Below are 104,352 nucleotides of genomic sequence, written 5' to 3'. Positions count from 1 at the left end.
AAATGGCTCATAAAAAAATAGGCAAAATTTTGAACAGATATCATTTAGAAAGGGGCTTCCCATATGGCTCAGTGGTTAAAAAAAAAAAAAAGTCCACCTGCCAATGCAGGAGATGCAGGTTTGATCCCTGTGTCTGAAAGATCCCCTGGAGAAGTAAATGGCAACCCACTCCAGTACTCTTTCCTGAGAAATCCTATGGATAGAGGAGCCTGGCAGGCTACAGTCCACGGGGTTGCAAAGAGTTGGACATGATTGAAGTGAATAAACAATAAGAACAAAAAAATGAGTAAATAATGAGATACTATGAAAGGCAATTTACAGTTTCTGATACAGTAAAAACTGTTAGTTGATATTAGAATTATTATTAATAAAAACATATTGTGGCATATGTCATAAAGAAAAGTGTTTTCATAGAACTAATTAAAAATAAGTAAATTAAAAGATGAGACAGCATGGTAACTTAGGAAAAGAAAGAAACTGAAAATTTAAGGAAAACAAAACTTAAGAATTTAAAAGTTAAATATAAGGAAATTGGGGTGGGGGCAAAATAATGCTATATCAGGACCTTGAACTTTAATATTAAAAGCTTAAAACATTAGCAGTCTATGGAGAAATTAAAACAATCACAAGAGATAAACCACTTGCTCAGAACTTACAGTGAACTAATTGTGTCAAAGTTAAACTACCAACGGGTGAATAATAAAAATTAAAAGAAGATAAATAATTAAAAGGAAACTTATAAAGAAGATTAACAAAACAAAAATATGAATGCTAGAAGCTCACTCAATATCCAAAAAATATTTATTTGAACTTTTCTCTGTGCCATGAAAAGTGCTCATTGCTGGGAATGAAAACTTAGACATCAAAGGACATAAAAATGATGCTGCGTTTAAATTATTAAAGGGTAAATAATAAAATATGTAAAATATTTAATGGACAAATAGACACACATTTAAAGGACTGTAAAAATGAGAGATAAAAGGGATTATGAAATCCTGAAAGCTTAATAGGTTAAAGTGAGATGAGACAAATTAAGGCACTTTAAAAGAAATGTATTAGTTCACCATTAAGAAACCAAAAAGCTTAATGGTACGAGCACACATTGGGAGTGATCACTTACTGGTGGTATGGCTGTGAGCACACCGCTAAGCTGCCTCATACTTGTCAGATTTGTAAAAAGTGGATAATCATGTTTCCTATTTGTGGGAGGGGAGTTGTGAAGATCAAGTGAGGTCACAGATATAATGCAATGAACACAGTGCCTGGCTGAGGTCAGCTCTTGACAACAGTTCAGTTCAGTTCAATTCAGCCACTCAGTTGTGTCCGACTCTTTGCGACCCCATGGAAAGCAGCACAACAGGCCTCCCTGTCCATCACCAACTCCCAGAGTTTACCCAAACTCACGTCCATTGAGTCAGTGATGCCATCCAGCCATCTCATCCTCTGTTGTCCCCTTCTCCTCCCACCTTCAATCTTTCCCAGCATCAGGGTCTTTTCCAATGAGTCAGTTTTTCCCATCAGGTGGCCACAGTATTGGAGTTTCAGCTTCAATATCAGTCTTTCCAATGGATATTCAGGACTGATTTCCTTTAGGATTGACTGGTTGGATCTCCTTGCTGTCCAAGGGACTCTTAAGAGTCTTCTCCAATACCACAGTTCAAAAGCATCAATTCTTCAGTGCTCAGCTTTCTTTATGGTCCAACTCTCACATCCACACATGACTACTGGAAAAACCAAAGTTTTGACTAGTCGGACCTTTGTCAGCAAAGTAATGTCTCTGCTTTTTAATATGCTATCTAGGTTAGTCATAGCTTTTCTTCCAAGAAGCAAATGTCTTTTAATTTCATGGCTTCAGTCACCATCTGCAGTGATTTTGGAGCCCCAGAAAATAAAATCTGTCACTGTTACCATTGTTTCCCCATCTATTTGCCATGAAGTAATGAAACCGGATGCCATGATCTTCATTTTTGAATGTTGATTTTTAAGCCAACTTTTTCCACTCTCCTCTTTCCCTTTCATCAAAAGGCTCTTTAGTTCCTCCTCAGTTTCTGCCATAAGGGTGGTGTCATCTGCATATCTGAGGTTATTGATATTTCTCCTGGCAATCTTGTTTCTGGCTTGTGCTTCATCCAGCCCAGCATTTCTCATGATGTACTCTCCATATAAGTTAAATAAGTAGGGTGACAATATACAGCCTTGACACACTGCTTTCCCAATTTGGAACCAGTCTGTTGTTCCATGTTCAGTTCTAACTGTTGCTTTTGACCTGCATACAGGTTTCTCACGAGGCAGGTCAGGTGGTCTGGTATTCCCATCTCTTCAAGAATTTTCCCAGTTTGTTGTGATCTACATAATCAAAGGCTTTGGCATAGTCAATAATAAAGCAGAAATAGATGTTTTTCTGGAATTCTCTTGCTTTTTCAGTGATCCAGTGGATGTTGGCAATTTGCTCTCTGGTTCCTCTGCCTTTTTAAATCCAGCTTGAACATATGGAAGTTCTCGGTTCATGTACATTTGAAGCCTAGCTTGGAGAATTTTGAGCTTTACTTTGCTAGTGTGTGAGATAAGTGCAATTGTGCAGTAGTTTGAACATTCTTTGGCATTGCCTTTCTTTGGGATTGGAATGAAAACTGACCTTTTCCAGTAATCATTCCCTAAAATAAATCCCAAATGAATAATTTTGGAAACTATAGGATGGGCTTCCCAGGTGGCTCAGTGGTAAAGAATCTGCCTGCCAATGCAGGAGATGCAGGAGACGTAGGTTGGATCCTTGGATTGGGAAGATCCCTAGAGGAGGGCATGGAAACCCACTCCAGTATTCTTTCCTAGAGAATCCAATGGACAAAGGAGCCCAGAGGGTTATGGTCCATAGGGTCACAAAGAGTCGGACACGACTGAAGCAACTTAGCACACACCCATGCAACCAATGAGGACCTGCTGTAAAGCACAAGGAACTCTGCTCAGTGTTATGTGGGAGCCTGGATGGGAGAGTTTAGGGGAGAATGGATATGTATATGTATTGTTGATTCCCTTTTCTGTCCACCTGAAACTATTACCACATTGTTCATCAGCTATACTCCAATGTAAAATAAAAAGTCAAAAAAGAAAACCGGCAAACAACAAAAAAACGTACGTCCTTCCTTTGCATGTCCTGCTGCATGTCAGCCTGCAAGGAGTTTCACCATGTGGTCAGGGCAGACTGAAAAAATCACCCCCTGTAATACTAAGCGAGCAGAGACAAATGAAAACAGTCTATTTGGGCTTGGTGTTTTCATGCTCTTGTCCCTAAACTTTACTTTCAGCTTTAATCTCACAGGAAAAGAAAAGGAGCTTTACTTTAGGATATGAATACTTCTGGATGATTTGCACACAGACATTTGTATTTGGCATGGAAATATATTAAAAGTGGGGAAAAAAAGAGAGAGAGAGCAAATTGGCAAAGGTCTGTCTCAAATCACAGAGGAGAACAACTTTTAGGGATTGCTAAGAGGGAAAGTAATATCTTAAGTGATCTTACAGTCAGGAATATTGGCAATGTCAAGAGTGTTCCATTTTATTCTCCAGAAGAAGCAGAATTTGCAAGCAAATTTGGCATAGAGAAAGATCCTAAAATGCCTTCTTAACTCTGCACATTTTCTCTCATGCAAAGTGCTAATAAAAAAAGGAAAGAGTTGAAGGAGGTACAAAGAGGGGAATGAATTTTAGTTTGCTGTCCACACGGCAGTGGAGAAAATAAAGCAGGCAGTTGTACATGTTGGCATTGCACAAGAGAATGTCTTTTCTTTCTTTTCACTTAAAAGTTTTATTGGTTTCTATCAATGTCAGAATTCTTCAGAAAGCATCTGTAAGTCATGTCTAAAATAGCAGAAATTATCCCAGAACAGATATCCTGTCCACTTTGTCGACTTAGAGCTGGAATGTAAATGAAATCTCTTGAATCTGGTGAAAACACGGAGACATGGCAATCTGAGGCCACATATTCATAAATGTATGCTTCTCACACATTCACCTTAAAATGACCATGGATGGGGAAGGGTTTGTACCATCACTCGAATTCCAGAAACTTCAAAAACATTTTACAAACCATGATGAAGTTAAGGTGACAACTCAATGCAAAGCTGAATTTCCCTTAAGGGGAAACTTAATGCACAGTCCAATTTCAAGAGAAGGAATTTAGTCCACCTGGGTAAAGCCTGTGCCTTCCAAGTTTCATTGAAATAACCAGAGAAGTATGGAAACAGGCAGAGAAAACCAGTCTGAGGACTTAGAAAGGGAAAATGACCTCAGTATGCCAGAAACTTTGGGGAACTTCTACATGATAGACACACACAGGACCAGATCAAGGGAGCACCGACCACTCTGCAACCTCTGAAAGCCTCAAGTTCACAGCTTAGATTGGGAATGATGGCAACCACGGGCCGCTGAAGAGACAAGGTGGGTATCTCCAGGATCTCAGCAAAATGCTTGGTGCTGATGGAAAGAAGAGGGTCATCTCTTGGCTGCCTTTTTGCAGAAGGTTTGATGCTTTCGAACTGTGGTGCTGGAGAAGACTCTTGAGAGTCCCTTGGACAGCAAGGAGATCAAAACAAATGATCAAAAGAAATCAACCCTAAATATTTATTGGAAGGACTGTTGCTGAAGCTGAAACTCCAATACTTTGGCCACCTGATGCGAACAGCCGACTCATTGGAAAAGATCCTGATGCTGGAAAAGATTGAGGGCAGGAGGAGAAGGGGACGACAGAGGATGAGATGGTTGGATGGCATCACTGACTCAATGGACATGAAACTGAGCAAACTCTGGGAGATAGTGGAGGACAGAGAAGCCTTGCAGGATGCAGTCAATTGGGTGTCAAAGAGTAGGACATGACTTAGTGCCTGAACAACAACAGAATAGCAGGCTGTGAGTAGCCATCTGCGATCTTAAAAAGTGTTCATCTCTACTTCTTGCCCTGGATTGAGTTTGAGTAACCCAGCTCTGAATATGTCGTTTGCACATCATCCCTAGCCTCACTAAACTTGGTGACCAGGGTCATGGACTTCAGTAGACATGTAAGTGTCCTGGGATGATGTCAAGCGTTTTAAGTGGTTAAGATGCAAAGGGCATCCTTCTTGCTTAATTGCATGTGTGCTCAGTCACTTCAGTCATGTCCTCTGCAACCCCATGGACTGTACCTACCAGGTTCCTCTGTCCATGGGATTCTCCAAGCAAGAATACTGGAGTGGCTTGCAATGCTCTCTTCCAGGGGGATCTTCCTGACCCAGGGATGGAACCTGAGTCTCCTGTGTCTCCTGCATGCAGGCAGATACTTTATGCTGAGCCACCAGGGAAACCCTCTTGCTCGATTACTAGTGGGCTAAGTGTTGCCTGTGGTCAGAGGAACAGTGGTTAAAAAGGCAACAGACATGGCCTCTGGGCTCACGTGGTGGTCAGGGTCCGTACTTAAAGCCACGTCAGACAATCTGTAAAAGTGACCTAGTTGCTACACTTAGTGTGCCCTGCGCCAGCCTCTGCTGGCTCCTCTGTTCATCACTTCCCTCCTGGCATTTCACCATCTTTCAGGCCCCAAGTGTATGTGTGAGTGTGTGTGTGTGTATGTGTGTGTGTAGGATGGGTTCAAAGGAGAAAGAGTTGCCCTCCTGGCTACTTTTTTCCTAAAGTCTTTGTCTAATCTTTAACTCCTTCTGTTTTCTCTCCAGACGTGTGTTTTTATATCAAATCAAATAGCAGCTACTTTTATCCCTGCCGTCACACTCTCCTTCAGAAATAATAAGCAGAGAACAAACCAGTTCCTACACAGAATTGATGTTTTTGAACTGTGGTATTGGAGAAGACTCTTGAGAGTCCCTTGCACTGCAAGGAGATCCAGCCAGTCCATCCTAAAGGAAATGAGTCCTGAATATTCACTGGAAGGACTGATGCTGAAGCTGAAACTCCAATACTTTGGCCACTTGAAAGGAAGAACTGACTCATTTGAAAAGACCCTGATGCTGGGAATGATTAAAGGCAGGAGAAGGGGACGACAGAGAATGAGATGGTTGGATAGCATCACCAACTCAATGGACATGAGTTTGAGTAAACTCTGGGAGTTGGTGATGGACAGGGAGGCCTGGCATGCTGCAGTCCATGGGTCACAAAGAGTTGGACATGACTGAGCGACTGAACTGAACTGAACTTAATAGAGAAACAGACATAGCGAATAGACTTATGGACATGGGGAGAGGGGATGAGAGGGTGAGATGTATAGAAAGTGTAACATGGAAACTTACATTATCATATGCAAAACAGATAGCCAAGTGAAATTTGCTGTATGGCTCAGGAAACTCAAACAGGGCCTCTGTATCAACCTAGAGAGGTGGGGTGGGGAGGGAGATGGGAGGGAGGTTCAAAAGGGAGGGGATATATGTATACCTATGGCTGATTCATGTTGAGGTTTGACAGAAAACAACAAAATTCTGTAAAGCAATTATCCATCAATTAAAAAATAAATAAATTTTTAAAAAAGAGGCTCTTTGGTTCCTCTTTGCTTTCTGCCATAAGGATGGTGTCATCTGCATGTCTGAGGTTATTATAAATAATTTAGAGATGATTTAAAGTATACAGGAAGGTGTGTGTAGGTTTTATGCAAATACTACACCATTTTATGAAAGGGATTTGAGCATCCATGAATTTTCCAGACTTCACGTTGCTTCATCATTGTCATCTTTTATTGTTAACCATTTGGACATATGCTCCATGAGAGCAAGACCTTTGAGTGGTCATCACTCACTTAAAAGAATGCCCAGCACTACGGAACAAATATCCAGTGAATTAATGACTCCCCCAACTATTTCCTAGTAAGGCAAGCTGGAGCCTTTTGCATTGTTCTATAGCCTCTTATTGGGCTTCCCTGGTGGCTCAGAGAGTAAGGAATTTGCCTACAATGTGGGAAATCTGGGTTCCATTCCTGGGTTGGGAAAATCCCTTGGAGAAGGGAATGGCTACTCACTCCAGTATTCTTGCCTAGAGAATTCCATGAACAGAAGAACCTGCTGGGCTAGCTGGACACAACTGAACAACTAACAGAAAGCCTCTTATTAGAGGAAAGGTCAAGACATATTTTACAGTCTAAAATGTTATAATGGTATATATACTCTTAAAGAAGTTTGAATTTTCATACAACTATTTCCATATTTAAAAAAACTTATGTGAACAAATATACCCATTGCTTTTTTTTTTTAATATTTATTTATTTGGCTGTGAGGTGTTAGTTATTCGCGACATGTGGGATCTAGTTCTCTGACCAGGGATCAGTCTTGAGTCCCCTGCATTGGGAGTGCAGAGTCTTAGCCACTGAACCACCAGGGAAGTTCTGCCCGTTGTTTTTTGTTTACTACTCTGAATTTCTCATCTGAGTCAGAAAGATCTCTCCTGGTTTTCATCATCTTGTTACTTATTTTAAATCATTTTTTTTTCTGTATGAATTTTATTACTCCAAACTAAGTCATGACCTGGATAACTATGATGGTGTGATCACTCACCTAGAGCTAGATATCCTAGAGTGTGAAGTCAAATTGGCCTGAGGAAGCATTACTAAGAACAAAGCTAGTGGAGGTGATGGAATTTCAGCTGAATTGTTTCAAATCCTAAAAGATGATGCTGTTAAAGTGCTGCACTCAATATGCCAGCAAATTTGGAAAACTCATAGTGGCCACAGGACTGGAAAAGGCCAGTTTTCATTTCAATCCCAAAAGGGCAATGTCAAAAAATGTTTACCACACAATTACACCCATTGCACATGCTAGCAAGGGAATGCTCAAAATCCTTCTAGTGAAGCTTCCTGAAAGAAATCAACCCTGAATATTCATTGAAAGGACTGATGCTGAAGCTGAAAATCCAATACTTTGGCTACCTGATACGAAGGCTGATTCATTGGAAAAGACACTGATACTGGGAAAGATTGAGGGCAGAAGGAGAAGGGGGGTGGCAGAGGATGAAACAGTGGGATGGCATCACTGACTCAATGGACAGGAGTTTGAACAAACTCGGATAGGTAGTGGAGTACAGGGAAGCCGGCTTGCTGCAGTCCATGGGGATTTACATCCTTTCAGCCAGGCCTCCCCTCATTGCTCATTTCTAACTTCCTTGCTAACAGGGGACACTTGAATTGTTTCCACTCATTTGCTTTAACAAATAGTGCTCCAGGACATAACTTTGTGTACACATCAGTCTACAACATATCTGCCAGAAGTAGGTAAATGTATTTGCATCTTGATAGTGAAGTGAAGTGAGTGAAGTCGCTCAGTCGTGCCCGACTCTTTGTGACCCCATGGACTGTAGCCTACCAGGCCCCTTTGTCCATGGGATTTTTCAGGCAATAGTACTGGAGTAGATTGCCATTTCCTTCTCCGGGGGATCTCCCCAACCCAGGGCTCAAACCCAGGTCTCCCGTATTCTAGACAGATGCTTTACCATCTGACCACCAGGGAAGTCCAAAACCAAGCTTTGTCACGATAGTGTTAATCGCTCAGTCGTGTCCGACTCTTTGTGACCCCATGGACTATGGCCTGCCAGGCTCCTCTGTCCATGGGATTCTCCGGGCAAGAATACTGGAGTGGATTGCCATTCCCTTCTCCAGGGGATCTTCCTGACCCAGGGATCGAACCCAGGTCTCCTGCATTGCAGGCAGATTCTTTACCATCTGAGCTACAGGGAAGATCCTTGTCATCTTGATAAACATTGCTCAATAGTCCTCCATAGGTCATATTCCATTTTTCATTCTCATCAGAAAAACTCTGGAGTTGAGACTTAGAATAAGGGGGGTTTTATAGAGATGACCAAGATTTTATAAGCCTGTAACACCTCTCTTTCTCAGCTTCCTCTCATGTATTGAATACCAGCCTTTTCAACCCTTCTTCTTATCTATCACCTCCCCTTTGGGGACCAGTAAATATCTTTTTATTCAGAGAAAGTCAGGCCTTTCGGTAAAAAGTTATTAAATTGTCTTGGCTTCCTCCTTACTCTCAGTCTTGTACTCTGTTCATATCACTGGGGAAGCAGCCATCCTTCACTTGTCTAGGACCAGTCCTCTGGGTGCTCTAGGTCAAATCCCTACATAATTCCTCAGGGACCTCGATTTGTCAATTTAATATTGTTGGTGTTGTGGGTCAGGCTCAGTCTGTCAATAACCAGTGCTGTGGCTGGACCAGCCCTTGTGGGTCTTAAGATTACAAGATGCCCTTCAATAACTATCAAGAAATGTTGGCAGGGGGGTGGGGGAAGTTTAACACTTACAGGACCTGGAAATTACATGGCAAACCTGAGGCCACACCACACAGTCATGGGTAGAGAGAACAAGGGTCTGGAGTTCTACTTTTATTGGGGTTGAGCACTGGAGGGTGGAGCCTAGGATTTTGAGGGCTCACTCATTATTGGTGAATTTAACAGGAATTTAAGGCACAGGAAGAGAAAAAGCAAGTGGCCCAAGTGGTTAATCATTGAAGTCAACCATAATCTCTAAAACAAAGGGGCCTCAGTGTGGAGGTGGGGGGTGGGGATGGGAGGAGCCCGGCTTTTTATCTAGTTGTGTGGCTGGCAGTGTGTTTATTGAAGACAGCCATCTTCAAAATGCAGGCCTTGGCAAGCAAAGCTTAAGTCAAACATTTGGATTATACACACACACAACACACACACACACAAAACAAAACCTAGCTGTCAAGGCTACACTACACTCCCTTTTCCTCCTCCTCCTTCTGTTGCCTCCTGGCTGCCTGACTGCCTACTCTCCTTTTTGTTTGTCTCATCATGACAAAACTGCTCATAAATATATCAGTGAATCCCTCAGTGCTAGGCATAACTGACTGTCAACACTTCAGCTTGCCTAACACTTCTCAGCATTTGACCTTGTCTGCATTCTTGAAATTCTCCCTTGACCCAGGGGACCACTTACCTATTGGCAGGACTGGTTTTCTGTTTCCTCCCTGGGCTTCCCTTCTTCCTCCTGTACCTTAAGTATTGCAATTTTTTAGAGTTGTGTCCTGGGTCATTTTATCTCACTCTGGATATTTCCCTGCCTGATGCCAGGTGGCTTCAATCATTCCTGCTGTTGGCTTACGACTTCCAGATCTATCCTGTCCGGGCCTTGTTGTTGTTCTGAATCTATAGTCAGCTGTGCACTAGACTTCACTGTTTGGCTGTCACACAAGCTCCTCAAACTCAACGTGTTCGAAATAGAATTCATCATTGTTCTCTGACAATTTCATTCTGCTCCTGTTTTTGCTATATCCCTGAATAGTCCCACCAATCACCCACTCTAAAAATACTGACTCTCAGCCTATTTCTTAACCCAGTATTTAGTTCCTTACCAAGTACAACCATTTGGTCTTCCTAAAATATTTCTCAAGTCTGTTTTCTCTTCTGCTCCCAATGCCCCTGCCTCAGTTCAGACTGCCTGAATTACTGACAGCCTCTTGCCTGATGCCTGATCTTTCCATCTTTGGTCTTGAACAAAAATACCCCACTGTTACTGAACCAGGTAACTGAATCATGTTCGTTTGTACAGCAAGTCAGGGCTGAGACCTTGAGGTCTGCAGCAGAGAAAGGGGTTACACGGGTACAGGCAGCCAAGCAAGGAGACAGGAGAACAAATCTCAAATTGGCCTCCTTGAAGGAGACGCTTAGGATATTTATGGGGTAAAGAAGCAGTGTGGGAGACTTCCTGGTTGTCCAGTGGCTAAGAATCCATGCTCCCAATGCAGAGGACCCGGGTGCAATTCCTGGTTGGAGATCTAGATCTCAAGTGCCACACCTAAGACCCAGTGCAGCCAAATAAATAAAATTCAAAAAGAGAAGCAGGGTGGTTTGAAGCTTCAGGAAAGGTTATTGAAGGTTAGAAAAAGGTGAAGTAATTGGAACTGTGCACAGAAGTATCTGAGTTACATGGTTCTTCACAGGATGCACGTTACGAAAATGATGGGCTGCATTATCATGATCTCAAGATGGAGATTTTTGCCCTTGACAATGAAAGAGCACCTATTGGACACTTGTGCAGGCCCAGTTGAATGGTCAATGGTCTCAACTGGTTTGAGCTGGGCAAAACTAACCCCGTATTCTGAACAACAATTTAATCAACTATTACTACACTGACCCCTGGTCAGAAGTGTTGTCTACAGGGGGCAGTTAGAGGAGTTGTGTGATATATTTTCTAGGCTGTGAAGCCAGGAGGGTATGCAGTTTGCAGGAACAATTAAAACACACTTGGTCAGTGAAAGCAAGTTATAGGTTATTACTCATTTATGTACAGATTATAGTTCAAGGAATCTAATTAATGACTGCTCCTGTTTCACTATCACTGGTTTGGGCTTCAAAATGAAAATTTGCTCACGGCATTCTGCTGCTTGAAATTCTTCCTTGTTCACTGTTGCTCTGAGATAAACTCCAGAATGCCTAAGCGAGGCCTGGCCTTGCTCCAGCTCCCACTGTCACACAGATTGTGCTCTTCCCAACAAAAGTGATGTGCTTCCTTGTATTTCACCTGCTGCCTGCTCTAACATCAGTTCCTTTGATCCTCTCTTTCTCTCCTCCCCTGTACCAGCTTGTTACAACTGCTCAAGCTTTCAGACCAGCTCTAGCATGGACTTCCTGAAGCAATTCCTGGGCCACCACGCAGGCGTGGCACCAGCCTGTCCCTGCCTTTCCTTCCCCAGTTTTCTCACAGCATCCTTTGGTGGGGTCCTTCTCATAGTGTTGCTGGGTGTTAATACATCTGTCTCTACCACCAGATTGCATTTTCTTTTTTTTTGAATGTCCACTTAGGAACAGGCCCTGAGCGGGGTACTTATTACACATTATACCATTCAATCACACAGCAGTCTTTTTTGTGTTTTGTTTTGTTCTGGGGTGCATAGTGGGGTAGGTAGGATCTTAGTTCCCCAACCAGGGATCAAACTCCACCTCCATTGGATCTTCCAGCTCCTTGCATTGGAGGCACAGTCTTCATTACTGCGCTGTCAGGGATGTCTGGACTGTATGTTTTCTGAAGGGAAAGACTGTCTTCTTGCATCATCAGGATCTAACTGGGACCTGTCATGCAGTGAGAGGAATCCAGCTGATATGAAATGAAATGACCAAGAGTAGTTGGGTGTTGCTCTCAGCACAGAAGAATAGGCTGTAGTCATTTAGTGGCGCAAGACAGAGACTGCATTTGCAGTTTTTCCAAGGCTTCTTTTCATGAATTTATCTCTAGTGTTACATAATCCGTTAACTGTTCTGATAGGAGATGTCTTCACAAATGGCAAATCTGCTTCTTTTTTTCATGGGTATTTACACAGGGAATTTGCAGTCTTGGTCAGTTCCCAGACTGGCTGAAGTCTTTGATGTCAGCACTGATGTGATCCGAAGGGTTTTAGAAAGCAAATTTGTACCTGTTAGGGTCCACAAGGGGCACAGAGCATATTATTTAAAAATGGTCCATTGCGCTGACCTGGCGAACAAGGGATGAAGTCACAGTGGCCACATTGCCCTGGTAGCGTCCTGTTTTTCCTTAAGACAGTGTCCCATTTTTCCCTGCTGGTGCCAGTTTCTCAAGACTACGTGACCATCCGCCTGTGAGACCCCTCTGACTATGTGATCACAAGACCCCCAGCTGCAGGCTAAAGATAAACTAAGGCCCCCTCCCTTCGGGGCACAATTTCCCATCGATAGGGTATAAGAAGGGTTGGCTGTGAAGGGAGATCACTGGTTTCTCTCTAAAGCCAGTTACTTTCTCTCTTCCTATAATAAAGCTTTCTCCGCCAGAAAGCCCAGCTCACTCTCTTTTTCTCCGTGTTCACCTTCCAGTAACCACATTGGAACAGAAACTGAAGCAGGATCAAAAAGTCCTTAAGAAACTGGACTTGCCCACTTATTCCAGGAGCTCCCAGGCCCTGGATTCCTCAGAACTACTTTCTGCAAGCCAGTCTGCATCAGGCTGTTTGCTGATGCCTGGGGATGAAGCCTCATCCAAAGGCCATGGTCACAGCACAGCTTTGAAAGCCATTGAATTGAACACTCACAGTAGATACACCAAGGATACAGAAGGAAAGGAATAAAGGAGTCCAGGGCCTGGAGGAGGGGAAGTGTTTAGTGCCTGTTGCTGCTGCTCTAGGTCACCCACCAGCAATTGTGGGGGAGCGAGAGGAACTGACAGCGATCAGAGGTTGGAAGAGCTGAAGGCAGGGGACCCAAGTGACCAGATCTTCAGCGACAGAGTTGTGCAGAGGGGATGAGAGTTTTCCAACAGCAATGGGAACTTCCTGTACAGAATCTGAGCCAGAAACGTGCCACGTGACATACAGCCGGCCAAGAATATTTGGTTCTGCCTGGGTTTCTGTGTATGAATTACCCACCTTGGAAGCGGGGGAAATGATGAGCATGGAATGTCGGATGAAAGGTTTGAATCTGACAAAGGGCAGAGGACTTCACAGGGCAGAAGTGCCTGGGAGTGGGGCAGTGACCAGTCACATACAGTCCAGCCTCCTGGAGCACAGCCCCTGCTCTGATCCACATACATCTTCAGGACTCACCCGTCTTGCCTGTGCTCTGTGACTTGCTCTCTGTTACTTTTGTTACTGTAGTCACACATAATGGCCTGCCTCAGAGAATCCTGCCCCTCTGCCTGACTGTTAAACTAAAGTGCCTTTGTTCAGAACTCTGTCCACCTGTGGATGGCAGGAAGGAAGAAATTAACACATTCCCTTCCTGAGACTTGCCATTCTACAAGATATTTGCAAGATTAACAGCCTTTTCAGTTTGTTTCCTCACCTCTTCTATCTCTAATTCATAAAAGAACCTGGCATCCAGCCCCCGAGAAGATGGTTATTTGGAAACATTAATTGGCCATCCTCTTGGTCAGCCGGCCCTCAGAATGCAGCTGTATTCTTTGCCTCAACACCTCGTGTCATGTGGTGAGCATAGCGAGCTTGGACCCTTGACCTTGCTCCTGACCTCTGTCCTCAGCTGATTTTAATCTGCATCCTAAGCAGCTCTGTGCCAGCTGCAAAGACAGGGAGCCAGTTCACACATCCCTCCCAGGGCAGGAGGCCCATCTGGGCAGGACTCAGCACACAGGAACCGTGCACAGAGCCCTTGTTGCAGAGCACCCCCAGCCCTCTTCCTGGGAAGAGCTGGCTCTGAGCATCTCAGAGCAGGATTTGGACTAACAGCTGCTCCTGGACAAGTTGGTGACGCTGGGCTTCATTCTGTGTGGCCTCCCTCCACCAGGTCTTCCAGAGGCTTCCACTGCACCAGGACCCTGGGCCCCTGTCTCCACCCACTACCCCTTTTCTTCCTGACTCCTGGGTCCCTCTCCTTAGGAGAAAGCCTCCTTGAAATTCTGTCCCACTCGTGGGCCAGAAAAAATGATTAGAAATCAGGCCAGAGCTTCAGGCCCAGGTCCATCCTGACCCTCAAGACTACACTTTTCTGTTCCTTGCACCTGGACAGCACAACAAGGCCCATTTTTGCAACTGTGAGCCCCTGAGGGGTGAAGATTGGCTGACCTAGACGAGCCACCCAGCCCTTCCCAGCAATGCCTGGGTTGAGGTCTTTACAAACAGCCCCCTCCAAGAGATGGGGCTTCCCTGGTGGTTCAGTTGGTAAATGAATCTACCTGCAATGCAGGCGATGCAGGTTCCATCCCTGGATCAGGAAGATCCCCTGGAGAAGGGAATGGCTACCCACTCCAGTATTCTTGCCTGAAAAATCCCCTGGACAGAGGAGCCTGGCGGGCTACAGTTTATGGGGTCTCAAGAGACCAACCTTACACTTAGACCTTTATCTTGAAAATCTGTTGCTAAGCCATGTCTGATTCTTTTGTGACCCAATGGACTATAGGCCACCAGGGTCCTCTGTCCATGGGATTTCCCAGGCAAGAATACCGGAGTGGGTTGCCATTCCGTTCTCCATGGAATCTTCCCCACCTAGGGATCCAAACCCAAGTCTGTGGCATTGACAGATGGGTTCTTTACCACTGAGCCATACTAAAATGGGATCTTTATCTTATTTGGAGCTTATTCTTGTGTATGGTATTCGGGAATATTCTCATTTCATTCTCATTTTCACTGTTCAAGAAACCAGTGAGGTAGGAGATAGATGGGCTCCAGGTTGGAAATTCACAATCAGCCAGCCTCTGCTCTGCATTTCCTGAGGCAACATAGGTGGGGTCCAGTTGAGGAATTTAAAACCAGCCCCCTGTTTGCTCTCAGAAATTGAAGTAACAATAGAAACAGAGTAAGTAGCCAGTCTTTGTCTCTAGTAAACATCTCAAGGGAATAATCTTGGCAAGGACAAAGAGAAGCAAAGCCCTGATTGAGTAAAGGATTAGGGAGAACACTACACTCGCGATGCGCAGAAAGGCTCCTTGGAGTCAAAAGTCAGAGGATAATTCCAGGCCATAAAGAGTCATGCTCCTCCCAGAAGCCTCCCACTTCAAGATACATCTTGGCTAAGGTTTGTATGTGCACCCCAGGGGAGGGTTCTGAGACAAATTAACCGGTGGCGGGGGAGGAGGGGTTACAAAGATCACAAAGCAAGATGATTGGCCTGAGGGAAGACAAAGACCCAGATAACTGGCCTCTTATAAAGGATATAAACTTCCAAAGGCACGACTCTCTCTCTGAGCTCACCTGTGGATCTTTCCACATGTACTTTTTTTTCTCAATAAACTTTTTACTTTACTCTTTACTTTTTGCCTCCTCACCTGAATTCATCCTTGACCAGGCAGGCAAGACAAGGGACCTTAGCCCTGACTGCTGGCTCCTGTGGTTCAGTGGTTAGGACTCCCGGTCTGGGAAGCTAAGACCCTGCTTCCAGCTACTGCTCACTGCCGCTTAGAGCTGGGCACATCGGAAATGACCAGCACACTGTCCTCCAGAGTGGCTGTCACCAATTTGTATTTCCAGCAGCAGAGGAGGACGGTTCCCCTTCCTCCACAGAGTCTGCAGCATTAAACGTTTGTGGAGTGCTTAACAATGGCCGCTCTGACTGGTGTGAGGTGATTCCTTCTTGTAGTTTTGATTTGCATTTCTCTAACATTTAGCGATGGTGACATCGTGTGACTTTTCTTAAAGGATGTGAGTTAAAGGTACCTGCTGAAGGCGGCTCCCTGAACATCTGCCCAGTTTTGAATTCTTTTTTGGTGACCACTCCTGGGGGACTTCCAGAGAGCAGTTGTTTACTTCCAGCCCCAGGTCCTTGGGAATATAAAGTGCCCATCCGTGCAGCTTGTATAGTTGCTGTCACAAAAAACAGCACAAGGGGGCAGCATTTCTTCATGTTCCACTTTCCTTTTTCCTTTTTCTGGGCATTCATTGTTATTTTACTTTGGAGTAGAATTGATTTCTGATATTGCATTTTGTTTCAGGTGTATGGGCACTTGATTTACTTAGACACAGACGTTTATCAGTTCTTTTGGGGGTTCTCTTTCTCATATAAATGATTAAAATCTGTTCCATAGACTGCCCTGTACTATTCAATGGATTAGTTGATTGTATCAAACAACTATATTAATGATATATAGTTTGATATATATTAATTAGCATAGGTTATTAGCAAAGTCTTAATTTATCCCTCAATTCTAAGATTTTTTTTTTGGTAATCATAAATTTGTTTTCTAAGTTTGTGAGTCTGTTTGTATCACGCAATATCTGACATTTGCATTCATTTCAAGAATTCAACTGTCAGTGATGCCCTGTGATATTTGTCTCTCTCTCTGACTTCCTTTACTGAGTAAGGTGATCACTCTGTCCATCCACGCTGCTGTCAATGGCGTTATTCTGTTCTGATTCACGGCTGAGTAGTGTTCCAGTGTAGAGGTACAACACTCGGTCCTCATTTTTCTGTCAATGGATTTCTTGGTTGAATTTCTTGCAGTGAAAAGGAAAAAAGGAGGAATGAGTTTTTTTATTTCTTAAGAACAAAGAAGATGAAGAAACAGTGAGCAGGCCTGAAAGTTCCTAGTTTTTTTACTTTAATGCTCTAACTCTGCATGCCTGTAACTAAGTTTGCTTTTCTGCCCCCTAACTCTGCAGGAGCCACACTTTGCACCTATTTTCCTTTGACTCTGTGCTAAATACATCCCCTATCTGGTGTTTACTCTTGCAACACCCTTCCCCTTCTAGTTGCACATCAGAAAGAAGGCCACCGAATTGCCAGACTCAACTACTGGGTTATTGATGCCAGTTTATGACTATCTTTGAAACAGTCTCACAAACTTAGAAAACAAATTTATGATTACCAGAAAAAGTCTTAGAATTGAGGGATAAATTAAGACTTTGCTAATAACCTATGCTAATTGATACATATCAAACTATATATCATTAATATAGTTTGGAAGAGGAAGAAATCAAGATCCTGTCGCCTTTGTTCCTCATCACTGACTGCGAGCCCTCCTCTTATATGAGCCCCTAAACTCCTCATGGGGAGCACAGTTCTTGAGGCACGAGCCTACTGCGTTCCCCATTTCACCAGCTGAGAATTAAAGCCACTTTCTATTTCCTCCAAACTCTGTGTCCATATTTTTTATTTGGCTTCACCTGGCAGAGAAACTCAAGATTTTGGCCAGCAGCAATTCTAGTTCTTGGCCATTGTCAACTGTGCTGCCCTGAAAAGAAGGGTGCATGGGTCATTGTGAATTCTGATCTTCTCTGGGTCTAAGCCCAGACGTGGGATTATCGGACCTTACGGTTTCTGGATGTTTAGTTTATAAGGAACCTCTTTGCTGGTTTTTATTGTTCCTGCACCGGTTTACATCCACACCAAGAGTGTAGGAGTGTTCCCTTTTGCCTCCATGCTCTGCCAGTCGGATTTTCTGTAGATGTTTTAGATGGTGGCCATTCTGACCTGTGTGAGGGGACTTCTCATGGTAGTTTTGATTTGCCTGGGCTTAGGAGAAGGCAATGGCACCCCACTCCAGTACTCTTGCCTGGAAAATCCCATGGACAGAGGAGCCTGGTGGGCTGCAGTCCATGGGGTTGCTAAGAGTCAGACACGAGTGAGCGACTTCACTTTCACTTTTCACTTTCATGCATTGGAGAAGGCAATGGCAACTCACTCCAGTATTCTTGCCTGGAGAATCCCAGGGACGGGGAAGCCTGGTGGGCTGCCGTCTATGGGGTCGCATAGAGTCAGACACAACTGAAGCAACGCAGCAGCAGCAGCAGCAGCAGCGTTGAGTACAGTTTGTCTCTTGAAATCGTCTTCTTGAAAGATGGCCCTGTTTGAATTCCTTTCCCCTGTCTTCCTTCTGATATAGGGCAGGTGACTGAAGGGCAGGTGTCATTTACAGATCCCCAGGCTTGTGAATGTTCAGAGCCTGACAGCACCTGTTTTAAAGTTGTCTGGAACGCAGTCCTGAGGAAACAGCATTACTTCCTGCACAACTCTCGTCCTCAGCCAATGAGTCTTATGGAAAACTCTGCTCCTGGATCGTCAACTAAGGAGAATGTGCCAGAAGAAACACCGAAGGCTTGGGTCTCCTTTCTCCTCCCCTTTACCCTTTATCCCCAGGATACATTCCAATTTTTGGAACACCACTCTGCAGAGGGTGCTATCATCTGTTAGTGGGGCAGCCCTAAGGACAGAGGCTGGAGTTGGGAAATCCAGCATATGGGACATATGGTGCCCAGGGGACCATGCAAAGCTTTTCCAGCCCAGAGGCTCCACCATTTTTGGGGTGAAGTAGTTGAAGTAGGTGTGGTTTCTCTGCAGGTGGGCCTGGATCTGGAGATTGGGTGCTCATGCAGATAGCAAGAGGCCCTCCAGGTCCATCGTAGGAAGCACGTTTCCTGCCACATGCTCCTAGCTCTGTCCGCCCCGAGACCCTCCAGTCTTGAGACCGAAGCCTGCTCAGGCTCCAGGAATGTGACACCAGGCCAGGTTACTGTAGCCTGAGGGCAAGAGTCAGCACTCTTTATTTCTCTTCTTTTTTGTGTTTTTATTATTCTCTAATTTGAATTAGAGTATATAGTTGAATGACAAGGTTGTGGGGTTTTTTTTCTTTCCTTTTGGATCTACAGCAACTAGATTCACTTACACATAGATGTACATATGTTCTTTTCCGTGTTCTTCTGCAGTGCAGGATATTACAGAGTGCTGAATAGGATTTCTGTGTTACACAGTGATTCCTGGTGGCTTTTTATAATAGCCTCCCTATGTTAGACTGAAACAGCTCTTTTCCCTCAGGCACAGCTTTCTTTTCTGGGGAACGTAGTTTGTGAGACTGTTTCTCTTTGGTAAAGTTCATTTGTATCCATTTTTGGATTTCAGCTAGAAGTAATATCATATGGTAATATCTCTCCCTGTGTCCCCCACTTAACTTGGTATGGTCATTTCTACTTTCTTCTCTAAGGCTGGACATAGCATTACGCTCTGCTTCTTTATGGCTGAGTGATGTTGCTTCGCATCTATGTACCCCCATCTTCCTTATCCATTCATCTGTCCTTCTATACTTAGGTTGCTCCAAGTCTTTGCTATGGTACCTCGTGCAGCCACGATCACAGGGACCACTGCCTTTCAAAATTTTGACTTTCTCGGGATTGATGCCCAGGCGTGGGGTTGCTGTGTCCTCGGGTAATGTTATGTTTATATTTTTTAAGAACCTCCATGGTGTTCTCCCTAGTTCATGTACCATTTCACTCTCCCAACAAGAGTGTAGGAAGGGTCCCTTCCCTTCACAGCCTCTCTAAACTTATTTTTTGATGTTTAGAGATGGCCAATCTCACCGGTGTAAGGTGATACTCACTGGGCTTCTGATTGGCCTGTCTCTAATAATTAGTAATGCTGAGCATCTTTTCATGTGCCTAATGGCAATCTGCATGCCTTCATGCAAGAAATATCCATTTTGATCTTTGGCTCATTGATTTCTTGGGTTTTTCATCTTTTTGATATTAAGCTGCAAGGATTGTTTCTATATTTTGGACACAGATTCCTTGTGAGTATCTTCATTTGCAAATGTATTTTCCCATTCTGAGGGTTGTCCTTCTCTTTTGTTTAAGGTTTCCTTTGCTGTGCAAATGCTTTTAAGATTAATTTGGCCCCGTTTTCTAACTTTTGTTTGAAAGTGAAAGTCACTCAATCGTGTCCAACTCTTTGTGGCCTACCAGGCTCCTCTGTCCATGGGGATTCTCCAGGCCAGAATACTGGAGTGGGTAGCCTTTCCCTTATCTTCCCGACCCAGGGATCGAACCTAGATCTCCCACATTGTAGGCAGATTCTTTACCAGCTAAGACACAAGGAAAGCCCAAGAATACTTGATTGGGTAGCTATCCCTTCTCCAGGGTATCTTCCTGACCCAGGAAATAAACCAGGGTCTCTTGCATTGCAAGTGGATTCTTTACCAACTGAGCTATCAGGGAAGCCCAACTTTTGGATTATTTTTCATTATTCTGAGAGATGGATCCTAAAAGCACTGGTGGAATTGATGTCACAGCATGTCCCACCTATAGTTTCCTCAAGAATTTCACAGTATCCATCCTTACATTTAGATCCTTATCTTATTTTAAGCTTATTTTTGTGTATGGTTTGAGGAATGTTCTAATTTCATTCTCATTTTCAGTGCTCAGAACCACCCTGCTGGCCTCCATACTGACTTTCACCTATTTTCCTTTCCGGCAGTGGAGGAGGGTTCCCTCTTCTCCACAGCTTCTGGCGGATTTACCCTTAGCAGTTGTTGTTCAGTCTCAGTCATGTCCGCCTCTTTATGTTCCGTGAACTGCAGCACGCCAGGCTTCCCTGTCTTTCACTACCTGCCTGAGTTTGCTCAAACTCACATCCACTGAGTCAGTGTTGCCATCCGACTATCTCATCCTCTATCACCCTCTTCTCCTCTTGCCCTCAATCTTTCCCAGCATCAAGGTCTTTTCCAGTGAATCAGTTCTTTACATCAGGTGCCAAAGTATTGGATTTTCAGCTGCACTCAATATGCCAGCAAATTTGGAAAACTCAGCAGTGGCCACAGGACTGGAAAAGGTCAGTTTTCATTCCAATCCCAAAGAAAGGCAATGCCAAAGAATGCTCAAACTACCAAACAATTGCACTCATCTCACACGCTAGTAAAGTAATGCTCAAAATTCTCCAAGCCAGGCTTCAGCAATATGTGAACCGTGAAATTCCTGATGTTCAAGCTGGTTTTAGAAAGGCAGAGGAACCAGAGATCAAATTGCCAACATCCGCTGGATCATGGAAAAAGCAAGAGAGTTCCAGAAAAACATCTATTTCTGCTTTATTGACTATGCCAAAGCCTTTGACTGTGTGGATCACAAGAAACTGTGGAAAATTCTGAAAGAGATGAGAATACCAGACCACCTGACCTGCCTCTTGAAATTTGTATGCAGGTCAGGAAGCAACAGTTAGAACTGGACATGGAACAACAGACTGGTTCCAAATAGGAAAAGGAGTACGTCAAGGCTGTATATTGTCACCCTGCTTATTTAACTTATATGCAGAGTACATCATGAGAAACGCTGGACTGGAAGAAACACAAGCTGGAATCAAGATTGCCAGGAGAAATATCAATAACCTCAGATATGCAGATGACACCACCCTTATGGCAGAAAGTGAAGAGGAACTAAAAAGCCTCTTGGTGAAAGTGAAAGTGGAGAGTGAAAAAGTTGGCTTAAAGCTCAACATTCAGAAAACGAAGATCATGGCATCCGGTCCCATCACTTCATGGGAAATAGATGGGGAAACAGTGGAAACAGTGTCAGACTTTATTGTTTTGGGCTCCAAAATCACTGCAGATGGTGACTGCAGTCATGAAATTAAAAGACGCTTACTCCTTGGAAGGAAAGTTATGACCAACCTAGATAGCATATTGAAAAGCAGAGACATTACTTTGCCAACAAAGGTTCATCTAGTCAAGGCTATGGTTTTTCCTGTGGTCATGTATGGATGTGAAAATTGGACTCTGAAGAAGGCTGAGCGCCGAAGAATTGATGCTTTTGAACTGTGGTGTTGGAGAAGATTCTTGAGAGTCCCTTGGACTGCAAGGAGATCCAACCAGTCCATTCTAAAGGAGATCAGCCCTGGGTGTTCTTTGGAAGGAATGATGCTAAAGCTGAAACTCCAGTACTTTGGCCACCTCATGCGAAGACTTGACTCATTGGAAAAGACTCTGATGCTGGGAGGGATTGGGGGCAGGAGGAGAAGAGGACGACAGAGGATGAGATGGCTGGATGGCATCATTGACTCGATGGACATGAGTCTGGGTGAACTCCGGGAGTTGGTGATGGACAGGGAGGCCTGGTGTGCTGCGATTCATGGGGTCGAAAAGAGTCGGACACGACTGAGCAACTGAACTGACTGACTGAACTGACCAGTTCTTCCGGTGAGTATTCAGGACTGATTTCCTTCAGGATTGACTGGTTTGATCTCCTTGCAGTCCAAGGGGCTCTCAAGAGTCTTTACCAGCACCACAATTTGAAAACATCAGTTCTTTAGCATTCAGCCTTCCTTATGGTCCAGCCTCACATCTGTTCATGACTACTGGAAAAACCATAGCTTTGACCATAATGGACCTTTGTCAGCAAAGTCATGTCTGCTTTTTATACACTGTCTAGTTTGGTCATAGCTTTTCATCCAAGGAGCAAGCATCTTTTAATTTCGTGGCTGCAGGCACAGTCTGCATTGATTTTGGAGCCTGAGAAAATGAAATCTGACACTGTTTCCACTTTTTCCCCATCTATTTGCCATAAACTGATGGGACCAGATGTGAGGATATTCTTTTTTTGAATGTTGAGTTTTAAGCCAACTTCTTCACTTTTCTCTTTCACCTTCATCAAGAGGCTCTTTAGTTCCTCTTTACTTTCTGCCATTAAAGTAGTCTCATCTGCATATCTGAGGTTATTGACATTTCTCCTGGCAGTCTTGAATCCAGCTTGTGAGTCATCCAGCATTTCATTGTGAAATCCAGCATTTCACATGATGTACTCTGCATATAAGTTAAATAAGCAGGGTGACAATATACAGTCTTGACGTACTCCTTTCCCAATTTGGAACCAGTCTGTTTTTCCATGTCCAGTTGTAACTGTTGCTTCTTGTCCTGAATGGAGGTTTCTCAGGAGGCATGTAATGTGGTCTGCTATTCCCATATCTTCAAGAATATTCCACAGTTTGTTGTGATCTAAAGAGTGAAAGTCTTTAGCATAGTCAAGGAAGCAGAAGTAGAGTTTTGTTTTTTTTTTAATTCTCTTGCTTTTTCAATGATCCAACAGATGTTGGCAATTTTATCTCTGGTTCCTCTGCCTTTTCTAAATCCATGTTGTACATCTAGAAGTTCTTGGTTCATGTACTGCTGAAGACTAGCTTGAAGGATTTTGAGCATAATCTTACTAGCATTTGAAATGAGTGCAATTGCATGGTAGTTTGAACATTCTTTGGCATTGCCTTTCTTTGGGATTGGAATGAAAACTGACCTTTTCCAGTCCCATGGCCATTGCTGAGTTTTTCAAATTTGCTGGCATATTGAGTGCAGCACTTTCACAGCATCATCTTTTATGATTTGAAGTAGCTCAGCTGGAATTCCATCACCTCCACTAGCTTTGCTTGTAGTAATGCTTCCTAAAGCCCACTTGAATTCACACTCCAGGATATCTGACTCTAGGTGAGTGACAACACCATTGCAGTTGTCTGGGTCATTAAGAACTTTTTTGTACAGTTCTTCTGTGTATTTTTGCCACCTCTTCTTAATCTCTTCTGCTTCTGTTAAGTCCTTGCCATTTTTGTCCCTTTTTGCGCCTATCTTTGTAAGAACTATTCCCCTGGTGTCTCCAGTTTTCTTAAAAGATCTTTAGTCTTTCCCATTCTATTGTTTTCCTCTATTTCTTTGCAGTGTTCACATAACAAGGCTTTCTTATCTCTCCTTGCTGTTCTCTGGAACTCTGCATTCACTTGGGTATCTTTTCCCTTCTTCTTTGCCATTCACTTCTCTTCTTTCCTCAGCTATTTGTAAGGCTAGTCACACAACCACTTTGCCTTCTTGCATTTCTTTTTCAGTATGCCTTCCTGGAAGAAATATCGATTTTGATCTGTTGATTTCTGGGGTTATTCAACTTTTTGATATTAAGCTGCAAGGATTGTTTCTATGTTTTGGACACAGATTCCTTGTGAGTATCTTCAATTACAAATATATTTTTCCTATTCTGAAGGTTGTCTTTCTCTTTTGTTTAGGGTGTCCTTTGCTATGCAAATGCTTTTAAGATTAACTTGGTCCCATTCTCTAACTTTTGGTTTATTTTTCATTATTCTGAGGGATGGATCCCAAAAGCACTTGGTGGAATTGATGTCACAGCATGTCCCACCTATAGTTTCCTCAAGAGTTTCATAGTATCCATCCTTACATTTAGATCTTTATCTTATTTGAAGTTTATTTCTGTGTATGGTTTGAGAGAGATTCTAATTCATTCTTCTTTTCTTTTTTTTTTGTAAAATTAGATCATTTTAATGTTGGCTTTTTTCTTTTTTAAAACAATAGAATAAATAGTTTTCTTTGACTGAAGACAACATGTAAGGTTGATTGGTAGTATTCAGAAATATCAGAGTAATGGTTTCCCAATTGGTGTGTAGTCTTCAGTAATTATAAGGAGTTATTTGTATGTAACTGCTGTCAAACCAGTAAGACTGCATTTATGCATCCATCATTTTCAGGATTATTAGTAACCTGGGCATATTTTCCCCAGATGACTTTGCCTCCTTGTGTTACAAGGCCCAACTTGCTCACGTTCACCTCAATGACAGTTCCTTTGGTAATAACACCCAAAGTTGTATATAGTGGGGATGAGGGATTCTTCTTTACACCAAGTATTGGCAAGCAAAAGGCAGCTTTCAGTTCAGGATTGTTACATGAGCCTTCTTGAAACGTAATCCCATTGCCCTAATGAATCTTTCATATTTAGGTGGTTTTCGAGTAAAGCCATCTCCAACAAAGCAGACTTTAGTAACCATCCTCTTCCAGGCTTTCTTCTTTCTCTTTCCTGTTCAAATAACTTTTAATACTTCTGTTTCTCCCTGGGCACTAACTTTAGGCAGAGGGACCTCCCATTTTCCCGCTTTCTCTTTTCGTTTCTGTTTAATCATATTGGAAAGTACTTTAGCTCGAGACTGTCCCTCTCAGTCCAGTAGATATGCAGGTACTGCTCCTTGTGGAGTCTTTTCATCATTCTTCTGTTTGGTGTTTCTCTTTTCATGGATCTTAATAGTCTTTTTCATTTGTATTTTCTCAGCATGGCGCTGTTTATGGTAGAGCTTAGCTTTCAGACCAGTCATCTTTTTTGCTTTCTTTGAACGTTCATGAGCCTCTCAACCTTCCTTCTTTCTCTTTTTCTCATGGTAATCCAAACGATATCCATAGCGCTTACGGTGTAACTCAACATATTCATTTTGTGGCATGGTGATAGCTGCTGAGCTGGGTGCAGTCTCCGCGGCACGAAGAAGCTCTCAATTTTCGGCTCTCAGAGACCCACCTCATTCTTCTTTCCATTGCTCAAGGAACCAGCAGGCTGGCCTCCATATTGGTGTTCACCTGTTTTCATTTTTAGCATCAGAGGAAGAGAGTTCCCTTTTCTCCACAGCATTTGGTGGATTTGACCTTTGTAGAGTATTGACAATGTCCATTCTGGCAGGTTTGGGGTGATACCTCATTTCAGGATTGAACACACTTCCCTAATATTTAGCGATGCTGACATCTTTTCATGTGATTTTTTTTTTTTTAAGGTGTGAGTTAAGGGTACCTGTTAATACTGGCTTCATGAAGGTCTACCCAGTTATGAGTTCTTTTCAATGACCACCCGCGGCTGAGCGACTTCACTTTCACTTTCACTTTTCACTTTCATGCATTGGAAAAGGAAATGGCAACCCACTCCAGCATTCTTACCTGTAGAACCCCAGGGACAGGGGAGCCTGGGTGGGCTGCCGTCTATGGAGTCGCACAGACACGACTGAAGCGACTTAGCAGCAGCAGCAGCAGCAGCAGCAGCAGCAGGAGACTCCTGGAAGGCAGTTGTTTACTTACACCTCCCTCCCACTCCCGGATCTTGTGAATATTAAGTGTCAGTCAACACAACTTTTATAGTTGTAGTTCCCAATATGGCCACACTTTCTTTTGTGCTGCACTTTCTTTTTTCTTCTTCTTTTTTAACCCTTTTTCTAAACTGTCATTGTTTTTTTTATATTGGAATAGGGCTTCCCAGGTGGTACTAGTGTTAAAGACCCTGCCTGCCAATGCAAGAGACATCCTTTTAGGTGTTTTGAGATGGCCATCCTGACTGATGTGAGGTGATATCACATCAGACTTTTGATTTGCCTTTGTGTCAGAATGAGAGATGCTGAGCATGTTCTCATGTGCCTAATCACAATACCCATGTCTTCCTCCAAGAAATATCCATTTCTGTGTTTGGCCCATTTGTGTCTTGGGTTGTTGTGTTTTTTATATTGAACTATTTGGGGCTCCTTGTATGTTTTGGAGATGAATTCCTTGTCCATATCTTCATTTGCAAATATTTCTTCCCATTCCAGGTTGCAATTGTCTTTCATTTTGGGTTTCCTTTGTTGTGCAAATGCTTTTATGGTTAATTAGTTTCTGTCTTCTTATTTTTGGTTTATTTTTCATTCATTTAAGAGGTGTATCCAAAGAGACCTTCCTGCAATTTATGTTACTGTATGTCCTGGCTATGGCTCCTCAAGATTTTCTAAATCCTGACATTTAGATCTTTTATTTGGAGTTATTTTGTGTATGGTGTTAGGGACTATTCTAACTCATCCTCATTTTCCTTGTATCAGTATCCATCTCTCTATCCTTCACAGTGTCTGTTAGCAATTTACATTCCCAGCATCGGTGGAGGAATGCTCCCTTTTCTCCACACCTTCACAGCGGTTATTGTTTGTCAAGTTTCTAGGAATGGCCATTCTGACTGCTGTGTGGTGATACCTCGCTGCGGTTTTGACTTGCATTTCTTTGATATTTAGCCATGTTGATGTCTTTTCATGAGATTTGTTTTAAAGGGTGTGAGTTAAACTTACCTCTTGAGATGGGTCTTGTATGCCTGCCCTGTTTTGAATTCTTTTTCAATGACCACCACTAGGACATGTCTTGAGGTTAGTTGTTTTTCACTTACGACAAAAGTCCAAATAGTCAAATCTAAGGTTTTTTCAGTAGTTATGTATGGATGTGAGAGTTAGATCATAAAGAATGCTGAGCGCTGAAGAACTGATGCTTTGCAATTGTGGTGCTGGAGAAGACTCTTGAGAGTCTGTTTGACAGCAAGATCAAATCAGTCAGTCCTTAAGGAAATCAACCCTGAATATTCATTGGAAGGACTGATGCTGAAGCTGAAGCTCCAGTACTTTGGCTGCCTGACACGAAGAGCTAATCGTTGGTAGAGACCCTGATGCTGGGAAAGATTAACGGCAGGAAGAGAAGAGGGTGACAAAGGATGAGATGGTTAGATGACATCACCTACTCAATGAACATGAGTTTTGGAAAATTCCAGGATATAGTCAAAGACAGGGAAGCCTGATGTGCTGCAGTGCATGGGGTTGCAAAGAGTCAGACATGACTGAGCAACTAAATTTAAACAGGAACCCTGTGAATATTAAATATCCATCAGCACAGCTTTTCAAGTTGTTGTTACTGACAATGACCACAAGGTGGCAGCATTACTTTATGTCCAACTTTTTTTTTTTTTTCCAGTCCTGTCATTTTCTTATTATTTAGCATTGGCATAGAGGTGATTTTAGAGGTGATTTACGACGTGGCATTTGTTTCAGGGGTAAAGGAACTTGATCCAGTTATATATAGACATTTATCTATTCTTTTTCTTGTTCTTTTTCACATCTAGATGATTACCATCTGCTCAGTAAATTTCCTGTGGTATTCAAAACTCTTAATTTTCCCAACTTTATCTGGAGATTGAGGGCTCATGCAGAGGGCAAGAGGCACTCCAGGAACATCATGGGGCACCCTGCCTCCCACATCCTTCCAAGACCTGAGCCCCACAACAATCCAGCCTTAGCAGCTCAGCCAGCCCAATCTCCAGAGATTTGAAACAAGCCAAGGAAACCATGGGCTGAGGGGAACAGAGTCAGTTTTTGTTTTTCTTTTCTTTTTTTATCCTCTAGTTTGCAATGGAGTGTGTAGGGGTGCTTCCCTTGTGGCTCAGACAGTAAAGACTCTGCCTGCAATGCAGGACACCTGGGTTCGAAAGACCCCCTGGAGGAGGGCCTCCAACCCACTCCAGTATTCTTGCCCGGGAAACCCCAGGGACAGAGAAGCCTGGTGGGCTACAGATGGTGGGTGTTCCCGTGTCTTTTAAAATGTTGGTTTTCTCTGGATGTATACCCAGGCACAGGATTGCTGGGTCTGAAGGTACTTCTCTATTTTGTTTTTTAAGACTCTCCATACTGTTCTCCCTAGTGGATCGCCATTGGACATGTCCAACCACAGTGCAGGAACATTCTCTTCTCTCCACACCGTCTCTAGTATTTATTTTTGGACATATTTTGAGATGGCCATTCTGACCTGTGTGAGACCTCACTGGATTTGCTTTGTGTTTGTGTAAGAATTAGTGATGCTGAGAATGTCCTCAGGTCCCTAATCACAGTCTGCATGTCTTCCTCCAAGAAATACCCATTTCTGTGTTTGGCCCATTGGTGTCTTGGGTTGTCTGTGCTTTTGATATTGAGCTGTATGAGCTGTCTGTGTGTTTCAGAGACGTGTTCCTTGTGGATATCTTTATCTGCAAACATTTCTTCCCATTCTGGGCTTCGTTTGTCTTTCATTTTGGGTTTCCTTTGCTGTACAAATGTTTTATGGTTAATTAGGTCCCATTTTCTTATTTTTGGTTTATTTTTCATTCATCTAAGAGGTGAATCCAGAAAGGCCTCACTGGGATTTATGTCTATGTGTGTCCTGCCTATGTTTTCCTTGAGCTTTCACAGTATCCATCCTCACATTTAGATCTTTATATTCTTTGGAGTTTGTTTTGTGTATGGTGTTAGGAAGTATTCTAACCTTATTTTCTTTGCCTCAATAACCATCACACCATCCTTCACAGTGTCTGTTACCAGTTTATACTCCCAGCATTAGGGGAGGATACTCCCTTTTCTCCAAACCTTCACCAGCGGTTATTGTTTGTAGAGTTTCTGAGAATGGCCACTCTGACTGGTGTGACGTGATAGCTTGCTGTGGTTTCTATTTGCACTTCTAATATTTAACAATGTTGACATCTTTTCATGTAATTCTTTTTTAAGGGTCAAAAATTACATTTGACATTCTGTGAAAAATGACAGAATGATCTCACTTCATTTTCAAGGCAAACCATTCAACATCACAGTAATCCAAGTCTATGCCCCAACCACTGATGCCAAAGAAGCTGAAGTTGAACAGTTCTGTGAAGACCTACAAGACTTTCTAGAACACCAGAGAAAAGATGTCCTTTTCATCATAGGGGATTGGAATGAAAAAGTCAAAAGTCAACAAATACCTGGAGTAACAGGTAAGTTTAGCCTTGGAGTACAAAATGAAGCAGGGCAAATGCTAACAAGAGTTTTGTTAAGAGAACACACTGGTCATAATAAACATCCTCTTCCAACAACACAAGAGACAAGTCTACACGTGGACATCATCAGGTGGTCAATACTGAAATCAGATTGATTATATTCTTTGCAGCCGAAGATGGAGAAGCTCTATACAGTCAGCAAAAACAATACCATGAGCTCCTTATTGCAAAATTCAGACTTAAATTGAAGAAAGTAGGGAAAACCACTAAGCCATTCAGATATGACCTAAATCAAAGCCCTTATGATTATACAGTGGAAGTGAAAAATAGATGCAAGGGATTAGAGCTGATAGAGTGCCTGAAGAACACATGGAGGTTCATAACACTGTATAGGAGGCAGTGATCAAAACCATCCCTAAGGAAAAAGAAATGCGACAAATCAACATGGCTGTCTGAGGAGGCCTTATGAATAGCTGAGAAAAAAGGCAAAGGAGAAAGGGAAAGATATACCCATTTGAATGCAGAGTTCCAGAGAATAGCAAAGAGAGATAAGAAAGCCTTCATTAGTGAACAATGCAAAGAAATAGAGGAAAACAATAGAATGGGAAAGACTAAAGATCTCTAAGAAAATTGGAGATACCAAGGGAACATTTCATGCAAAGACGGGCACAATAAAGGAAAGAAATGTCAAGGACCTAACAGAAGCAGAAGATATTTAAGAAGAGGTGGTAAGGAAACACAGAACTATACAAAAAAGGTCTTACCAACTTGATAACCACAATGGAGTGATCACTCACCTAGAGCCAGACATCCTGGAGTGTGAAGTCAATTGGGCCTTAGGAAAGATTATTATGAACAGAGCTAGTGGAGGTGATAGAATTCCAGCTGAGCTACATCAAATCCTAAAAGATGATACTGTTAAAGTTGCACTCAATGTACCTGCAAATTTGGAAAACTCAGCAGTGGACACAGGAGTGGAAAGGATCAGTTTTCATTCCAATCCCAAAGAAAGTTCAAACTACCAAACAATTGCACTCATCTCCCACGCTAGCAAAGTAATACTCAAAATCCATCAAGCTAGGCTTCAACTGTATGTGAACCAAGAACTTCCAGATATACAAGCTGGGTTTAGAAAAGGCAGAAGAACTGGAGATTGCCAACATTCGTTGGATCATAAAGAAAACAAGGGAATTCCAGAAGAACATCTACTTCTGCTTTAAAGCCTTTGACTGTGTGGATCAAAACAAATTGTGAAAAATTCTTAAATAGTAGGGAATACCAGACTACCTTACCTGCCTCCTGAGACACATGTATGCAGGTCAAAAGCAACAGTTAGAACTGGACATGGAACAACAGATGGGTTTCAAATTGGGAAAGGAGTGTGTCAAGGCTGTATATTGTCACCCTGCTTATTTTAACTTATATGCAGAGTACATTATGCAAAATGCTGGGCTGGACGCATCGCAAGCTGGAATTGAGATAACCAAAAGAAATATCAACAACCTCAGATGTGCAGATGATACCACTCTAATGGCAGAAAGTGAAGAGCAACTAAAGAGCTTCCTGATGAGGGTAAAAGAGGAGAGTGAAAAAGCTGGCTTAAAACTCAACATTCAAAAAGCTAAAATCATGGCATCTTGTCCCATAACTTCATGGCAAATAGATGGGAAAAAGTGGAAACAGTGACAGACTTTATTTTCTTGGGCTCCATAGTCACTGCAGATGATGACTGCAGCCATAAAATTAACAGACACTTGCTCCTTGGAATACAAGCTATGACAAATGTTTTTTCAGTCATTCAGTCATGTATGACTTTTTGTGAGCTCATGGACTGTAGCACGCCAGGCTTCCCTTTCCTTCACCATCACCCAGAGTTTGCTCAAACTAATGTCCATTGAGTCAGTGATGCTATCCAACCATCTAATCCTCTGTTGTCCCCTTCTCCTCTTGCCCTCAGTCTTTCCCAGCACCAGGGTCTTTTCCATTGAGTCAGCTCTTTGCATCAGGTGGCCAAAATATTGGAGCTTTATTTTCAGTATCAGCCCTTCCAATGAATGTATAGGGTTGATTTCCTTTAATATTGACTGGTTTGATCTCCTTGCACCCCAAAGGACTCAAGAGTCTTTTCTAGCACCGCAATTCGAAAGCATCAAGTCTTCACTGCTCAACCTTCTTTTTGGTCCAACTCTCACAGTCATATATGACTGCTGGAAAAACAAGTAGCTTTTATTCTCGCATATGGGATATTGAATTTGTCTTCACAAGTTGTCTGCTATATTTAGACTCTTGGTTCATACTCCATGTCACCATGTAGTGTGGTAATTAAATACAATTAGAAACAAAGATTTAAGGATGTGGTTTGCCTACCAGCAGCATAGGAATGTTCCATTTTCTCCAGCCCCTCTTACCCTGGTATGACATCTCAAAACTCAGAAACTCTTACTTGTTGATATGATTATCAATTTCATTTTAGCTCAGTTTGAACAGAGAAGCAAAAAAATGAGGGGGCCAAGTTTTTTCAGGTTTTAGGGTTTTACTTTTGTCTGTTTTACTTTTGTCTGTTAGACAAAAGTAGGTTTTACTTTTGTCTGTTAGAAGACAAAGTACATGCAGCTTGTGGGCTCTTTGAGTCACTCATTTTTTGCAGGAATTTTCTTGTATTTGTTTTCAAGTGTGATCTTTCATTCACATAATAACAAATAACATAATTTGAAGAAACTAGTTTGAAATGATGGCTTGCTTCTGCTCAGAAAATCTGAACACAAAGGAACCAATGTGAACCCAAAGATCAGGATGGATGCCAAGCTTTTAAGAATATTTTAGGTTTGCAAATAATAACTAATGTGCTTGTTTTTTCAAGAGTATATTTTCACTCTGATAAACAATAAGCTTTTCCAGAAGGCTTCCAGTGTCCACCTCCTGCTGGAAGCCTAGGATGCTGGAATCAGGCCACTTCCTGTCTGTCTTCATAAGACACTGGGCTGCACTCTAAGAATATCTTGGCTCTCCCCAGGATCTGCACCATCACAGGGCCACAGAAATTGGTAACAGTTTTGTTTTGCCTGTTGAAATGTTTAATGGCAAAGGTTCTTTCAATTCCTGATGTGGCTGAAGTGTGGAGCCCAGTGATGATTTCTTTAAGAAATGTACATCCTAGTTCCCACATGAGGGTGAGTCCTCTGTCCAACAACGAGAGACCCTGCATGTGTGTGGCCGGTGCCTCCTAGACAGCAGCTTTACGCTAGTCTAAACCTGACCAAGTTCTATCTACATGGTAGATTCAGGCCTCCCTAAATCATGAAATTAAAAGACGCTTACTCCTTGGAAGGAAAGTTATGACCAACCTAGATAGCATAATCAAAAGCAGAGACATTACTTTGCCAACAAAGGTCCGTCTAGTCAAGGCTATGGTTTTTCCTGTGGTCATGTATGGATGTGAGAGTTGGACTGTGAAGAAGGCTGAGCGCCAAAGAATTGATGCTTTTGAACTGTGGTGTTGGAGAAGACTCTTGAGAGTCCCTTGGACTGCAAGGAGATCCAACCAGTCCATTCTGAAGGAGATCAGCCCTGGGATTTCTTTGGAAGGAATGATGCTAAAGCTGAAACTCCAGTACTTTGGCCACCTCATGTGAAGAGCTGACTCATTGGAAAAGACTCTGATGCTGGGAGGGACTGGGGGCAGGAGGAGAAGGGGACGACAGAGGATGAGATGGCTGGATGGCATCACTGACTCGATGGACATGAGTTTGAGTGAACTCCGGGAGTTGGTGATGGACAGGGAGGCCTGGCGTGCTGCGATTCATGGGGTCGCAAAGAGTCGGACACGACTGAGCGACTGAACTGAACTGAACTGAAATCTTGTCTAGGGGTTCCCTTGTGGCTCAGGTGGAAAAGAATCTGCCTGCAACGCAGGAGACCTGGGTCAGATCCCTGGGTTGGGAGGATCCCCTGGAGAAGTGAATGGCTACCCACTACCAATATTCTTGCCTGGGGAATTCCATGCATAGAGGAGCCTGGCAGGCTACCGTCCATGGGGTCACAAGTGTCAGACATGATAACACTTTCATTTTACTGTTCAAGTCCTGTCTACACTCATGTTTAGATGAGACAGTGCACTTTTTATGAGAACATTTAGACCTGACTGTTCCGTGTGCACTGGGACGTGGGGACCTGGGTGCAGGCCTGGCCTGGCCTCTGTCTGGGAAACTCCGTGCCTGCGTCTGAGCGTCAGTGCTCAGATGTCTGGGCTCTGGGGCTGGGGTGGGCTTCTCAGGGTGACCATGCTCTCCTCTGAGTGGGCTTCCATGGCCCTCCCAGGGGTCAGTGCTGCAGTCGGGCTCCTAGTCTGTCCCCTGCCAGGTTCACCTCCCTGGGGCTCCTGGAGACCCCCCAGGTGGCTACCTGGAAATCATTCCAATGTTCCAACACATTTTCAGGTTGAGTAGGGAGGCAGGTTCACCTGGTGAATTGATTCCCGGGCACAGGGATCGGGCAAAAAGTCAATGGGCAGCAGGTGAGGTTGCTGCTGTGCTCTCCTTCCAGTCGACTCTCTCCTCCAAAGAGAACAGAGCTGCCCCTCGTCTTTCAGCCCAGCTCTCCTGTGTTTTCTCAACACCTCAGTGGGACAAGAAAGACAGAGCCTGCCAGAACCAAGGTAGTGTGTTCACCTCTAGCATGAGCTTTCAAAGCAGCAAAAAAATCACACAGAACCAAAGTGAAAACAGGAGGGGCCTGACTTCTCAAGGACAATTGTGGGGAGAGGAGACAGTCACTACACTTCTTTCTAGGATCCCAGGGGGTCCCAGAGACCTGGCTTTTTTACACATTGGGGACCCTCTGACCACAGCCATGGTGTTCTTGTCCTGACCAAGGGGACGTGTGACCCCAGCTAGGGGGTCTGGGGACCATGTGAATCTCACCCCATCTCCATGGGTCAGGATCACGTGTATGGGGAGACCACACACACACAAAACTAAGAAAAAGGGAAGAATACATGAGAGCTTCGCTTGTGTGCAGGAATTAATACTTTACGGTGTTCACTTTATACAGGCCTGTGCCTGTTTGCCTCTTTATCCCTGGGAGGTTCACCTTCCCTGGGGCTCCTGAGGACCCCTCAGGTGGCTACCTGGTAACTATTCCATTTTTCCAGTACCTTCAGGTTTAGAAGGGAGGCAGGTTCACCTGGTGAGTTGATTGCAGGGCACATGGATCTGGCAAAAAGTCAAAGGGCAGCAGGTGAGGTTGCTGCTGTGATCTCCTTCCAGTCGACCTTCCATCCTGAGCAGAGAGCAGACCTGCCCCTCGTCTCCCAGCCCTGCGCCTGGCGTGTTTTCTCAACGCCTCAGTGGAACAAGAAAGGACTGAGCCTGCCAGAACCAAAGTAGTGTGTTCAACATTATCATGACAGCTGTAAAAACAGTTAATATCACACAGAACCAAAGGAAAGAGAGGAGGACTTCTCTGGGACAAGCATCGGGAGAGGAGACCAACCCCACACTTCTTTCTACCATCCCAGGAGATTACAGGAACCCACTCGTTTCCACCTTAGGGGCCCAGCAGAGACCTGGTGTCCTAATCAAGGGTCGTGCGAGCCCAGGTGCAGGGTCTGGGGAGGTGGTGTCACCTGGAGAGTGTGGAAGTGTGCCCCAGTGCAGGCTGTGGGGACTGTGTGGGTCTCACCCCATCCACGTGGGTCAGGATCCTGTGTACACGGAGACCACAGGTCTGCTCTTTCCCTGCAGTGTGTCCTGTCCCCTCGGAGATTCCCAGCATCTGAATTGAGAGTATTGCCCTGAATAACCTGTGGTCCTTTTCCTTCTCTTCATCTTGTCGCATTCACATGAGGTCAGGCGGGTTGCTGCTCTGTGTTATGCTGAGTGAAAACCTTTGGTGGTGTCGTATTAATATCAGCGTATCCCATATCTAATCATGGGGGTCACCACTGTCTGGTGTCCCCTGGACCGAGCTCAGGTAATTTATTTTATATTGGAGCAGAGTTGATTTCCAGTGTTTTGTTTGTTTTAGGTATATATGAACTTCATTCAGTTATACATAGACATATATCTATCCTTTTACTGTTTTTTGCCTCATATAGGATATTACCATCTTTTTCAGTCAAGTTGCCTGTTCTATTCCATAGGTTCTTTTTCATTATCAACTTGATATACATCAGTGTGTATATTTTCATTCCAAACTCTTAATTTGTCCCTCCCTTCTTTGCTTTGATAATCGTAATTTGGTTTTCTCAGTCTGTTTCTGTTTTGTACACTAGTTTATTGGTATGAATTTATAGATCCTGTGTATACATGATATCTTAGGATATTTGTCTTTTTCTCCCTGACTTACCTTACTTACTATGATAATTTCTTGGTACATCTATGCTGCTGCCAATATCATTTTTTCTGTTTTTTGACTGAGTGGTATTCCAGTTTATAGACGTACCATGTAGTCTTCATTTTTCTGTCACTGGACATTTTGATGAGTTCCATGTCTTGGCTGTTGTGAATAGTGCTACCCTGAAAATTGGTGTGCACATGTCATTTCAAATGATGAATTTCTCCAGATCTAAGCCTGGGAAGGGATTGCAGGATCATATGATACATCTATGTTTAGTTTTTCAGAGAACTTCCTTGCTGTTTTCCATAGTGGCTTCACCATTTACATTCCCACCGAGACTGTAGGAGGATTCCCTTTTCTGTATATCCTCTGCAGTATTATTCTTTGTAGATCTTTTTGATGATGGCCATTGTGACCAGTGTGAGGTGATACCTCATTGTAGTTTGGCATTGATTTAATAATTGCTGATGTGGAGTACCTTTCCTTGTGCTTTTATTGTTTTATGCCTTATGAGTACAGTTTACCTCGTGTAACGTGGCCCTGTATGGAATTCTTTTCTCATTACTTACCCCAGGACATTTCTTGAGAGGTGTCATTTACAGCCCCGTCAGACTTGTGACCATTAAGACCCCTTCAGCACCTGTTTTATGGCTTCCCTGCTGGCTCAGTGGTAAAGAATGCGCCTGCAATGAAGGAGACTTGCAGGAGACATGGGTTCAATCCCTGGGTCGGGAAGATCCCCTAGAGCAGGAAATGGCAACCCACTCCAGTGTTCTTGCCTGGAGAATCCCAGGGATGGGGGAGCCTGGTGGGCTGCCATCTATGGGGTTGCACAGAGTCGGACACGACTGAAGTGACTTAGAAGCAGCAGCAGCAAAGTATGAAATTCCTGCATCACTTGGTACTTCTATGTTTAGTTTTTAAAGACCCTCCATAATGTTCTTGCTAGTGGGTGTACCATTTTATAATCCTACCAACGGTGTAGAAGGGTTTCCTTCTCTTCACACCCTCTGCAGAATTTACTGCTGTAGCTTTTTTGATATGGCCTTTCTGATCAATGGGAGGTAACACCTTGTTATAGATTTGATTGTTTTTCTTTAAGAACTTGTGATACTAAGCATCTTTTTATGTGCTTTATGGCCATCTCTATGACCTCTCTGGAGAAATGTGCATCTAGATCTTTGGGCAATTTTTTATTTTTGGGGCAAGTTTTTGTTGTTGTTGCTTATATTGAGCTGTACTAGTGATTTGTGTTTGTTTCGGGTATACAGGAACTCAGTTAAGTTATATTAATACATAATATTTATTCTCATTTGGATTCTTTTTTCATATAGGTGATTAGAGTATGTTCAATAAACTTCCCTATGCTATTTGAAAGGTACTTGTTGATCGTCTATTTGATGTACATTAATGTGTGTATGGAGAAGGCAATGGCACCCCACTCCAGTACTCTTGCCTGGAAAATCCCATGGATGGAGATCCAACCAGTCCATTCTAAAGGAGATCAGTCCTGGGTGTTCTTTGGGAGGAATGATGCTAAAGCTGAAACTCCAGTACTTTGGCCACCTCATGCAAAGAGTTGACTCGTTGGAAAATACTCTGATGCTGGTAAGGATTGGGGGCAGGAGGAGAAGGGGACAACAGAGGATGAGATGGCTGGATGGCATCACTGACTCGATGGAGGTGAGTTGGAGTGAACTCCGGGAGTTGGTGATGGACAGGGAGGCCTGGCGTACTGTAGTTCATGGGGTCGCAGAGAGTTGGACACGACTGAGTGACTGAACTGAACTGAATGTGTGTATGTTAATTCCAATCCCTTAAATTATCCCACCTGCATCTGGAGGACAACAGGCACTCCAGGTCCATTGTGGAGGCACACAGCCTGCTACATACTCCCAGCTCTCTCAGTTCCAGGACACTGCAAGCCAATTAGGCTCCAGGGATGGGACACTAGCCTTATTTTTTTTTTAATTTTTTAAATTTATTTTAGTTGGAGAATAAGTGCTTTACAATATTGGATGATTTTTGTTGTACATCAAAATGAATCGGCCACAGGTATACATGTATCCCCCCATCCTGAAACCCCCCTCCCCAGCATATGCCTCTGAGTTGTCCCCGAGTACCAGCTTTGGGTGCCCTGCTTCGTGCATAGAACTTGTGCTGGTTGTCTGTTTTACACGTGCTAATGTACATGTTTCAACACTATTCTCTCTCAAATCATCCCATGCTCGCCTTCTCCCACTGAGTCCATAAGTCTGTTCTTTACATCTGTGTCTCTGATCAGAGTCAGCATTTCTTTTTCATTTTTTCCACCATTTGAACTGGAGTATATAGGTGAATTACTGCCTTGTTGGTGTTTTTTTTTCCTTCTACCACAACTTGTTTCACTTCTACTAATACATCAGATCAGATCAAATCAGTCACTCAGTCGTGTCCGACTCCTTGCGACCCCATGAATCGCAGCACGCCAGGCCTCCCTGTCCATCACCAACTCCCGGAGTTCACTCTGACTCACCTCCATCGAGTCAGTGATGCCATCCAGCCATCTCATCCTCTGTCATCCCCTTCTCCTCCTGCCCCCAATCCCTCCCAGCATCAGAGTCTTTTCCAATGAGTCAGCTCTTCGCATGAGGTGGCCAAAGTACTGGAGTTTCAGCTTTAGCATCATTCCTTCCAAAGAAATCCCAGGGCTGATCTCCTTCAGAATGGACTGGTTGGATCTCCTTGCAGTCCAAGGGACTCTCAAGAGTCTTCTCCAACACCACAGTTCAAAAGCATCAATTCTTTGGCGCTCAGCCTTCTTCACAGTCCAACTCTCACATCCATACATGACTACTGGAAAAACCATAGCCTTAACTAGACGAACCTTTGTTGACAAAGTAATGTCTCTGCTTTTGAACATGCTATCTAGGTTGGTCATAACTTTCCTTCTAAGGAGTAAGCGTCTTTTAATTTCATGATTGCAGTCACCATCTGCAGTGATTTTGGAGCCCAGAAAAATAAAGTCTGACACTGTTTCCACTGTTTCCCCATCTATTTCCCATGAAGTGGTGGGACTGGATGCCATGATCTTAGTTTTCTGAATGTTGAGCTTTAAGCCAACTTTTTCACTCTCCACTTTCACTTTCATCAAGAGGCCTTTGAGTTCCTCTTCACTTTCTGCCATAAGGGTGGTGTCATCTGCATATCTGAGGTTACTGATATTTCTCCCGGCAATCTTGATTCCAGTTTGTGTTTCTTCCAGTACATAAATGTGTATATATATTTTTTCCCATATTAGTTATTACAGAGTGTGGAGTAAGTTTCCTTGTGTTATACAGTGGATCTTGTTCATTTATTTTATAAACAGCATTGTGCATATATTAGTCTGAAGTTACTCATTTCCCCATGGCCCCCATCTTTGTATCTTGGTGACTGGAAATTTCTAAGTCTATGAGGCAGTGTCTCCAGGCAAGAAGTTCATTTATATCCATCTTTATATTCCATCTAGAAACTATATCTAGGATACTCATCTCTCCCTGTCTGCCTTAATTCACTTGGAATGATCATCTCTACTTTCTTTTCCCTGGCTGAACATGGCATTATTTCCTATTTCTTTATTGTTGAGAAATATTGTATGTATGTACCCCATTGTCTGTATCCATTCATCTGTTCTTCTACAATTAACTTGATTTTCCCTGTCTTGATTGTTGTACCTACTGGGCCAAAATCGCACACCCATCTCTTTGAAAGACCCATCTCTCTTAAAATTTTGGTTGTCTCCACCTGGCTTTCTCAACCGCATCCCAGTCCAAACATGAGACACAGCCTGCTCGGGCTCCAGGGGTGGGATAGCAGCCCAAGAGAGGGAGGTTGCAGGGAATTGACTAGGCATCGGTTTTTTTCTTTTCCTCATGCCGATCCTATGTTGGAGTATAGTCGGTTTATAGTTTTGTGCTTACTGTCAGTGTACAGCACTTGATTCAGTATTGACATATACATACAGGATGACTGTTCTTCTTTGGATTCTTTTCCCATAGAATTTACTGCAGAAGGTCAAGCAAAGTTCCACATGCCTATATGTACCACACCTTCTATAAGCTTTACTCTTTCGGGGGACATTTTGATGGCTGTGTGTCTCGGCTATGGTAAGTAGTACTGCAGTGAACATCGGGGTGCATGTGTTATTTTGAATGATGGTTTTATCAGGACATCAGGATATCAGGCCCAGGTGTGGGAATGTCAGATCCTAGGTGTAGTTTCCTTGGAAGTTTTTTTTTCCCTTTGGCATGTGAAGATGGTCTTTTCTAGTGGCTATTGCCAGAGTCCCTTCCCACCAACCACGTAGGAGGGTTCCCTCTCCTCCTGTCCCTGTCCCCCATTTGTTGTTTGTGGACTTGTGAGGGTGGTCATTCTGACTGGTGGAATTTAATTTCTTGTGGTTGTTTTGATTGGCATTCCTCCTGTAATAATTCGGGATGCTGAGCATCTTGTCCTGTGAAAGTATGCTTTTTTCTTTGTTTTCTCCTTCATGGTTGTGAGGGAAATATACCTGTTGTAGTTAACTTTTTGACAGTGGGTTGTGTTTGTAATTTATTTCTACAGTATTCTCCCTAGGATCTTTCCTGAGGGCAACTGTCATTAACAGCCCCCAAGTCTTTAATTGGAGGTGCCATTAAGCACAGGTCAGGCTTCCCTGGTGGCTCAGATGGTAAAAAATCTGCCTGCAATGCAGGAGACCTGGGTTCGATTGCTGGGTGGGGAAGATCCCCTGGAGAAGGGCATGGCAACCCACTCCATTATCCTTGCCTGGAGAATCCCATGGACCGAGGAGCCTGGCAGGTAAGCACGGGTGGTCAAGTTGTAGTTACAGAAAATGTCCACATGGTGGCAGCAGTTTTCATTCCCAACTCTGGTTCTTGGGGCAACCAGAACCTAAGGAAGACTTGGCTTCCTAAGCTGTGAACCGGAGTGGAATGTGCCTGAGCAAACGCCCAAGGGCCTGTGTCTCACTACTTGTTCCCCCTAAAGCTTCACCCCTTTCCTCCAGACTCATTGCAACGGGGGCCGCAGCATCCTGCTGAGGTGCTAGGAGGCTGCATTCTCAAGAAGAAGGCTTGAGCTGTGAACCCCATCACCAGGAGAACTGAAAGCTAGGTGGCATTTCCAAGGTCCTTGAGGCCAGACGGTCGTCACAACATCCCTTGGTGCACTAGGGACTATGGTCCTTGTCAGAGCAAACCAGAAGGTGTAAGTTTAAGAGGGGCTCAATTAAGGGCACCCTGCCTGGTGGTTTCAACCCCACCCCAGTCCAGCCTTTGGACCAAAGCCTGCTCAGGCTGCAGTGATGGGATAGCAGCCTGGGTCAGGAGAGTCAGCAGGAATAAACTAGGCAAGGCTTTTCTTTTTTGTTCTTTTCTTTAATTTCATGTACGCTGCAGTATTGTCAGTGTGCAATGTGACTGTTGTCAGTATCCAGCCACCTGATTGAGTTATGACATGTATGCCATAACCTGTATTCTTTTCTGGATTCATCTGCTGTAGAAGTTATTGCAGAAGGTGGAGCAAAGTTCCCTGTGCTGCATATCATGTCCTTGTGGAATATCTGTTACATACATAGTTCTCTGTGGAAGGAATGAAGAAAGAAAAGGGATAATCCTTGTGGATTATCTACTACCAATACACATTTCTGTGTATTTGTTAGTCCTGACTTCCTAATTCATCCCTGGCTCTTCTTTGGTTTTATTTATTTTTTTGCAATTCTTCATTTTATTTGATTCTCAGAGTCTCTTTTTATGTTGTAATTGAATTCCATTGAATCTCTTTTTTCCTTTTACCTAGAAGGGATATCACATGCTATAGTCTTCCTCTGTCTGGCTGACTTCACTTAGTGTATGATCCTCCAAGGTCTATCCCTGTGACTACCAGTGGCATAATTTCATGATTTCAGTAGTAGTTTTTCATGGCTGAGTAATACTTCATTTTTTGTATGTACCACATTGCTTTTAAGCTTTAATCTGAAGATGGACACTTTGCTGGGTCTGTGTTCAGGCTACTTTAGTGCTGAAGTGAACATTGGTGTGCAGGTGGCTGCTTGAAAGATGATTTTCTTAGGATACAGGCCAACATGTGGGAATGTCAGATGGTAGGCTTCAGTTCAGTTCAGTCGTTCAGTCATGTCCGACTCTTTGCAACCCCATGAATTGCAGCACGCCAGGCCTCCCTGTCCATCACCAACACCTGGAGTTTACCCAAACTCATGTGCATTGAGTCAGTGATGCCATCCAGCCATCTCATCCTCTGTCGTCCCCTTCTCCTCCTGCCCCCAATCCCTCCCAGCATCAGGGTCTTTTCCAGTGAGTCAGCTCTACGCATCAGGTGGCCAAAGTATTGGAGTTTAAGCTTCAACATCAGTCCCTCCAAAGAACACCCAGGACTAATCTCCTTTAGGATGGACTGGTTGGATCTTACAGTCCAAGGGACTCTCAAGAGTCTTCTCCAACACCACAGGTCAAACACATCAATTCTTTGGCACTCAGCTTTCTTCACAGTCCAACTCTTACACCCATACATGACTACTGGAAAAACCATAGCCTTGACTAGACGGACCTTTGTTGGCAAAGTAATGTCTCTGCTTTTGAATATGCTATCTAGGTTGGTCATAACTTTCCTTCCAAGGAGTAAGCGTCTTTTAATTTCATGGCTGTAGTCTAGGTTGGTCATCGGAGAAGGCACTGGAGACCCACTCCAGTACTCTTGCGTGGAAACTCCCATGGATGGAGGAGCCTGATGGGCTGCAGTCCATGGGGTCGCTAAGAGTCAGACATGACTGAGCAACTTCACTTTCACTTTTCACTTTCAAGCATTGGAAAAGGAAATGGCAATCCACTCCAGTGTTCTTGCCTGGAGAATCCCAGGGACGGGGTAGCCTAGTGGGCTGCCGTCTATGGGGTCACACAGAGTCAGACACGAATGACATGACTTAGCAGCAGCAGCAGATTGATCATAACTTCCCTTCCAAGGAGTAAGCATCTTTTAATTTCATGGCTGTAATCACCATCTGCAGTGATTTGGGAGCACAAAAAAATAAAGTCTGACACTGTTTCCACTGTTTCCCCATCTATTTCCCATGAAGTGATGGGACCAGATGCCATGATCTTCGTTTTCTGAATGTTGAGCTTTAAGCCAACTTTTTCACTCTCCTCTTTTGCTTTCATCAAGAGGCTTTTGAGTTCCTCTTCACTTTCTGCCATAAGGGTGGTGTCATCTGCATATCTGAGGTTATTGATATTTCTCCCAGAAATCTTGATTCCAGCTTGTGCTTCTTCCAGCCCGATGGTAGGCTTCAGATCACATCAGTTGCTCAGTCGTGTCCGACTCTTTGCGACCCCATGAATCGCAGCACGCCAGGCCTCCCTGTCCATCACCAACTCCCGGAGTTCACCCAGACTCACATCCATCGAGTCAGTGATGCCATCCAGCCATCTCATCCTCTGTCATCCCCTTCTCCTCTTGCCCTCAATCCCTCCTAGCATCAGATCTTTTCCAATGAGTCAACTCTTCGCATGAGGTGGCCAAAGTACTGGAGTTTCAGCTTTAGCATCATTCCTTCCAAAGAAATCCCAGGGCTGATCTCCTTTAGAATGGACTGGTTGGATCTCCTTGCAGTCCAAGGGACTCTCAAGAGTCTTCTCCAACACCACAGTTCAAAAGCATCAATTCTTCAGCACTCAGCCTTCTTCACAGTCCAACTCTCACATCCATACATGACCACTGGAAAAACCACAGCCTTGACTCGACGGACCTTTATTGGCAAAGTAATGTCTCTGCGTTTCAATATGCTATCTAAGTTGGTCATAACTCTCCTTCCAAGGAGTAAGCGTCTTTTAATTTCATGGCTGCAGTCACCATCTGCAGTGATTTTGGAGCCCAGAAAAATAAAGTTTGACACTGTTTCCCATCTATTTTCCATGAAGTGATGGGACCCGATGCCATGATCTTCGTTTTCTGAATGTTGAGCTTTAAGCCAACTTTTTCACTCTCCTCTTTCACCTTCATCAAGAGGCTTTTTCGTTCCTCTTCACTTTCTGCCATAAGGGTGGTGTCATCTGCATATCTGAGGTTATTGGTATTTCTCCCGGCAATCTTGATTCCAGCTTGTGTTTCTTCCAGTCCAGCGTTTCTCATGATGTATTCTGCATATAAGTTAAATAAACAGGGTGACAATACACAGCCTTGACGTACTCTCTTTCCTATTTGGAACCAGTCTGTTGTTCCATGTCCAGTTCTAACTGTTGCTTCCTGACCTGCATACAGATTTCTCAAGAGGCAGGTCAGGTGGTCTGTTGTTCCCATCTCTTTCAGAATTTTCCATAGTTTATTGTGATCCACACAGTCAAAGGCTTTGGCATAGTCAATAAAGCAGAAATAGATGTTTTTCTGGAACTCTCTTGCTTTTTCTATGATCCAGCGTAGCCTAAGTAGGCTTAGCTTGCATTTATTGTTTGTAGACTTGTGAGGATGGCCAACCTGGTGAGATCTGATTTCTCGTTGTCATTTTGGTTGGCATTCTTCCTGTAATAATTAGGGATGCTCAACATCCTGTCTTGTGGTAGTAAGTTTTTTTCTTTTTTTTTTCCTCCTTCATCGTGTGAGAAGAATTTACCAGTTGTAGTTCATTTTTTGAAAGTAAGTTGTAATTGTATTTTTTTATGCAATATTCTCCCTAGGACTTTTCCTGAATGTAGCTGTCATTAACAGTCTCCAAGGTCTGTTGGAAAAGGCAATGTCACCCCACTCCAGTACTCTTGCCTGGAGAATCCCATGGATGGAGGAGTCTGGTAGGCTGCAGTCCATGGGGTCGCTAAGAGTCGGACACGACTGAGCGACTTCACTTTCACTTTTCACTTTCATGCATTGGAGAAGGAAATGGCAACCCACTCCAGTATTCTTGCCTGGACAATCCCACTGACGGGAGAGCCTGGTGGGCTGCCGTCTCTGGGGTCGCACAGAGTCTTACACGACTGAAGCGACTTAGCTGTAGCAAGGTCTGTTGAACTGGAGGTACCAGTAAGGGCAGGTAGTCAAGTTGTAGTTACAGAAAATTTCCACAAGGCGGCAGCACTTTCCCCACACCCAACTGATTCTTTAGGCAACCGAAGCCTAAAGAAGAGCTGGCTTCCTAGGCTGTGAATTAGAGTGGAGTTGCCTGAGCAAACACCCAGGGGCTTAATCTCAATACTTGTTCCCCCTAAAGCTTAACCCCTTTCCTGCAGACTAATTCCAACCCGGACCACAGCACCCTGATGAGATGCCTAGGAGGCTGCACTCTCTGGAAGAAGGCTTGACCTGGGGACCCCAGCACCAGAAGATGTGGAAGCTGGGTGACTTTTCCAAGGTCATTGAGGCCAGAATGTCAGGACACCATCGATTGTGTTCCCTAGGGACTGTGGTCCCTGCCAGATCAAACCAGAAAGTACAGATTTATGAGGGGCCTTAATGAAGAGCAACCAGCCCAGTCAGTTCAACCCCACCACAGTCCAGCCATGAAAACAGCCAGCTGAGGCTCCAGGAATGGGATGGAAGCCCAAGTCAGGTGAATGTTTCATATCTGAGGATGAGATGGTTGGATGGCATCACCGATTCAATGGACATGAGTTTGAGCAAGCTCTGTAAGACAGTAAAGAACAGGGAAGCCTAGCATGCTGCAGTCCATGGGGTCGCAAAGAGTCAGACATGACTGAGTGACTGAACAACAATATACCCTATATGAATACACGAGTGCAAATTTAATGAATGAAAATATAATTTTCTATATTTCATATATGAAAATGTGTGCATATTTCATGTCTAAAAATATTCTATATTTCTTACATGAAAGTATGTGTGAATTTTCATATATTAAAAGATGTGTGCATATTTCATAGATGAAAAATTGAATTTTCAATATTTCATATATGAAGAAATGGGTGCATATTTTGTGAATGAAAATATAGTTTTCTATAATTCATATATGAAAACATAGGTGCATATTTTGTGGATCAAAATGGAATTTTCAACATTTTATATATGAAAACATGGGTGTATATTTCATATATGAAAATAGAATTTTCTGTATTTCGTATATAAATCATGGGTACATATTTCAAGGATGAAAATAGAACTTTCTATGTCATATGTGAAAGCATGAGTGCATATTTCATGGATGAAAATGGATTTTTAATATTTCATATATGAAAACACAGATGTATATTTCATAGATGAACATAGAATTTTCTGTATTACATGTATGAAAACGATGCATGTTTCATATATGAAAATAGAATTTTTGATAATTCATATGTGAAGCTGTGGGTAAATTTTATATGAAAATAGAATTTTTTATATTTCATATATGACATAATGGGTGCATATTTCATACATGAACATAAGTTTTACATATTTCTGATATGAAAATATGAATACATGTCATACAAAGAAATAGAATTTTCTGTATTTCATAGATTAAAACATAGATGCATATTTCATATATGAAAACATTTTTTCACATTTTACAGAGCAAAATATATTTGTATATTTCACATATGAAAAGAGAATTTTCTGTATTTCACACGTGAAAATATATGTACACATTTCATATATGAAAAAATTTTCTATATTTCACAGGTGTAAATATAGGTGCATATTTCATATATGAATAGAGGATTATCTGTATCTCACAGATGAAAATACAGATGCATATTTCATATGTAAAAGAGAATTTTCTGTATTTCATAAATGAAACATCAGATCTGTCGCTCATTCGTGTCCGACTCTTTGCGACCCCATGAATCGTAGCACACCAGGCCTCCCTGTCCATCACCAACTCCTGGAGTTCACCCAGACTCACGTCCATCAAGTCAGTGATGCCATCCAGGCATCTCATCCTCTGTCGGCCCCTTCTCCTCCTGCCCCCAATCCCTCCCAGCATCAGAGTCTTTTCCAATGAGTCAACTCTTCACATGAGGTGGCCAAAGTATTGGAGTTTAAGCTTCAGCATCAGTCCTTCCAAAGAACACCCAGGGCTGATCTCCTTTAGAATGGACTGGTTGGATCTCCTTGCAGTCCAAGGGACTCTCAAGAGTCTTCTCCAACACCACAGTTCAAAAGCATCAATTCTTCTGCACTCAGCTTTCTTCACAGTTCAACTCTCACATCCATACATGACCACAGGAAAAACCATAGCCTTGACTAGACAAACCTTTGTTGGCAAAGTAATGTCTCTGCTTTTGAACATGCTATCTAGGTTGGTCATAACTTTCCTTCCAAGGAGTAAGCGTCTTAATTTCATGGCTGCAGTCACTACCTGCAGTGATTTGGGAGCACAAAACAATAAAGTCTGACATTGTTTCCACTGTTTCCCCATCTATTTGCCATGAAGTGATGGGACCAGATGCCATGATCTTCGTTTTCTGAATGCTGAGCTTTAAGCCAACTTTTTCACTCTCCTCTTTCACTTTCATCAAGAGGCTTTTGAGTTCCTCTTCACTTTCTGCCATAAGGGTGGTGTCATCTGCATATCTGAGGTTATTGATATTCGTAAGCCCTACCTGTGGTAATGTCAGATCCTAGGCTTAGTGTCTTGATAGCTTTTATTCTGGCATGCAGACATTGTCCTTTATTGTGGTTGTTGCCAATGTACGTTCCCACTGACAGTGTAGGAGGTTTCCCTTTACTCCAAACTCACTCCTGCATTTATAGTTTGTAGACGTGAATATGGCCATTCTGACTGGTGGGATTTGATTTCTCATTGTCATTTTGATTGGCATTCCTCCTGTAATGATTGGGGATGATGAGCATCCTGTCCTAGGTGGAGGTATGGGGTTTGTTATTGCTGCTGCTGTTGTTTTTTTACCCTTTAAGGGTGTAAGGAAAATAGACCTGTGGCCCTTGGCCTGAAAGTTGTTTGTGTTTGGAATTTATCTTGCAGTTCTCGCCACAGGACATTTCCTGAGGGCAGAGGTCATGAGCCCCCGCCCAGCCCTTGTGAATTAGTGGCGCGGGTAAGCCCTGATGGTCAGTTTGTAGTTACAGAAAATGTCCACAAGGCGGCAGCACTTTTTGATGCCCACCTCCGGTTCTTGGACTTCCCTGTTGGCTCAGACGGTAAAGCGTCTGTCTACAATGTGAGAGACATGGGTTCGATCCCTGGGTTGGGAAGATTCCCTGGAGAAGGAAATCACAACCCATTCCAGTACTCCTGCCTTGAAAATCCCATGGACGGAGGAGCTTGATGCAGGCTACTATCCATGGGGTCACAAAGAGTCGGGCACAACTGAGCGACTTCACTTTCTTTCTTTCTGGTTCTTGGGGCAAGCAGAGGCTTCGGGAAAGTCGGCTTCCGGGCTGTGAAATAGAGTGGGATGTGCCTGAGCAACCACTGAAGGGCTTGTGTCTCACTGGTCTTTTCTCTTAATGCATCACACACACACCCTTCTAGATAGCATCACTTTTTCCACCTTAGAGCTTCTTGATAGCTTTCTCTTTTTTTTTTTTTTTGAACATTTGGAGACTGTCCATATATTATTGTCTGTGTATATTTCCACAGACAGTTTAGGGGATTATTTCCCTTCCACACTGTCTCCCGTATTTATAGTTTGTTGAATTTTGACAACGGCCATTGTGTGTGGTGGGATTTGATTTCCCGATTTTCATTTTGATTGGCATTCCTGCAGCCGTTAGGGATGTTGAGCATATTGTCTTGTGGAGGATATTTGTTTTGCTTTTTAGTTTTTTTCCTTTAAAGGGTGTGAGGACAATTTACCTTTGGCAGTTGGCTTCCTGAGAGTTGGCTAGTTTTGAAACATATTTCTCCAATACCCACCCCATGGCATTTCCTGAGGGCAGCTGTCATTAACAGAACCACAGCCTTTGTGGATTAAGATACCTGTGGGCGCGCCCATGATCAAGTTGTAGTTACAGAAATGTCCACAAGGCGGCAGTACTTCTGCCTGCCCAACATTGGTTCCTGGGGCAACCAGATTCTTAGGGCCAGTTGGCTGCCTGGGCTGTGAAATAGAGTGGAATGTGCCTGAGCAACAAGGAAAGGGCTTGAGACTCACTACTTTTACCCCCTAAAGCCTCACACAAACATTCTGTCCAGACTAATGCCTTCCAGGTCCAGGGCACACTGCTGAGGGCGCTTAGGTGTCTAGGAGGCAGCCCTCTCAGGAAAGAGGTTTGAGCTGGGAACCCCAGCGCCAGGAAAGGTTGAGGCTAGCTGAATCTTGCCTTCAAATTCCTGGAGGCCTTCATGCCACATGGGACTCTGGTCCCAGAACATAACAGATAGTAGTCCTTTAAAAAGGGTTCAACGAAGGGCACTGTGCCAGACTGTGTCAACCCCACCCCAGTCTGGGAGTGGGACCCCAGCCTGCTCAGCCTCCAGGGATGGGATTGCATCCCAAGTCAGGGAGGTAGATAAGAGAGCAGGCACTCCTTTCCTTTTCTTTAATCTCTTGCCGACGCTACTTTGCAGAATAGTTGATTTGCAGTGTTGTGATTGTTGTCAGTGTACAGCCACCTGACTCAGTATTATGTATCTATGGGATATCTCTATTGTGTTTTTTTGGACCTTTGCCATAGAAGTTCGAGCAAAGTGCTGAGTATCAGGTCCTTGTGGAATATCTATCTCAGATGATCATTTTTGTGAATTATTTCTTAGAGATATAGAGTTCTTTGTATAGGTTAGAGATACAGATTTCTGTGCATATGTGGAAGGAAGGAAGGAAGAGGATAATCCTTGTGGGTTATCTATTACAGATACAGATTTCTCATCCATGTAGGATTCTACCTCCTAACTCATTCCAGACCCTTCAATTTTTTTTGTTTCTGGATTCAAATTCTGACTTTGAATTCTCGAAGTCCCATTTTAGGTTGTAAATTTGTTTCCTTGTATGTCTATTTTTATTTTTCCTGGAAGGTATCTCATACCATCATCTTCCTCTGTTTGACTGACTTCCCTTAGTGCATGATTCTTCCAGGTCCATCCCTGTGGCTCCCAGCATCATAATTCTCTAATTTCAGTGGCAGTTTTTTAGGAGTGAGAAATCGTCTACCATATATATGTACGACATCTTGCTTAAGTTTTAATCTTGGTGGAGATTTTCCTGGTTGTGTGTCTTAGCTATTGAAAGTAGTCCCGCAGTGTTCGTTAGGGTTCATGTGCAATTGATCAATGATTTGCTCAGCATATAGGCCCAGAGTGGGAACGTAAGATCCCAGGTTTACCCATCTTGGTAGCTGGTTGTTTTCTTTTTGGGTTTTTTTTTTTGAGGCATTCAGAGACTGTTCATATACTGGCTGTAGCCAATGTATCTTCCCACTGACAGCTTAGGGAGATTCTTTTACTTCCAGGTTCCTTCCCACATTTATTGTTTGTAGACTTGTGAGGATGGCCATTGTGACTGGTGGAATTTGATTTCCCATTGTCATTTTGATTGGCATTCCTGCAGCAATTATGGATGCTAAGCATCTTGTCCTGTGGTGGAGGTTTGGATTTGTTTGGTAGCTAGCTTCCTGAAAGTCAACTGTGTTTGGAATTTACTTCTCCAGTATCCACACCATCATATTTCCTGAGGACAGCTATCATTACAGAACCCCAGGCCTTGTAAATTGAGGTGCTTGTGAGAACTGGTGATCAAGTTGTTTGGTTCAGTTCAGTTCAGTCACTCAGTCATGTCCGACTCTTTGTGACCCCATGAATCACAGCATGCCAGGCCTCCCTGTCCATTACCAACACCCAGAGTTCACTCAAACTCATGTCCATCGAGTTGGTGATGCCATCCAGCCATCTCATCCTCTGTCGGCCCCTTCTCCTCCTGCCCCCAATTCCTCCCAGCATCAGAGTCTTTTCCAATGAGTCAACTCTTCACGTGAGGTGGCCAAAGTATTGGAGTTTAAGCTTCAGCATCAGTCCTTCCAAAGAACACCCAGGACTGATCTCCTTTAGGATGGACTGGTTGGATCTCCTTGCAGTCCAAGGGACTCTCAAGAGTCTTCTCCAACACCACAGTTCAAAAGCATCAATTCTTCGGCGCTCAGCTTTCTTCATAGTCCAACTCTCACATCCATACATGACCACTGGAAAAACCATAGCCTTGACTAGACGGACCTTTGTTGGCAAAGTAATGTCTCTGCTTTTTAATATGCTATCTAGATTGGTCATAACTTTCCTTCCAAGGAGTAAGTGTCTTTTAATTTCGTGACTGCAATCACCATTCAGTGATTTTGGAGCCCCAAAAAATAAAGTCTGACACTGTTTCCCCATCTATTTGCCATGAAGTGATGGGACCAGATGCCATGATCTTCGTTTTCTGAATGTTGAGCTTTAAGCCAACTTTTTCACTCTCCTCTTTCATCAAGAGGCTTTTTAGTTGTAGTTATAGAAAATGTCCAAAAGGCGGCAGCACTTTTGCATGCCCACACTTGGTTCCTGGGGCAACCGGAGCCTTAGAGAAAGTTGGCTTTCGTGCGTGTGAAATAGAGTGGACTGTGCCTGGACAAACATAAATGGGCTTGAGTCTCAGTACTTTTTGCCCCTATGAAAGTGAAAGTGAAGTCGCTCAGTCGTGTCCGACTCTTTGCGACCCCATGGACTGTAGCCTATCAGACTCCTCCGTCCATGGGATTTTCCAGGCAAGAGTACTGGAGTGGATTGCCATTTCCTTCTCCAGGGGGATCTTCCCAACCCAGGAATCGAACCCAGGTCTCCTGCATTGCGGGCAGACGCTTTTACCGTCTGAGCCACCAGGGAAGCCCCTATGGCATCACACAAACCCACCATCCAGACTAATCCCTTCCAGGTCCACAGCACCCAGTGCCTCAGAGGCTGCCCTCTCAGGAAGGAGGCTTTTGCTGTGAACCCCAGCTCCAGGAGAGGTCGAGGCTAGCTGAATCTTGCCTTCAAATTCCTCGGGCCCTTGATGCCAGAGAGCTGTAGATGATGGACCTTTAAAAAGTGTTCAGTGAAGGGCACCATGCCAGGCTGTATCCACCCCTCCCCAATCCAGGAGTGGGACCCAAGCTTGCTCAGACTCTGGGGATGGGATAGCATCCCAAGTCAGGAAGGTTATTTATAAAAGAGGAGGCCCTGCTTTCCTTTCCTCTCCATTACCATCTTGCCAATACTACATCGCAGCGTAGTCGAGTTGCAATATCGTGATTGTTGTCAGTGTACAGCCACTTGATTCAGATATTGCGTGTCTATGGGGAATCGCTGTTGTGTGTTTGGACTTTGTACAATAGCAAGTTGAGCGGGGTGCTTAGCATCAGGTCCTTGTGGATACCCCCTATTTCCTGCAGCAAAAACATGGGTGCAGGTTCTCCTGCATGAAATACGGAATTCTCCATATTGCCTTTTCCCTGCGTCTTCATCAGCAGTTATTGTTTGTCGAGTTTCTGACAATGGCCATTAAGCCTTTTGTGAGATGATACTTTCCTGGGGTTTAGATTTGCATTTCTAATATTTAGCGATGATGACCTCTTTTTCATGTGGTTTCTTTTCAAGGGTGAGTTCAGCACACCTCTCCAGATTGGTTCCCTTGAACTCGTCCTGTTTTAAATTTTTTCTGATAACCACCACTAGAACGTTTGTGGAGATCAGCTGTTTTTTACCTCCAGACCCTCTGACCTTGAGAATACTCAATGCCTAACAGCACAGCTTTTCAAGTAGTTGTTATGGAAAATGGCCTCAAGGTGGCAGCTTTATTCAGCTCCACACATTTTTCCCCCTGTAATTTCCATGTTATTTTATTTTTAATAAAGATGATTTCTGAATTTATATGTTTCAAGTATATAGGAACTTGATTCATTTATGTATAGGTGTTTATCTCTTCTCTTTCAAGTTCTTGTTCCCATCTAGGTAATTACAGTGTGTTCAGTAAACATCCATCTGCTATTCAATCAGTAGGTCATTTTCGATCATCTATTTGGTACATATAAGTGTGTCTATGTTAATTCAAAGCTCTTAATTTACTTCACCTATATCTAGAGATTGAGGGCTCCTGCAGAGAGGGCAAGAGCCACTCCAGGAACATCATGGGGACGCACTGCCTGCCACATCCTCCCAGGTCCTTGAGCTCCACCACAATCCAACCTTGGGACCCAAGCCTGCCCAGTCTCCAGAGATGTGATACAAGCCAAGGTAACCACGGGATGAGGGGAATAGAGCCAGAATATGTTTCTATCTTTATAGTGTTTATCCAGTTATTTGAACTTAAGAATATAGGTGAATTACAACGCATTGGGTGTTTGATTGTTTTTTTTTAATTCATAGCAACTTGTGATTCACTCCTTATGTTCAGTTGTTCAGTCATGTCTAACTTTTTGTGACCCTGTGGACTGCAGCACACCAGGCTTCTCTGCCCTTCACCGTCTCCCAGAGTTTGCTCAAACTCATGTCCATTGAGTTGGTGACGCCATCCAACCATCTCGTCCTCTGTCATCCCCTTCTCCTGCCTTCAGTCTTTCCCAGCGACAGGGTCTTTTCTAATGAGTTGGCTCTTCACATCAAAGTTTTGGAGTTTCAGCATCAGTCCTTCCAATGAATATTCAGGATTGATTTCCTTTAGGATTGACTGGCTTGATCTCCTTCCAGTCCAAGGGACTCACAAAAGTCTTCTCCAACACCACAATTCGAAAGCATCAATATTTTGGCACTCAGCCTTCTTTATGGTCCAACTCTCACATTCATACGTGACCATTGGAAAAACCATAGCTTTGACTATGTGGACCTTTGTCAGAAAAGTAATGTCTCTGCTTTTTAGTATGCTGTCTAGGTTTGTCATAGCGTTTCTTCCAAGGAGCAAGAGTCTTTTAATTTCATGGCTGCGTCACCATCCAAAATCATGCAGTGATTTTGGGGCCCAAGAAAATAAAGTCTGTCATGATTTCCATTGTTTCCCCATCTATTTGCCATGAAGTGATGGAACCAGATGCCATGATCTTAGTTTTCTGAATGTTGAGCTTTAAACCAGCTTTGTCATTGTCCTCTTTCACCTTCTGTAGTTCCTCTTCGCTTTCTGCCATTAGGGTGGTGTCATCTGCATATTTGTTATTGATATTTCTCCTGGCAAATTCTAGCTCATGCTTCTTCCAGACCTGCATTTCGCATGATGTATTCTGCATATAAGTTAAATAAGCAGGGTGACAATATACAGCTTTGACATACTCCGTTCTCAATTTTGAACCAGTCTGTTGTTCCATGTCTGGGTCTAACTATTGCTTCTTCACCTGCATACAGGTGTCTCATGATGCAGGTAAGGTGGTTTGGTATTCCCATCTCTTTTAAGAATTTTCCACAGTTAGTTGTCATCCACACAGTCAAAGGTTAGCGTAGTCATTGAAGCAGAAGTAGATGTTTCTCTGGAATTCTCTTGCTTTTCCTATGATCCAATGGATGTTGCAATTTGGTCTCTGGTTTATCTGCCTTTTCTAAATCCTGCTTGAACATCTGGAAGTTCTCCATTCACGTACTGTTGAAGTGTGTCTTGGAAACTTTTGAGCATTACTTTTGCTACTGTGTGAAATAAGTGCAGTTGTGTGGTAGTTTGAACATTCTTTGGCGTTGCCCTTCTTTGGAATTGGAATGATAACTGACCTTTTCCAGTCCTGTAGCCACTGCTGAGTTTTGCAAATTTGCTGTCACATTGAGTGCACTTTAACACCATCATCTTTTAGGATTTGAAATAACTCAGCTGTATCCCACCAGGCCCCTCTGTCCTTCATTGGGATTTCCCAGGCAAGAATACTGGAGTGGATTGCCATTTACTTCTCCATAGGACCTTCCTGACCCAGGAACCAAACCCCAATCTCCTGCATTGCAGGCAGATTCTTTACTGACTGAGCTACCAGGGACTGTTTGTGATTCACTCATATGTAGATGTGTATAGTTGTATTTTGGGTTCTATGCCTGTATAGGTATTACAGAGAGTGGAGTACCATTCCTTTTGTTACCCAGTGGGTCCTTGTGATTTATTTTCTAAATAGTAGTGTGCATGTGTTAGTTCAAATAGCTGATTTCTATGGGCCTGGTACCTTTCTTCTCTGCTAACAATAAGTTCTTTTTTCTAAGTCTGTGAACTGTGTATCTTTGCTCAAGGAGCTCATACGTATCCATTGTTAGATTCCACCTAATAGTTTCCACCATCATATTACATTTGTTCACTGTCTCTCTTCAGCTGCTATGATCATCTCTACCCTCTTCCCTGTGCCTGAAGATGCCATTGTTTCATTGCTTTTTATGGCTGAGTCATATAGCATTGTGTGTGTATCCCATTTTCTTTGTTCATTTCTGTGTCCTTCCACACTTAGGTTGCAGCAGTGTCTTTGCTATGGAAGCCAGTCCACCCGGGATGGCATGGGTACCCTTGTCTCTGAAAATGCCACTTCTCCCTGACTGTATGCCCAGGCATGTGACTGCTGTTTCTGAATGCACTTCTATTTTTAGTTTTAAGGAAACTCCATGTTGTTTTTTTCTATTGGATGAACCATGGACATTTTTAATAATCTCCAGATTAATTTCTAGATGGGATCTTTATTTTTAAAACTTTCCCATTTGAATTTTGTTAATGTTTCTTGTTGATTATATTTTGTGTTTGTAGCTTTCCACCCATTATCTCTTTTAAAATTGAACTACAGTTGATTAATACTAATATATTTGCTTTGGATTACAGCATAGTGATCCAGTATTTTAATGGAATATACTCCATTTAAAGATATTACAAAATCATGGCTATATTTTCCTCTGCTACATACTATATGCTATTAGTTTACTTACATTGTTTATTGTGTTTATATCTCTTAATCTCTACCCTAGTCTGGCAACTCCCGCAGACAAATCCCCACAGGCATCCATTAGTTTCTATATTTGTGAGTCTCTTTCTGTTTCATAGATAAGTTCATCTGTGTCATAATTTAGATTCAACATAAATATTATTTCATATGGTAGTTGCCTATGTCTTTCTGAGAAATTTGGCTTAGTATATGGCTTAGAATATGTAGTTTCATATTCCTCAAAATAGCATTATTTCAATTGGAATTTTCCATATTCCATACAGAAAATATGGACACAGATTTTCCTGAAGGATATATAGAAGTTGCCAGTATTTCATACAAGAAAATATGGTCACAGATTTTCCCGCAGGAAATATGCAAGTTGCATGTTTCATTCAAGAAAACATGGGTGGAGATATTCTTGCATGGAATTTGGAGTTTTCCATATTGCCTACAGGAAAATCTGGGCACATATGAAAATATAGGAAATACATTTTTTAATGTATTTCAAAATGTATTTCTTTTGAATCATTCTCTAAAGAAAATGGTCAAAAAATTTTTATATCTTATAATGGTACTAATTATCACATTGTGGGCTTGGTAAAATGTGGGTTTATCCTGGCCTTCTGGACCATCTTTATCTTGTTGGTAAATTAATTGGATTGCTTTGAATAATTAGTTCTTTCTGAAGCAACAATTAAAATGGTCAATCTAGCTTCTGTGATTTTTAGTAATCTCATTTAAATTAATTTCTTGATTGGATCTTCTGTTAAGAATTTTCCACTGTCATTTTGCTACTTTTTAATTCTTGATTTTCTTTCATGTTTGTAGCTATCCATCAAGTATTTTTTAATTGAAATACAGTCAATTAACATAATTCTATTTGTTTTTGGATACAACATAATGATTCAATATTTTACAGAATAAACTCCATTTGTGCATGTGTGTGTGCCTGGAAATGTGTGTATACATATAGTGTCTTTTAGTCGTTCAGTCATGTCCGACTCTTTGTGACGCTATGGACTGTAGCCCGCCAGGCTCTTCTGTCCCTGGGATTCTCCAGGCAAGAATACTAGAGTGGATTGCCATGCCCTCCTCCATGGGATCATCCCGACCAAGGGATCAAAACCACATCTCTTATGTCTCCTGCATTGGGAGGTAGATTCTTTAACCACTAACACCACCTGTGAAAGTGAAAGTGAAGTCGCTCAGTCATGTCCGACTCTCTGCGACCCCATGGACTATAGCCTCCCAGGCTCCTCCCTCCATGGGATTCTCCAGGCAAGAGTACTGGAGTGGGTTGCCATCACCTGGGAAGTCCTAAACTCTATTTAAATATTACAAAATTATGAGCTGTTCATTGGTTTCAGAGATGAATTCCTTGTGGGTATCTTGGTTTGTACATATTTCTTCCCATTCTGGATTCCTTTTGTCTTTCCTTAAGGTTTCTTTGCTGGGTACCTGCTTTTAAATTGAAGTAGGTCATGTTTCACAAAGAGTTGGACACAACTGAGCGACTGAACTGAACTGAACTGAATTGAGGTCATGTTTTCCTATTTTCAGTGTCTTTTTCATTGCTCCGAGAGATGGATTAAAAAAGACGTTGCAGTTTTTATCATCACATGTCCTGCCTATGTTTTCCTTAAGATTCTCATAGAATCTCTCCTGAACTTTAGATCTGTATTATTTGAAGTTAATTTCATGTGTTGTGTTAGAGAAGTATTCTAACCTCATTCTCATTTTCTTTATTTTAATAACCCTCACTCTACCCTTCAGTGTCTGTTACCAATTTATATTCCCAGCATCAGGGGAGGAACATTCCCTTTTCTCCACATCTTCATCAGCAGTTATTGTTTGTTGAGTTTCTGATAATGCCATTCTGCCTTCTGTGAGGTGATACCTTCCTGGGGTTTCAATTGGTATTTCTAATATTTAGCAACATTGACTTCTTTTCAGGTGATTTATTTTCAAGGGTGAGTTCAACTTACCTCTCAAGACTGGCTTCTTGTAACTTGGCCCTGTTTTGAAATCTTTTCTAATGACCACCATTAGGATGTTTGTTGAGATCATCTGTTTTATATTTGTCACTCTCTGTCTCTCTTATTTCACTTACTATGATCATCTCTACCTTCTTCCCTGTGCCTGAACATGCATTGTTTCATTCTTCCTTATGGCTAACTAATAAACCATTGTGTGTATATATCCCATTTTCTTTATTCATTTCTGTGTCCTTCCACACTTAGGTTGCAGCAGTGTCCTTGCTATGGAAACCAGTCTGGCAGGGATGGCATGGGTACCCTTATCTTTGAAAATGTTGCTTCTCCCTGACTCTATGCCCAGGCACATGACTGCTGTTTCCTAAGGCACTTCTGTGTTTCATTTTTTCAAGATCCTCCATGTTGTTCATTCTCGTGGATGGACCAATGGACATTTTTAGTAATCTCATCCAAATTAATTTCTTGATGGGAATTTCTATTTCTAAAATTTTCCCATTTTTATTTTGCTAACCTTCATTCTTGATTATTTTTTGTGTTTATAGTTATCAATCCACTATTTCTTTTTCCACTGAAGTATGGGATACCACATAGTGATTCAGTATTTTAATGGAATATTCTCCACTTAAAGATATTACAAAATCATGGCTATATTTCTTTCTGCTGCATACTATATCCTATTATTTTCCTTACATATAGTGATTTTTATCTCTTAACCTCTACCCCAGTCTGGCAATATCTACACCAAATCCCCACAGACATCCATTAGTTTCTGGATTTGTGAGTCTCTTTCTGTTTCATAGATAGGTTCCTTTGTGTCGTATTTTAGATTCTACACAAATGTGATTTCTTATGGTCATTTTATGTTTCTGACAATCATGCCTTAGTATGAGAATATATAGATTCATTTTCCTGAAAATAGTATAATTTCAATTGGAATTTTCCATATTTCATACAGGAAATTATGGGCACAAGTTTTCCTGTGTGGAATATGAAATTTGCCATATTTCATGGAGGAAATTATAGACACGATTTTCCTGCATGAAGTATGAAATCCTCCTGCATGAAATATGAAAATTTCCATATTTCATACAGGAAAATATTGGCATATATAAAATATGAAAATTATATCTTCAGACTGAACTCCTTTTGATTCATTCTTTAAAGAAAATCATCAAAATTTTTCTGTATTTTTTAATTGTACCAATTATCACAATGTGATAAAATGTGTCTGGTAAAATGTCTTTCACCTGCTTTCTAGGCCGTATTTATCTTGTTGGTAGATTAATTGGCCTTATTTGGCTAATTAGTTCTTTTTGAAATATAGATTAAAGAGGTAAACTAGTCTCTGTTTTTTTTTAAATAGTCTCATGCAAGAAAATTTCTCTGTTGTGTCTCCTGGTGTAAGAAATATCCCATTTTCATTTTGCTAGTTTTTTCTTCTTGATTTTCTATTGTGGCTGTAGCTATACATTAAGTATATGTTTTCAAATTGAAGTTCAGTGTTTAACATAACTACGTGATTTTCTCAGGATATAGGCCCAAGTGTTGTAATGTCAAATCCTAGGCTTAGCCCCCTGGATAGTATTTTTTCAGTCATTCGAAGCCTGTGCACTATACTGGCTGATGCCGTTGTATATGCCCACCAATAGCTTAGTGCGATTGTTTTTCCTCCAGGCTCTCTCCCGCATTTATTTTTTGTAGACTTGTGATGATGGCCTGATGGCCATTGTGAGTGGTGAAATTTGATTTTCCATTGTTATTGTGATTGATATTCCTCCAGCATTTAGGGAATCATAGCAACATGTTCTGTGGTGGAGTTTTCCATTTGTTTTGTCTTTTTTTTTTTTTCTCCTTAAAGGGTATGATCACAATTTACCTTTGACAGTTGGTTCCTGAGAGTCAGCTGTGTTTCGAATTTTTCTCCAATATCCGTCCTAGATATTTCCTCAGGGCAGTTATCACTAACAGAATCCCAGGCCTAGTGAATTGAGGTTCCTTTAGAACCTGTGATCAAATTTTATTTACAGAAAATATCCACGAGGCGGCAGCACTTTTTAATGCCCACCTTTGGTTCTTGGGAGTAACCAGAGCCTTAGGGAAAGTTTGCTTCCTGGGCAGTGAAATAGAGTGGAATGTGCCTGAGCAAACACAAAAGACCTTGAGTGTCAGGACTTTTTCCTCTAAAGCATCACACAAACACCCGGTCCAGGCTCATCCCTTCAGGGTCCACAGCACACTGCTGAGGGTGCTTGGGTGCTAGAAGGCCGCACTGTCAGGAACGAGCCTTGGCTGGGAACCCCAGCATCATGAGAAGACTAGGCTTGCTGAGCCTTGCCTGCAAATTCCTTGAGGCCTTGATGCCATGCGCAACCCTGACCCCAGCCAGAACGTAAGAGAAGGGAGACATTTCAATAGGATTCAACAAAGAGCACCGGGCCAGGCTGTGTTGACCACCCCCAGTCTCAAATTGGGACCCAAGCCTGCTCAGCCTCCAGGGATGGGATAGCATCCCCTGGCAGGGAGGTTGGAGATCATGGAAAAGACAGTGATTTACTTACCTTTCTTTAACATCGTGTCGATGCTACAGCGCTGCACTGTCGATTTGCCGTGTTGTGACCGTTGTCAGTGTACATCACGGGGTTCAGGTATCACATTTCTATGGGGTATGTCTATGGTTGTTGGACTTTTGCCATAGAATAATGAGCAAAGTGCTGAGCATAGGTGCCTTCGAAATTATCTATCTCAGATACACTTTTCTGTGGATACAAAGAAGAAAGATAGTTACTTTTTGTGGCGTATCTCTTTAAGAAAGAGATTTCTGTGTATGGGTTCGAGATACATATTTCTGCGTATCCGTGGAAGGAAGCAGGAAGGAAGAGGATCATCTGGATTATCTACTCCAGATATACTTTTCCTGTCTGTGTAGGTACAGACCTCCCATTTCATTCACGACCCTTCAGTTATTTTTTTCCCTGGAACCCTCTGTTTGACTTTGAATCCTCAGTCTCTCTTTGGGTTGTAAATTTGTTGACTTGTAGGTCTATTTTCATTTTGCCTGGAATGTACCTTATATACCGTAGTCTTCCTCTGCCTGACTGACTCCCCTTAGTGTATGATCCTTCAAGGTCCATGCCTGTGGCTCCCAAGGTCCTAATTCCCTAATTTCAGTGGTGATTTTTAATGAGTGAGAAATAGTCTGCTGTATATATGTACACTTCTTGTTTAAGCTTTAACTTCTTGTTGGAGATTTTGGTGGGTGTGTGTCTCAGCTACTGGAAGTCGTGCTGGAGGTTTGTTGGGGTGCTTGTGCTTTTTGATCAAAGGCTTTCTCAGGCCAAAGTGGGGGAATGTCGGGTCCTTGGCTTAGCAGGACTTGATCATTTTTTTCAGGCATTTGGAGATTGGCCATGATAGTGGCTGCTGCCAATGTATATTCCCACCGAGAGCTTAGGGCAATTCTTTGTCCCCCAGACTATGCCATATTTATTGTCACAGATTTGTGATGTTGGCCATTGTGAGTGGTAGGATTTGATTTCCCATCATCTTTTCGACTGGCATTTCTGCAGCAATTAGGAATGCTGAGCATCTTGTTTGGTGGGGGAGGTTTGGGTTTATGTTTTCTATCTTTTTTTATTTTTTCTTAAAGGGTATGAGGACAACTTAGCTTTGGGCATTGGCTTCCTGAAAGTCGGCTGTGTTTGGAATTTATTTCTCCGGTGCCGGCCGCAGGACGTTTCCTGAGGATGGCTGTCATTCGCAGAACCCCAGGCCTTTGGAATTGAGGTGCCTGTGAGCAAGAGTGATCAAGTTGAAGTTCCAGAAAATGTCCACAAGGCGGCAGCACTTTTTCAGGCCCACCTTGGTTCCTGGGGGCAACCAGAGCCTTTGGGCAAGTTGGCTTCCGGGGCTGTGAGATGGAGTGGAATGTGCCTGAGCAAACAGGAAAGGGCTTGAGTCTCACTACTTTCCCCCCTAAAGCCTCACACAAACACTGTGTCCAGACTAATCCCTTCAGGGTCCACAGTACACTGCTGAGGGTGCTTAGGTGCTATGATGCAGCACTCTCAGGAAGGAGGCTTGAGCTGGGATCCCCAGCGCCAGGGTAAGTTGAACAAGGTAGAGTAAATTTCTCAGGGCTGCAAATCAAATCCTTGAGGAGTATCTATTAGAGATACAGATTTTTTGTATATATGCAAGAAACAAAGGAAGGAGATAGTCCTTGTGGATTATCTATTACAGCTACAGATTTCTATGTATATGATAGGGATAAAGATTTCTTTGTATATGTGCATGGAGGGAAAAAAGAAAGACAAGAAGGAAGGAGGAAGGCAGGAAATAATCCTTGTGAATCACCTAGTAAAGATTTCTGTCAGTATGTTAGAGATACAAATTTCAGTGCACATGTGGAAGGAAAGAGAACTCTTGTGGATTATGTATTACAGATAAAGATTTCTGTGTATACGTTGGTACCAACCTCCTAATTCATACCTGGCCCTTTCCTTTTTTATTTTTTTAAATCTTTGTGTTTGAATCTTAAGGTCTCTTGCTGTGTGGTAAATGACTTCCCCTCTATGTCTTCTTTTTGTGGAGAAGGGACATCATCTGCTATGTTTTTTCTGTGTTGCTGAGTACACTAAATATATGATCCTCTAACATCCATCCTTGTCTGGATCAGTGGCATAATTTCATAATTTTATGGTGTTTTTTTTTCATGTATGAGTAAAATCCTAATGTATGTGTGTACCACATTTCTTTAAGGTTTTATCTTTCAGCGGAACGTTTCTTTGGTCTGTGTCTTGGCTGTTGGAAGTAGCACTGCAATGAACGTTGGGGTGCATGTGTCATTTGAATGATGGTTTTTGTTGTAATATGGGCTCAAGTGTGGGTATCAAAATCCTAGACTTAGCTCTCTTGAAAATTTTCTTTGTTGCCTGTGGAGGCTGACCTTTCTAGGGGCTGTTGCCAATATCCATTCTCATGGAGCATGTAGGAGAGTTCCATCCTCTCCCATTTACTGTTTGCATACAATCAGGGTGGCCATTCTGTCAGATGGTATTTGATTACTTGTTGTTTTGATTGGGATTCCTATGGTAATCATTAGGGATGATGAGCATCTTGTCCTGGGCTATTTGGGGTCTTTGATTTTACATTTTTTTCCTTAAAGGGCATGAGGAAAATTTTATCTGTTCCGATTGGTTTCTTGACAGTCAGCTGTGTTTGGAATTTATTTCTACAATACTGGTTGCAGGGCTTTTCCTGAGGTATCTGTCATTAAGAGCCCCACAGGTCTTGTGAATTGGAGGTGCTAGGAAGCAATCGGGGAGAAGGCAATGGCACCCCACTCCAGTACTCTTGCCTGGAAAATCCCATGGACAGGGGAGCCTGGTAGGCTGCAGTCCATGGGTCGCTAGGAGTCAGACACGACTGAGCGACTTCACTTTCACTTTCACTTTCATGCATTGGAGGAGGAAATGGCAACCCACTCCAGTGTTCTTGCCTGGAGAATCCCAGGGATGGCGGGTGTGGTGGGCTGCCGTCTATGGGGTCGCACAGAGTCGGACATGACTGAAGTGACTTAGCAGCGGCAGCAGCAGCAGGAAGCAATCATGGCCAACATGTAGTTACAGACTGTCCACAAGGAGGCAGCACTCATTCATGCTCAAACGTGATTCCACATGTAACCAGAGCCTTGGGGAAAGTTGGCTTCCTGGGCTCCGAATTAGAGTGGACTGTGCCTGAGCAAACTCCCAAGGGTTTAGGTCTCACTATTTCTTCCCCAAAAGCTCCACCCCCAGCCCAGACTCATCCCAGCCTGGGGCATGGCTCTCTGCTGCGGGGCCAAGGAGTTTGCGCTCTCAGGAAGGAGGCTTCAGCTGGGGACACCAGCACCAGGGGACCTGAATACTTGGTGACTTCACCTTGGTCCCCTAGGCCTGAGGGTCAGGCCATCATCTTTTGTGTGCACTCTGGATTCTGGTCACAGCCAGGGTAAAACCAGGCAAAACAGGTTTAAGAGGTGTCTCAATGAAGTGCACTCTGCTGGCCCCAGTCCAGCCATGGGACTCAACACTACCCAGATTCGAGGGATTGGATACTATCCCAAATTATGGAGGTCAGTGGGTGTAAACTGGGCTTTACTTTTCATTCCTGTTCTTTTCTTTACTCTCATGCCGAAGCTATTTTGAAGTATGGTTGATTTGCCTTTTGTGCTTGTCCTCAGTGTCCAATGGACTGATTCAGTTATGACATATACATAGAGCATAATTTTACTTTTTTGGATTCTTTTGCCATATAGGTTATTGAACAAGGTCGAGTAAAATTCTCCGTGCTGAACATCAGATCCCTGTGGGACATTTACTAGAGTTACAGATGTCTTTTACATGTGCAAGGAACCAAGTAAGGAAAGAGTCCTTGTGGATTATCTGTTACAGCTACAGATTTCTATGTATACGTTAGAAATGTTTCTGCATATATGTGTATGGCAGGAAGGAAATAAGGAAATAAACCTTGTAGATTACCTAATACAAATACATATTTCTGTGGATATGTTAGAGATACAGAATTTCGTGCCTATGTAGAAGGAAAGAAGGAAGGAGATAATTTTTCAATTACTGATTCTTGTCTGTATGTTAGTACTGACCTCCTGATTCATCCCGGGCCCTTTTCTTTTTCCTTAATTTGGAATTCTTTGTTTGTGTTTGAATCTCAGAGTCTCTTTTTATATTGTAAAATATTTCCTACGGATCTCTCCTTTTTTTTTTTTTTAATTTTACCTAGAAAGGACATCATCTGCTATTTTCTTCCTTTGCTGCTGACTTTGCTTAGTTTATGATCCTTCAAGGTTCCTCCTTGTGGGAACCATTGGCATAATTTCACGGGGTTTTTCAAGTCTGAGTAATAGCCCATTGTATATATGTACCATATTTCTTCAAGATTTAATCTGTCAATGGAACGTATCTTTGGTCTGTGTCTTGGCTATTGGAAGTAGCCCTGCAGTGAATGTTGGGGTGCATGTGTCATTTGAATGATGGTTTTTTCGTAATATAGGCCCAGGTCTGGATATTAAAATCCTAGGCTTAGCTCTTTTGAAATTTTTCCTTGTTGCCTGTGGAGCCTGTCCCTTCTAGAGCCTGTTGCCAATGTCCATTCCCATGGAGCGTGAAGGGGGATTCCATCATTTCTCAGCTCTCTCCCCCATTTACAGTTTGCATACAGGTAGGATAACCCTTCTCTCAGGTGGAATTTGATTACTTGTTGTCATCCTGTAATAAATAGGGATGTTGAGTATCTTGTTCCGTGACCATTTGGTGTTTTTTCCTTTTTTTATTTTTTTGATTAAAGGGTGTGAGGAAAATTTACCTGTCACAATTGGGGTTCTTGAACGTCAGTTGTGTTTGACGTTATGTCGTTTTATGTCTCCAATACCTACTGTAGGATCTTTTCTGGTGGCAGCTTTAACAGTCCCTCCCGCTTTGTGAATTGGAGATGCCAGTAAGCACCTGTGGTCAAGTTGTAGTTATAGAAAATGTCCACAAGGTGGCAGTAATTCTTCATGTCCAACACTGGTTCCATGTGCAACCAGCGCCTTCAGGAAAGACAGCTTCCTGGACAGTGAATTAGAGTGTAAGGTGCCTGAGCAAACACCCAAGGGCCTGTGTCTCATTGCTTCTTCCCCCTGAAGCTTCACCCATCCCCTCCAGACTCATGCCTACCTAGGGCTACCTACCTACCTGCTTAGGTGCCCAGGAGGCTGCACTCTCAGGAAGGAGGTTTGAAGTGGGGGCCTCAGCACCAGCACCAATAGACCTGGATGGAGCCTAGGTTACTTTTCCAGGGTTTGAGGCCAGATGGTCGACCATCCTTTTGTTGTACTAGGGACTCTTGTCCAAGTCAGAGAAAACCAGACAGTACTCAGTTAAGGACACCCTGACCAACTGTTCGACCCCATTCCAGAGCAGTCATGGGTTCCAAGGCTGCTCAGACTCCAGAGATGGGATAGCAGCCCAAGTCAGGGAGATGGTAGGAAACTAACTAGGTATTTTCTTTTCTTTAATGCCAATGCTATATGGGAATATAGTTGATTTGCCATTTTTGCTTGTCATCAGTATACAACCACCTGATTCTGTTATGACATATGATTACATACAGCATATCTGTTCTTTTTTGGATTGTTTTGCCCTAGAGGTTATTGCAGAATTTCAAGCAAAGTTCCCTGTGCTGCACATCAGATGTTTGTGGAATATCTGTTAGACAAATTTCTGTGTAAATGTGGAAAGAATGAAGGAAGGAGATAATCTTTGCAAATTGTCTATTAACAGATATAGATTTCTCTGTATATGTTAGAGATGCAGATTTTGTGTTTATGTGGGAGGGAGGAGCAAGGAAGGAGATACTCCTTATGGATTATCTATTGAAGATATTGGTTTATGTGCATATGAGGAAGGAAGGAGATAATCCTTGTGGATTTTCTATTACAGATACAGATTTCTGTATATACGTTAGAGATACAGATTTCTTTGTATATGTGGAAGGAAGGATGGTAGGAAATACTCATTGTGGATTATTTATTACAGATACATATTCTTGTGTATACGTTAGCCCCGAATTTCTAATTCATGCCCTTTACTTTTTTGGGTGAGGGGGACTTTGTGTTTGAGTTCTCAGAGTCTCTTTTTGTGTTGTAAGTTAGTTCCTTTGCTGCTCTTTTTTTCATCTTGCATAGAAGGGAGATAGTATACTATTGTCTTTCCTTGACTGGCTAACTTGTTAGTGTAAGATTCTTCAAGGTCCATCCCTGTGGCAACCAGGGGCATAGTTTCATAATTTCAGTGGCAGTTTTTCATAGTTCATTTTATACATATACTGCATCTTCTTTAGCTTTAATCTGTCAATGGACATTTTCCTGGGTCTGTGTTTTTCTATTGTAAGTAGGGCTGCAGTGAATGTTGGGGTGCATGTGTCTTTTTGAATGCTGGTTTTTTAAATATAAGCCCATGTCAGGATATGTCAGATTCTAGGCTGTTTTTCTGAAGATCTTTTTCTAGCATGTGGAGGCTGTACTTTCTAGGGCTGTTGGCAATCTCCATTCCCACTGATTGTGTCAGGTAGGTTCCATCACTACCCAGCTCTCCCCCACATGTATTGTTGCAGACTTGTGAGGATGGCCATTCTGATAGGTTGGATTTGATTTCTTGTTGTCATTTTGATTGGCATTTCTCCTGTAATAATTAGGGATGCTGAGCATATTGTCCTATGGAAGTTTGGGTTTGTTTTTTTTTTCTTAAGAGTGTGAGGAGAATTTACCTTTTGCCATTAGCTTCTTGAAAGTTGGTTGTGTTTGTAATTTATTTCTGCAGTATCTGCTGCAGGACCTTTCCTGAGGGTGAGTGTGTCTGTGTGCTAAGTTGCTTCAGTTGTGTCCAACTCTTTGTGACCCTGTGAACCATAGCCCACAAGACTATTCTGTCCATGGGATTCTCTAGGCAAGAATAATGGAGTGGGTTGCCATGCCCTCCTCCAAGGGATCTTCCTGACCCAGAGATTGAACCAGTGTCTTTATGTCTCCTGCATTGGCAGGCAGTTCTTTACCACTAGTGCCACCTGGGAAGCCCCAGTAGAATTTTTAAAAGTCATTAACAAACTATAGAAATGATCCTTGAAAGTATAGTCTTAAAATTTTAAATACCCAAAAGAGTGGCAGATTGGATATTTGGTGTTAGGACAAGCAATTCTAAGGAAATTGTTGCAAAAAAAAAAAAGTCATTAACAATTCACCTAGTCATACAGAAAGAGGTCAAGCTGTATCACCAGGGCAACTGTTAAACCTCACATGGAATGGTCACACTGGGGCCTGAGATGTGGGAAGGGTCAGTAGACAAGGTGGTCTCACCATGTGGCCCCTTGGCTGTGACTGTATTTGCTCAAGGAACAGCTTGTATTGGATGGTGGAACTTGGTCCCACCAAAACTAAGCCTTCCCTTTGAAGGGAGCAGTGCACATCTTTAAAACTGCTCTAAGATGCAAAACTGAGCCCATCGCCTTGAGTAACATAACACATGTCTCTATAGTTAGACTAAGAACAAAGGGAATAAATATTTCATAAATCCTTGTCTGTGAAAAAATTGTCAAGTAGGTCAAACCTAATTTATTTTACACATCTGAAAATTAAAGAATCATCCTATAATTCTCCTCATTGTTAATTATTTGAGAAATTAAAATCAAAACTTCAATGAGGTACCACCCCAAACTGGTCAGATAGGCCATCACTTAAAAATCTCCAAAGAACAAGTGCTGCAGAGGGTGTGGAGAAAAGGGAGCCCTCCTAACTGATGGCGAAAATGTAAATTGGTGCAGAGAAAAGGGAGCCCTCCTACACTGATGGCGAAAATGTAAATCAGTGCAGTACCTGTAGAGAACAGTATGGAGATTCCACAAGTTACCATATGATCCAGCAATCCCACTTCTAGCCAAACATCCAGAAAAAGCTATACTTCAAAAAGACACATGAAGTGTGTGCATACCAGCTGCAGATCTGACAAGAAACCTTAGTTTCACATCTGAGATATCAAATTTGTTTTCACATATTGTCTGCTATATTTAGACTCTTGGTTCATACTCCATGTAACCACATACTGTCATAATTAAATCCAATTTGAATTTTAGCCTTATTTTTAGGATGTGGCTTCTCTCCAGCAGTGTAGGAACATTCCCTTTTCTCCAAGTCCTATTTCCCTAAAGTGACATTTCAAACCTCAAAAACTGTTGATGTGAATATCGATTTCATTCTAGCTCAGTTTGAATAGAGAAGCAAAAAAAATCAATGGGCCTATGTTTTCTGTTTTCTTTATGGAAAAAAATGAAACAGAAGAAAAAGTACCTGCAGCTCATGTGCTCTTTGAGTCATTAATCTTTTGCAGGAATTTTATTTTCAAGTGTGACCTTTTATTCATATAATAACAACAGAATTAGGAGAAAATTATTTGAAATGATGGCTTGCTTCTACCTAGAAAATCTAAACCAAAGGAACCAATGGAAACCGTAAAATCAGAGTTCCAAGCTTTTAGGACTATTTTAGGTTTGCAAATAAGGCGATGGCACCCCACTCCAGTACTTTGCCTGGAAAATCCCATGGACGGAGGAGCCTGCTAGGCTGCGGTCCATGGGGTCGCTGAGAGTCGGACACGACTGAGCGACTTCACTTTCACTTTTCACTTTCATGCATTGGAGAAGGAAATGGCAACCCACTCCAGTGTTCTTGCCTGGAGAATCCCAGGGACGGGGGATCCTGGTGGGCTGCCGTCTATGGGGTCCCACAGAGTCGGACACGACTGACGCGACTTAGCAACAGCAGCAGCAGTATCAGTTCAGTTCAGTTCAGTCGCTCAGTCGTGTCCGACTCTTTGCGACCCCACGAACCACAGCACACCAGGCCTCCCTGTCCATCACCAACTCCCGGAGTTCACTCAAACTCACATCCATCGAGTCGGTGATGCCATCCAGCCATCTCATCCTCTGTCGGCCCCTTCTCCTCCTGCCCCCAATCCCTCCCAGCATCAGAGTCTTTTCCAATGAGTCAACTCTTCACATGAGGTGACCAAAGTACTGGAGTTTCAGCTTCAGCATCAGTCCTTCCAAAGAACACCCAGGACTGATCTCCTTTAGAATGGACTGGTTGGATCTCCTTGCAGTCCAAGGGACTCTCAAGAGTCTTCTCCAACACCACAGTTCAAAAGCATCAATTCTTCGGTGCTCAGCTTTCTTCACAGTCTAACTCTCATGTCCATACATGACTACCGGAAAAACCATAGCCTTGACTAGACGGACCTTTGTTGGCAAAGTAATGTCTCTGCTTTTGAATATGCTATCTAGGTTGGTCATGACTTTCCTTCCAAGGAGTAAGCGTCTTTTAATTTCATGGCTGCAATCACCATCTGCAGTGATTTTGGAGCCCCAGAAAATAAAGTCTGACACTGTTTCCACTGTTTCCCCATCTATTTCCCATGAAGTGATGGGACCAGATGCCATGATCTTCATTTTCTGAATGTTGAGCTTTAAGCCAACCTTTTCACTCTCCTCTTTCACATTCAAGAGGCTTTTTAGTTCCTCTTCACCTTCTGCCATAAGGGTGGTGTCATCTGCATATCTGAGGTGATTGATATTTCTCCCGGCAATCTTGATTCCAGCTTGTGCTTCTTCCAGCCCAGCATTTCTCATGATGTACTCTGCATATAAGTTAAATAAGCAGGGTGACAATGTACAGCCTTGACGTACTCCTTTTCCTATTTGGAACCAGTCTGTTGTTCCATGTCCAGTTCTAACTGTTGCTTCCTGACCTGCATAGAGGTTTCTCAAGAGGCAGGTCAGGTGGTCTGGTATTCCCATTTCTTTCAGAATTTTCCACAGTTTATTGTGATCCACACAGTCAAAGGCTTTGGCATAGTCAATAAAGCAGAAATAGATGTTTTTCTGGAACTCTCTTGCTTTTTCCATGATCCAGCGGATGTTGGCAATTTGATCTCTGGTTCCTCTGCCTTTTCTAAAACCAGCTTGACATCTGGAAGTTCACGGTTCACATATTGCTGAAGCCTGGCTTGGAGAATTTTGAGCATTACTTTACTAGCATGTGAGATGAGTGCAATTGTGCAGTAGTTTGAGCCTTCTTTGGCATTGCCTTTCTTTGGGATTGGAATGAAAACTGACTTTTTCCAGTCCTGTGGCCACTGCTGAGTTTTCCACATTTGCTGGCATATTGAGTGCAACACTTTCACAGCATCATCTTTCAGGATTTGAAAGAATTCAACTGGAATTCCATCACCTCCACTAGCTTTGTTCGTAGTGATGCTTTCTAAGGCTCACTTGACTTCACATTCCAGGATGTCTGGCTCTAGGTCAGTGATCACACCATTATGATTATCTGGGTCGTGAAGATCTTTTTTGTACAGTTCTGTGTATTCTTGCCACCTCTTCTTAATATCTTCTGCTTCTGTTAGGTCCATACCATTTTTGTCCTTTATCAAGCCCATCTTTGCATGAAATGTTCCCTTGGTATCTCTAATTTTCATGAAGAGAGTCTTTCCCATTCTGTTGTTTTCCTCTATTTCTTTGCATTGATCGCTGAGGAAGGCTTTCTTATCTCTTCTTGCTATTCTTTGGAACTCTGCATTCAAATGAGAATATCTTTCCTTTTCTCCTTTGCTTTTCACTTCTCTTCTTTTCACGGCTATCTGTAAGGCCTCCCCAGACAGCCATTTTGCTTTTTTGCATTTCTTTTCCATGGGAATGGTCTTGATCCCTGTCTCCTGTACAATGTCACAAACCTCCCTCCATAGTTCATCAGGCACTCTGTCTATCAGATCTAGTCCCTTAAATCTATTTCTCACTTCCACTGTATAATCATAAGGGATTTGATTTAGGTCATACCTGAATGGTCTAGTGGTTTTCTCCACTTTCTTCATTTTTCAGTCTGAATTTGGCAATAAGGAGTTCATGATCTGAGCCACAGTCAGCTCCCAGTCTTGTTTTTGCTGATTGTATAGAGCTTCTCCATCTTTGGCTGCAAAAAATATAATCAATCTGATTTCTGTGTGGACCATCTGGTGATGTCCATGTGTAGAGTCTTCTCTTGTATTGTTAGAAAAGGGTGTTTGCTATGACTAGTATACTTGGATTTAAAACAGTATATTTTTATTCTGTTAAAAAATGTACTTTTCCAAAAGGCTTCCAATGTGGCAGCCTCCTGCTGGAAACCTGTGATGCTGGAATCAGGCCACTTCCTGTCTGTCTCTACAGGACACTGGGCTGCACTCTAAGAAGTTCCTGGATCTCCCCTGAATTCTGACCATCATGTGACCAGAAAAATTAGTAACATTGTTGTTTTGCCTTTTGAAATGCTTAATGACACAGATCCTTTCAGTTTCCTGATGTGGGTGAAGCCTGGAGCCCAGTGATGATTTGTTCTTCAAGAAATGTACATTCTTGCTCCCATAGGAGGGTGGGCCCCTGTCCAACCATGAGAGACCCTGCATGTGTGTGACCTGTGCCTCCTGGGAGACCAGCCCTAGACTAGGTCTGAACTTGGTCTGAACCTGACCAAGTTCCATCTGCATGGTAGATTTAGACCTCTCCAAGTCCTGTCTGCACAGATGATGTTTAATGAGACCGTGTGCTTTCTGCAGTGAGGACATTTAGGCCTGACTGTTCTGTGTGTGCTGGGACGTGGGGACCCGGGTGCAGGCCTGGCCTGGCCTCTGTCTGGGAAACTCTGTGCCTGCATCTGAGTGTCAGCACTCAGATGTCTGGGGTCTGGGGCTGGGTGGGCTTCTCTGGGTGACCGTTCTGTCCTCTGAGTGGGCTTCCATGGCCCTCCCAGGAGTCAGTGCTGCAGTCGGGCTCCTAGTCTGTCCCCTGCCAGGTTCATCTCCCTGGGGCTCCTGGAGACCCATCAGGTGGTTTGATTACCAAATGATTACCTGGTAATCATTCCAATTTTCCAGCACATTCAGGTTGAGTAGGGAGGCAGGTTCACCTGGTGAATTGGTTCCAGGGCAAAGGAATCGGGCAAAAAGTCAACAGGCAGCAGGTGAGGTTGCTGCTGTGCTCTCCTCCTGGCTGACTCTCCTCAGAATACAACAGAGAGGCCCCTCATCTTTCAGCCTGCTGCTGCTACTGATGCTAAGTCACTTCAGTCGTGTCCGACTCTGTGCGACCCCATAGACATCAGTCCACCAGGCTCCCCCGTCCCTGGGATTCTCCAGGCAAGAACACTGGAGTGGGTTGCCATTTCCTTCTCCAATGCATGAAAGTGAAAAATTGAAAGTGAAGTCGCTCAGTAGTGTACGACTCTTAGCAACCCCATGGACTGCAGCCTACCAGGCTCCTCCATCCATGGGATTTTCCAGGCAAGAGTACTGGAGTGGGGTGCCATTGCCTTCTCCAGTCTTTCAGCCTAGCTCTCCTGTTTTCTCAACACATCAGCAGGACAAGAAAGACAGAGGCTGCCAGAACCAAGGTAGTGTGTTCACCTGTAGCATGAGCTTTCAAACCAGCAAAAAATCACACAGAACCAAAGTGAAAACAGGAGGGGCCTGACTTCTCATGAACAATTGAGGGAAGAGGAGACTGACCCTAGACTTCTTTCTAGGGTCCCCGGAGGTCCCAGGGACCTGGCTTGTTTACACACTGGGGGCCCTCGGACCACAACCATGGTGTTCTGACCAAGGGGCATAGACTCCAGGTTGGATGGTCTGGGGACTGTATCTCACACCATCTGCATGGGTCAGGATCACGTGTGTGGGGAGACCACACACACACAAAGCTAAGAAAAAGGGAAGAATACGTGAGAGCTTCACTTGTGTTTGGGAATTAATACTTTGTGGTGTTCACTTTATACAGCATGTTCCTGTTTGCCTCTTTACCCCTGGCTCAGGTGTCTACCTCGTAATCATTCCGATTCTCTAGGATGAGCATGGCGGGAAGGGAGGCAGGTCCACCTGGTGAGTTGATTGCAGGGCATGTGGATCAGGCAAAAAGCCAATGGGCAGCAGGTGAGGTCGCTGCTGTGGTCTCCTTCTGGTCAACTGTCCCTACTCAGCAGAGAGCAGACCTGCCCCTCGTCTCCCAGCCCTGCGTCTGGCGTGTTTTCTCAACACTTCAGTGAAAACAAGAAAGAACCAAGCCTGCCAGAATCAAGGTAGTGTGTTCAACCTTATCATGACACCTGTAAAAACCATTAATATGACACAGAACCAAAGGGAAAAGAGGAGGACTTCTCTGGGACAGTGTGGGGAGAGGAGACCGACCCTACCTCTTTATGCTGTCCCAGGGGGTTACAGGAACCCACTTGTTTTCACTTTAGGGGCCCAAGCAGCAGAGACCTGGTGTCCTAACCATGGTCAGGGGACCCCAAGTGGAGGGTCTGGGGAGGTGGTGTCACCTTGGAGACTGTGGAAGTGATTCCCCAGGTACAAGGTCTGGAGATTGTGTGGGTCTCGCCCCATCCACATGGGTCAGGATCCTGTACCCGGAGACCACATGTCTGCTCTTTACCTGCAGTTTGTCTCGTCTCCTCAGAAGTTCCCAGCATCTGAATTGAGGGTGTTGCCCTGATTAACCTGTGGTCCTTTTCCTTCTCTTCATCTTGTTGCATTCATATGAGGTCAGGCATCTTTGAGTGGGTTTCTGCTCTGTGATCTGCTGAGTGAAAATCTTTGGTGGTGTCATGTTACTCTCATAGCATATCACATGTCTAATCATAGGGGCCATGACTACCTGGTTTCCCCTAGACTGAGCTCAGGTAATTTAATTTGTAATTTCATTGTTATTTTAAATTTGAGTAGAGTTGATTTCAATGTTTTGTTTTAGGTATATATGAACTTCCTTTGGTGTTGACCATCTGATGATGTCCATGTATAGAGTCTTCTCTTGTGTTGTTGGAAGAGGGTGTTTGTTATGACCAGTGCATTTTCTTGGCAAAACTCTATTAGTCTTTGCCCTGCTTCATTCCGTATTCCAAGGCCAAATTTGCCTGTTACTCCAGGTGTTTCTTGACTTCCTACTTTTGCATTCCAGTCCCCTATAATGAAAAGGACATCTTTTTGGGGGTGTTAGTTTTAAAAGGTCTTGTAGGTCTTCATAGAACAGTTCAACTTCAGCTTCTTCAGCCTTACTGGTTGGGGCATAGACTTGGATTACTGTGATATTGAATGGTTTGCCTTGGAAACGAACAGAGGTCATTCTGTCATTTTTGAGATTGCATCCAAGTACTGCATTTCAGACTCTTTTGTTGACCATGATGGTTACTCCATTTCTTCTGAGGGATTCCTGCAGTAGTAGATATAATGGTCATCTGAGTTAAATTCACCCATTCCAGTCCATTTTAGTTCACTGATTCCTAGAATGTCAACATTGACTCTTGCCATCTCTTGTTTGACCACTTCCAATTTGCCTTGATTCATGGACCTGACATTCCAGGTTCCTATGCTAAAGACGCTTACTCGTTGGAAGGAAAGTTATGACCAACCTAGATAGCGTATTCAAAAGCAGAGACATTACTTTGCCAACAAAGGTTCGTCTAGTCAAGGCTATGGTTTTTCCTGTGGTCACGTTAGGATGTGAGAGTTGGACTGTGAAGAAGGCTGAGCGCCAAAGAATTGATGCTTTTGAACTGTGGTGTTGGAGAAGACTCTTGCGAGTCCCTTGGACTGCAAGGAGATCCAACCAGTCCATTCTGAAGGAGATCAGCCCTGGGATTTCTTTGGAAGGAATGATGCTAAAGCTGAAAGTCCGATACTTTGGCCACCTCATTCGAAGAGTTGACTCATTGAAAAAGTCTCTGATGCTGGGAGGGATTGGGGGCAGGAGGAGAAGGGGACGACAGAGGATGAGATGGCTGGATGGCATCACTGACTTGATGGACGTGAGTCGGAGTGAACTCCAGGAGTTGGTGATGGACAGGGAGGCCTGGCGTTCTGCGATTCATGGGGTCGCAAAGAGTTGGACACGACTGAGCAACTGAACTGAACTTCCTTCAGTTATACATAGGCATATATCTATCCTTTTACTGTTTTTTGCCTCATATGGGATATTAACTTTCTTTCATTAGAGTTGCCTGTTCTATTTATTCCACAGGTCCTTTTCCATTATCAACTTGATATATATTCATGTGTTTATTTTCATTCCAAACTCATAATTTACCCCTCCCTTCTAACTTTGATGATCATAATTTGGTTTTCTCAGTTTGTGAACCTGTTTCTGTTTTGCACATTAGTTCACTGGTATGAATTTATAGATCCCACCTATATGTGCTATCTTAGGATACTTGTCTCTTTCTCCACGAGTTACCTTACTTAGAATAATAATTTCTTAGTACATCTAGGCTGTTCCCAATATTATTTTTTCTGTTTTATGACCATGTAGTCTTCATTTTTCTGTCACTGGATATTTTGGTGGATTCTAAGTCTTGGATATTGTAAATAGTGCTACCCTGAAAATTGGGGTGCACGTGTCATTTCAAATGATGAATTTCTCCAGATCTAAGCCTGGGAAGGGGTTGTAGGATCATATGATACATCTCTGTTTAGTTTTTCAGAGAACCTCCATGCTGTTTTCCCTAATGGCTTCACCAGTTATGTTCCCACCATGATTGTGGGAGGATTCCCTTATCTGTACATCCTCTGCAGTATTCTTTGTAGATCTTTTTGACAATGGCCATTGTGATCAGTGTGAAGTAATACCTCATTGTAGTTTGATTGGCATTGATTTAATAATTACTGGTGTGGAGTATCTTTCCATGTGCTTTTATTATTTTATACCTTATGAGTACAATTTTCCTCTTGAAACTTGGCCCTGTCTGGAATTCTTTTCTCCTAACTTACCCCAGGACATTCTTGAGGGCAGGTGTCGTTTACAGCCCCGTCAGACTTGTGACTATTAAGAGCCCTTCAGCACCTGTTTTATGGTTTCCCTGCTGGCTCAGTGGTAAAGAATCCACCTGCAATGCAGGAGACTTGCAGGAGACAAGGGTTCAGTCCCTGGGTTGGGAAGATGCCCTGGAGAAGGAAATGGCAACCCACTCCTGTATTCTTGCCTGGAGACTCCCACGGACAAAGGAGCCTGGTGGACTACGGTCCCTATGGTCACAAAGAGTCAGACACAACTGAGCGACTAAGACACAACTGAGCGACTAAACAACAGCAGCACCTGTTTTAATGCGTGTGTTGATCTGAACCGGCTAATTCCTCCCTGCTCCCCCTTTCCATTTTGGCACCCATAACTTTCTTTCCCAAGTCTGTGATGCGTCTCTTTTGTAATGAAGTTCATTTGTATCCATTTTTAGATTCCACCAGAGGGGTATTGTATGATATCTCTCTCCCTGTCTCACTTCAGTTAGTATGATCACCTCCGGTTTCTTCCCTGCTGGAAACGGCACTGTTTCATCCTTATGTATGTCTGAGTAATACTGCACTGGGTATATGTACCCCGTTTCCTGTATCCATCCATCTGTCCTAGTATACTGGAGTTTTTTCCTTGTCTTGGCTATTGTACCTAGTGCTGCCATGATCAGTAGGGGGGTATAGGTGTGTTTTTAAATTTTGATTTTTCTTTGGATCTAAGCCTTGGTATGAAATTGCTGCATCACTTGGTATTTCTGTTTAGTTTTTTTAAGACCCTGTATAATGTATTCCCTATTGAGTGTACCATTTTATATTCCTACCAACAGTGTAGGAGGGCTGCCTTCTCTTCACACCCTCTGCAGAATTTATTGCTGTAGGTTTTTTGATATGGCCATTCTGATCAGTGTGAGGTGACACCTCATTGTACATTTGATTTGTTTTTCTCTAAGAGCTAGTGATGCTGAGCATCTTTTTATGTTCTTTATGGCCATCTCTCTGACCTCTCTGGAGAAATGTGCATTTAGATCTTTGGGCGATTTTTTATTGAGATTGATTGTTGTTGTTTATATTGAGCTGTATGAGTGATTTGTGTTTGTTTCAGGTGTTCAGGAACCTGGTTCATTAATACATAATATTTATCTATTCTCGTTTGGGTTCTTTTTTCATATAGGTGATTAGAGTGTGTTCGGTAAACTTCCCTGTACTATTCAGTAGGTACTTCTTGATCATCTATTTGATGTATATGTGGTGTTAGAGAAGACTCTTGAGAGTCCCTTGGACTACAAGGAGATCCAACCAGTCCATCCTAAAGGAGATCAGTCCTGGGTGTTCATTGGAAGGACACTTCCAATGCTGAGGCTGAAGCTCCAGTACTTTGGCCACCTCATGTGAAGAGTTGACTCATTGGAAAAGACTGATGCTGGGAGGGATTGGGGGCAGGAGGAGAAGGGGACAACAGAGGATGAGATGGCTGGATGGCATCACTGACTCGATGGACGTGAGTCTGGGTGAACTCCAGGAGATGGTGATGGACAGGGAGGCCTGGCATGCTGCGATTCATGGGGTCGCAAAGAGTCGGACATGACTGAGCGACTGAACTGAACTGAACTGAATGTGTGTATGTTAATTCCAATCCCTTAAATTATCCCGCCTGCATCTGGAGGATAATGAGCACTCCAGGTCCATTGTGGAGGCACACAGCCTGCCACATGCTCCCAGCTCTCTCAGCCCCGGGACACTCCAGCCTTGGGACCCAAGCCAATCAGGGTCCAGGGATGTGACAACAGTCTTTTTTTTTTTTACTTTTTAAAAAAATTTTTATTTTTTAAAATTAATTTATTTATTTTAGTTGGAGAATAAGTACTTTACAATATTGTGATGGTTTTTGCCATACATCAACATGGATCGGCCACAGGTATACATGTGTCACCCACATTCTGAACTCCCCACCACTCCCCCCACCCGTCCCTCTGAATTGTCCCAGAGCACTGGCTTTGGGTGCCCTGCTTCATGCATTAAAGTTGCGCTGGTTATCTGTTTTCCATATGGTAATGTACATGTTTCAATGCTGTTCTCTCTCTCAAATCATCCCACACTCGCCTTCTCCCACTGAGTCCAAAAGTCTGTTCTTTACATCGGTGTCTCTGATCAGAGTCAGCATTTCTTTTTCGTTTTTTCCACCATTTGAACTGGAGTATATAGGTGAATTACTGCCTTGATGGTGGTGGTTTTTTTTTTTTCCTTTTCCTTCTACCACAACTTGTTTCACTTCTATTAATACATAAATGTGTATATATTTTGGTTTTTTTCCACATAGGTTATAACAGAGTGTGGAGTAAGTTTCATTGTGTTACACAGTGGGTCCTGGTCATTTATTTTATAAACAGTGTTGGGCATGTATTAGTCTGAAGTTGCTCATTTCTCCATGACCCCATCTTTATATCCTGGTGACTGGAAATGCCTAAGTCTATGTCTCCAGGCAACAAGTTCATTTTTATCCATCTTTAGATTCCACCTAGGAGTGATATCATATGACACTCGTCTCTCCCTGTCTGCCTCAATTCACTTGGAATGATCATCTCTACTTTCTTTTCTGTGGCCCAACTTGACATTATTTCCTAGTTCTTGATTGCTGAGAAATATTGTATTGTGTACACGTACCCCATTGTCTGTATCTATCCATTCATCTGTTCTACAGTTAACTTGGTTCTCTGTCTTGGCTGTTGTACATAGTGGGGCCGGAATTGCAGGGTGACTCATCTCTCTTATAATTTTGGTTGTTTCGACCTGGCTTTCTCAATGCCATCCAATCCAGACATGAGACACAGTCTGCTCAGACTCCAGGGATGGGATAGCATCCCAAGAGAGGGAGTTTGCAGGGAATAAACTAGGCATTGCTTTCTTTCTCTTTCTTTTCCTCATGCCGATCCCATGTTGGAGTATAGTTGATTTGTAGTTTTGTGCTTCCTGTCAGTATACAACACTTGGTTCAGTATTGACATATAGATACAGTGTGTCTGTTCTTCTTTGGATTCTTTTTCCATAGGATTTCATGCAGAAGGTCGAGCAAAGTTCCACGTGCTTGTATGTACCGCATCTTCTTTAAGCTTTAATCTGTCAGTGCACATTTTGATGGTTCGGTGTCTCGGCTGTTGTAAGTAATGCTGCAGTGAATGTTAGGGTGTGTGTGTCATTTTGAATGATGGCTTTATCAGGATTCCAGGCCTAGGTGTGGGAATGTCAGTTCCTAGGCATATTTCCCTTGAAAGTTTTTTTTGGCATGTCAAGGCTGTCTTTTCTGGTAGCTATTGCCAGTGTCCCTTCCTACCAACTGTGTGTGGGGGGTTCCCCTCTCTGCTTGACCCTCTCCCCCATTTACTGTTAGTAGACTTGTGACGGTGGTCATTCTGACTGGTGTAATTTGATTTCTTGTAGTTGTTTTGATTGGTATTCCTCCTGTAATAATTCAGGATGCTAAACATCTTGTCCTGTGAAGATATGATTTTTTCTTTTTCTTTTCTCCTTCATGGTTGCAAGGAAAATTCACCTGTTGCAGTTAACTTTTTGATAGTGTGTTGTGTTTGTAATTTATTTCTGCAATATTCTCTCTAGGACTTTTCCTGAGGGCAACTGTCATTCAGTTCAGTTCAGTTGCTCAGTCGTGTCCGACTCTTTGCGACCCCATGAACCACAGCACGCCAGGCCTCCCTGTCCATCACCAACTCCCGGAGTCCACTGAAACCCATGTCCATCGAGTCGGTGATGCCATCCAACCATCTCATCCTTTGTCGTCCCCTTCTCCTCCTGCCCCAATCCTTCCCAGCATCAGGGTCTTTTCAAATGAGTCAGCTCTTCGCATCAGGTGGCCAACTGTCATTCAGTTCAGTTCAGTGGCTCAGTCGTGTCCAACTCTTTGCGACCCCATGAATCGCAGCACGCCAGGCCTCCCTGTCCATCACCAACTCCTGGAGTTCACTCCGACTCACATCCATCAAGTCAGTGATGCCATCCAGCCATCTCATCCTCTGTCGTCCCCTTCTCCTCCTGCCCCCAATCCCTCCCAGCATCAGAGTCTTTTCCAATGAGTCAACTCTTCGCATGAGGTGGCCAAAGTACTGGAGTTTCAGCTTTAGCATCATTCCTTCCAAAGAAATCCCAGGGCTGATCTCCTTCAGAATGGACTGGTTGGATCTCCTTGCAGTCCAAGGGACTCGCAAGAGTCTTCTCCAACACCACAGTTCAAAAGCATCCAGCCCCCAAAATCTTGTGAATTGGAAGTGCTTCCTTGGTGACTCAGATGGTAAAGAAACTGCCTGCAATGCAGTAAACCCGGGTTCAATCTCTAGGTCAGGAAGATCCCCTGGAGAAGGGAATGGCAACCCACTTTAGTATTCTTGCCTGGGAAATTCTTACCCTGGCTGGTAAGCACAGGTGGTCAAGTTGTAGTTACATAAAATTTCCACATGGTGGCAGCAGTTTTCATTACCAACTCTGGTCCTTGGGGCAACCAGAGCCTAAGGAGTTGGCTTCCTAGGCTGTGAACTGGAGTGGAATGTGCCTGAGCAAACTCCCAAGGGCTTGTGTCTCACTACTTGTTCCCCCTAAAGCTTCACCCTTTTCCTCAGACTCATCCCAATGGGGGCCACAGCACCCTGCTGAGGTGCTAGGAGTCTGCATTCTCAAGAAGGAGGTTTAAGCCAGGAACCCCAACACCAGGAGAACTGAAAGCTAGGTGGCATTTCCAAGGTTCTTGAGGCCAGACAGTCATCAAAACATCCTTTAGTGTGCTAAGGACTATGGTCCCTGTCAGAGCAAACCAGAAGGTACAAGTTTAAGAGGGGGCTCAATTAAGGGCACCCTGTCTGGTGGTTTCAACCCCACCCCAGTCCAGCCTTGGACCGAAGTCTGCTCGGGCTGCAGCCATGGATAGCAGCTGGGGTCAGGAAGTCGGCAGAAATAAGCTAGGCAAGGCTTTTCTTCTTTCTTCTTTTCTTTAAGTTCATGCCTGTGGTACGCTGCTGTTAGTATCCAGCCACCTGATTAAGTTATGACGTGTATGTAAAGCATACGTATTCTTTTTTGAATTCATCTGCTGTGGAAGTTATTGCAGAAGGTGGTGCAAAGTTCCCTGTGCTGAATATCGTGTCCTTGTGGACTATCTGTTACATATACAGATTTCTGTGGATATGGTAGAGATACAGGTTTCTGTGGAAGGAACGAAGAAAGGAAGGGGATAATCCTTGTAGTGGAGAAGGCAATGGCAACTCACTCCAGTATTCTTGCCTGGAAAATCCCATGGACGGAGGAGCCTGGAAGATTATCTATTAAACATACACATTTCCGTGTATATGTTAGTCCTGACTTGCTAATTAATCCCTGGCTTTTCTTTGGTTTTTTTTTTTTTTTAATTCTTTGTATTTGAATTCTCAGAGTCTCTTTTTATGTTTAAATTCTGTTTTATGTTTATGTTATATTTACATACTATGTTTTATGTTTATGTTTAAATTTTATGTTTACATTCCTTTGTATCTCTTTTGCCTAGAAGGGACATCACATGTTATAGTCTTCCTCTGTCTGGCTGACTTCACTTGGTGTATGACCCTCCAAGATCTATCCCTGTGACTACGAGTGGCATAATTTCATGATTTCAGTGGTAGTCTTTCATGGCTGAATATTAGATCATTTTCTGTATGTGCCACATTGCTTTCAGGCTTCAATCTGAAGGTGGACACTTTGCTGGGTCTGTGTTCAGCTGCTCTAACTAGTGCTGAAGTGAACATTGGGGTGCACTTGGCTTCTTGAAAGATGGTTTTCTTAGGATACAGGCGCAGGTGTGGGAATGTCAGATGGTAGGCTTAGTTTGCATTTATTGTTTGTAGTCTTGTGAGGATGGCCAATCTGGTGAGATTTGATTTCTCGTTGTCATTTTGGTTGGCATTCCTCCTGTAGTAATTAGGAATGCTCAGCATATGGTCCTGTGGCAGTTAAGTTTGGTTTTTTTTTCCTCCTTCATGGTTGTGAGGAAAATTTACTAGTTTTAGTTGATTTTTTGAAAGTCAGTTGTGTTTGTATTTTTTTCTGCAATATTCTCCCCAGGACCTTTCCTGAAGGCAGCTGTTATTAACAGTCCCCGAGGTCTGTTGAATTGGAGGTACTGGGAAGCGCAGGTGGTCAAGTTGTAGTTAGAAAATGTCCACAAGGGGGCAGCACTTTTCCACACCCTACTCGGATTCTTCAGGCAACCAGAGCCTAAGGAAGAGCTGGCTTCCTAGGCTGTGAATTAAAGTGCAATGTGCCTGAGCATACACCCAAGGACTTAGTCTCAATATGTCTTCCCCCTAAAGCTTCACCCCTTTCCTTCAGACTAATTCCAACCTGGACCACAGAATCCTGATGAAGTGCCTAGGAGGCTGCACTCTCAGGAAGGAGGCTTGAGCTGGGGACCCCAGCACCAGCAGACATGGAAGCTAGTAGACTTTTCCAAGGTCATTGAAGCCAAAGTGTCAGGACACCATCGACTGTGTACCCTAGGGACTGTGGTCCCTGCCAGATCAAACCAGAAAGTAAAGATTTAAGAGGGTAACCAGCCTGGTCGATTCAACCCCATCACAGTCCAGCCATGAAAACAGCCTGCTGAGGCTCCAGGAATGGGATGGAAGCCCAAGTCAGGTGATTATTTCATATATGAAAACATAATTTTCTGTACATCCTATATGAACACATGGGTGCATATTTAATGAATGAAAATACAGTTTTCTATATTGCATATATGAAAGCATATGTGCATATTTCCTATTTTGTGAGTGAAAAGATAAGTACAAATTTCATGAACATAGAATTTTCTATATTATGCAAAAGTATGCAGGCATTTTAATGTATAAAAAGGTGCATATTTCATTGATGAAAATAGAATTTTCATTGTTTATATATGAAGAGATTGGTACATATTTTATGAATAAAATATAGTTTTCTATATTTCATATATGAAAACATGGGTGCATATTTCATGGATGAAAATGGAATTTTTCATATTTCATATATGAAAATATGGTTGCTTGTTTCAAAGATGAAAATATAATTTTCTATATCTCATATATAAACGGAGAAGGCAATGGCAACCCACTCCAGTACTCTTGCCTGGAAAATCCCATGGACAGAGGAGCCTGGGAGACTGCAGTCCATGGGGTAGCAAAGAGTCGGACACGACTGAGCGACTTCACTTTCACTTTTCACTTTCATGCATTGGAGAAGGAAATGGCAACCCACTCCAGTATTCTTGCCTGGAGAATCCCAGGGACAGAGGAGCCTGGTGGGCTGCCATCTATGGAGTTGCACAGAGTCGGACATGACTGACACAACTTAGCAGCAGCAGCAGCATATATAAACATGGGTGCATATTTCAAGATAAAAATAGAACTTTCTACATGTAATATATGAAAACATGAGTGTATATTTCATGAATGAAGATGGAACTTAATATTTCATATATGAAAAAATTTTGATATTTATATATGAAGCTATGGGTACATATTTCATGTGAAAATAGAATTTTTTATACTTCATATATGACACTATGGGTGCCTGTTTCATATATGAACATAGAATTTTCCATATTTCTCATATGAAAATATGGGTGCATATGTCATACATAGAAATAAAATTTTCTGTATTTCATAGATGAAAATATAGATGCATATTTCATATATGAAAAATTCATATTTCACAGAGGAAAATATATGTATATTTCATACATGAAAATAGAATCTTCTGTATTTCACAGAAGAAAATATAGGTGGATATTTCATATATGGATAGAGGATTTTCTATTGTGCATATTTCATATGTGAGAGTTTTCTATATTTCATAAATGAAAAGATAGGTGCAAATTTCACATATGAAATAGAATTTTCTGTATATCATAGTTGTTGAATATTTCATATATGAAAATGGAATTTTCTGTATTTCATATAGAATAACATAAGCCCAGTTGTGGTAATGTCAGATCCTAGGCTTAGTGTCTTGATAGCTTTTATTCGGGCATGCCAACATTGTCCTTTATTGTGGTTGTGGCCAATTACGTTCCCACCGACAGTGTAGGAGGTTTCCCCTTACTCCAAACTCACTCCTGCATTTATTGTAGACTTGAGTATGGCCATTCTGACAGTTGGGATTTGATTTCTCATTGTCATTTTGATTGGGTTTCCTCCTGTAATAATTAGGGCTGCTGAGCATCCTGTCCTGTGGCAGAGGTATGGGGTTTGTTGGGGTTTTTTCCCTTTAAGGGTGTGAGGAAAATAGATTTGTGGTAGTTGAGGTCGTTTGTGTTTGGAATTTATCTTGCAGTACCCGCCACAGAATGTTTCCTGAGGGCAGCTGTCGTGAGCAGCCGCCCAGCCCTTGTGAATTAGAGGTGCCAAGTGCTAGCAGTCAGATGTAGTTGCAGGAAGTGTCCACAAGGCGGCAGCACTTTTTGATGCCCACCTTTGGTTCTTGGGGCAAGCAGAGGTTTCGGGAAAGTCGGCTTCCGGGCTGTGAAATAGAGTAGAATGTGCCTGAGCAAAAACCCAAGGGCTTGTGTCTCACTACTTTTTCCTCTTAAAGCATCACACACACACACACACACACCCCCTTCTTGATAGCATCACTCTCTTCACCTTAGCCCTTCTTGATAGCTGTTTTTTGTACTTTTGGAGTCTGTCCATGTACTGGCTGTAGCCAATGTATATTACCACCAACAGCTTAGGAGTATTCTTTTTCTTCCATGCTCTCTCTGTATTTGTTGTTTGTCGACTTTTGATGATGGCCATTGGATGTCCGTTGTCGTTTTGATTGGCATTCCTGCAGCCATTAGGGATGCTGAGCATCTTGTCCAGTGGTGAAGGTTTGATTTAGTTTTATTTTCTGTTTTTTTTCTTTAAAGGGTGTGAGGACAATTTACCTTTGGAAGTTGGCTTCCTGGAGTTGGCTGGTTTGGGAATATATTTCTCCAATACCCGCCCCAGGGCATTTCCTGAGGGCAGCTGTCATTAACAGAGCCACAGCCCTTGTAAATTGAGGTGCCTATGTGTACTGATGATCAAGTTGTAGTTACAGAAAATGTCCACAAGATGGCAGCACTTTTTCATGCCCATCTGGTTCCTGGGGCAACTAGATCCTTAGGGAAAGTTGGCTTTCTGGTCTGTGAGAGTGGAAAGTGTCTGAGCAAACGCCCAAGGGCTTGAGTCTCACTTCTTTCTCCCTTAAAGCAGCTCACAAACGCCCCGTCCAGACTAATCCCTTCTGGGTCCACAGTACACTGCTGAGGGTGCCTATGTGCCTAGGAGGCTGCACTCTCAGGAAGGAGACTTGATCCGGGACCTCCCCCAAAACCAGGAAAAGTGGAGGCTCCGTGATTATTGCCCCCAACTCTGAGAGACCTTGATCCCACTCAGCACTCTGGTCCTCACAGCAGACAGTAGAATTTTAAAAAGGGTTCAACAGATGGCAATGTGCCAGGCTGTGTCAACCCCACCCCAGTTCAACTGTGGGACCTAAGCCTGCTCAGCTTCCAGGGTTGGGATAGCATCCCAAGTCAGGAAGATTGGAGATAATAGTCACTGCTTTTCTTTCCTTTGCTTTAACATCTTGCTGATGCTACATTGCAGTACAGTCAGTTCAAATGTTGTGTTTGTTGTCAGTGCACAGCTGATGGATTTGGGTATTATGTATCTATGGGATATCTCTATTGTCTTTTGGGACTTTTCTGCCATGGAAGGTCAAGCAGAGGTCCTTGTGAATTATCTATCTCATCAGGTCCTTGTGAATTATCTATCTTAGATACAGTTTCCTATATACAAGGAAGGAAGTTAGGAGATAATTTTTGTGGATTATCTCTTAGAGATACAGATTTCTGTGTGTATCTAGAAGGAAGGAATGAAGGAAGGAAGAGGATAATCCTTGTGGATTATCTATTACAGGTACAGATTTCTTATCTATGTAGGTTGCTGCTGCTAAGTCGCTTCAGTCGTGTCTAACTCTGTGCGACCCCATAGACGGCAGCCCACCAGGCTTCCCGTCCCTGGGATTCTCCAGGCAAGAACCCTGGAGTGCATTGCCATTTCCTTCTCCAGTGCATGAAAGTGAAAAGTGAAAGTGAAGTTGCTCAGTCGTATCCGACTCGTAGCAACCCCATGGACTGCAGCCTACCAGGCTCCTCCGTCCATGGGATTTTCCAGGCAAGAGTACTGGAGTAGGGTGCCATTGCCTTCTCCAATCTACATAGTACCTACCTCCTAATTCATTCCAGGCCCTTCACTTTTTTTTTTTTTTTTTTTTCTGGAACCCTTTATTTGACTTTGAAACTCAGAGTCCCTCTTGGGTTATAAATTTGTTGCCTTGTATGTATATTTTTATTTTTCCAAGAAGGTATCTCATATGCCATAAACTTCCTCTACCTGACTGATTTCCCTTAATGCATAATCCTTCAAGGTCTATCCTTTTGGTTACTTACCAGTGTCATAATTCCCTAATTCAGTGGCGGTTTTTTAGGAGTGAGAAATAGTCTATTGGATATATGTACAACATCTTGATGCCATGGAGAACTCTGGTCCCAGCCAGAGAGCAGTAGATTGTAGACCTTTAAAAAGGGTTCAGCGAAGGGCACTGTGCCAGGCTGTGTCCACCCCTCCCCAGTCCAGCAATAGGACCCAAGCTTGCTCAGCCTCCAAGGATGGGATAGCATCCCAAGTCAGGGAGGTCATTTATAACAGAGGAGGCCCTGCTTTCCTTTCCTTTCCTTTCCTTTAACATCTTGCCACACTACATCGCAGCATGGTCGAGGTATGGTATTGTGATTGCTGTCAGCATACAGCCGCTTGATTCAGGTAGTTGTATCTACAGTGTTTCTCTATTGTGTTTTTGGACTTTGTGCAATAACAAGTCGAGCAGAGTGCTTAGCATCAGGTCCTTGTGGATACCCCCTATTTCCTGCAGCAAAACACGGGTGCAGGTTCTCCTGCATGAAATACGGAATCCTCCATATTGCCTTTTCCCCGCATCTTCATCAGCAGTTATTGTTTGTCGAGTTTCTGACAATGGCCATTCTGCCTTCTGTGAGGTGATACCTTCCTCGGGTTTTGATTTGCATTTCTAATATTTAGCGATGATGACCTCTTTTCATGTGGTTTCTTTTCAAGGATGAGTTCAACTCACCTCTCCAGATTGGCTCCCTTGAACTCAGCCCTGTTTTAAATTTTTTCTGATGACCACCAGTAGGACATTAGTGGAGATCAGCTGTTTTTTACCTCCAGACCCTCTGACCTTGAGAATACTCAATGCCCAACAGCACAGCTTTTCAAATTGTTACAGAGAATGGCCTCGAGGCAGCAATTTATTCAGCCGCACACTATTTTTTCCTCTGTAATTTCCATTTTATTTTACTTTGAATGGAGATTATTTCTGAATTTATATGTGTTTCAGGTATACAGGAACTTGATTCATTAATGTATAGTGGTTTATCTCTTCTCTTTCAAGTTCTTGTTCCCATCTAGGTGATTACAGTCAGCGTGTTCAGTAAACTTCCATCTGCTATTCAGTAACTCATTTTCGACCATCTATTTGATCCATATAAGTGTGTCTTTGTTAATTCAAATTTCTTAATTTACTTCGCCTGTACCTGGAGACTGAGGGCTCCTGCAGAGAGGGCAAGAGGCATTCCAGGAACATCATGGGGGCGTGCTGCCTGCCACATCCTCCCAGGTCCCTGAGCCCCCCCAACAAGCCAACCTTGGGACCCAAGCCTGCCCAGTCTCCAGAGATGTAATACCAGCCAAGGTAACCATGGGATGAGGGAAATAGAGTCAGCATATGTTTCTATATTTTTTGTGTTGATACAGTTATTTGAACTTGAGTATATGGGTGAATTACAATGCATTGGGTGGTGTTTTTTGTTTTTTTTTTTAATTCATAGCAACTTGATTCACTCATTGTTGTTGCATATAAGTTAAATAAGCAGAGTGACGATATTCAGCCTTGTTGAAATCCTTTCCCAATTTTGAACCAGTCCATTCTAACTGTTCTAACTGGTTCTAACTGTTGTTTCTTGACCTGCATACAGGTTTCTCAGGAGGCAGGTAATGTGGTCTGGTATTCCCATCTCTTTAAGAATTTTCCACAGTTTGTTGTGATTCACACAGTCAAAAGCTTTAGCGTAGTCTATGAAGCAGAAGTAGATGTTTCTCTGGAATTCTCTTGCTTTTCCTATGATCCAACAGATGTTGCGATTTGATCTCTGGTTCCTCTGCCTTTTCTAAATACCGCTTGAATGTTTTGAATTTCTTCATTCATATACCATTGAAGCCTGTCTTGGGAACTTACTTTTGCTAGTGTGTGAAATGAGTGCAATTGTGCAGTAGTTTGAACATTCTTTGGTATTGCCCTTCTTTGGGATTGGAATGATAACTGACCTTTTCCAGTCCTGTGGCCTGAGTTTTCCAAATGTGAGTTTTCCAAGTATGCTGTCATACTGAGTGCAGCACTTTAACACCATCATCTTTTAGGATTTGAAATAGATCAGCTGTATCCCACCAGGCTCCTCTGTCCTTGGGAATTCCCAGGCAAGAATACTGGAGTAGATTGCCATTTCCTTCTCCATAGGACCTTCCTGACCCAGGAACCAAACCCTGGTCTCCTACATTGCAGGCAGATTCTTTACTGACTGAGTTACCAGGGACTGTTAGTGATTCACTCATATATAGATGTGTATATGTTGTATTTTGGGTTCTATTCCTGTATGAAGTGAAGTGAAAGTCTCTCAGTCGTGTCTGACTCTTTGTGACCCCATGGCCTGTACAGTCCATGGAATTCTCCAGGCCAGAACACTGGAGTGGATAGCCCTTCCCTTCACTGAGGAATCTTCCCAACCCAGGAATTGAACCCAGGTCTCCTGCATTGCAGGCAGATTCTTTACTGACTGAGCTACCAGGGACTGTTAGTGATTCACTCATATGTAGATGTGTATATATTGATTTGGGGGTTCTATTCTTATATAGGTTATTACAGAGAGTGGAGTACCATTCCTTTTGTTACCCAGTGGATCCTTGTGATTTATTTTCTAAATAATAGTGTGCATATGTTATTTCAAATAGCTAATTTTGCAAGGAGATCCAACCAGTCCATTCTGAAGGAGATCAGCCCTGGGATTTCTTTGGAAGGAATGATGCTAAAGCTGAAACTCCAGTACTTTGGCCACCTCATGCGAAGAGTTGACTCATTGGAAAAGACTCTGATGCTGGGAGGGATTGGGGGCAGGAGGAGAAGGGGACGACAGAGGATGAGATGGCTGGATGGCATCACTGACTCGATGGACGTGAGTCTGAGTGAACTCCGGGAGTTGGTGATGGACAGGGAGGCCTGGTGTGCTGCGATTCATGGGGTCGCAAAGAGTCAGACATGACTGAGTAACTCAACTGAAATGATGATCTAGCAATCCCACTTCTAGCCATACATCCAGACAAAGCCATAGTTTGAAAAGATACATGTAGTTTTCTAAAGGAATTTGTGCATACCAGCTGTAGATCTGACAGGAAATCTTTACTCTTACAGCTGAGATATCAAATTTGATTTCACATGTTATCTGCTATATTTAGACTCTTGGTTCAAACTCCATGTAAGCACATATTGCCATAATTAAATCCAAATTGAATGTTAGCTTTATTTTTCAGATGTGGTTTCCCTCCAGCAGCGTAGGAGCATTTCCTTTTCTCCAGGTCCTATTTCCCTGATATTGCGAGAGTCAATTCCTAGGCAGGTTGATAAGAAGTCTGGGGTCCCCAAGGAGGAAATAGGGGTCTGGAGTTCTCAAGGAGAGAAGGGCAAATGTTTTTTTTCTTTAAGCCCAGAGCTGATTATTGCATAACAAAACAATTCATCTTGCTCAAGGGTATGTTTTCCCTTAAACTCTACCAATGATTGTATAACAACAATGTATCCTGCTTGAGGAAGTGTTTTCCCTTCTTGAGAACATTCTAACTAATCCTGTCATCTTAAAATGTATATTATGGGAGTGGGTCTGGTAAGACCTTTCTATTGTTATTTCTAATCCCATTATCCTAAAAGGTAAATTGTGGGAGTTCAGTTCAGTTGTTCAGTCATGTCTGACTCTTTGCGACCCCATAGACTGCAGCACGCCAGGCCTCCCTGTCCATCACCAATTCCCGGAGTTTACCCAAACTCATGTCCATTGAGTTGGTGATGACATCCAACCATCTCATCCTCTGTCTTCCCCTTCTCCTCCTGCCCTCAATCTTTCCCAGCATCAGGGTCTTTTCAAATGAGTCAGCTCTTTGCATTAGGTGGCCAAAGTATTGGAGTTTCAGCTTCAGCATCAGTCTTTCCAATGAACGCCCAGGAGTGATCTTCAGGATGGACTGGTTGGATTTCCTTGCAGTCCAAGGGACTCTCAAGAGTCTTCTCCAACACCACAGTTTAAAAGCATTAATTCTACCGTGCTTAGCTTTATTTATAGTCCAACTCTCTAATCCATACATGACCACTGGAAAACCCATAGCCTTGACTAGACGGACCTTTGTTGGCAAAGTAATGTCTCTGCTTTTTAATATGCTGTCTAGGTTGGAAATAGTGGGAGTGGGTCTGGTAATTTCTTTACAACCTTGAGACATTCTTTTGATTTACTGTAATGTCCAACTGAAGAAGTATATAACTCCCTTTGAGAAGACTAGCAAGGAGGGCACTCTCTGTCCCCCTTCTGATGTCTATGTCAGAAGCTTCCTCTGCCCCTTTTTATACTTTAATAAAACTCTGCTACATAAAAGCTCTTGAGTGATCTAGCCTGGTCCTTGGTCCCAAAGCTAAATCTTTGGAGATCATGAATCTGACATTGTTCACCATGAGCTATCATCTTGGGGGCTCGTCTGGGATCTTCAGGACAAGGTAAGGACACTCAGAGCTCTAGCTTCTCTGCTTTCTCAGTATACACATTTTCTGTTTTACTTTACTACCTCTACGGTGTGTTTGTGTGAGTGAATGACATGCCCTGCACGAAGCAATTGATAAGCCCTGCTCTGCAGTTTCATGGTGCCTCGTAATGACTGAAGGCAGTCCCAAAAAGGGGAGCCTTGTCGGGGTTTATAGCTACCTGCCAATGCCAAGAGACACCCAGCATCCCTGCGAGGGAGCAGCTGGAGAGATGGGCAGTGTGTGGACCAAACTTTCCTTTCTCGGTCACCTTTTCCTGGTCTCTGACCATTTCGTAATTGCACGGGGAACTAGAACTACTAATCTAATCTGTCGGACCTTAGACTCTCAAGGGACTTGTGATCCATGTTGTTACTATGTACTTTTACTTAGACCTCATGTATGGAAATGCCTAGCCTTGCTGGGAGCCAAAAGTTACAAGAGCATATTTGGGAGTGAGGCAGAGCTCTAGATCCAGGAACATCTCTCAGGCTAGAGGTCACTCTCTTGGCTGCCTGCCTAAGGAGCCAGCGACCTGAAAGTGAGTCTTTGTCATGACTGTGCCTCCGATCTATGTGGATAAAAGCTCTGCTGGTGACCATGAGGTTTTTGAACACACAAATCAGGAATGCAGGATCTGGTTAGATTGGAAGTACAGTGGGCTTCCAATCACTTCATGGCAAATAGATGGGGAAACAATGGAAACAGTGACAGAATGTATTTTTAGGGGCACCAAGATCACTTCAGATGGTGACTGTGGCCATGAAATTAAAAGACGCTTGCTCCTTGGAAGAAAAGCTATGACAAACCTAGACAGCATATTAAAAAGCAGAGACATTACTTTGCCAGCAAAGGTCCATCTAGTCAAAGCTATGGTTTTTCCAGCAGTCATGTATGGATGTGAGAGTTGGACTAAAAAGAAAGCTGAGCACGGAAGAATTGATGCTTTTGAACTGTGGTGTTGGAGAAGACTCTTGAGAGTCCCTTGGACTGGAAGGAGATCTAACCAGTCAATCCTAAAGGAGATCAGTCCTGAATATTCATTGGAAAGACTGATGCTGAAGCTGAAACTCCAATACTTTGGCCACCTGATGCAAAGAACTGACTCATCAGAAAACATCCTGATGCTGGGAAAGCTTGAAGGCAGGAGGAGAAGGGTACACCAGAGGATGAGATGGTTAGATGGAATCACCGACTTGATGGGCATGAGTTCAAGCAAGCTTTGGGAGTCTGTGAAGGACAGGGAAGCTTGGTGTGCTGCGGACCATAGGGTTGCAAAGAGTTGGACATGACTGAGCAACTGAACTGAACAGTGGGCTTCTTCCTTTGGTAGCGCTGTTAGGGGATCAGAGGAGGCTGTCTGGTGGCTTTTGTCTCAGCTCCTTAGATATTCCTTTTGTGGAATCTGTGGGAATGAACTGGAAGGATTGGCCCTAGTAGCTCGAGGACAAAAATCACTTTTTCCTTGCTGGCCGATCCTCCACACTCTCTTTTGCTCTCACATATACTGGTGTGGTGACACTCAGAAGGGACATCTTGGTTGGTGTTCATCCTTTTATGACTAACCATTTCTACTGTGGTCAGGACTGTCCTCAGGAAGGTGCACAGGCACATGTAAAATGGATGCTTCCCCGAGGAGTCCTAGCTTGGGAAACATTCCGGGAAACTACTCTGTTACACCCCGGGTGGCATCAGAGGAAAGGGACAAATCAAACCAAAGGTCTTGTTGGTATGGAACTAAATCAATTTGGGATGCCATCAGGTCTACCCCTAGTGCATCTTCACCCGACCTCGGTGGTAGAACCAGGAGGCGAGTAAGGTGCCTGCGTCAGCAGGGACAACTAAGTCTGACCAGGGAAGGAAAACTTTGGTGGAAAGTCTGTCTACACCCCAATCTAAAGCAGGGAGGCACGCTTTCGATGGAAAGAAGCCGTGGCTGTGGATGCTGCTTTTTTCTCTCTTACAGATGGAAGCTAACAGTTCCAGAACCACTCCTTTACAATGTACTTTTAAAAAAAAAAACCGGGACAGGTTTGATGCCTAAAATTTATAAAAGACACACTTGATCTTCTTCTGTGATATTGAATGGCCACGGTATCCTTTGGGGAATGCTGGCAGGTTGAAGGGTCTCTTAATTATAATACTGTTTTACAATTAGATCAGTTCTGTAGAAAACAAGAGAAATGGGTAGAAGTGCCATATGTGTTGCTCTTTATCTCTCTGCGAGACATGCCAGACGTATGTCCTAAGGGTGCAGATTTGGGTGTGAAAACTTCAGCTCCCTCCTGTCCTCTTACTTTGCCCCTGCATCTTGGGTTCCCAACTGAACAGGCTGAGAATCAGGGCACCCTTCCAGGAGGGAGTTGCCTCAATCTTAGTAGGATTTCAAACAGTCCCAATTGCGGTTGAGACTATATATATATATATATATACATATGCCTTTATGGGCCTAACTTTACTTTATGACTTCACTTGGAGAGATGTAATGTGTGTCTTGGAATAGACACTGACCCCTGACTCAAAAACTAGAGTTTTAGGGAAGCTACTACTTTTGGCGATGAATGGCTTGAATGTGAGACAAGGGGAAAGAGGGAACATGAAATAGCCCTCCTTTCTACTGGGAGCCAAGCAGTTCCTGTGACAGAGCCAGGCTGGGACTATAACATGGCTAAAAGAGGGTGGAATCAGAACCACTTTGTCAGATGTATTCTTGAAGGACTTCCCTGATAGCTCAGTTGGTAAAGAATCCACCTGCAACACAGGAGACCCCAGTTAGATTCCTGGGTCGGGAAGATCCCCTGGAGAAGGGAAAGGCTACCCACTCCAGTATTCTGGCCTAGAGAATTCAATGGACAGTCCATGGGGTCGCAAAGAGTTAGACATGACTGAGCCTCTTTTACAAGACTTTAGACTATGCTAAGTTGGCTGACATGAAACAAGGAGAGAAGGAAACTCCTAGTAAATTTCTGGATAGACTACGGGAGGCTCTCCACAAGTTTACTGATGTCGATCCTGAAAGTGCAGAGGGAGGAATGATCTTATAGATTTCTCACTCAGTCTGCTCCAGATATCCGCTGTTAGCTACATAAACAGGCATTTGGACCAAATCAGTCTTTAGAAAAACTGTCGAAGCTGGCTCAGATGGTATATTATGGTAGAGAATAGGAGGAGGAAAATAGGAGACAAAAAAAAGAGAACTAGGCAAAAGACTGAAGCCCCAGCATGGCTGTTAGATCTGCTCTGAAACAGCCTGAGGACAAATGCCCAAGGGAACCCAGGTGAAAAGGGATGAGCTTGTTATTACTACAGAAAGGAGGGGCATCTCAAGCAGGATTTCCCTCAGGCATCTAAGCTGCTGCCCCAGGCTCTCTGTCTTGTCTGTAAAGGACCACACCTGAGAGACTGCCCTCCAAGACACAGACAGGCCCAGGGATTGGACCCTCAGGACAATCAGGACTAACAGTGCCTGAGGGTCTACACACAAGCTCCCATCCTAATTATACTTGAGGAACCCCAGGTATTAATAACTGTGGGAGGCCAATTTTCTTCTGGACACTGGGGCAACTTACTCTGTACTTACTGAACTAACTTACTCTGTACCTACCCCTGCCCGCTTTCCTCCAGGTCCACTACCATAATGAGGGTGTCTGGACAAGCCAAATGCTATTATTTCAGTCATCCTTTAAGCTGCAACTGGGACTCTGTGCTATTTTCTCACAAGTTTCTAATCAGGCCAGAGTCTCACTCACCCCTTCTGGGGAGGGGTATACTGAACAAGGTCCAGGCCTCTGTTTTCACAACTATGGAATCTGCTTTTTTTAACTGAACAATATGTAACTCTTAGGGTGTGGGCTGATGGAAAAACTGGGTCCAGCACAAAATGCTGTTCCTGTCATTATCAAGCTCAAAGACCCTCACCTATTTCCGCGTCAAAAGCGGTATCCACTAAAGCCCAAGTTATCAATCAATCAATCGATTCAGTCCCTCAGTCGTGGCCAACTCTTTGCGACCCCATGAACTGCAACATGCCAGGCCTCCCTGTCCATCACCAACACCTGGAGTCCACCCAAACCCATGTCCATTGAGTTGGTGATGTTATCCAACCATCTCATCCTCTGTCGTCCCCTTCTCCTCCTGCCCTCAATCTTTCCCAGCATCAGGGTCTTTTCAAATGAGTCAGCTCTTCGTATCAGGTGGCCAAAGTATTGGAGTTTCAGCTTCAACATCAGTCCTTCCAATGAACACCCAGGACTGATCTCCTTTAGGATGGAATGGTTGGATCTCCTTGCAGTCCAAGGGACTCTCAGGAGTCTTGTCCAACACCACAGTTCAAAAGCATCAATTCTTCTGCACTCAGCTTTGTTTATAGTCCAACTCTCACACCATACATGACCACTGGAAAAACCATAGCCTTGACTAGACGGACCTTTGTTGACAAAGTAATGTCTCTGCTTTTTAATATACTGTCTTGGTCATAACTTTCCTTCCAAGGAGTAAGCTTCTTTTAATTTCATGGCTGCAGTCACCATCTGCAGTGATTTTGAGGTCCAGAAAAATAAAAGTCAGCCACTGTTTCCACTGTTTCCCCATCTATTTGCCATGAAGTGATGGGACCGGATGCCATGATCTTAGTTTTCTGAATGTTGAGCTTTAAGCCAACTTTTTCACTCTCCTCTCTCACTTTCATCAAGAGGCTCTTTAGTTCTTCACTTTCTGCAATAGGGATGGTGTCATCTGCATATCTGAGGTTATTGATATTTCTCCAGGCAGTGTTGATTCCAGCTTGTGCTTCCTCCAGCCCAGCATTTCTCATGATGTACTCTGCATATAAGTTAAATAAGCAGGCTGACAATATACAGCCTTGACAAACTCGTTTTCCTATTTGGAACCAGTCTGTTGTTCCATATACAGTTCTAAATGTTGCTTCCTGACTTGCATACAGGTCAGGACAATTCAACTTGCATACAAGTTTCTCAAGAGGCAGGCCATGTGGTCTGGTATTCCCATCTCTTTCAGAATTTTCCACAGTTTATTGTGGTCCACACAGTCAAAGGCTTTGGCATAGTCAATAAAGCAGAAATAGATGTTTTTCTGGAACTCTCTTGCTTTTTTGATGATCCAGCGGATGTTGGCAATTTGATCTCTGGTTCCTCTGCCTTTTCACGGTTAACGTATTGCTGAAGGCTGGCTTGGAGAATTTTAAGCATTACCTTACTAGCATGTGAGATGAGTGCAATTGTGTGGTAGTTTGAGCATTCTTTGGCATTGCCTTTCTTTGGGATTGGAATGAAAACTGACTTTTTCCAGTCCTGTGGCCACTGCTGAGTTTTCCAAATTTGCTGGCATATTGAGTGCAGCACTTTCACAGCATCATCTTTTAGGATTTGAAATAGCTCAACTGGAATTCCATCACCTCCACTAGCTTTGTTCGTAGTGATGCTTCCTAAAGCCCACTTGACTTCACATTCCAGGATGTCTGGCTCTAGGTGAGTGATCATAGCATCATGATTATCTTGGTCATGAAGATCTTTTTTGTACAGTTCTTCTATGTATTCTTGCCACATCTTCTTAATATCTTCTGCTTCTGTTAGGTCCCTAACATTTCTTTCCTTTATTTGAGCCCATCTTTGCATGAAATTTTCCCATGGTATCTCTACTTTTCTTGAAGAGATCATTAGTCTTTCCCATTCTGTTGTTTTCCTCTATTTCTTTGCACTGATCACTGAGGAAGGCTTTCTCATCTCTCCTTGCTATTCTTTGGAACTCTGCATTCAAATGAGTATATCTTTCCTTTTCTCCTTTGCTTTTCACTTCCCTTCTTTTCACAGCTATTTGTAAGGCCTCCCCAGACAGCCATTTTGCTTTTCTGCATTTCTTTTTCTTGGAGATGGTCTTGATTCCTGCCACCTGTACAATGTCACGAACCTCATTCCATAGTTCATCAGGCACTCTATCAGATCTAGTCCCTTAAATCTATTTCTGAGTTCCACTGTATAATCATAAGGGATTTGATTTAGGTCATACCTGAATGGTGTAGTGGTTTTCTCCACTTTCTTCAATTTAAGTCTGAATTTGGCAATAAGGAGTTCATGATCTGAGTCACATTCAGCTCCCGGTCTTGTTTTTGCTGACTGTATAGAGCTTCTCCATCTTTGGCTGCAAAGAATATAATCAATCTGATTTCGGTGTTGACCATCTGGTGATGTCCATGTGTAGAGTCTTCTCTTGTGTTGTTGGAAGAGGGTGTTTGCTATGACCAGTGCTTTCTCTTGGCAAAACTCTATTAGCCTTTGCCCTGCTTCATTCCATATTCCAAGGCCAAATTTGCCTGTTACTCCAGGTGTTTCTTGACTTCCTACTTTTGCATTCCAGTCCCCTATACTGAAAAGGACATCTTTTTGGGGTGTTAGTTCTAAAAGGTCTTGTAGGTCTTCATAGAACTGTTCAACTTCAGCTTCTTCAGCATTACTGGTTGGGGCATAGACTTAGATTCCTGTGATATTGAATGGTTTGCCTTGGAAACGAAAAGAGATCATTCTGTCGTTTTTGAGATTGCATCCAAGTACTGCATTTTGGACTCTTTTGTTGACTATGATGGCTACTCCATTTCTTCTGAGGGATTCCTGCCCACAGTAGTAGATATAATGGTCATCTGAGTTAAATTCACCCATTCCAGTCCATCTTAGTTCGCTGATTCCTAGAATGTCGATGTTCACTCTTGCCATCTCTTGTTTGACCACTTCCAACTTGCCTTGATTCATGGACCTAACATTCCAGGATCCTATGCAATAATGCTCTTTACAGCATCGAACCTTGCTTCTATCACCAGCCACATCCACAACTGGGTGTTGTTTTTGCTTTGGCTCCATCCCTTCATTCTTTCTGGAGTTATTTCTCCACTGATCTCCAGTAGCATATTGTGTACCTACCAACCTGGGAAGTTCATCTTTCAGTGTCCTATTATTTTGCCTTTTCATACTGTTCATGGGTTTCTCAAGGCAAGAATACTAAAGTGGTTTGCCATTCCCTTCTCCAGTGGACCACATTCTGTCAGACCTCTCTACCATGACCTGTCCATCTTGGGTGGCCCCACAAAGCTCAGGGTTAAGGAAGAGTTAAAACCCATCATTGAAAATTTAAAGGAACAAGGACTATTTATTCCCTATAACAGTGCATACAACACTCCTGTTTTGGGTGTAGGAAAGTCAAATAATAAATGGAGACTAATTCAAGATATATAAATGCCTAATCCTTATACTTTATTGTCTGAAATTCCTGAACAAGCCATACATTTTTCAGTCATTGATTTGAAGGATATTTTCTAGAGTTAAACCTATACTAAATCATCATGGGGTCAGTCAGCCCCATGACAGTCCATCCTTGGAAAACAAGCCTGTCCAGGCTTCAGGGATGTGACAGCAGCACAGGTCACCAAGGCCTGAGGGGAATAGAGTCAGCATTCTCTTCTTGTAATTTATATTTTGTTTTAGTGTGTAGGTGACTTACAATGTTTTAGGGTGTGTTTGTTTTTGTTTTTAGTTTTAGGTAGACAGCAACATGTTTCACTTATGCATAGACATGCACATGTCCTTTTTTGGGTTCTCTTCCCATATAGTTTATTATCCAGTGTTGAATAGGAGTCCTCGTTGATTATTTCATAAAGAGTATTGTGTGTATGTTCATCTCCACAAGCTCATTTCTCAATGCCCACCATTTTCCCTTTTGGTAACGATAAGGTGCTTTTCTTTCTTTCTTTTTTTTTTTTATTAATTTTATTTTATTTTTAAACTTTACATAATTGTATTAGTTTTGCCCATTATCAAAATGAATCCGCCAGAGGTATACATGTGTTCCCCATCCTGAACCCTCGTCCCTCCTCCCTCCCCATACCATCCCTCTGGGCCGTCCCAGTGCACCAGCCCCAAGCATCCAGTATCATGCATCGAACCTGGACTGGCATCTCATTTCATACATGATATTTTACATGTTTCAATGCCATTCTCCCAAATCTTCCCACCCTCTCCCTCTCCCACAGAGTCCATAAGACTGTTCTGTGCATCAGTGTCTCTTTTGCTGTCTCGTACACAGGGTTATGTTACCATCTTTCTAAATTCCATATATATGCGTTATTATACTGTACTGGTGTTTTTCCTTCTGGCTTACTTCACTCTGTATAATAGGCTCCAGTTTCATCCACCTCATTAGAACTGATTCAAATGTTTTCTTTTTAATGGCTGAGTAATACTCCATTGTGTATATGTACCACAGCTTTCTTATCCATTCATCTGCTGATGGACATCTAGGTTGCTTCCATGTCCTGGCTATTATAAACAGTGCTGCGATGAACATTGGGGTACATGTGTCTCTTTCCCTTCTGGTTTCCTCAGTGTGTATGCCCAGCAGTGGGATTGCTGGATCATAAGGCAGTTCTATTTCCAGTTTTTTAAGGAATCTCCACACTGTTCTCCATAGTGGCTTAAGGTGCTTTTCTATATTGTAAGGCCATTTCTGTTTGTAAAGAAGTTCACTGGTATCCATTTTTAGAATCTACCTCCAAGAGATATCATATGGTACTTGTCTTCCTTTATCTCACTTCACTTACTCTGATTGTCTCTTCTTCCTTCCTGGTTGCTGGACATGGCATGGGCATGTTATCACCCCTTTTATGGCTGAGTAATATTGCATTGGGTGCATGTACCCCATTGTTTACCCACTCATCTGTCCTTATCCACTTAGATCACTTCCAAGTCTTGGCTGTTGTACATAGTGCTACAGTGAATGTAGTGTGCACCTGTCTTTTAAAATAATGGTTTTCTCTGGATCTATGCACAGTAATGGGATTGCTGGGTCCTATAGTACTTCTGTTTAGTTTTTAATGAACCATTGTTCTGTTATCCTTCATGAATATTGACTTTATTCCCATCAACAGGTAGGAGGTTTCTTTTTTCTACATACCCTCTCCAGCATTTATCGTTGTAGATTTTTTTATGCTAACCATTCTGACCCATGTGCAGTGATACCACATTGTACCTCTGATCCACAGTTCTCTACTACTTATAGATGCTGAGCATCTTTTCATGTGCTTCCTGGCCACCTCCATGTCTTCTTTGGAGAAGTATCCATTTAAATCTTGTGCCTCTAGTTGATTGGGGTTTTTTCTTTGATATCGAGGTGACCAGAAGTTTCTTAGTCTGTGGTCCTATCTCTTGGGGCAATAATTTCATTTGTATCCATCTTTAGATTACACCTAGAAACAATATCATATGATACTTGTCTATCCCTGTCTCCCTTACTTAACTGGGAATGATCATCTCTACTTTCTTTCCTGAGGCTGGACTTGATGTTATTTCATACTTCTTTATGTTTGAGAAACATTTCACTGTGTACATGTACCCGATGACCTGTTTCCATTCATGTGCTTCTATGACTAGCTTGCTTTCCTGTCTTGGTTATTGTACCTAGTGGGACCAAAATCACAGGGTTTCCTGTCTTTATTAAAATTTTGGTTTTTATAACTGGCTGCTTCGACCCCACTCAAGTCTAGATGTAAAGACACAAACCTGCTCAGGGATGGGAGAGAAGCCCTGGTCAGAGAGGAAGGAGGGAATAAGCTCAGCATTGACTTTTCTGTTCCTTTTCTTTAATCTCATGTCTATACTATGTTGGAGTATAGTCAGTTTGCAGTTTTGTGTCTATCTTCAGGGTACAGCCACCTGATTCACTTGTGACATATACCTACAGCGTATCTGTTGTTTTTTAGATTCTGTTGCCCTAGATGTTATTGTAGAAGGTAGACCAAGTTCCCTGTGCTGAAAATCAGGTCCTTCTTGAGTATCTATTAGAGATACAGATTTCTGTGTGTATGTGGAAGGAAGATAGGAGATAATGATTTTGGATTATCTATTACAGATACAGATTTCTCAATATGTTTGAGATACAATTTTCTTTGTATATTTGAAAGGAAAGAAGGAAGACAGAGATAATCCTTGTGGATTCCCTATTACAGACACAGATTTCTGTGTATATGTTAGACCTGACCTCCTAATTGATCCTTGCTCTTGCACTTTTTCTTGGAAATCTATGTGTTTGAATTCTCAGTTTCTTTTTGATTTATAAATGTTTTCCTTTGTTTCTCATTTTTTTATTTTGCCCAGTTCAGTCGCTCAGTCGTGTCCGACTCCTTGCGACCCCATGAATTGCAGCACGCCAGGCCTCCCTGTCCATCACCAACTCCCAGAGTTCACTCAAACGCACATCCTTCGAGTTGGTGATGCCATCCAGCCATCTCATCCTCTGTCATCCCCTTCTCCTCCTGCCCCCAATCCCTCCCAGCATCAGAGTCTTTTCCAATGAGTCAGCTCTTCGCATGAGGTGGCCACAGTACTGGAGTTTCAGCTTTAGCATCATTCTTTCCAAAGAACACCCAGGACCGATCTCCTTCAGAATGGACTGGTTGGATCTCCTTGCAGTCCAAGGGACTCTCAAGAGTCTTCTCCAACACCACAGTTCAAAAGCATCAATTCTTCGGTGCTCAGCTTTCTTCACAGTCCAACTCTCACATCCATACATGACCATAGGAAAAACCATAGCCTTGACTAGACGGACCTTTGTTGGCAAAGTAATGTCTCTGCTTTTGAATATGCTATCTAGGTTAGTCATAACTTTCCTTCCAAGGAGTAAGCGTCTTTTAATTTCATGGCTGCAATCACCATCTGCAGTGATTTTGGAGCCCAGAAAAATAAAGTCTGACACTGTTTCCCCATCTATTTGCCATGAAGTGATGGGACCAGATGCCATGATCTTAGTTTTATGAATGTTGAGCTTTAAGCCAACTTTTTTACTCTCCTCTTTCACGTTCATTAAGAGGCTTTTCAGTTCCTCTTCACTTTCTGCCATAAGGGTGGTGTCATCTGCATAACTGAGGTTATTGATATTTCTCCTGGCAATCTTGATTCCAGCTTGTGCTTCTTCCAGCCCAGCATTTCTCATGATGTACTCTGCATATAATTTAAATAAGCAGGGCGAAAATATGTAGCCTTGACGTACTCCTGTCCCAATTTGGAACCAGTCTGTTGTTCCATGTCCAGTTCTAACTCTTGCTTCCTGACCTGCATATAGGTTTCTCAAGAGGCAGGTCAGGTAGTCTGGTATTCCCATCTCTTTCAGAATTTTCCACAGTTTCCTGTGATCCACACAGTCAAAGGCTTTGGCATAGTCAATAAAGCAGAAATAGATGTTTTTCTGGAACTCTCTTGCTTTTTGCATGATCCAGCAGATGTTCGCAATTTGATCTCTGGTTCCTCTGCCTTTTCTAAAACCAGCTTGAACATCAGGAAGTTCATGGTTCACGTATTGCTGAAGCCTGGCTTGGAGAATTTTGAGCATTGCTTTACTAGCGTGTGAGATGAGTGCAATTGTGCAGTAGTTTGAGCATTCTTTGGCATTGCCTTTCTTTGGGATTGGAATGAAAACTGACCCTTTCCAGTCCTGTGGCCACTGCTGAGTTTTCCAAATTTGCTGGCATATTGAGTGCAGCATTTTCACAATATCATTTTTCAGGATTTGGAATAGCTCAACTGGAATTCCATCACCTCCACTAGCTTTGTTCGTAGTGATGCTTTCTAAGGCCCAGTTGACTTCACATCCCAGGATGTCTGGCTCTAGGTGAGTGATCACACCATCGTGATTATCTGGGTCGTGAAGATCTTTTTTGTACAGTTGTTCTGTGTATTCTTGCCACCTTTTCTTTTCACTAAGTGTATGATGCTCCAAAGTCCATTCTGTGGAGACAATTGACCTGATTTCATAATTTCAGTGGCAGTTCCTTAAGTCTGAGAAATAGCCCATTGTATATATGTACCACATCTTTAAGACTGCATCTGTGGATGGACCTCTTCTCATGCCTGTCTCTTGGCATCTGGAGGTCCCACTGCAAATGAACGTTGGGGTGCATGAATCGTTCTCAGTGATAGTTTTTCATAACAGAGGCCCAAGTGTGAATATTAAATTCCTAGGCTTAGCTCTCTTGAAATTTTTAGTTTTGGCCTGTGGAGGCTGTTCTTTTTAGGGGCTGTTGTCAATGTCCATTCCCACGGGACTTGTTGGGGGGTTCTGTCATCTCCCTGCCATCTCCACCATTTACTGTTTGCAGACAGTCAGGATGGTCGTTCTGTCAGGTGGGATTTGATTTCTTGTTGTCATTTTGATTGCCATTCCTCCTGTCATATTTAGGGGTTGCTGAGCATCTTGGTTCTGGATAATTGGATTTGGGTTCTTTTTCTTTTTTTTTTCATTAAAGGGTGTGAGCAAAATTTACCTGTTGCCATTGGCTTGTTGGAAGTTGGCTGTTTTTGGAATTTATTTCTGCAAAACCTGCTGAAAGACCTTTCCTGAGGCAGCCATCCCTAAGGGCACCACTGCTGCTGCTAAGTCGCTTCAGTCGTGTCCGACTCTCTGAGACCCCATAGACGGCAGCCCACCAGGCTTCCCCGTCCCTGGGATTCTCCAGGCAAGAACATTGGAGTGGGTTGCCATTTCCTTCTCCAATGCATGAAAGTGAAAAGTGAAAGGGAAGTCGCTCAGTCGTGTCCGACTCCTAGTGACCCCATGGACTGCAGCCTACCAGGCTCCTCCATCCATGGGATTTTCCAGGCAAAAGTGCTGGAGTGGGGTGCCATTGCCTTCTCCGAAGGGCACCACAGGCCTTGTGAATTCAAAGTGCAGTTAGAACCGTCATCACGTTGTGGTTACAGCAATGTCCACAAGGTGGCAGCACTTCTTCATGCCCATGTTTGGTTCCACCTGCAACCAGAACCTTAGGGGAGTTGGCTTCCTGGGCCGTGAATTAGAGTGGAATATGACTGAGCAAACACCCAAGGGTTTGCGTCTCACTACTTCTTACCCCTAAAGCTTTACCCCTCCCCTCCAGACTCATGCCTATCTGGTGGGTGCCTAGGAGGCTGCACTCTCAGGAAGGAGGCTTCAGTTGGCATCCCCAACACCAGGACCCTGGACACTTGGTGACTTTACTCTGTATCCTGGAGGCCAGAGGGTCAGGCCACCATCGTCAGGGTGCACTAGGGATTCTGGTCTCAGCCAGAAAAAAACAGTACAGGTTTAAGAGGCGTCTCTATGAAGGGCACCCTGCTGGGCCATTTCGACCCCACCACAGGCCAGCCCTGGGACTCAAGTTTCCTCTGGTTCAGTGATGGGATAAGAGCCCAACTCTCGGAGGTTGGAGGGAATAAAGTAGGCATTACTTCTTTTTCCTTTTCTTTTTCTTAGTCTCATCCCTATGCTCTGTTGAAGTCTAGTAGATCTGTTGAAATCTAGTAGATCTGAAGTTTTGTGCTTGTCCTCAGTGTACAACAAAATGATTTGGTT

General features: G+C 43.0%; 1 protein-coding gene and 2 pseudogenes across 7 annotated transcripts; 2 read left to right on the top strand and 1 right to left on the bottom strand.

The window, feature by feature from the left end:
- Positions 1 to 10,455: 10,455 nt before the first annotated feature.
- Positions 10,456 to 13,286, top strand: LOC147349525 (neugrin pseudogene; annotated as a pseudogene).
- An 11,133-nt stretch (positions 13,287 to 24,419) lies between these two features.
- Positions 24,420 to 25,409, bottom strand: LOC147349524 (ribosome biogenesis protein NSA2 homolog pseudogene; annotated as a pseudogene).
- An 8,579-nt stretch (positions 25,410 to 33,988) lies between these two features.
- LOC147349523 (uncharacterized) lies at positions 33,989 to 72,072 on the top strand. 7 transcript variants are annotated; one of them, XR_015149913.1, is made up of 5 exons: positions 33,989 to 34,158; positions 34,769 to 35,100; positions 39,860 to 39,967; positions 52,849 to 53,001; positions 71,417 to 72,072. XR_015149913.1 is itself a non-coding variant. In XM_086364187.1 (5 exons), exons 2-5 carry the CDS (start codon positions 34,905 to 34,907, stop codon positions 61,367 to 61,369), a joined length of 552 nt encoding a protein of 183 aa, XP_086220313.1. In that variant the 5' UTR covers positions 33,989 to 34,158; positions 34,769 to 34,904; the 3' UTR covers positions 61,370 to 61,608. The 7 variants fall into 7 exon arrangements, 1 of the variants encoding a protein (XP_086220313.1); XR_015149912.1 differs by lacking the exon at positions 71,417 to 72,072 and adding an exon at positions 63,924 to 64,431; XR_015149911.1 differs by lacking the exon at positions 71,417 to 72,072 and adding an exon at positions 55,170 to 55,561 and having other exon boundaries at positions 34,769 to 35,474.
- Positions 72,073 to 104,352: the final 32,280 nt, after the last annotated feature.

Source organism: Bos grunniens, chromosome 21 (genome assembly GCF_055505025.1).
Source record: "Bos grunniens cultivar Pamir isolate PY7600 chromosome 21, Bosgru_T2T1.0, whole genome shotgun sequence".
NCBI classification, from domain to species: domain Eukaryota; kingdom Metazoa; phylum Chordata; class Mammalia; order Artiodactyla; family Bovidae; genus Bos; species Bos grunniens.
The sequence above is the reverse complement of the archived record's forward strand: the minus strand, read 5'-3'. Positions and strand labels throughout refer to the sequence as shown.

Excerpts from the sequence above, each read along its gene's own strand:
- LOC147349523 (XM_086364187.1), top strand. The coding sequence starts at position 34,905 with ATGACAGCTGTAAAAACAGTTAATATCACACAGAACCAAAGGAAAGAG. Across the intron at positions 35,101-39,859 it reads CAAGGGTCGTGCGAGCCCAG|AATTTACTGCAGAAGGTCAA; the intron begins GTGCAGGGTCTG and ends CTTTTCCCATAG. Across the intron at positions 53,002-61,274 it reads GAGATGTGATACAAGCCAAG|GGTATGAGGACAACTTAGCT; the intron begins GTAACCACGGGA and ends TTTTTCTTAAAG.